This window comes from Xiphias gladius, chromosome 1 (genome assembly GCF_016859285.1).
Source record: "Xiphias gladius isolate SHS-SW01 ecotype Sanya breed wild chromosome 1, ASM1685928v1, whole genome shotgun sequence".
NCBI lineage: Eukaryota > Metazoa > Chordata > Actinopteri > Istiophoriformes > Xiphiidae > Xiphias > Xiphias gladius.
Genome location: NC_053400.1, coordinates 26,942,611 through 27,053,536, shown reverse-complemented (window position 1 = coordinate 27,053,536; position 110,926 = coordinate 26,942,611). Strand labels below are relative to the sequence as shown.

General features: G+C 40.3%; 2 protein-coding genes across 2 annotated transcripts; both read right to left on the bottom strand.

Moving 5' to 3' along the window:
- Positions 1 to 4,332: 4,332 nt before the first annotated feature.
- Positions 4,333 to 10,171, bottom strand: skor1a (SKI family transcriptional corepressor 1a). Its single transcript, XM_040135119.1, has 8 exons — positions 8,378 to 10,171; positions 7,651 to 7,726; positions 7,479 to 7,550; positions 7,253 to 7,315; positions 6,081 to 6,155; positions 5,811 to 5,885; positions 5,080 to 5,145; positions 4,333 to 4,430 (listed from the first exon to the last, which is right to left on the bottom strand). Exons 1-8 carry the CDS (start codon positions 10,169 to 10,171, stop codon positions 4,333 to 4,335), a joined length of 2,319 nt encoding a protein of 772 aa, XP_039991053.1.
- Positions 10,172 to 23,888: 13,717 nt separating this feature from the next.
- map2k5 (mitogen-activated protein kinase kinase 5) lies at positions 23,889 to 87,361 on the bottom strand. The gene is made up of 22 exons (XM_040135730.1): positions 86,916 to 87,361; positions 86,522 to 86,570; positions 84,307 to 84,374; positions 80,279 to 80,348; positions 79,465 to 79,505; positions 77,933 to 78,000; positions 77,756 to 77,804; positions 76,009 to 76,073; positions 67,112 to 67,151; positions 66,920 to 66,988; positions 65,602 to 65,683; positions 64,432 to 64,493; positions 60,911 to 60,959; positions 60,717 to 60,790; positions 59,503 to 59,553; positions 59,298 to 59,369; positions 57,748 to 57,777; positions 52,610 to 52,636; positions 52,242 to 52,274; positions 45,914 to 45,975; positions 43,469 to 43,514; positions 23,889 to 27,203 (listed from the first exon to the last, which is right to left on the bottom strand). Exons 1-22 carry the CDS (start codon positions 87,045 to 87,047, stop codon positions 27,093 to 27,095), a joined length of 1,350 nt encoding a protein of 449 aa, XP_039991664.1. The 5' UTR covers positions 87,048 to 87,361; the 3' UTR covers positions 23,889 to 27,092.
- Between the last annotated feature and the right edge of the window lie 23,565 nt (positions 87,362 to 110,926).

Here is a 110,926-nt window from a genome sequence, read left to right as displayed (position 1 = left end):
TGGAAGACTCAAAGCTTTAGAAATGGCTTTATACTCTTGCCCTGATCTGTGCCTTGCCACAATTTTACAGCAGAGGTCTATAGAGAGTTCATTTGCCTTCATAGCTTAGTTTATGTCCTGACATGCATGGTGACGTTAGATACGCAGGTGTGTGCCTTTTTAAACTACATCCAATCAATTCAGTTTGCCACGGGTGGACTTCAATCAAGTTCTAGACACATCTCGAGAAAAATTATAGCAAACAGGATGCACCTGAGCACAAGTTGGAGCGCCACAACAAAGGGTCTGAATGCTTTTGTAAATGAGAGATTCCCCTATATTTTTAATAAATTTTCTCTTTGTTTAATAAGTTTTCTCTTTGTCATAATGGGTAGACTGATGGTCATCAATGGCAATTTTATCAATCTAGAATGAAAATTACATCACAAGAAAGCGTGCAAAAAGAAAAGGGGTCTGAATATTTGGTGAAGTCATTGTATACCAATATAAATATGTCATGATATAGAAAAGCAACTGAGAAACCATTTATAGATAAAATATATGGATAAAAAGTGGCGAATCCCAGTGGTGGAAAGTGCCAGATAATACTCTTCTTAGGTACAAATTTGAGGTACTTGTACTTTGCTTGCATAGTTCAATTTTCTGCTAGTTTATATGTCAGCACCACAACATTTCATATAGCAATATTGCACTTTTTTTTTTTTTTTTTAACTCCAGTACATTTTAAGTATTTCACAGCTAAAGCTACTAGTTCCTTTTTCAGATTTTGGTTCTATCTTTTTAAGTAGGAAGAACAAAGTCCCTGACAGTGGACAAATTTAAATTTTCTCACAGTATCTATGGTCATATTGTCCAACCACAATACACACTGCGTATAAAAATCAGCTTGTTTAGAGATGTCATGTGTGGGAGGATATTGTGTAGGTCATATGAAATGATCTACAAGGCAAGAAAGTATATGTGATATACTTATTTGTTTCATTTGTTACTTGTTTGAAATATTATTCTCCTAAGCACCTTCTCTTTTATTCATATTTTTTGTTAATTTTTAATTGCTTATTCAATTTTTCAATTATCCTTGTTTTTCTTGTAGGCATAAAATAAACACTACGGTTCACCAAGTAAAACAATAACAGTATATGTTGTGGTAAATTGCGTATTTTCTCATGTATGTATGTGTTTTTTTACCAGTGTGTCATATAGTGGGTGGAGCAATGTGGGAACAAGGGACCAATTTCTAATGAGCCCCTTAAGTCCTACTTTATATTTAAAAGTTGCATAATTATTAAACTATAATGAAATCATTTATCATGCCAGTCGTCAGCAGCTTTTGGACCTTCTGTCCTTAAACTCACAACAGACTCAGTTTACAGTTTAAAGCCTGAGATCACCATGTTAAGGAGATATTTCTTTCTTCTTACAATCATAGATGGAATACTGAATGGGCCTGCTGGACACACGCCCTGGGGCTCAAGGGGTCAGGTGGCCACAAAAGAAGTAAAAAGAGGGCAAAAAGCAACCACAAAGACAAGCAGAACAACCAGAGCCACAAACCCACCATAAAGTAAAGCAAAAAACCCGAAAAAGATGCAAAACAACCACAAAGCGAAGCAAAACAACAACAAAAAGAGGCAAAACTACAAGAAAGAGAAGGAAAACAACCAAAAAGAGACATAAAATGAGTACAAAGAGACATAAAACAACTAAAAAGAGCTGCAAAACAACCATAAAGAGAATGAAATAACTACAAAGAGAAGGATAGCAACCACAAAGGGATATGTAATAATTAGAAAGAAACACAAAACCACCATGGACCACAAAAGATGCACAACCACAACAAAGAGAAGAATAACCAAAAAGAGACAAAATGAGTACAAAGAAACTTAAAACAACTAAAAAGAGGTGCAAAACAACCACAAAGAGAAGGAAAATAACCACAGAAAGATGCAAAACCACCACAAGAGAGGGAAAACAACCAAAAAGAGACATCGAATTAGTTAAAGAGACATAAACCAACTAAAAAGAGGTGCAAAAGATTCAAAGAGATGCAAAACAAACACAAAGAGACATATAATGAAAAGAAAGAGACACAAAACCACCACGAAAAGATTCAAAACCACCACAAAGAGTAGGAAAACAACCAAAAAGAGACATAAAATTACTAAAAATTGGTGAAAAACAACAACATAGAGAAGCAAAATGACGACAAAGATACATAAAACTATTACAAAGAGATGCAAAACCACCAAAGAAACATAATGAGGGGTAAAAAGAGGTGCAAAACAACTGCCAAGAAATGGAAAACGACCACAAAAGAGATGGAAAATAACCTCAGAGACCTACAATGACTACAAATGCAAAACAACTACAAAGACACACGAATAGACTAAGAAGAGATTCAAAGCAACCGAAAAGTGACCACACACATGGCTGCGTAGTTTTGCGTCTTTCAATCTGTGTCTTGTGTCTTGTGGGCCTTTCTCTGTGTGTTTGGGGGGTGTGTGGGGGGGCTTTTTACATGCTCTACGTCCAGCGCCCCACTGTCACATAATCCACCCACGCTCGTCCCCACGTATCAACCCGCATCGGGCCTTTTGCGCGACGTTCAGCGTCTAAATAAAAATGCAGCGAATCAGCCAGCCATTCCCCCGCGTCACCCCGGTTCGCCTCGGCTCCGGGAGGCCCTTGTTAGTATTCAACGGGACCCGGCTTCGCCACGCAGGGCAATTACGTTCACCGAAAATTAACATTCACTGTGCGTCAGTGACATTATCCGAGTATCTGTCTCGGCACGAGGCATCCAGGGACCGGGAGCCGAGTAATCGATATCTATTAGTCCTCCCATCAGAAGAATTAGATTTCACTATTAGATCAGCCTGCCCCCTCCGCTCGGCGTCAAACACTGTAAGTTGGACCGGACGACAACATGTCGTGCGCCGGCGGAGCCGCCCGATGAAAGAGATCGCGTGGACCTCAAATGCAAGGAGGTGGAATATGAGCCGTCTCGCGAGGAGTTGTTCTGCGTGGGGGCCAGTAGGTGTCAGCCTCCCACCAGTGAACGAAACCATTAAAAAAAGAAGAAGGCTATAAAGCAGAAAGTAGCTTTCACATTTTATTGATATTGACATGGGTACATACAGGAATGGTAAAGTTATGGGTAGGACTGTGTCAGAAACCAGGATTATTCATCTCCTTTTTTTTTTTTTTTTTTGAGAATTACTCTTCGTGTTTTCTTAAATTACAAAGCAAATTCAACAAATGAGAGAAAAAAAAACGAAATGCAGCTGTGTGAATGGCAGTTGACACATATTTCATACAGAGTCTTCCTCTTATAAAAAGACCATCGGATGATAGGAAAAAAGTTTTGGTTTTGTCTGTTGTGACTCAATGATAGAAAAAACCCTGAAACAGAGAAAATGATGGGACCAGGCTTGTGTTAAAATACTCTAAACTGTACATGGTATCTATAAATGGCTCCAGACTGTTTTTTTTTTGTTTGTTTTTTTTTAATGATCACTTCAAAGTTTGCATGACACACAACTCGGCGAAAGAAAGCGTTTTTCTCGTTCGTTATCAAACCTGAAGGGCTTCTGAAGTAAGTGCTCACGATAACGTGCTCCCTTTAAAAACTAAAAGATCCTTCTATTTTCGGATCAAAGAATTTGGTATAGGATGGCAAGGTCAAATTCGGAAATGTTGCCCATTTAAAGTGCTTAACAACATATGCAGTGTCACAAATAATCTAAGCAATAAATGAAACCAAAGACAGACGCATGTAAAAACTCAAGATATTCAAACAAGCAACAAAAGCTAAATCATGACGTACATTTTGAACTTATTATCACAATTATACAAGCCATTGCACATTGTCACGTGATATATATATGTATTTGTATATGTATATAGTGTTTTTTTTTCTTTTCTTGTCAGAATAGCTAAAGGTGAGACGGCTTTGATTCAGAGAGACTCCTTGGTTTCAGCTTTGCCGCTTCAGATCGACAATCCCTTCGATTCTGAACACAAAATGAAACTCCATGTTTAAGTCAATCCTGATCTCTTTCACTCAAGAGTTCAGTTTTTTTTTTCCCGAGCAGCCGTCGCCGCCAAATAAAAAAAAAAAAAAAAAAAAAAAAAAAAATCTCCTCCGAGCCCGGACGCTTCCAACCGAAGTGCTAGAATCAGTGGTGTATTTATACAGCAGGTTGGTCATCCTTGGGTTACAGGTGGGAGGTGAACACGCGAGAGCTCTCGAGTCGGACCTGTGTGCGGTTGTTTTTTTTTTTTTTTTTGGCTGTGCCGGGGTCAGGCGAGGGGGGGGGGTCGCGCCGGGCACTAGGGAGGCAGCAGCGGGGGTTTGAAGGTGCAGGCTCCGGAACACTGACGAGGCGTGAGCATCTTGCAGGAGAAATGGTGAAGGGCGTCGTGAGCTTCTGGGGGGCAACAGGTCCATCAGTGAGGACATGCGGGCAAACATACTGCAGATTACACTCTCAGCAAATTAGTGCTGAATGAATCAGCTGTGAGTTGGTTGTTTTTTTTTTCACCTAAATGTGGTCAAAGGATCGGTTCACATTTTTTTAAAAGTCTGTCTTGAAACAAAACTCACATGTCCGGTTGGCAGTATTTCCTTGCTGAGCCGTGATAGAGGGTCAGTTGATACAGTGACAGTGGATTTGACTGGATTCAATATTGCTGAAACCTCAAATGAGCTTTGCCTGAAGTATTTTTTTTTTTTTTTTTTTTTGCACAGAACAAGGACTGTGGATTTTCGCATCACTTACTGGGAATTTTCTTGGGGGGGGGGGGTCTCTTATACAGCTAGTATGAGCAGGAGGAACAATTGAAGAGACCAACGGTGCTTTCAGTGTACATTTGCTCACGTGGGTATTGCTTTTAGACTGAGTTGAAAAAAAATGGGAACCCATCCTTTAACGGTGTCTAAATATTCATCCCACTGATCACAAGAGGTGTTTAATAAAAAAAAAAAAAAAGTAGCACTTGCATATTTATGTTTGTGGGCAAAAAAAAAAAAAAAAAAAGTCATGTATTCATGTTCCGTTTTGGACCAGATCAAATTACCTTTCAGCTTCTGCTGTATTGCATAACGAGCCTTTCTCTCTTGGTCCAACTCGCTGCACAAAGTGTCTAGTAAAAAAATAAGATTGATAAAAATAAAAAATAAAAAATAAATTGTAAAAGAAAAGGAATAAAAGGAAAAGAAAAGAAAATGTGAGCTGCCATGTAGCATCTGAAGCGAAGGAGTGTAATGAATGCCGTTTGCCTCTATGGTATTTAGAGTGACCCCTCTGTGTACTTGAACCCTGTATTTAAACTACCGTAACATTAAACCAATCCTTTAACGGGCGGCATTAGTTGCTGTCTACCGCATGTAACTGATACAGCACTACATAATGGTCTGTCTATTCAATTTTCCAGATCATGATTTAGGAGAAAAGAACCTTTGCATACAAAACAATGTGGTTTCAGTTTCCCCTTTTGATATCTAATAATTTACTCAACTGCAGGGAGGAAAAAAAAACAAAAAAACACATGGAGCTTACAGGAAGAAGGCTGGACACAAATCGTCAATATTTCAATATGCAAGTGTCACTTTTCCTTTCTTTTTTAGTTTAGACGCACGTCGGTTCAGATTGATTGATGCAGCCTGTTATTTCAATGTTGTTGTTTTTTTTGTGGCTCGAATGTTTTCCCCCATAAACTTAAACAGCACTGATCTACATCTGCTTTACAGTCAGAATCTGCGAGGGCACAGAGTTGAGAGAGAGAGAGAGAGAGAGAGAGAGACCAACCTCGAACAATCTGCAGCTGCTGGACCATTTCCTCTCTGTAGGACAGCTCACGCTTCATTTGATCCTGAAAATTATCTGAAGAGTACCGAAGGCCACATCAGACGGAAACTCTCTGACATTGTGGAGATCAATTTAAAAGACACATGCCTGGATTCAGAGGACACGACGACTCAGGCCTCTCCAAACATCTAGGCTGCGAGCAGAGGACGCAGGACGCATCTGTCTGTGACTTTCACCCACAAAATACAGCGAGACTCGCTTTGCTCCTACCTTTCAAATGCTGAAATTCTCTCTCCAACTTTTTCCTCAGCTCCACTTGCTCCGCGAGCTGCTTCTGCAATTCCTCTGCAAAGCAAAAAGACCAAATGTGTCAATTCCACACACATTGTTCTCATCTGCTGCAAGGGAATATCATTATTCACCCTAAAGAAAAACAAAAACACTGACACACACCCCATCTGCCACCTACAGTGCTTCCGAATAACCAGCAGGGATGAGAATTAAAACACTAATAATGCAAAAAACAAAAACAAAACAAACAGAAAAACCCCAATATCAACAAAGATATCCATAAAAGATCGTAAAAAAAAACCCAAACACGTTTTCTTCTCCATCCCCAGCTACCTGGCATCAATTTGATTCCACTTACTAAGATCTATTTGGGATTTCTGCACGTTAAGATTCATGTCGGTCCAGTAAACTGAGACTTCAGGTGCGTCTGCTTCCCTGATAACAACCCATTCCGCCGCTCTCCCTCCGCTCGCTGCCACAGTAATTGCCACGCGTTGCCCGGAGGTTGAGACGATAATAATGGAGTCCCATGGTTTTTCCAAGCGTTGTAAAATAATTAGCTGCCGTGCCTCGGGGTTATGGCTCTGTTCCTTAAAATATTAATAGCCTCTAAACGATTTCCTCTCACAATAATAAGTCAAAACTCCCACATCTCGTGATTAAGTGGTTAACAACTATGGAAACACCTTAGGCCTACAAAATGTAAATTCACATTTAGATTGTGGCGCGTCATCTCTGCATTTAAAATGAGACGGAAAATAAGGTTTAACATTCGTACAATACACACACAGACACACACACACACGTTTCTTTTTTTAATAATCAAACAACTCTGGACAAAGGGTCGAGTTAAATTTGGGTTAATTAATCTAGAAATTCAATCTAATTGGCAAACAAGTAGCTATATTTAATTCAATGGAATTTCTTACACTTAGAAATAACAAACAAATGCCCGCCTTAATTAAATGTGGTAACCAGGCCCTGTCAGCACGTCTGGCTTCTGTATTAATATGTATTCGTCGGCTGGCGATGCTTCTACCCGGATTACAATCAAAACGGGGATGATCTGCTGTGATAATTAATATCACCCGCGACACGTTCCCCTCTCTCTCATTCCCTTTTTTTTTTTGATCCCGAACGCCGCCTCTTACCTTTCGCCATGTTCTCCAGATCTCTCTCGCGCACGCTGATGTTGATGCGCAAAGCTCCATCGGCTGCACACACACACAAAAAAGAATTGTTAAGCCAACGATTGATCCTGTATGACTAGGATACTGTAAACAAATAAATAAAAACAATAGAGGAGAGCAGGCAGAGGGGGGTAGAAAGGGAAGATTTGGATTTGACGATGACACATAAAGTGGAATAATTAAAAACCTTGTCTGTCCTTCTGCTCCTGGTGGGATGCTGCGGTGCGTTGGTTCTGTATTTCGATTACGTGATGAGCACCTTGACAAAAACAAGCGCAAATATTTTCAGCTAAATGAGAACCAACCCCCCCCACCCCATTTGCATTCATAACCATACCATAAATTAGTTAAACAATCACCGTTGGGTCTGCGGGGGCTGCTCGAGTGCTTGGGCCCGAACAACGCGGGCTCGTTTTCCTTTTCATGCGCGTACACCTGCAAAATGAAGCAGACAACAGCGTTTAATAGCGCACACCAATTACGCGTCATTTACCGCGCAGCTCTTCCCATAATTGAAACCCCGGTTCTTGAAAAAAAAAAAAACGGGAACCCTGCGAATTGGTTGTGAAGACGCCGAACCGGCCCCCGGGATGAAAGGTGGCCGGCTCTCCGTCGGAGACGCTGAGCGTGGCGGCTAAAATGTCTCAGAGCTGAGCTGAAACACAGAGGAGCGTTTCAGCAGGGATACGTGATCAAATAAATCAGGATAAACGAGGGGTGTTGAGCTTTGATTTCTCCTGATTGAGAAATCGACGATACCCTGGCACAAATGAAGGTGGACCCCGTTTATCATGGGTAAACGGCCTCGTTGCCTTGCTCGACGGCACTTCGGCAGGACGGTGGCATGACAGTGTCTCCGAACACAAGGCCGCTCTATTAACCCTAACTCTCATTAAGATTTATGAAATAAGGCCTGTGAAATATCTACATCTGGATTTTTTAAAAAATAAAAAATCCAGGCCACTTGATCTTGATTACATTTTTATCGGCCTCCGCTCTTCTATAAACTCTTATCATATTCTCCACCACTGCGACGATTCAACTTCCCCCCGGGGATCATTAAAGTTTCATTTAATCTAATCTTACTTCATGAAGAGGAGAACCATTACGCATCTGTCTGTCCTCATCTGATGACCCAGTGTGCGCGGAGTCCTCCGGAGATGATGCTGATGCTGATGCTGATGCTGATGCTGCTGCTGCTGCTGCTGCTCCGGGGCTGGAGGCATCAGGCTGCTCCTGGCTCTCCTCGGCACCCGAGGAGACCCGGTCGGGCACAGGGGAGTCACGGTGGTCCCCTCCCGGCGAGATGTGGATCGGCTCCTCCTCCTCTTGTCCCCGGTTGGACTCCACATCCACGTCCGGGTCGTCGTCGTCCACCACGCTGTCCCTGTCCGGTGATATCGATCTGTAACTGGAGCCCTCGCTGATAAAATCCGGGGACAGGTAGCCAGGGCGCACGCCGTAGCTGTCCCGGCTGCCGTAGAGCTTGGCGATGGTCTCTGCGTCTTTGACCACGGGTCTGAAGGCCGAAATGTAGCTGATTTTCCTCTGGCAAGTCTCGTCCCCGGATTTGTCCTCGTCGTTCTTGGCGGAGGAGGACTGGGAGCTTGGACAGCGCTCTCCGCCGTCCTGCTGATGGTGAGGGTGGTGAGTGTTGTCTTTGGGTGTGTTCGCGCCCCGGTCGCTTTGGTCCGATAAGTCGAGCTCGCCCTGCCGGACGCCGGGCAGCTCGGGGGGAGGTTTGGGCGGAGAACCCGGGTAGGGCGGCATGGGGAGGCCGCCAGGTGTAGGCCAAAACATGGGGAAAGCCGGGTAGAGGGTGTCCTTCGCGCCAGGCCAAAACACGCCAGAAACATTGGTTTTGCTCGCATCTGGCACACCGTCGCTCTTTTTCTGACACAGGCCGTAGCTGGGGAAGCCATAGGGGTGGTGGGGGAACAGAGGCGGGGGGATTTTCTGGAGCATGCCAAAGCTCTTGCTGGGCACTGGAATGACTGGGTAACTCCGCGCGCCGCTCGCCAAGCTCAGGTTATTGCTCCCCTGATCCTCGTCGCACCGTAAAGTTTTATGAGGGATCTCCGGGGAAGTGGTTTGAGCCAGGCTGGACGAGGCCTGGGATTTCATCGACGAGGACATCCCCGACCCGCTCATGGGCAGAGTCCTTTTTCTACTCCCCCCATTGAACATGGCCTTTACATCCTCCCACGCGTGGTTAATGTCGTCCGACGTTTTTTTTTCCGTCAGTTTCAGGTGGCGTCTCCACGAGTTGAAGTTGGCCGCGTCCGGCTGAAGATACTTGGACTCCGGGGTGCGATGGGAGTGGAAAATGAACTTATTTGGGGAGAAATACATGCTGCAGAAACTGCACTTGATGCACTTTGCCCTGGAGCTGTTGTATCTGGCGGGGATGAAGCTGCCCCTGCAGCCCCAGGCGCATTCGTGAGACACGTCGAACGCGAAGTTCTCGGGTAGCTTCGGGGGGCTATGCGCCCCGAGGAAGGACTTGCAGAGCCTCTCGGCCTCCCGTTTGGTGATCATTCCGCAGCGCCTGGAGGAGATGGGCATGGCGCCGGCGCGCCGCAGGAGCTCCAGCTGCACGGGGGTGCACTGCACACAGGTGATGCCCAGGGCGACCCGCCGGTTGTGTATCTCGTTGTAGCTGTAGTTTTTCAGCAGGGTGTTCGAAATCTGCGCCAGACAGAGCCTCTCCTTGCCGTCTATGACCAGAGATACGATGGGTACCCCGTACAGGGAGGTCTCGCTGACTTGGTTCGGTTTGAGGGAGCTGGGGCTGGAGAAACTCTGTGCGTCCTGCTTTAAACTCGGGGAAGAGCTGGCGTCTCGTCCCGCGTCTCGTAGCTGTCCGGGCATCGACTCCATCCCTGGAAGCCTGTCAGTCGGAGAGAAAAACTGGAGTGAACCGGGGGCCCCGTTAGACGGCAACGCAAAAGAGCGCAGTGTTTTCACCGCAGTATCTGGAAATGATCCCGTTTGTGTGAATAAAAAATGCTACTAAAAACAAAACACCGCAAATATGATAAAGAAATGGAAAAATATCGTAATTCCAATATGTAAGTCAATTAGCCAGGACACGAGGACAGTATCATGTTTCTTAAAAGTCGGGTAAATGGAGATAATAACCAAACAATTATGATGATGATGATGATGATACTGAAAATTGATGATAATCATCATCATCATTTTTCAGTAGTACTATGCATAGTAGAAGTATGCCTGTCACTGTTGATGTTCAGGGGGAATAATAATAATAATAATAATAATAATAATGATAATAAAGTGTTTCAATTATTTTGAAATAGATGACCAACTATAACCAACATGAGGCTTTCGCAGGAGGTTCCAGTGAAATCAATCAGTCGTGCTGTGAATCACTTCTGCGAGCCTATGGCTTCATTCCTCCGTGTACTCGGCCTCCCCCTCTCAGGTTATCCGGGTTGCCTTGCGCGGAGGTGGATCTGCTGCCCCTCTTATCTTCCAATCGGCTCGGCACTTAGGGGCCAACTGCTTAAGAGCCACATAAGATCCTTAGGCGCGGATAAGGACAGAAGGGAAATGCAGCCTGAGCTGCGCCAATGCGCTTAGCCGAGAGGAAAAGAACAACTATAAGCTGCTTTCCTGGTAATTACACGGATCCGAGCGTGCGTCTTCGCATTGGTAATAAAAGAGTAGCCCTATATATAATTAAAGCTTCTGAGCAGATTAGCCTCAGCCAGTTGCTCGAAATTGGGTTGAGGCAGGCCTATCTCACGTTCACCTGCGCATACTTACTTTTTGCCTCCGGACACTGGCACCGAGGAGGCCGCTGAAATAAGCTGGGTGTAAACTAAGCCTGCGGCCGCTTGAGCGACCCCCCCCCCCCCCTCCTAAATAACTGACGTGAGTACGAACTGCCTTGGAGCGGTGGGTAACCGGTGTCTGGACGTTGTTACGATCGCGTTCTGCATGCGAAATAAAAGGCAAGGCAAAACAAATTGGCCGCGGCGAAATTAGAGTGACTTCGGGCTGAATTATTGATTAAAACAAACCAAAAAATAAAAAATAAAAAAATAATAATATATATATACATACCTTTCTCTCCTAAAAAGACGACACACTCCAGTGGGATTGAGGATGGAAAAAAAAAAAATAATAAACAATATGAATATATACAGATGTAAATTCAGGCCCGGTGAGTCCAGAGAGGGACGACGGAAGAGGCAAGCCGGTCTGACAGTGGAAACTCTGAGCTGGGGTCCTTCTCTCAGTTTATTTCAGCGCAGGCAGCAGCGGACAGGACCTCCATCCTGTTGGAGCCCGGGGAGGTGAATGGCGCGTAGACAGGAAGCACATGGCACCTCTCTCCCTCCCTCTCTCTCTCTCTCCCTCTTTCCCTCTCTCTCTCTCTCTCTCCCCAACACACAAACGCACACGGAAGCGCAGAGCTGCTACACACCCGTTTTCACGCATAATTGTGCGGCTTTTGACGCACAGACATGATCAGAAACAAAACAAAAAAAACTTCACGCCCAATTAGGCCCCGGGCTGACCCCAAGCGGAGAAACGTTGTGACCTGTTTGTTATCACGTATAATTAAGAGAAGAGCGACATAATATAATCTGCGGAAAAGATACCAAAAGGGAGTGACATTTTAAAAGTGACTGTTGTAACACCCCCTGGACCCCGTCAAGGATGGACCCTCTGTGGAGCCCCCGGACCCCACATTGGGAACCACGACTGGCCTGTCGGGCATAGTGTGTATTAAGGATTTTTTTTTTTTTTCCCCCCACCGCAGCGGGAGCAAACTGACAAACAGAGGCAGCGCGAGTGGCACTTTGGAGGGCGGCAAGACTGACAAAAGGCCCGGGCTCATTTATCAAGTTACACGGCCATCTGTTAGGCTTCCGCAGCGGCCACGCAAATCAATCTGAGGCCTCAGCGATAATAGAGAAGTAAGGAAAGAAGGAAAGAAGGACAAAAAAAAAGGCCAGAAAGGGAAAGAAGAGACGGCTTGGAATTAGAGGCTTTTGTTCATGCGTCAAATTATTTGGCGGCGTCTTAAGATGTTTTCTGCCTCAGACGCTCTGCGATGGAAATGGAGTGAATCTGGGATGAGCTGCTGCTGCTGCTGCTGCTGCTGCTGCTGCTGCTGCTGATGATGATGATGATGATGAGGAGGATGATGAGGATGCCGCCGCCTCAGGCCAGACCGTCACACACTCATTCACACGCACGCGGCGCACCACGCGCACGGGAATAGAGAAAGCCCAATAATTTGTAAATGCAAAAGGAAAAAAAAAAGAAAGTAAGAAAGAGGTCTAAACGGTGACAGCCAAGCTCTTTGGCTGCCCTGAAGACCTTCGTTTATTATTAATAACCGGATCGGTGGCTTAACCAAGCTGTAATGTCCCGCCTGTCCCGTACAGATAGAAGTGTCGATACCTGCAGTGTCGATACCTGGACGGACAGAGACGGAGACTCTGTTGGGAAACGGGGACGGACGGGACTCTGTGACGGGAGGAGCGGAGGGCATAATTAAGAGCCCACTGCCAGGAAGTCCTCTTCTCCTCCTCCTCCTCCTCCTCTTCATGGCCGGATTAACGTCCCGTAGGGCGCCAGAGCAAACATTTGTCGTCGGGGGACCCACTGTACGTAACAGCTTCGTCCTATCATACAATGAAACCGACAGCCACGAACCAACCAGCACCCTAAACCTGAAATGACAAGTTGATCGATCGATTAGTCGACTGATAGAAAACAATTCTGATCAAATTTGCCAAAATTCCCCTGGTACCAGCTTCTCAAATGTGAATATTTACTACTTTTCTATGATGGTAAACTCGACATCTTTGTATTTTTGACTGTTATTCAGACAAAAAAAAGGCGATTTGATTATATTCACTTGGGCTTCGGGGATGCATTACCTTCCAACATTTTATACACTTAATCACTTATTAAAGAAAATCATTGTCAGATGTGTGTATTAATTAAAGTTCTTCTGCGGTGGAATAATACTACCTCGCGCAGAGCTTTCCTGTGCGTTAATTACTTGACACAAAAATCAAAGCAATTTAATAGAACGCTTTGCGACAAACAAAACCCAAGTCAAACAACTGAGATTTCGACAGAGAGTCGGTCTACAGGGCGAGGCTGCAAGCTGGAGGACCCGCTACAGCTGAGGTTGAACTTTAGCGGTGCAAATTAATTAAATTATGTCGAGACCCCTGAGGATGTGGAGTGAACCGGGGGCTTTCGGGGCACGTGGGCAGTTGGCGGTTTAGCCCGGTCGGTAATCCAACTTTTCTTCTCCTCCACGCTTGGACTGAGTGTCGTCCAGAGCTAAGGCCGATGAATCCACCGGGCCAATATGAGCTTACTGCGGATATACACTGATCAGTCCCAACGTTAAAACCGAGTAGCGAGTTTCAAAACCGGTTACCGGTTTTAACGTTTTGGTTGGATGGTACGTCGGTTGTCAGTGTTTATGTCGACCGATAGACAACTACAAACTCAAGAAATTAAATAGATCCAGGTAGCACTATTTCATTCTTCATTGGTAAAACTTTCAGTGCATATCTTGGTCACAATTCCTTAAAAAAAACAAATTTAAGAGATCCTTGTCGACAATGTTTGTTAATGTTAAAAAAAAGAGAGACTGTCCTCCCGTAAATAACCAGCCCCAGTAGGTTGTTTGTGCAAGAATCTTATTACGACCCAGTGCCACGTTATATTTCTAAGCGACATCTGTTCCCGTCATAATTACTACGCCCTCTAGTGGCCGTAGTAATTATGACGGAAGCGAGGGAAGACAGGTGACATTGGTATAGAGCGAGGAAGTCCCTAGAGGGGAGGTCGGGATGGATGGGTCTACAAAACATGAACTTTAAGACAGGGGGCCGCTGTTCATTTCAAACCAACGATCGATGTTGTGTCTTTTAACCATCAGGACAAACGTCCTCTAAACTTAACAAAGTACTTATTTCAACCAAAACTGCGATCTTTCCTTAAACCTTACCAAACCTTTGCCACAGTATTGTCACATCATAAATGGTTTAGTTATGCATTTTTCAAAGCTGATGTTGTGACATGCAGTAGCTCCTGCCTTCAGAGGGGCGCTAATTCAGGACATGCTCCTATGGGTCATATCAGAGGGTAGAGACAAATAGGTTGGAGGACTTGTTGAAAAAAGACTATCATCTGAAATCTCATTGTCGGATTTAAAAAAATAAATAAATAAAAACCTCTCACTATCAATATCAGTATCGACTTTAAAAATCCAGTACTGGTCCTTCAGCTACTTAACACCACAACCGAAGAACATCTGTCTTGGTGAAGCACATTTTCATGTTTACTTCCTGTCCTGGGAGCAGTTTACTTTGTAGATTGTGAGAGGAAAAAAAAACGAAAAAAAAAAACTAGCATGGCACTCAGTAGAGCGCATACCTCAGCCAAGGCCAAATATTTACAAAAATGTTTGAAAAAATGCCTTATCTTGCAGAAAGTGATAAAAAAAAAAAAAAAATTCTTGGATCTGCACCAAACGTTAATGGGTGCTTCCCTGGACCATGCCCCCTCCCTCCAGCAAGTTTGGTGCAAATCGGTTGAGAAGTTTTTGCATAATCCTGCCGACAAACGAACAAACAAGCAGACACGGGTGAAAACATAACCTCCTTGACCGAGGTAACGAAAACAAACAAACACACAAAAATGCAGACAAACAAACCCCCCCAGCATCACCGCCAGCGATGCCGAATACCTGCTGACGGTCTATGACAACAGTGCCCAAAGTGTTCTGGCTGTCACAGCCTCAACCAAACCCGAACGACCGAAACCGACGATGAGCCGACCTTAACAAGTATCGTCTGTGCGGTCAAAACCTGATATGTCCTATTCCTCTGCAGCCGTGTGCCCAGAAGCCTTTAAAAACACCTCAATGAGCCACGTGTTGCACTGGGTGACATCTGCCTTCATGATGGTGAACATGGGCACTGTGGTTTATCTAGCTGGCCCTGCTTCCCCCCAAATACCCACAGCGCAGAAAAGGTGGATTAATCCGCTGCCGAAAATAGTCCCCGACAAATGTAGCGTTTACTTCGGTTTGCGTGACATTTGCTAAAAACTTCAGTGCCCAGCTGTTTTTGGGAATGTCTAAGCCTTTTTTTATTTCAAAACAAGACATTAAATTATAGCCATATTTTTGACCCCTCTTTAAAGATGCACGCCTTTAAAAAAAAATGTGCTTGGAGCAGAGTGCCACACACAAACTGGGGAAGTCTGAAAGTACTGAGAGCTGGACTATGGCGGTTTCTGGCTTCTCACGGGACTTGAATTAACACCAGTGTTAAACTTTACAGAAGCAATAATTGGGTGGTTGCAGTAAGTGCTTTTGTTGTGGGCGGGAGGCTTTAGAGCAGCCAGTGAGGTTTTTAAAAAATAAATAAATAAAATGAACAAAAAATCTCAGACCGGCCCCTGTCTTCAAACTGAGCTGGTCTGCATGACATGCAAGTTTTACATAATATCTAGGAAAAAGACACGAGTTGTGCTCCCGAGAAATCCATCTGTCAGAGGAGACAGCCAGGAGAAACCAAACCAACGGCTTCAGACGGTTTGATCATACATAAAGTGACACCGCGGCAGACAAACTGACCGGGACACACTTCATACACTCGAGCGTGCGTGTGTGTGTGTGTGTGTGTGTGAGGTGCGCGTGAAGGGTGTGCGAGGAGTGTGTTAGGAAGCGCCGTCAACCCGTGTGCAGCCCGCGCTCGCCGGCTTCACCTCCCTGCAATATTGATGCCGAACCTGATCCTAAGCGCATCCTCTCCTCTTTCACCATGGAGAGCCCCCCCCCCCGCAGCCCCTGCCCATAATTACAATTTCATACTGTAATTATTCCTCTCTTTTTAATTATTTAGAGCCGCCGACCTGAATGCAGCCATTGTCGCCGCTTATTCCGGGGGAAACGTGAGCTGATGTGCGGCCGGATCAGCGGCGAGCAGAGAGTTTTTAATTAGACATTTCAGCGGTAATTTTAGGCGAGCTCCGTGTTATTACCGTTGGATACAAATTACCGGGGCCTCATTGATATGCGCTCAATTGTTTGAACAAACCTTTAGCCTGCAATATTAATGCGCTTCAGGTTTTAGTCACTGGGAGCCCCGGCTCACCAGGTGAACCCGGACCTGATGGATTTTTTCTTTTAACAAGACGGTGGACGCCACGGTCGATTTTTGTTGGGTTTTTTTTTTTTTGGAAATAACGTCTAAAAAGCGTTTGATTTCCATTTTCTACTCGCAGCTTTGCTCATCCTTTGTCGCAGAAGGCTGGAGACAGTGGGGACATCGACAGAATTAACAGCTACGGAAGTCAATAAACAAATATGACTGACGCCTTTTACAAAACACCCCACGCGAAGTTCTCGTGTGCTGCCCCTCATGAAACTTTGGACTATTTTTAACTCGGGACATGTTACAGGCTACCTGTGCTCCGCCAGTCTCCTTCTCCCCTCCTCTCTGCTCTTTTACATTCCCTCTTGTTTGTCTTTTATTTCCTTGTCTTTATTTGATTTACCCCCCCCCCCCCCCCACACACACACACACACTCACACACACAAACACTCGTTGTTTTTTTTCAAGCTTCAAAATCTGATTTGAAAGCATGAAAATCCCCCCAAAAGCGCAGATTAAACGATCGTTCCCTCGTCCCTTCTGTAAATATTGGACTGAACGACTTTTACTTGTAAAGGACCCCCCACACACACACACACCCCACCACCCCCGTGTTGCTCAACATCAGCTCCTTTCCCCCACATAATGGAGTTGATTTTAATTTCTTCTCGTTTTCAAGTGTTGCTCTGAAGAACTTCTCTGTGTCGTGTTGAACGCTTTGTTTGAAAGGCGTTGCCTTGCTTCACCTATTCCACAAATGGCTTTGCTGTATTATAATTGCAGAAGTCAACAAACATGAGAGCGATGTTGTTCATATGAGGACACGGTGCTTTAAGGGAGAATTTGTGTCTGTTTTGTCTTTACACTTGATTTCTATTTTATATTTCTATCTCGATTTCTCCAGCAACTGGAGATCAAGCCCAAACCGATTATTTAATCACTGTCAGATCACTTATTGTATTATTGTCCGAGGCAAACATGTAGCCTATAAACTATGGCACAAAAAAAAAAAAATGTGTCTGTGAGCTGCAGGAAACAACAAACTTTATCCGAGGTACGAAGGCAAAAATAACACCTCCGAGAGTCAAACGTCCAACGGGAGTGTGTGTGGTGACCCGAGTCCAAAGCCCGTGTTCGGACTAAAGCTGTTGTATTATCCTGGTTGTTGTTTTTTTTCTGCAGTGCGTGTTTCCATCCAACTGTTAAAGGTTTGTCTCCCAAACTCTTGCATTTTTCCCTATGATGTAAAAAGATGAATCAAGCCCGCCTCAATCAGGGGCAGGTTTAATGACAGCAGCAATTGAGGCCAAATGTTTTATAATTAACAGTAGCATCAGCACCCTATAAAACCATGACCCCTATGAATCCTGTTTTAGAGACCAATCAATCCTCCTCTTGGACTAAAGGGCCTATTGATCCCACGCTGCTCGGCTCACTTAAACGCTTTCTCCGTATCCTTTTTTTTTTTTTTTGGGTTTCCACTGAAAAGAGCATTTCGATTGCACTTTTTTTTTTTTTTTTTTTTTATTGGAGGAGAGATTCCGCCGAGAGGAAAGCGATGGCTCGAAAATGAAACGGTGACATTTTAATTACAGGACATTGATAAAAGGATCTGGCTGATGCCTGTGTACGTGGCGGCCACTCATTGTCCCGCCTGACGCGCTAATCAAGTCGGACTGCTCTGGGAAAAAGAAAAAGAAAAAAAAAAAAAAAAGGTCATCGGCCCATACAAAGGAGAGACGCAGCTCGGTGGGAATTCGGGAATATGAATGTCCCGGACTGCCAGAAAATGAAGACGCATCTCCAAACAATGCGCGGTCAATATCCCGGAGAGAGGCCGCGCCAGATGAGATCATGGAGCATCAGAATTTTCATCCCGGACCTATTATCGCTATAGGTCACGTCGGGCGCAGCCATAGATCATCCGATGCCACGATTTACATGCCGCGGAAAACATCTGCGGCGGGCAGAGCTGTCGCTGCACCGCTGGACTGAGGGGACTATCACCTGCGGGGGCGCAAGGTCAGTTCAGCCGCCGCGTCGGATCGGCAGGTGTGTTAACAGTGTCGGCTTGATAATGTCGTGAGGCAAGGTTACGCCCCACCCAAACCCTCCACCTGCAGAAAAAAAAGTTCTATTTAAAAAAAAGAAAAAGGGTTTTATTAAATTCATTTTCTCAAGCCTACAACGTGAAATGTATTGTAACTGAGCCTCTTGAACACTGTCGGTTATAGGCTACACATTTAGTAGGAATCTCTCACCTTGATTCAGCTTTTTGATCCAGAATTCTTTACAGCAACAAGAAAACAAAAAAGGAACAAAACCAAAAACCCAAACAAACAAATCTAATTTATTCATTTTCCATGGCCTAAAAAAAGACAGAGTGTAAAAAAAAATGTTGGTGATCAACTTTTGCTCCAAACCACGTGTAAAGTTTAAATGTGAAACGTGAACTCCATCTCAGGCATGGCCATCCATGGGCTCCTATTACAGGCTGGGTTAAAATAACACTCACAAGCCCATGTATACAAGGGGAAGCTTATTCCTCCTGTTCCCGCTGCCTGTGAAGAAATCCCTTCTTAATGCCTCTCCAGTGTAAGAGATGAGGGTCAAAATCTACAGGCCACATTCTGCGTAAAAAATGCATTTCAAAGTGTAGCTGAACATAACACGAGTCTTCAGCGGTTTGAATCGGTCAGATCAAGTGAGTATCTTCCAAAGTCACGGCCTGTCTAGTACCAACTTACCTCTTCGTGCCGGTGTTTCCTTGCCGAGCCGCAACGGAGGGACAGGAGTCAGAGGAGACGCCAGGGGATCACCAGAGTCTCCGAAGATAAGGAAGGTCTGCATCAGATTTCATGCCAAACCGACCCGCGGCGGTCGACATACTTCACCCTGAACCTGCTGCTGGCGCTGGAGAAAAAGTGTTGGAATCCCCCCAAAATCACTAGGATTCGTCTGCAAGGGATCACGAAGGTGGTGACAAGATTTCATGGCAATCCGTTCAACAGTTGTTGAGATATTTCAGTTTGAATCAAACTGCTGGGCATGCGAGCTTAATCCAGGCGGTGGGACACTCGCTGTTTTGTGATTGGCTTTACACTGCTGTGCGTCGATGGGGGTGTGATGTCCACTCCTTACTTACAACTATTGGGAGGGTTCGTGTCCAGACATTCGTCGTCCCCAGCGGGTGAGTCCAGGTGACTTCGGTCTTCCCCAGACTTTTCCTCCGGCACCATGATGACGACATTTGAGGCTCTGGGCCAAATATCTCAACACGCCGTGGATGGACGGCCATGAAATTTACGACAGGCATCCACGTCCTGCTCAAGATGAATACGCAATTCCCTGACTTTTCGGCAATCAGGCCAAAATTTCTGTCTGTTTGATACTTTGGTTTATGACCGAATAGCTGAAAAACTAATTACATATCCCGTCAACCTCAGCTGACCTTTGTGCTACGTGCCTCTTAGCAAATGTTGACATGCTAAGACGGTAAATATGATCCCCTGTAGACACCAGAATGTTAACACAGTCGCTGCGAGCACGTTAACATGCTGACATTAGCATTTTGTTGCGTTCCCAGAGGTCTTGTGTTCCCATTTGGATCAATGTTACTCCTCCTTGGTAAAGCCACTTCCAGCGAGGTTTTTGTTGATAATGGTGTGATCGTACCCCTTAGCCTCATACCGTGCTTTGCAGTGCTATCCAAACTTCTGAGGAGCCTTTCACTGGCGGCACGCCGCCGCCTGTAGACCGATACTTTAGGACAACTCCCTTACTAGTCCGCCAGCAGGTTTCCAAGTTTTGTTTTTGTTGTTGTGTGTGTGTGTTTTTTTTTTTTTCTAATGATACAACAGTAAATATAAGAAAAGCAAAATTATTTCCTGCCTGCCTGGAGTCTCGGTGAAGGGTTGACAGATGCTGTACTGTACACCACAGAGTCAACTCTGCAATTTATCCACCTCTAATCAACTTTTCTCAAACATTAAACACTTTTTTTCAGACATCGGTGGCACAAAGTTCATGCAGTATAGAGGAGGTTCTCTTTGCCACTGGAGATTCTTGTCACGGAAATTAAAAAAGAAAAAAAAAAGAAAAAAAAGAGGAGAAAGACAGAAACACAAGGACAAGTGGTATTCTGACTCACATTGAGTATGTGTTCTGTTACATTGCAGTGTAAAAGGGGTCACATAGCAAGTAAAATATCTGTTACAGAAGGAAAATCCGCGTAGGCAACCTCAATCCACAAGATCATTTTTGCTTTAGCTGGCTGTCATTTAAAGATCAAATAAAGAGGGGAATGAATTTTCGCATAATCATACAATATCAAAGTACAGACGGGTTTGAAATCCCACTGGTTGTCCTCCTGCTCTCTGAGAAAGCGTTAAAAAGCTGATAATACAATACAACACAGCATTAGACGGACTAAATGTTGCTTAGGTGTGTGTCAGAGTCCCGAGAGGCCTTCATTTTACACACAGCTACATCATTTTCACATCAGGCCGCTTGTCAATTGATGTGTAGCTGCATTCAGACAGAAACCTGTATAAATAACATCATACAAGGTCTCTGACTGAGGAACAAAGTGTGACCAACATTAAATTACACAATAAAGCAGTGAAGGCTGCAAGTCTGTATAGAAGCCAATTTTATGGTGATAGTCAGAAAATGATTTTCGTGATCTTGACATTAGCTTGTTTTCGTGAGATCACAACTACTTGGTGCCCAAGACAAAAGAGAGATTTGAGAGAGTATTTGAGAAAATTGCATTAACTAAAAAATGAATAAATAGAAATTGAATTTAATTAAAATTAAAGGTATAAAAAAAAAAAAAAAAAAAAGAAGACCTCTCTAGCACTCCGTAAATGAATCACTGATTGTGTTTGATAAGCTGATGGGTGTGTTTCACCTGTATACATACCCCGTGATGTTATGGCTATTACTTGGCCGCTGGTTTAAGAACCCATGATGTAGAGGAAGAAAAAGGCTTTTGGTTTGCTGCTATTAGCAGCGTGACAGCATTTACCGCACATTTAAATTCACTGACTTCGGTGAATGCAGCTTTCCTCTCAGCGTGGACACTAATCTCACGTCTTACAAGAGCGTTTTGTTTGCTCTTGACTAACCGAGTTGTGAGCGGCACAGTTTTTACGGTCTTCATACTGCACGCTGCTGAACAAACGTCAACAAACGTCCTTTCAAGTGACTCCTACTCAACAGCGGAAATACTGCAAACCTCTTTGATACTAAATACAACTGAATTTAACTTCATTAACATTCACGATAACATTGACAGCTTTACGTACAACTCTCCATGTTGTGGGCTGAATGTGAGTACAGCACTTTCTATCCAAGAGTGAGATGTGGAGATCGATATCAACTCTCATTTCTGTTTGTTAAGCATGGAGCTGGAGTCAGTGCCACTTTCTGATGAGGCACCATTTAAAAAGGATTTATGGTGCAGTGCTCAAGCCTGTACAAATATAATAAACGTTAAGACCTGTATATGATTCGTTATCTTATGTATTTTTGACCTTTTTTGGCTTCATACCTCTTATTAAAATTTTCCTTGTAATGTGTTTTTTCATAATGACCCTGATGAAGGCCACAAGCCGAAACGCACTGGTCTGACAATAAAGCTGTACTTCATACTACAAGTGTTGCTGGAATTTCTACCGCTTCAGAATTTTTTTCCCTTCTCCGTGCACCGTGGAAGTTGGCGAAGCTGTGCCAGAATTCCCTGCTCTGCGTCTACAGGTTTTGGAAGATCCTCCTCAAGCACCAAACTTTGCTTGTCTTTTTTTAGTGAGCTCTTTAACTCATTAGAAAGACGCCTTCAGTGAACCTTTTGACCACTTGCCCTCTGGAAGAGGGCTGCAGGACATCTGGACCAAAACCCATGAATAAACTGCTCACTGGTTTGTACATCTGCTAGCCCGGCTCTGTCCAAAGTTCAATGAGACCACAAGAAAAATCCAATTTTGACCTGATGATGGCACTAGAGGAAAAATCTGAGGATCACCAAATCAGGTATGATTCATCCTGAGGGGAACACAAATGTGTGTACATAATTTCATTGCATTCCATTGTCTAGTTGTTGAGATACTGCCGTCTGGACCAAAGTGGCGGACTGACCGACAGAATGACATCCCCAGGGTTTTTTTTGAAAAACGTCTTCTATTTCGATGCATATTTTCAGACAAATTAAGATTGGGCACATTCGTCAGTCTTTATTTCTAGTCAATTTGAACATCAAAAGACATTAATGAATGTATTTACCCTCAAATTATGGCCTGGCTCATGTTTGCAGCTGTAGAATTTATGAAAACATTGCAGTATAAACAAAATAATTTGGTGGTACAGCATCTTTGCATTACAATCACAGGCTCATCAGGAAATCAACAGGATTAGTCTGTGAGGTCTAGTTCTGCCCATTAAGCTGCTGAGGGGATGAACTGAGTGTTTGGTTAAATGGCTGCGGGTAGCCTATGGCTTTGAGGGTAAAATCGTGTTATCAAAATGTCGGTGTTTTATACCTCTAATAAACTGTAACTGACTGGTAAATGTACGCACTTCTTGTTTTGGAGGTAATGAAGTTCAACATCGGGAGCTGAAGGGTTTGGGAGCGACCCGATGTGTGCAGGCTTCTAATAGACCTCTCCTAATCGAGTGTATTAACCTGTGGAAAAAGAAAACACAGTACCTCCTTGATGCTTTAAGAGCAAAAAAAAAAAAAAAAAACCACACAATCTTCATATTGGACTATATTTTTTGTACTTTGAACTTTGTACTTTCCACAGGTTAATGCACAAATTAATAACCAAGAACAAGGTCGATGTTAATTGAAGGCTGACTAAGATTAATTATGAAATGCAAATTGTAAATGAACTAATGATATCTAGGTGCTCAAAGGTTTGGGTCATTCTACGCCAACCCATACCAATGTCAAACTATTGATAAAGAGACAATTTTCCTACATGCGTTTAGCCATGTTAAAGAGTTGGGGCCATGTCCAAAAGGTGTCCCAAGTCTTTTTTATTATAAAGTTAATGAAAACATTAAGCTGGATCTACGTACTTTACTCTCAGTTGCCGGTTTATTAGGAACACCTAGTTAAAGCTAATGCAGTCTAATGCAACACTCTTGCCATAAATCGTCCTGTCATGACGGTTAAGATGTTTCAGGTTTTAAGGCGAGAAGGGAAGCCTGAAGGTTATTAAGGCGAACACATGAGCAGAAATACTCGGAGAGTAGTGCGGGGTGACTGAAAAACAGGGATTATACCCTCAAACTAAACTAAAATCATTAGCACCTAAAATTTGTAGGAGACTTGAATGTACTGAATAATGTATATAAGTGAACAACAAATCTCAAAATTACCCAAATTATGTTTAAATACATTTTATTTTATTTGTGCAGGTTGGAATATGTGCCAACACAGATAATTACAGAAAAGGCCATAATCTGCCAGTAACATCACAGCACTAATATTTCTGCTGAGTCCCATCACTGACTTAATGCTTTGTGGTTTAGGCAAAAAACAGGTTACACAACAGGGATGGAGTCACAAGAGGTGATCTCTCTCCACTGATACGGCAGATTCATATTCAGATATCACAGTCAATTAGAACATTGCCAAACAAAAAAAAAAAAAACAGAAGTGTCTGAGCTTTTGGAGCTCACAGTAACATCTCTTCAGAAATGTGAAATGTTTCTTTCTTTTTGGTTTGCTTGCAAAACTACATTAGCATTTTGTTAATCTTATCAGTTGCGTTTCACCGATTATCAGAGTAGTAGTACTAATATCAACATCTTGCACAGACGTCCTTTCCAAAAGTGTACTTTTGAAGATAAAAGTAAAAAGGCTGTGCCTCATTTTCAGGTGTCCGAGGCAAATAATGGCACTACTGAAACTTGTTAGTATGGGAGGGATCATTACACAGGGAGCCTCTGCTGGGCGCTGTTACTATACATAAACAGTGTAGCTGGAAAGTCTGACCTCACAAACTGTGCCCTAACTGCTGTAACACAGAATGAAGTACATTGAAAGAAGCAACATTTATTAAAAATAGGGAACTGCTGGATTTGGAAAAGCATTCAATTAAAAAAATAATTCACTGTAGTCTGGGATCACGCATCAAATTCACAGAGAAATCTTGACTCGATGAGTTCTTAGCTCAACCAGTGGAGGGTATTATGAGCAGTTTCCCTATCACATTGTGACCTGTTCAACTACTTTGACCAATAAGGGGAGGCTACCGATGCGTTGGTGTGCTGTATCCAAATTTCATCCTACACATGATGAAACTGCGATCTGAGCCGATGTAATATTTTGATTCTTCGACAGAAAGCCAACTCTTGTCCAAAGAATAAATGTTAATTCTCGGCCTTAGAAACTGTTGTTTGTCAAAGAATACTCCACTTACTAGCTTTTATCATAGCTTTCTATTGCGTCTAATGATCTTTCTAGCTCTGGAAAGAGATAGTAAATGGACCTTGAGTTAAGATTTTTATTTTTAATTGTCAAATTATTTTTTTGTTTTCAAGACCTTTCTGGAGCTTCATTACCACCTTCAATTAGTTAGAATTATTATTGCATTATAGGACCACAAGAAAAAAAAAAATCAGGCAAACTTTATATGCGTACTTGCATTTCTTAATATACTAAATTGTGATTGCATACATACACACACTACGTACTCAAAAAATGTGTAGAATTAGTATCTGGTATGGAGCTGGGACACAGTTTGGAATTTCCGATCACATACAGTAGATCTTCCATTTCCTGTGTGAAGTAGGGTCAGTTCAAAAGGAAAGTAAGTGTTCATTTAAGTAGCAAAATGCTAAATGAATAGCCCATTCTGGAAAAAAAGATGCAAAATGATGGAAAAAACTGACCCAACTGTAGACTTGGTCATGTACCAGAAAATACTGAGGGGTTTCCCAAACTATGAATGACGTAATGGAGCACATGTTTGTTCAACAGATGTGTTCTCGGTTTAGAATGATTTACACTTAAAGGCCAGAGATTAAAATCAACCATTCATAAAACCACATCTAACATGGGTACTGAAGAAACTACACATCACATTTATAGTAAAATGGTGCTTTAAACCATTTCTGCTGCACTGATTTGCCGCCACTACATTCAGGCAAAGGGATGCTGACACTGTACACGCACCACTGTAGGCTGTGTTTACTGTGACTTTGTGAAGGTAAGGGCATTTAATTGCACTTAAGCACAAAACATTTCATCAGGTGCACATAAACACCTTGTCAGAGCAAATCATTTTAGTCAGTTAGTCACCCATTAAGTTTTGCCTCAGTCATGAGAAATCCATATAATTCACCATTTGGCTTGCCAGTGGTCTTTGGTGTTATGTGCACTGCATTAATACTTTCCCTCTACAATATATAAACTGATCTCATTGGGCAATCCAATAAAATAGCATAATTTCTCTAGAGTACATGACATACTTTCCTAAAGTAAAGGATTTTCTGGTGACTATGTGGATAAAAAAAACAACTTACAATCAAAAACATGTTGGTTTATAAGAGGAGGAAGAGTTATGGTTCCTGTTATGCTTCCAACTGTCTGTAGTTTCTCTTATTGGTAATGGTTTAAAAAAAACAAAACAAAAAAATAGCTGCTGACTGAATGTGGAGATCTGCTTCAGCACAATTTTCTCTCCAACAGTTCAGTCACTGGCATTCAATGTCAGGCATGACTGTGCAAATGGAAATAAAAGATATGCAACCAAGTTAAAAATTGGTTTAAAAAGAAATAAACCCTGGTTCCTCATGATGAGTGTCAACAATAAATTGTTTGGTCAGTGAGCTTGAGAATCAAGAAAAGATGTGTCAGTATTTCATTCCACTCTGTAATACTGCATTGCTGCTTCAGACTCACTGGTACTGCAGGCTTGTTGTTGTCTATTCAGTTAACCCACAACCTCGCAAGGTTTGCGCATAACTGGATACAAACGCTCTGGTCCAGGAGCTGAAAACAGGTACATTTTTTGGGGGGAAATATTGCTATATGCAGTGACAACATAAGTTTGCTGAGGTATTAAATTACACCAGTGGAAAAACAGGCACACACATGGGCAGTTACTCACAGGCAAGAACCTTAACATTCACTAGAGGGCTGTCAACTGTAAAGCACAAGACGGTTATTTGAGATGCCATCCTAAAAACAGATCACAACTCTGCCAGCATATTTCAGTCTTATGCTTTGAAATCGTTTACTGTCACTGATCCTTTAAGTCAGGACCAATTACCTCCATTCATCAACTGTGATGCTCACTGCATTTCTGTATACTCCCTAAAAAACGTGGGGACGAAGCAGCGGATGGAGACCATGTGAGAAAGAAAGCACAGATCTCTCTGCACTTTTTGGATGCAGAGGTTAATATTCAGTGCAAAGGATGTGAGCTCCTCATTGTCACGGCGCATGAGTGCTGTTAAATAAAGAATTACTCACATGAAGTACTTAACATCTAGTGATTTTTGTCCGTGTACACAAAGTCACTTGTACAGTGCATATGGACATACTTGATCCGGGAGACCTTGATAAGTGTTCAAGGTTTAGGATCAAACGTCCAGGTCCATCACGGGCAGGCGGGAGGACGTCAGACGCGTCCCTGAGCCTGCTGAGCTCGTCTCTCCTCCAAGCAGCGACAAACCCACATCGACACCACCTCTGCATTGCCATCATTAAACTGTATAATGAAGGAGTGATCCTAAAAAATACAGAGAAAGACACAAGTGTTAGATCAGTTTTTAGTTAGAAAGCAAACAAAAAAAGTCTTTTTACATATCCTTGGAAGAAAAGTTAGCGCTTAAGGATTTTATTTGAATGGCAAAAATTCGAACTCGCATTACTTTTAATAAACAGGTGAGTTTAAAAATTGAATTAACAAATGAATTGCAAATTCTGTCTTGTGTGACTAAATTTCATATTGGATATTGAGTGAATTGGGACTATTTCATGATTTCACTACTATTTTAAGATTTATCGTTTCAGACTGAAATTCCAGAGGGACATATTCAAAGACAAGGGAATTTATTCTTGACCAATTAAGAAAACTGAATTGAATTTGAAAACCAAATCCAAAAACATTAAGTTCAGTAATAATCAACTTCTAAGTAACTGGATTAAATTTGTGCTTGAAAAACCACATTTTTGAATTCATTTAATCAGACATGTATTTTGGAGTTAGGTGATTCATTATTTCATATTAAAACTGAAAAGTTTGGACTATGGATGCGATCTCTCGTGGAACTTATCTTACTCCATACATACAGTATGACCTTCAGAATAATTGTCATCTATGGTTAAAATGAATTTAAGAAGCTATAAAACACACGCAATGAGCTTTCTCATAAAAAAAAAGTATATTCTAACAGCTGTTACAAAATATTTGCACTTATTCTGCAATAATATTTTTATTATCAAACAGACTGGAGCCACAAATATTATTACACCATTCTTTGAATTGTGTTGTTTATTTCAACTTGTATAATTATTCTAAATCATGATTCAAGAAATAATAATAAAATACAAATAAACTAAACAGAAACATCATTATACTGTCGTAAATATTAATATGCAACAGATTTGGTTTTAAATGCAAAATGTTTAAGTAATGGCTTGTCAGGGCATTTTAAAGAAATATCTTTGGAGTTTAATGATCTACATGAGTAGGTTGTAAAATGAGCATTGTGATAAAAGGTAGCAGTGGCACTGGCAAACCATCTTTGTCAGTCACTGAAAAATAACTGGAGAAATGCAAGAAAAAAATACAGTCTTAATATTGAGTGACTGCCATCAATAGTGCCAATAAAAGAGCTATAGAAATCCCACAAACATGACAAGTTTGTTGATTGGTAGCTCATGAAGTCTGTTAAATGCTGGCAGTGTTCACTTGTTACTGCCGCACGACTGAGACAGATATGTCACATGTGATATCTTAACGACAACAGTTCCAATCACCGGCCTCATCTGGGGGACTTTCCAGACCCGAGCCAGGGGTGACAGAGGTCACGGAGGGGAGTCAGGGGTGAGAGCGGAGGAGGCAGTAAATGAGACAAGTCAACTGAGGCTGACCATGAATTTTATTTGTGGTGTCTAGATGTCCAATTAGATAAACAACCCTGCAGCTGGCCAGTTTAATGAACTTGTCAGCACTAATTTCAACAATATCTGTCCTTAACAACAAGAGACTGTCACTGTTGTACACTGTTAATAGGAGTTCAGTTGTAAGTAAAATGATCAGTCACAACGGAGGGATTTGTCGACAAAGACCTTTCCTCGGCTATTTAGGGTCCCAATTGGAACTGGACCAATAAATCATCCGGGCTGGTGCAGTATATAGGCCAATATCAGCTCAAAGCAGGTGGATCTTTACTGTTGTATATTTCAGACGATAACTAACAAGAAATCTCAGTGCAGAAATGTCAAAGATACATTTTAAAGTCATTCAGAAACAGGGTCACTATTTTATAGTTTGTCCAGCAGAGAACACTGATAAGTTTAATTGCAGCCATGCTTGTGGCTTGTCTATACCGATGGCAATGTCGGTCGGTCAGTCAGTCAGTCCACCACTTTGGTTCACACTATAATATCTCTACAAATCTTAAATAGATTGCCATGAAATATGGTACGGACATTCATGTCCCCCTCATGATGGTTGTCCCCTTCCCGACCATTTCTATAACTTTCTGAAACCAGCGATTTGACCCTGACACCCACTTCACGCCAAGATTGGCCAGCTGTGCAGAGTCGAGAAAAGAGCGAAGGACTGAATTACTCTATCTGGCTCTTTTTTTTCATATGTTACACAACCATTTTGTGACACTTTTCACATGAACAACCAAGTGCAACACTATGACTGTCTTCCTGGAAAGACTTGTACAAGAGACGGCTCTTTGCTCTGCCTTTGCGTGAAGCTGTTCGAAACAACTAAAAACACCTTTGATGTATGGTGCGGTTGGACATCACGGCGAACGAATTAGTCCTAAGTGACCATAAACAGGCCCTTACTCTTGTTTAACTGTAGAATGTTCTGCTCGGGACATGTGTTACTCTAATACAAACAAAAAATATGGGATCCTTATCAAAAATGTTTATGTGAGTAGAATATATTGGCCACTATATTGTTATTGACTATTTTATACCTGCAAATATTAATACTGGTCTGAAAAATCCCACATTAGTTGGGTTAGAGTCCCAATAGAATTTAGGGCTTGGAGAGAAGTTTACCTAACCAGGTGTCTAATGAACTCAGGGATGAACATATTTTTATAACAAACTCCCATAAAATACTGAAGTATTTTTCTGTCAACTTAACTATAACAAACACGTTACAATTATCTGTATACAATTATTTTGCTGTGCTTTGCAGGGCTGTAAGTCAATAGCAAACGCGCAAATCTTATGAATATTAAAACCATATTGCACAACAACAGTGGCATTGCTAGTTTGACTCAAATTTAACTCAGAAAGTGACTCCAAGGTGAGCGGTGCTCTTGTCAGCTGTTTCTTCTTGGGTCAGACAACATTAAATACCCCCAAGCAACACCCAAACTGGTCCAGACATTGTAAGATTAGTAACAAAGTAGGACAGACTGGTAGTGACAGTCCACCCTTTTCCTCCTGAAATCTTTCTTGTCTATTTGTAGTTACACAGGAAAATATGTTAAACTGAAGACTTTGTATATAAAATGAAATCACATTGAGGGTGAACACGTTTGTCATGAAGGGTGAATACAGTGAATATGTTTGTAAGTTTTTGTAGTATCACGATTCCTTTATAAAACCTGTCAAAATCACTCAGCTTGAGTTCTATTCTTTCTTTGCCTACTGCTGTCACTTTTTGATTGTGAACATTCAAACACCACATGTAAAGTCTGGTGTAATTATATATTTCAAAGGAAAATGGTAACACATTCCAATGTGCTCTAATCCTGCACAAACTGTAGAGATTGTGAAGGACCGGGGGGAGCACCATCAATCCTGTTGTCCTTCTAATGGGCAGCTGGGGTTAACACAGTCCGAGGTTAATTACTCTCATATCAGTGCAAGCATGCATGCGTGTGTGTGTGTGTGTGTGTGTGTGTGTGTGTGTGTGTGTGTGTGTGTGTGTGTGTGTGTGTGTGTGTGTGTGTGTGTGTGTGTGTGTGTGTGTGTGTGTGTGTGTCAGTATGTGATAGGTAGAGTTGACGCTTCTGGGCGTCCCTATGTGCTAAATACCATCCCATCGATCATTCTTCCTTGCCTCAGTAGAGAGGGAGTGATACAGGAATAAAGAAGGAAGTCCTGAGTGATGTTTTTAAAATTCAGCTCTCCACCTTTACTCCAGAAATTAACCCTGGCAGGCCAGAGACATCTGCTGGAATTTGACCTGGATGAAGGTGCGAGTCTTTTCATACCACAATCACACCATACATAAATACATACATACTGTACATGCCGAGACACTGTAGAAGCACAACATCTAGTTTTTTGTCTGAAGCAATGTCCCTTTTACCCAATATAATTTACAAGTTGATGCTGCAACAATGGGAACCTTTGAATATAAAGTTACAGAGTAGCACATCACAATCTGTTGTTTGTTTTCAGGTATATGTTCTTATTAAAAAAAAAAAAAAAAAAAAAAAAAAAAAATCATACCTATGATTTGGTTTTGGAGTGATCTCTTTCTCCATTTATCCTTCCACCTAACATACAAATAAGCACTGCTACATGATTGAAAGTGTGGTTGTGAATGATGCTTAAAAATGAGCGAGATAAATAGAGTTAAGTAAAAAGAAGCCTAAAGAAAGTATAGCAAAAGAGAGATGGCAAGCAATCCAGACAGTGGAACTAAACACTGTCCACTTAATAGATCGTGCGATTGGTAGAAAGCTTCAAAACAGGTGTTAAATCGACCTTGTGGTGAGATTGTTTTGACAGCTACTGTTTCCATGGTCATGAATTAACTTTCAATATTAACTTTTAAGCTGACATGGATGAGAAGTCGAAAAAAGTCCTCTCAGTCCTCAGGAAAATAGAAATTTAAGCACCTACAATTCCCCACAACTGGCATATGCCATCTGCTTCCAATCACGTGACATGAACCAAATTTCCAGATAAGGTACTAAATGGACCTTGTGTAGAGATGGCTTTATCAAAGTTAAACTTCTTGGTCCTTATTTCATTCTGGTTAATTGCTAAATCAAAAATAGCAACAGATAAAACTCTCAGTGATAAGAAAGGTAAGAGGCACACTCCTATTTTATGTGTCACAATCGGAGACACAACACAAGTATCAAACATGTTTGAGGGGCTGGACTCACTCCAGACACGTTTAAATGCTCTGGGACAGCAGGATGCTGATCTTTACACAGCAGATGGCAACAAGAGCTTCCAGCGTATATTCTGAATACACATCTGGGACAAAAAGGACACCAGTCCTGTCGTACCACTCTGGTTATATGATCCTTCATAGCCAAGCAATGTGTACTTGTCACTCTTTGTCACAGGTCGCATGTCTGAGATGTGAGCAGTTCAACCAGAGACTGATGTTCCCTTCTCATATATTAAAGAGAAGATTTTAAAAAGGTCCAAAAAGATAAACATAATTTTGCGTAGAAGAAACGTTTTTTCTTCTTATTTTTCTAATTTGTTAATCTTCTCATGACCCCACCACCCAAATTACGAGACCCCCAGAGAAGATAAAAACTGTTTTAGACTACAGACTCACCATTACATTAAATATAAACTGCATCAAGAGTTGTAGTTTGATACAAACACATACAGGTGCACGCAGACCCTGATAATGTATAAATTAGGTATATATTCTCTATCTTACACACACACACACACACACACACACACACACACACACACACACACACACACACACACACACACACACACACACACACACACACACACACACTTACCTGATAATTAAATTTCCTGCAACTAATATTAAGTATGAAACCCGTAAGGGAAGAGTAATAAATACAGAGTGAATAACTACTCCTTGTTAGGTCACTGAAGGTGTTCTGACTTTCTGCTGTAGCAGAGTGTGGACAGCGGCGAGATGGGGTAAGGACTCATTTAAAGTTACTTTACTCATCGTCTGGCCACATCAAAATGGGATAATCACCTGCAACTGCTCTACTCAAATAGAAATGGCCTAAACCCAGGGGAAATTCTACCTAACTCTTTAATTGTTTGAAACCTTTGAAGGATCTGTTTAATCTAAGATTAATTTATGCGATTTTAAATAACACAATGTATGATTAATATCCTCAGAAGAAATTAAAAGCAGTTTGAGGCAATTATAACAAGAGACTGGTCATCACCTCATTAGAATAATACTGGAAGAAACATGGTGTGTGTGTGTGTGTGTGTGTGTGTGTGTGTGTGTGTGTGTGTGTCAGCGTGTGGGTGTGTGTGAGATGGAGAAAAGGGTGAAGAGTTAGAATAACTACAGCTTTACAGATTTGAATGCTAATCACAAGCTCCCTCTGGAAAATGGCTGGCATTGGCTAAGTAAAAGACAACGGCCGTGCTGTTAATTCGGCTATATTTACCTGTAAAATGATCACTCAAGAGAGAAAGCTAGAAACGCATTCACGTCTGTGTCAGCTGCCGTGCAGTCAGGTGGGGGTGGGGGTGGTCTTTGTCCAACTATTTCTGTAACTTTCCAAAAGCAACAATCCGACATTCACACCCATTTCACCCCATGACTGGCCAGCTGTGTGGAGATGAGAAAGGAGTAAAAACCCTCTCTTTTTTCATTTGCCACTGTTGGTGGCACATTTTATCTGTAAAACTTAATGGAACACTATAAATTTCTTCAAGAAGAGACAGTCTGAAATTGTGTGCCATCATCCCTGTATTTAAATAATATCACGTTTCCTCGTTCTCTATCACGGTTGGCCTTTCACTTCACCTTAAAAGGGTTTAATGAACTAGTTCTGACGGACCATAGACCAGCCCTAAGAGCACCATCATTCTCATGCCTAGTTTTATTCCCCCACCAAGTATACAAAAGACCATATACATAATGTCCACTCAAGCAGCTGTACGGATTCAGTCTCAAAGTGAGGGAGCGTATGGCTTGGCTTGTGTGCACCATCAACCACAACTGACAGATAAAACTGAAGAGAGATCATAGCTTGAAACTGAACTAACAAATCCTACTGGCTGGTCATGTAGGGAAGTGGGATAGTGGGCAGAACAGGGTGAACATTTGCAGATGTTACACCATGGCAATATGTGTTTTAGACATATGGCATTCAAGACCAACAGAGATAATTAGCAGTGGATCTTGGTCATTGTAAACTGGAAGAAAAACGGAACAAGTGGGAAAAAGTAATCAGAAATTAATAACTATCTAAAGAGATACTTCTGACATACTAGGTGTCGAGGAGCCTTATGGGAAACCAATTAATTGTTGTCATTTTTAAAGATAAGCTCACAGTTTCACTTAACGAGACAATTGTAAAACTAATTACTAATATCTTATCACACCTTTACAAAAAAAGCCTGGTTTGTCAAATAAAGGATGTTGGATCCACAAAAAAAGGAATATTTCATCCAAGTTCCGAAATTTTATTTAAAAGAATCCAAACATTGATTTATGTGTAATTTTGACTCCAGCTATCATTCAAAATGACGTGACTGAACAGGTGCACAGCAGTACCATATTGTAGTCCCAGTATGTGTGAATGGGGTTTGTGTCAATGAAGACCCAAGGGTGAGATGCGAAAACATTTGGCAGCAAAGGTGTTGACAGAAAAGTTTAGGGATGAGGAGACACCAGTGAGTTAGGACAAGTCGGAAAAGACACAAGAGGAACCCCAAGGAGCTGCGGTGATACATAAGCATTCATGTGAAAATCCTTTTTGCACATGTAGTGATGTTAACATTAAGACACCTATCCCTCAGAAACTAAAACTGCTTTCAAAGTTTGACACACATTATAACTAGAATTCATGCAAGACATCGCTCACATAAAGAAATCAAAAAAAAAAATTAAAAAATCTACACACACAGATGATTACATGTCTAACATTCACTATCTGTAGGAAACAGTCAATATGACAACCTCCCCTGCCCTGGATTTTCTCGGTAAAATACTGCAGTATCATCAAAATTGTGAATATGAAATTAAAGCCAAGAACACAAAGACAAGCTCCATCACTGATAAAAAATTCAGGCAGGCACTCATAAAATGACTGGTTCGATCTGCTACTTTCTTTATCCAAAATGAAAAATATAAGTAAATATAAGGACAATCTGTGTTACCTTGTGGCCTGCAGTCCACTGCACGCCTCATCTCATACACGTCTGTCTCTACAAAGTCGTGTCACTAAGTCAGTCAGTCAGTAGGGGACATTAGGATTTCTTCACGGACGCAGCATTATGACAAAAAACAAATCAAACAAACCAAAAAAACAAACAAAAACAACAACAACAACAACAACAACAACAGACCATCAAATAACAAAGACAAAACCATGGAAAAACTGAAAAACATGAAGAATTAACTAACATTCTCAAAAACTACAGTTTATAAGAGACAAATTTGATCTAGTGGTAAGCAGACATATCCATGTTGTCTGATATGATCAAAGAATGAAAAAGAATCAAATCGTTAAATGAAGGAGAAATGTAAGAACCAGCATGGATGGTAAGGGTCAGTGGTTACACTAACTCGGTTTATGACAGATATAGTATGGATTAATATGAAGAAGTCAGAGTTTGTTTGTTACTAACAAACATCAACAGTTTTTGATACTGGCGCTATATGTGGTCAAAACTCATAACACTGTGTCTGTGTTTGTGTGTACTTAAGTCGAAACTAGATTTGGGGACAGTCAGAGACAGGAGGGGTTCTTTTGTGAGAAACCGAGGGGCTCATCTGCTGTCTCCAGGGTTGAAAGGGGGTGACGAAATTCGTGCATGTGTGTATGTGTGCATATGAATACAAAAGCAGAATAGGAGGGCTGCATTGACAAGGTTGCTAAAAGGCTGTGTGAAGGCTGCTGGCTGGGGAGCGAGGGACGATGAGGGAGAGGGGGGAGGGAGAAATGAAATGTCCATCAAACCACAATCAAAGAATATAAGGGTGGGGTGACCATCACTCTTGTTCTTCTTCTCTCATACACACAAATTAACATATGCAAATACATGTACACAAACACACAAAATAATTCTGCGCTATTTGTATTTGTTTCTTTATATGAACAAATGTAAGGCTAAATGTAATGAGCTGCAAACACTATCTTTCCTACCTTAAACTTAATAAATAAGCCAATAGGTGCTGCACACAAACCAGGCTTCGTATTGAAGGGGAAGGGGGAGGAGAAAGACAGCCTGTTTAAAACCAAAAGCAAGAAACCTCAGACAGGATGGGGCATCACCAAATACCCGCAGCAACGTTCTGGGAGCGGGCCAATGGAAAGTTTCCTAAACTGACCAGCGTCACGAGCTTATGATGACAGGATAGGGTGTCCATAATGAAAGATGGATTAGTATAAGGGGGAGAAAAAACACACTCAGGTTCCTGTCTAATGACTCATCGTATGTTCTTTACAAAAGAAGGGACTTAGAAGAAAAGGAAAGAAAGATCTCTTAATGATACAAGAGAAGCATTGAGCTCGATACAGCCAGACAAAGCTCAGTTAGAGATTTCTTCTTGATTAATTAGTTCCCAACAAACTGACAAACAGATTATGAGTCATGGTGTAAACCATCTGGGCTTGGATAAACTCAACGCTTCCATTGGTGTTAAGGCTTTGGTGGGGTATAAAATTACAAGCCACTGATTAACTTCTTACATACTGTACATCACTATAAACTCACAAGGAGAGTACTGTAATGGGCAATTCCTAAACCCAAAACCTAAATATGACAAATAATCTGAAATTCAAAAGTCCATTCAAAAGGCCTAATATATTTGTAGAATTTAAATGAGACAGTAACAACTAGATGTGTCAATCAAAAATAATTCAGCTATGGGATGTTTTTGAGGAATAATGTCAAAAGGACATGGAGCAGGGGTAGATTTTGTTTGCTTGATTTTTTTTTTGCTTCAGTTTTACACTTACCCACTGGAGTTTTAGACGATAACTATGGTAGGGCTATGGAGCAATGTTTTTTACAAGTGTGTCCCCATTTTTCTGGTATTATGCACACATGCGTCAACACTCGGGTACACATAACAGCTGGTTTTAAGCTATTCCACTGTTTGACATAAAAGGAAATGTAGAAATATGCCAAAAAAGACAGTGAAAAAAGAAGACTGCAAGGCAGTAAACATAACTTTAAACAATGCATAATTCAAAATATATGTAAAAAATAGCTTTGCAGTGATGTTTTATAGATAATGAAGTACGTTCAACATGTTTGTCAGGCCTCAAGGTTAGTTTTGGTTAGTGAGCAATGAATAGAAACATAACTTTTGCGTGTTTACAAGAAAACTCAACAGAGCTTTAGTATACCATTATATTTGAAACTACTCCTTGGTCTGAAACTGACTTGATTTTAGGTGCATTAGATGAATAACATGGCTGTTTCTGGTCGTGGTTAGAGAAAAATTCAAAAGTATGAAACTGATTTTGGATTAAATTAATGAATTAACAACTGTTTTATCTAGCCCCTCAAAAATCTTCTAATTAACCTTTGTCTCACCTAACAGGTTTAGACCATCTTGCTGCCAGACATGATGGTTTTAAAGAGGAGTGAAAAAAGCCATCTTTGTCAATCGCGAACAACCGTCACTAAACAGAGGAGGGGGTTTGAGACACCACCTGTCACCCACCTACAATGCAGTTCTAAGTTCACTCCCCAGACAGCTGAACACCCATCTACACCAGGACTCATGTGACCTCAATGACTCACTTGATGGCAGGGTAGGGCAACAACTCACTTGTCACCCTAACGGCCCTCAAGGTGTTAGCACCCATCCACACCTTGACCCATGTGATCCTAACGTCTCACATGATGACTGGGTAGGTCAACAACTCATGTGACCACAACGACTCAAGTGTTGCTGATCTCACCAGAGGATAAATACCTGGAACTTCCCACTAGTCAGTTAGATCTGAAAAAGCCTTTCGGATGAGAGGCAAAACTTCAAGAACTTCAAGCAAGTCCAGTTGCCTTCGCATAGCATTTACAGAATTAAATGAGGGACCCTTTCATGCTACTTCTGTTATCATTAAATTTGCTGTTTTGTTAGGACAATTTTCTCTTGCCCTGCCCTTTTTTCTTTGTACTGTGCCTGTTCTTTCCCTTTATTTGTGCTGGAAATAGCATGAACCCAAGAAAAAGGTTTCCCTTTCACTATGCGCCTTAGTCAGGTTATTGAAGTGAATAGGACAAAATTTTGATAGCATGAGCAAAACTATCCAGTATACTGTAAGTGGCTTAAAACAGACTGCGTCAAGCTTCAGGGACATAACCCATCTAGAGCATGCATGAAATCAAACAGCAGCCCTTTAAAGCATGTCTAACAGGATAAAATCGCAGTGACAATAATGATGTCAATAAAAGCTATACCAGTGATTAGAGAAACCACATGCTGAAACCTAATGAGCAAACTAGAGCTGCTAGGTGAGTTTGTATGGTCATCAAATAACATTATTTGCTCACTGTCTACACTATGGTGTGATTTCCCACATTAGCTTCCAAGAGAAATGACTTGCACAGATAAAAACTGAGAACAAATGGTAGCACTTTCTGTACAGCAGAGGGAAAGGAGAAAGGGGGAGCTGTGGCTAGGTGCATTAACATACAGATAGAATAGGTAAAGAGTTTTAATGTACTCAGGAGGCTGGGGCAATGGGGAGGTAGAGTGAGAGGTGGGGAGGAAAGAGCGAATGAGGAGGAGAGAGAAAGACAATCAGCAGGCTTGTACCACAAAGGCAGGCATCCATGACCTTATATCTCAGTTCATCACGGGCAGAAAAAGAAATGTAATGCCTACAGGAGGACAAAAATATAGGTAAAAGAAAGAACAGAGGGAGGGAAGAAAATAGGGAGTCAACAAAAGACAGAGAGAACTGTGAAAATTTGAAAAAGAGCACAGAGATCACATTGAATATGAAAAGTGGGGCAGAGTAAGAATGTGGAAAAGAATGAGAGAAAGGAAACACTCTCAGGAGTGGTGTTAAAAATGCCTATATGTGAGCTTTGATCACCCAAATAATTTAAAAACCAGAAAGAAGGAAAAGCAGTGTGTGGTTGAAAAAGGATGCTGCGTATTTTGATGAAATGTTAGTCAATCTATGGTAACACTGATGCTTCCCAATAAATATGAAGAAGAAAGAACAGGAAGAAACCAAGAATCACCATGTAGATACTTCAGACCTTGAGAAATTTCTAAAGAGAAAAACATCTTGTTAAACTAAGCAACAAATATGTTTTCTTGTTGTCAAAGATAGGTTGTTTGCTAAATGTTGTCCACATGCATCACTGAAGACAGAGACATTCAGTTTATCAGCTGTTTCAGCTGCTCTGCACCATAAAGAGTCTAGACAATAAATGTTAGACCTCATTCTTGGGGCTTCTAATTCATTCTTGAGGCTCAAGTCCGAATCTAACCTACTCTCAGTTTGCACATAAAGCTTTATCACTTTGTTTTTGGTTGTTTTATTTGTATGCCATAAAAAGTCAATAACCATAAAGAAAATGGTCATGAGAAATGGTTAACTTTACATAAAAAATATAGGAAGGAATAGGCTCTACTTATTGCCTTTACATTAAATCTCTAGAGGGTTTTCTTGTAGAGTTTTCAGGTAAACAGAGTTTTAGATTCAGTCTTACTCACCAAAAGGCATTTTTTGCATTTTTGAGGTCTGACAAATGTGCTGAATATAGTTCCTTCTTCACCTGTGGTAATGTTTGTTGGGACCTACTCTCATACTCGTTGTTCCTTAATGTTACTAGTGGTCAAAAACTCCATCTGGTATGTTGTTTAAGCTGATACAGATCAGATGGTTCTTGTGGTCTTCTTTTTATTCATTCAATCAATAGCTGCAGTTCATTAACATGCTGACTTTTAACTTTTAATATACACACACACACACACACACACACACACACACACACACACACACACACACACACACACACACACAGCACTGGAAAAAATTAAGAGACCACAGCAAATTTGTATGACAGCCATTCCACTCCAGTGTCTGTTGAATTCCAACACAAGCACACCTCATTTTACTTAATGAGGTACTTATTAGGTGATCACCTGAACCAAATCTTATTTAACAAGGAAAATTATAAAAACCACAGCTGTGGTCATCACTATCTTCTTGCAATAGGACCAGCTGGATGGCAACAACAGTGCTAGTAGTACCTCTAAAGTAATTGGAATCAAAACATAAGTATTGACCATGCCAAAAGAAAAGGTTTGAGTGAGAAGAAGAAGGGTTCAATTCTGGCTTTACTGGCAGAGGGATACAGTGAGTGTCAGGTTGCCTCCATCCTTAAAATTTCTAAGATGGCGGTTCATAAGAACATGGTCAAGCAGCAGACATTTGGGACAACAAAGCTAATGACCGGCAGAGAGCGAAAACGACTCTCCACTGACCGGGATGACCATCAACTCATTCGAATGTCACTCAGCAACTGTAGGATGACATCAAGTGATCTTCAAAAAGAATTGCAAATGGCAGCTGGGGTGAAGTGCAAGGCAAGAACGGTTCGAAACAGGCTCCTAGGGCAGGGCTCAAGTCGTGTAAAGCTAGAAAAAAAGCCTTCATCAATGAGAAGCAAAGAAGAGCCAGGCTGAGGTTTGCAAAAGACGATAAGGTCTTCTAATGGTGAGACGGAGACCTGGAGAGGCTTACAAGCACCAGTGTCTGGCACCCACTGTGAAAGTTGGTGGAGGATCGGTGATGATCTGGGGGTGCTTCAGCAAGGCTGGAATCGGGCAGATGCGTCTTTACGAAAGGACTCGTGAATCAAGCCAAGTACAAGGTTATCCTGGAAGAAAACTTGCTTCCTTCCCTGTACACACATATATATACATATACATATACACATACACACACACACACACATATATATACATAAATATACACACACACACACATATATATATACATAAATATACACACACACACACACACACACACACACACACACACACACACACACACACACACATATATACACACACACACATATATATATATACACACACACACACCCACACACCCACCCACCCACCCACCCACATATATATATGTATACATATATATATATACACAGAGAAACAATAAAAACTGGATACAGGGGGGTCCTGGATCTATTGTATTCATATATTGGAGGATAAATTCACTATTCAATGGTAGAGGTATAATATTGTATGATAAGTGTTGGTAATGGATGTTTGATGTAACCCTTGTCCTCGCATTATTTTGTGTTTGAATTAAGCGTTGGTTGTGAAACCAAGTATTGAAGGACACAAGAAAACAAGAACACACTGTGAAAAAAGAGTTCATAATTCAGTCTCGTCAAGTATTATTATATTCTTATTCACGGTATTAGTACATAAGCAGTTGAGAAGATGTGTAAGTTGGGCATTCAGTCGGACTAAGACAAAAGAGGATGACTGATCAACATCCTCTCCACTACAATTATATAGACAGACACACAAGTATTAATGATTGCAGTCAAAGGTAACACTCAACACAAACAATGGAAGTTCTGTTCAAATAAAGGTGAACAAGTCACAAAAAATTGAGCAGCATGCTACAAACACAACTAACTGCACTTCCTCAAAAGTAGTGGTACATGATCTCTCCTTGAACAGAACCACTTTTTTCTGGAGCCAAGAATTCCCAGTGAGTGTCTCAACAACATTTCCCTTTACTCCTCCTTTCTGGTGTGAGACTGAGAACACATAATGTGTTAGCAGCTCTGCATTTACACCCTCCAGCCCTCTATCCCTACAACAAAAACCTTCACCCCTCCTCTCTCTGAGGACCCAACCGTCGCTGTCCTTGGTACTGACACAGAAACCAGAGCGCGTTGCAACTCTTAAAAGCCAGTCTGTGCAAACTGCTATGGCCTAGTGTGCTAATGCTGGAACAGCAAAAATCATCACGTCCACATCGGGAGGGGGGTTTGGCTAGTCCTGACAGGAAGAGCTGGAACTTAGTGGAGTCTACAGCTTTATTTATGAAACTCAACTGTACCAGAGTCACAGAATCTATGGCTTTCCCATTTGAATATTCATTAACTTGGTGGGGCTGTTAGTATCAAGACAGCACCAAATCACATGTTTTATTCTCTGTCAGCAGTTCTCAACTGCTGAAAATCAACATTAAAGTTTCCTTCTGCTAAAAAATGATTTGTTTATTTTTCATTTTACTTGTATGTCTGACTTTCACTGTACAAAATGATGTATGTGCAGAGATTGACACTTAGACTATTTTCACATTCATCTGCTGAATGGATAAGGTTTCCCTGTGGTTCTTTTGTTTCCTTAAATATGAGTTTAAGACGTTTACATTCAAGCATGATTCTGCAACATGACAGTTTGGAGCCAATCATGGTCCAATTCGCAACACTATATTAAGCCAGCTAGAGAAGGAGTAACAAAATGGTATAAGGGTATGGAATAATAAAAGCCATGGTTTTTCAGCTAGGTTTACTTTTGGTGAATAACAGTGTACATTTTTTAGTGGCATCCCTAATAATGGCATTTTTGCAAGCCTTCTGTACTAATGCTATTAAGGAAAATAAAAACCTTATCCCTTCAGATATTATCGTCCACTAACGTTTCCTTTTGTACAGCGAGTTTGATCTGTATATGTTTGCTGGATGAGAAAGGGCTGTAAGTGAGTTGCTCTCATTAAAATATGCTGTAACGTTAAGTTAGTCCTCTATAAATGAATTCATTCTTGCTGCTCTTGAATGTACAAAAAAATAAAATAAATCAGAATCGCAGTTATACAATTTTGAAATTATAGTTGATTCATCTACATACCCTATTCAGAATCTTTGAATGTTACGTGATTTGCACATGGCATGAACTTTAATTCAATCTTTTGGGTTTAAATATTGAACCACCCTGTGGTGCTTAATAGTATAAGCTCTATAGGAAATGGTGAGATTATTGGACTGTGTGAGTTATTCCCTATTCACTTAGAAGTTTCAATATTTCAATGAGGACTGTGCCCTGTTAAAGTCTATTTAATGTAGCCTGAATGAGTAGTAATAATTTTGTGCACGCTAGAAAATAGTAGATAGGCATGTAAATGACCAAAAGGGAAAGGTGATACATAATAGTCCAACTGACCTAGTGATTTACAGTTATGAATAAAACAGTGATGGTTTCTCTATGACTCCAATTTGCAAATGACACATGAGGTCACCTAAGTGACAGTAAACTTTTTTAGATTTTGACAATTATGTTCTGTAAAGTAACATGTTAAAATGATATGTCTACATGGTGTTGGGAACAGTCTGACCATTATATACACAGAGGCAGACAGACACACACACACACACACACACTCTCTCTTAAAATAATTTCCTTTTGTCCCTTGCTCAAATTTTCATTAGGGTATAAAACTTAGTTTTGTAAACTAGAATTATTTGACTCTTGTACAGCAGAAAGGCCTGATTCATTCAGTTTGGCTCCAATGCAGTGAATTAAACGAATTAGTGCTGAAGTAGGTCTTAATCCTACCTCAAGGTTTCTGGCTGACCTCTCTCTGACATCTTTCATTGATAGCAAGAAGTTCATTCCTGTTGTTTCCACACAGCAATGCCAACTTTGAGGGTCCTTGACCCACAACACCTCAATCATTGCGAAAAACACAACTTTGTATTCCAAAAGCTACAGAGATAATAAAATTATGTTTAATTGAATTTTTATTGGAATGCACAAATATGATCACCTTCTGTACACAGTTATTCAAAACTTATATTTTGTGGTCCTTGGAACTGTTTAATGGAAGGCTTGGTTTAACTTACCATGAGGTTATTAGGGGCAGGTCTCTCTTTCGGTTGCCGGCGCATACTGAAAAAAGAGATACAAGCAGTCTACATCCAGCCACTATTCAAACTGTGTGCAAGACATGTTTTTGTTCTAAATTTCATTTCAACGACATGAATATTCAAGGAGGCTTGAAACAAAACCATTCATGACACAGAAACTGAAAGCAGTTTCATAGACAACAAGCACTATAGCCTAAAAACTAAGTTAATCTATTTCAAATAAAATTATTTATTTTTTCTTAGTTCAAGTAATATTTCTTATTACTCAGAACACTAAAACTGAAGCAGTTACCACATCGGTTCAGTGAATTTACAGATAGGCACGTAAGTATTTGGATAATGTCACAATTCTCGTAATTTTTCCTCTGTGCACCATCACAATGGATTTGAAATTAAGCCATAAAGATGTGACTGAAGTGTAGAATTCAATGACTGAAGTCCGGAACCCAGGGACACCATCAAATGCTGAGTTTCCTTCCTTGAGATGCTTTGCTAGGCCTTTCCTTCAGCTGCCTTTACTTGATGCTTGTTTGTGGGTCTTTCTGCCCTCAGTTTTTTCTTCAGTAAGTGAAAAGCATGCTAAACTGGGTTGAGGTCAGGTGGCTGACTTTGCCGTTGAAGAATATTCAATTTCTTTGCCTTGAGAACCTCTTGGGTTGTTGTTGCAATATGTTATGGTTCATTATCCACCTGCACTGTGAAGCACTGTCCTATCAGTTTGCAGCATTTGGCTGAATCTGAACAGATAGTATAGCCCTATAATCCTATAGAATTCATCATGCTACTTCTATCAGCAGTCATTTCAATACACGCTGTGTTACATATGGTGTTGCACTGTGTGAGTGTTACCAGTGGTTTGCACCTTGTGGTAAACCTTCTGTATTTACATTCATGAAGGCGGCTCTTGATTGTAGACTGACAAGATACGCATGCCTCCTCAAGAGTGTTCTTCACCTGGCCAGATGTTGTGAAGGGTTTTTCTTAACCAAGGAAAGAATTCTGAGATCATCCACTGTAGTTGTCTTCCGTGGTCTTCCAGGCCTTTTGGTGTCACTTAGCTTACCAGAACCTTCCTTCTTTTTAAGAATGTACCAAATTGTTGATTTGGCCTCTCAAAGTTTCTGCTATCTGTCTGATAGGTTTTTTTTGTTTTTTTTTCAGCCTAATGATGGCCTCCTTAATTTGCATCAACACCTTTTTGGACTGCATATTGAGAGTTCCCATGAACAGCTGCAAAATTCAAATTCAACACTTAGAATCAACTCCAGACCTTTTATGTGTTGACTTTGTCGTGAAATTATGAGGGAACAGTCGACTCCTGGCCATGAAACTGAATGTCAGCCAATTGTCCCAATACTTTTGTGCCTGAAAATTAGGGTTTATGAATAAAAATGGCTGTAATTTTCTAAATGGTTAATGCAATATTTTTGTTAAGTCCCTTGAATTAAGGCTTCAATCACATCTTGATAATTTTGTTTCAAATCCATTGTTGTGGTATAGAGAAGCAAAATTACAAAAATTGTTTCACTCTCCAAATATTTATGGACCCAACTGTATGTGTGTGTTTCTGCGAGTGACCTCAACAGTGTATACATACACAATCAGTTAATACAAACCTACATTGGGGACTTTGAGGAAATAGTGTAGGGGCCTGTCTGTAAGTGGTTTATGTATTACAATGAATGGGCCATGACCCTCTAAGAATAGCCTGGGAGAACATAATGCAAGTCCTGCACCAAGGCAGGACAGGGCACCTGTTCCTCAGTCTGTCCTGAGAGAGAAGTGCCCTGTTCGAGTAAATAAAGCAGCCATGGGGGTTAAACAACAGCTGGTATAGCCAGCTAGTGGGTGCTGAACACACACACACACACACACACACCGCTTGGACGTGGTTGGAGTGTGTACGTAGATGTTTGTGCAACTGTAAAGGTTATAAGAGCCTAATGAATCAGAGGCAAACCCGGGGTAAACATTGTCTTTGTCCTGTCGCATTAGATTAATTAATCATTCCTCTTAAAATAAAGAAAAAAACAACAGCTTTTTGTTGAACATCAGCAGCACTGAATGTCCTGGCTAAAACCATTACATCCACAATGCATTAACACACACAGGCAAATGCACTTTAATTCCAATGTATACCATTATACCTTTGATTCATCGTCAATAATTTGGCTCATCTATGTTAAATGCAGCTTGTTGTCTATAACTGTTCAGTCTGGCACTGTAGGGCTCAGATGGTTAACTGTGCCAAACATATTAAGCTAGTACAAACTAGAATCGCAAACAAATGCACTACACAGTCAACAGCCACTGAGCACAGACATAATTCCATTTAAAATCAGAAGGTGTTAATTAAAATGATTTTGGCATCTGTCTTTCTAGAATCCGAGCTTATTTAAACAGTAACAGCAACTGACTCACCACTGAGTGATGAAGTGAACAAACTTTTCACTGAACTGGTCGATGGGAAGAACTGGAGGATCCTGTGAAGAGGAACAAAACAATTTACACAAGGAACATTTTACTCTGGGGATGATGATAACCGCTGCACCCACTCAAGAATCTTGACACTTAAAAAATACAATATTGGTGGTTTAAAAATACAGGGATTTATTGAAACTAAAATTTGGGTTAGTCATAATTTAGAATTAACGTGGTTTTAAATTATCAAACCCAACTTAAAATAATTGCACCTGTTTTGCACAATTGAATAAAACACTAGATTAATTAATTAATTAGAGTATATCCAAAAGTATCAAACTTTTCCTTTAACATCTAGGTGTGAGTTTTAAAATTAAGGTGCCGTCTTGTGCTGTAATAGCACACTGGACATTGAGATCCTTTGATAAATAACAGAATCATATCAGGATTCTAATCTGTTCTAACAAAGTAGAGTTTTAATATTACTGTTAGTTTTACCCTTGGTTTTAGTGAGTTATGATGACACACATCTACTAATGACGTATGGATATATGTATGGATATTTGGATATGTATGTAAAATGTGCGCTATATATATATATATATATATATATATATCCAAATATCCATACATATCCAAATATCCATACATATCCAAATATCCATACATATATATATACACATACATCTATCCATCTATCCATCCATCCATCATACATATCTATCTATATAGATATATCTTTCAAATACACAGGTTCATTCCTTACAAATGAGAAAACTGGCATTAAATAAAACAGTAACAACTCTGTAATACTAAAAACACCCATCTTCCTACATGTTAAACTGATTGCTGAAATTTAACGTACTGTCTCCCAACACAAGACCATATGCACAAGACAGGGATGTTTTCCTCAGATACCAGAGATGCTATCTGAAAAGATCAGAAGTAAGTTGACCAGAAGGTAGACAGTAGGTGTAGGCCCTACAAGATTTAAAATATGCACAGCTGTGACATCCATTGATAAAGTACATATAACAAAGCTATAAACAAAAATATTCAAACTACTCAGATATGCACAAAAATCATAAAGCCTGGGTCCACAACCAGGCGTTTGATTCAAATGCAAGGAATTAAACCTCTTTAAATCTGAAGCCCCACTGTGCCATTAAAAACACCTCTGGGCAGTGTTCGCCATTCCTTAATGCTCTGATCGGCAGGCTCCCGCAAAGTGTGATCCATGAACCCATTTAAATTAACAAAGGAATGGGTTCCTTCTAATCTCACTACACTCCACAGTTCTGCCGCCACTTGGATAAGCAATGTATCATAGCACATGTGCATATACACACACACACACACACACACACACACACACACACACACACACACACACACACACACACACGTATGCACAAATAAATGCCCTTGAGCACTGCACACCACAAGCCTGACTATACACTCTGTTTAGAAGGAGAGTACCAAATAATTTGCAATCACTGTACTATGATATACACACACAAATACACATCCTTGTTTGACTATATTCAAGGGGACCTGTCAATGACACAATACATTCCCTCGCCCCCTACACTAACCTTGACCATCAAAACTAAATGTCCTTACCTTAACCCTACCCCAAACCTAAACCCAATACTAACCTGAATACTGAAAGCAAGTCTTAACCCTCAAACAGCCATTTAAACTTGTGGGGTCCAGCACTTTGGTCACCACAAAGCTGCCAGAACTCACAAGTATAGCGGGTCCTGGTTTTGGGGACCTCACGAATATAGTAAAACAAGCCCACACACACACACACACACACACACACACACACACACACACACACACACACACACACACACACACACACACACACACACACACACACAAATACAAGATCAATTAGATCCACAGTTTTGTGCAAAATGTTGACTACACAACTAATTTATGCGTACAAAATCTCTGTCTGCACTTTTCACACATATTTGCATGAGCATGCACCTTATTGCAGACACAATCACAAACACACACAATTATGCATTTATTCATGTCTCCAGCTGAGAGGAACACTGCTGCAGCTTTGATGTGGCAGCGGGCGATGGCACAAAAGACGAGCAGGCTGATAAAAGTGGCTAGTCTGTGTGAATTATTCCTCCGCTTGTCAATGCACTGTGCTATGAGACAGAACACACACTACAAGGGTAGAAGGCTACGAGTAAATATACATGTCATTGCCATGAAGCAATTATTAGGCAAAATTAGATCAGTAATTACAGGCTTGAAAATAAAATGGGAGTTCTTTATTAGTGGAGCCACTTGCTATTCAACAAATAGAGGAGAGAGGTACATTAATGACAGTGGACAGCAGACAGATGGTAGGAACAACTACAGAGAACTTTTCGTTCAAGGTCTGAGCTTAACAGGCTGAGTATGTTTCTCTGTCATACACTAATACCAGCTAAAATTAAAAAGATGGATTGGATAATTTAATATACACATACATTTAAACGGGGGAGAGTTAAGTGAACTGAAATTAAATATACAAGGTAGATAACAAGCAGTAGCACCACTCTTTCGCCTCAACATAACTTAAGACTTACTTGAATCGGTGTTTTGTGTATCTGGCCCTATAACATAGCCTCATATTACATGGCCATTATCCAGCTCTGGGGTTATGGCATCCTTTGGTTTTCTCCAAACACTCATCCAAATTAACAAAAACTTACAAAGCTGACTAAAAATCTTTCTCCTCATCATTCAGGGCTCTGGGTTTTGTTCTCTTTAAACCAGATTTTGTGTCTCTCCGGGTTGGCCTTGTATAAAAGCTATTTCTACATAGGCAATAAAGATTGCTTTTTGTTAAGCCCACAATGTAAGTTTTTTCTTTTGTGACTCCATCCCTGAGGTATGCATTCAACTGTTTTAATTCAAAATACTTTCTACCAAAGAAAAGTGCCATTTTGAAAACTGTAGACAGCTTCTTCTGTGGATTATCCAGATAAAATGGGACACTGTTTCTAGAATGAGATAGTTCATTCGAATTTTTAAAATGTACTTTTAACAAAATTCCACCCACCTCTATTGTGTTGGGATGCTGGCTGAATCTGTAAAGCTGGATACCACTAAGTAAGTGAGAAATAGTTTTGTAACTTGGGTGACCCAACTCTCTAATGGTCCATCTATCTGGTAAGCTATGACTTGTGACCACCATTTCTCTTCTCTGTCAAATTTTATCTTTGATGTCATGATTTTCAAGGCTACTTCCCACATAAAATTATTTCAGAATCTTTGTCAGACAACTGTTCCTCTGTGTTGTCAGCTTTGTATTAGAGATTCATTGAGATTAAACCTATCTACCTTCTAACTGTTAAACTTAATGTTCATCTCCATATCTATCTGGTCTATATTCTTTATGAGTCTTTAGGTCTTTATGAGTCTCATGAGGCTCTAATCTTTATTTGAGCCTTTCTCAGCCATGTGTGTTTGTGTGTGTGATAGAAAAGGAAAGGAAAACAAGAGGCTGACTGTCACACTCCATCCCCCACCACACACATACGTCTAGCTATAGTAATATTAATGATTCACTCACAGGGGCCTATTACTCATGCAGCCATTATAGCAACATTCAAATCCCCAGTGGATAGGTCTCACACACAATATCCAAAAGGTGTTCTACTGGTTTCAGATCTGGTGACTGGGGAGGCCACTGAAGTACACTGAACTCACTGTCATGTTCATGAAACCAGTTTATGACGACTTTTGCTTTGTGACCTAGTGCATTATCATGCTGGAAATAGCCATTAGATGATGTGTAAATTGTGGCCATTAAGGGATGCACAAGGTCAGCAACAATATTCAGACAGGCTGTGGTATTCAAACAATGATTGATTGATATTAAGGGGCCTAAAATGCGAATAGGAAACGTTCCCCACACCATTACACCACAACCACCAATCTGGACTGCTGACACAAGACAGGCTGGGTCCATTGATTCGTCGCTGTCGTCGCAATATTTTCCCAGTTCTGATGTTTGATCTGAACATAGCTGAAGGTCCTGACCTATATCTCCATGATTTCATGCATCGCACTGCTGCCACATGATTGCATGAATAGGCAGGTAAACAGGTGTTGCTAAGGTGTTGCTCGGTGAGTGTATATACAGTGAATTCAGAAAGTATTCAGATCCTATCCCTTTTCAGTTATGTTTCAGAATCACGCTAAATTCATTTCAATTAATTTTTTGGAAAGGCACAAACCTGTCTAGATAAGAGAGGTGATCAAGAACCCAATGGTTACGCTGGCTGAGCTCCAGAGATCCTGTGTGGAGATGGGAGAAACTACCAGAAGGACAACCATCACTGCAGCACTCCACTGATCTGGGCTTTATGTCAGAGTGGCCAGACCAAAGCCTCTCCTCAGTGAAAGGAACATGAAAGCATGGCTGGAGTTTGCAAAAAAGCACCTAAAGGACTCTCAGACTGAGAAAGAAAGATTCTCTGGTGTGATGAAACCAAGATTGAAATGTTTGGTCTCAAATCTAAGCATCATGTCTTGAGGAAACTAGGCACCACTCATCACCTGCCCAATACTATCCAAACAGTGAAGCATGGTGGTGGCAGCATTATGCTGTGGGGTTGTTTTTTAGCTGAAAAGACAGGGAGACTGGTCAAGGTTGATGGAAATCTGAATGGAGCAATGTACAGAGATATCTTTAATGAAAACCTGGTCCAGAGTGCTCAGGATCTCAGACTGGGTCGAAGGTTAACCATACAACAGGACAATGACCCTAAGCACACGGACAACGCAGTAGTGGCTTAGGGACAACTCTGTGAATATCCTTGAGTGGCCCAGCCAGAGCCCTGACTTGAACCCAAACAGACATCCCTGAAGAGACCTGAAAATGGCTGTCCACCATTGATCACCATCCAACCTGACAGAGCTTGAGAGGATCTCCAGAGAAAAATGTCAGAAAATCCTCAAATCCAGGTATACAAAACTTGATGCATCATACCCAAGAAGAGTTGAGCCTTTAATCGCTGCCTCAGGTGCTTCAATGACGTAACGTGTCTGAATACTTATGTCAATGTGATATTTCAGTATTTTTTTTTCAGTAAATTTGCAAAAATTTCTAAAATTCTATTTTCACTTTCTCATTATGGTGTATTCAGTGTAGGGTAATGAGGGGAAAAAAATGTTGACGAGACTGCAAAACAAAAAAACAAAAAAGTGAAAAAGTTCAGGAATACTTTGTGAATGCACTGTATTTCCTCAATCTATTGCAGGCCTTAATCTTTACATTCTCTCTGAGTGTCTTCATATTTCCAAAGAGTGCTTATCCTCTTGTCTCTACTGCATTACCTGGGACAGTGAGGTGGTGCTGGCTCACCAGGGACAACAGACTGTTCTCTCGCCAAGGAGAGACAGCAAAGGTTACAGGAAAAATAGTTTGAGTGATGGCTCCGCCTAGCTGACTAATGAACAGTTCAGCCCGGGTCAATCCATTACAACCAAAAGCACTTAATTATTAATTACAGCCATATAGGCAGTTAAGGACAAGTGACATTTTATATTTAATGTGCGATATGGCTGGTGATGGGGGTATTTGGGGAGCTGGTTTAGGCTTGAAAGGTGTCGTGGCATTTTTGCTATTAGTGCATGTCAGCAAAGAATGTAGACAAAACTGAGATTAGAGGGGAAGGTTGTGATTGCTGCTTTAATGAAAATGTAACCAGTGTGAGCTTACACTTCCATGTATGCAGAGACACAAGAAAATAAAGTCCATATACCAAGAAATGGAAAACTCTTCAGGTTAGGCTCAGCTTGGGTAGCACTGCACTGTAACCTGGTTTTAGAAGAATTTCAAGTGATAAACTGTTTGCCTTGAAAAAACAAAGAGCATTTCAAAATCAGATGTTACCTATGCAAACTCAATATAAGAGAGTGATAAATACACCAGATATCACTTAAACCTAATTTCATCATATACCGCTATAATGTGTCACTGCTCTGTGTATGAAACATCTACACCTGGTTCAGTCAAGAGAGTAATCCTGATTAAACAAATTTTTGGTACTGGCTCTGTAATATACAGAATTTAGAGCTGTGTTTTGTGTTTGTGTGTGTATGTTTGTTTCACTGACGGGTCCAACCTCTACAGTAATGTGTGTGTGCATATGTGTATTGCCTGAGGCAGTTGCATAGGGTGAAGGGTTGAGTGAATGGGGAACAAAGCCGCCTGAGTGGTTTGCTTCATTAGGAAACAAAATATAAGCTTTCCGGGCCATTAGGACTGACTTTAGATGCAAAAGCACACAAGACGACGACTCACCTCATCAACGATGCATTGCAGTAACTGTAGAGGCTGGAAGAGGAGAGACACAGGGAGATGGTAAAAAAAAAAAGCTAGCCTACATGGAATTTCTTGGCAATAAGGACAATCAAGTGTGATAAAAACAAAAAGTATCTACTTAGATTAATCAAATGCAGTGAGCTCTGGCAAAGCCATCATTCACATCGTGAATGCTTTTATTATTCCATAATGGCACCTATTGCAATACCAGCAGTTTAATCATGATCTAAAAATTCATTGCAGAAATACAATATGAGTGTTAAAATCAGAGAGCCAAACAAGAGTAACTGACTATAGTGTGGGAGACCTATTTTTTATTCCTCCTATTCTAATGCAGTAAAACTTACCATTAAAGATCCTTGGTTCTTCTGAATCTGTAGGGCAAGCCAGAGAAGAAGAGTCGAGGCAATATGTAATTAGCGTATCATAATCAAGACGATACACTTGGACACATTATGATCACTAGGAAAAAAATTATTGCTTTTCTGTTTGCAATTTGTGAGTATGCATTAACACCATTTACATAATGAAAACACACAAATGTTAATGGCCTTGCTCTCATTTGTGGAGAATGGGGGTAAAAGATCCACTAATGCTAATTTTCTGAGTAGTACTTTCCGGGCCCTCCAGGTTATCTACATGCACAGGGATGTAGAATAACTGTTACAAACAATACGAGCAAGGTTTGTAATGAGAATGCTCTATGCGACTATTTCACAGGTGCAACACTGACAATAAACAGGCCAGGACATGGTAAGATACCTAAACACATGATGACAACATGGTTAAGGCTATCATTCTTTTTGATAGGGCAAAAAAAAGAAAAAAGTGATTTGGGAGCAGATCTAGGTGCGAAAAATATATTTAATTCCACATAACTTGAGGTTGAAATCAGCGGAAACAAATTATAGAAAAGAAGAAAAGAAAATTAAATTTAAAAAATTCAAACTCAATACATATTTGACTTAACTAATTGTATTTTCTATAGTCACAATAAAAACATATGAAAGGACTGAGAACTTAGAAAATATGTGTTAGAACAGGAACTTCTCTTTTAGAAAATGTAGACACTGCCTCAGAGATAATGTCTTTGAATGTATAACACTGCAGTGAAACTACAGAAAGCTTCGTTTTTAAATCCCCCAGGACTGAATTCAGCTTTTTTAAAAACCCAAATTTATAACTTCATTATATTGACCAAATGATATAAGGCCTGAAACCTGGGCTCAGCTAAATGTCTAATAATTTTTGGTAAATAAATTGCTCATTTCTCCAGGTCTTTTGACAGTGCATTAGAGCAATTATTGATTCACTCAATTAAATACAGGTTTTCACACTCTGTAAATATCAAGAGACTCCTAAACTGCTTCTATATCCAGTTTTGCCTGATTCAGACACATTAAAGGCAGCTATGGAAAACTAATTTGTTCAGAAATAATTACGAGGACAAAATTGCGCGCTGCTCCAGGGGTTGAAATTGGATAGTGGGAGACTAACTTATTCAAGCATAATTGAGCACTTATTCTTCTTGTACTAGGAAGCTTGACCACATATCAAAAAGAGATGTTAATAATCCCTCCCTATCTTTCCCTCTTCAACAGGGTCTCTCATCACTGTGGGATGATTATCTGGTAGACATTTCATTATCTGTTCATCCTGAGGGTAAACATTGTTTAATATGACATTAATACTTAAAGAAGACTTTCCAATAAGGCATTTCTTCAGATTTTCTTCTGATACCTCATCTAAGAAGAACAAACAAATTGATGTTTGACAGGCAGCGGTACTGTGTCTGCTGCAGAGTGTTAGTTTGTATTTAGTCTGTGAGGTATATGTATGAGAGTGTAAATAACTGTGTGTAGCACTAAATGATAACTTGTTGTTGTGTAGAACATCAACTTCTTGTTCCTATGAGCTGAATAGCCTTGTTACAAGCCACTCCAGTGGCTCTATGACGATTTGTGAGCCACATCAAGCTTTTTTCCGTTATTTGAAAATATCACAGTGAGCTCAGCTGAAAATAAGAAGTTACAAAATTCATTTTTAGATTTCAAATTATTTCTTTTCCTTTCAAGACAAACTCAATAAACACTTCTAAAAGATCAAATGGTTGTTTTCCTCCTTAAGGATTTAAAAGATGTCTTCAAGGGGTAAGGAATCAGACGGCTCCCTTTTTGATCAAAACAGCCAGGTTCAACAAAGTTTGACAAGCATTTTTTGGTTATAAGCAAGGGCAGTCCCACTCTGTCACCATGATGACATAACTTTAAGAAGAGGGGAAATGGTGAGGTCCTTTTCTTTGTTCTTCTCTTCAGTGTAAGGTCAACAAAAATGAAGTCACTCTGAGATTTGCTACTGTGAAATTATAGGCCATTAAAAATAATCCAACGACAGCAGCATTTCTATGATGATCTCCAAACTGACAACCTTTCACCCTTAGGCAAAAGCCTAAATACTGCTCAACTTAGATTCATTAAGTTGTAAATTTATACATGCATCACCTATTTGATGAGTGATAGAGACAGTTCTATCAAGTCCAAATATTGTATCTTAAAAATCATTATCATATCTTATCATTCATAGGCTGCACTAGGGAACCCAAATATGAGGTTGTGCAGACACGGTGAATTGTTCAAATATGGTTTGGTGACAATAGTTAGCGTGGTGATAAATAGCGACAGATGTAGTGCATCTTTACATACTTAAGATTGAGAATGAAGGGTCAATATTTTCTTCACATCATTTGTTGAGTAAACCAAAGCTAAGAAGGAAGTGTAATATACTGAAGTGAAATTTTAACCAGTTTTTAAAGGAGGACATGTGATCAAATAAAGTGTGAAAAGAGACTTTGGAGTTGCTATATGGTGCTGAAAAATTACAGCAAACATTGTTTACAACACACATACAGTACATAGTACTATGGTACCATTTCCTTTCCATTTCATTTGAGAGGAAAAAACAAAGTAAAGGGAAAGCGTCTATGCCGTTTGATGGATGCAGTGATGTGTAATGGAAGCTCCTGAAACATGCTCACAAAAAACTGACATGATATTTCATCCAGAAATTCATTCAATTTGAGAAAATATGACAAAATGGAGAGAAACAAAAACAACCACAGAGCAAACAAAAAGACAACAAATCAATCAGAAGCCATAGTGCTGGCGGCTGTATACACATCACATCGAGTCTGGTGTCTTCAAAGACTTTCAGAGCGAGCCGTGAAAAAACTCCATTAACTCCTGACAAAGAATACAAATGAATCCCTACATGTGGTGAAGTGGAATTAAAGAGACCATTTCTAATCATGACAAACATGAGGTGATGACTCCACTGTGCGTACATGCGCACACGCACACACACACACAAACAAAAGAATAAATGAAAGATGATGCATCAACTAAACATCATTCACAGATTAAAGCCATTGGCAAGCACACACCCTTCTTCAGAGTGTAAAGGGTGAACAAAAGACCCAAGAACAAAAGTGCAACTCATGAACACCCCAAAGCCAAATTCAGCTTTAACAACTCATCCTGTACCTTCCACCACTGTACTACGGAAACTCAGATGCCACTGATTCTCATCCAATCTCTCTCTCTTTCATCTTCTCCAACTTCTCCCTCAGTCTGTGCTAAAACGTTCTCTGTGAAGTGTAGCAGGTTTTGCACAGACAGCTGTGCCAGCGTCTGCAAAAATGACAGCTTAGGCCCAAGGACTTTGGCTGGCTGCGCCTGACGAGGTGGATCCGAGCGCGCTCGCCACACCACTCTGCTACAGCCTGCAGGTGAACTGTCTGCAGTACCATATGGAGTTAGGAGAAAATTAACACTGAGATGAGTAAAGCCGCATGACAGTGGAGAGCCTAAACTATAAACTGAGAGGTGTTTCTAATATTTTGTCCACCCCATTTATATCAATGAGGACAGATGAAACAATCATTCATTTGCAAAAATACACCAGCAATTAACATGATAAAGGAAGCATTAAATGAAGGAAGGAACAGCATGCCCCAAACACACCTTTGCTCTCTTGCACAAAGGTCTGCATTTGCTTGTCATCATAGCTTATGAACGAATGATAAACAATGAAAATAAGTGAGAGATATATCACAACTGTAATCTGTCTCACAGATGATGTTTGCCACGTAAGTACGCAACCAGGTGCTGAATTAATTCTTTTAACCCAAAACACTTTTGGGTTTCTCTCAGCACATGATAGATAACATTAATAGGATCACATCTTCAGAGGCAACTGACAATAACACCTATGGCCCAAAAATTCCTAAAAAAAATAAAATAATATAATCTATAATAATAGATAGCTGCTGAGGTGTTAAAAGTCTCATATGAGATACAACTCCAAAGTTTGGTAAACTGGGTCCCTCTTTCCCAGGAAGAATAATGGCCATACTGAAAGGAAGCAGTCACTTAGGCAATCCCCAGGCAGATAGTACAGTGGTTACATGACACTCTGCTTCTTTAATCAACCACAGTGGAGTTTCATTCGACTGACCGTGCAGTCCAAGTGTCGCATACATTATGCCTGCGGGAAAATTATGCAGAAAATGATCATGTGTGTCAATACGCAAAACACTCTCAAGATTTTGATAATTTTTCCTTTTTAATCAAACCATACAAAGTCAGAAGTTGTAGCTATTGTCCATGGCTGATGTGCTAAAGTAGAAATTAAAAATAACAACTGTTGTACAATATAAATGAGGTTTTCAAAGCTTAATTATCACACAATCACAACATGGTTTTGAGAAAAAAACTTTTCATTAGATAAAAATCTTCCCCTTCAAATTTTGTGAAGGCAGGTGGCAAGGGGGTAACCTGAGGTAACCAGATTTGGATTGCTCAACCAGGGATTGAGGAGATAAACCCATCTTAAAGGGCGAATTAAGACTTGATGGGATTGGGAAATCACTTCTGTGGTCGGCAATTACATTTGAGCAGGATTTTAACTTCGTGTAATGGGGGAAACAAAATTAAACCAAATCCATTTATACATTTAAAGTTCAGTATCAATACTGAACAATTAAACTAGAAAATACTAAGGATGAAAGAAAATTATATTCATGGTAAACAGACATTTTAGTGTCACTGAGGTCCGTGCATGATTATAAGTGCCTAGTGTAATAGTTAGAGCAAAACTTCTAAAAATTATTTGAAAAAAGCTCAAGTTTGGAATCATTAGCAAACCTCAGCATGTACATAATTTACTGGGGAGAATGTAAAATATAAAATATTTTTTTTATTTTAAAAATATTATTTAAAAAAATTAATAATACTTAATTTAGAAAAAAAAGCACAGACACTGTAGTTTAATCACTGAAGACATTACTGTGTTTTCCTGCAAGAGGAATCACCACAGCCAAAATCAGTTTAGAGAAATCTTCTTTTAAAAGTCTGGATATTTTTAGATGGAGATAGATAAAAAAATAACAACAGTTAGCCTAAAATACAAATAAATAAAAATAACTCACCTGTGGATAGGGGAACATGCCTAGTGCCAACTGCGTAAAAGAAACAAGTAAGAAGTGTTACAGAATATTCTCAGATTCTTTTTGAGACATTTCAAAGAATATAAAAATACTGGGGAAGGCTGCGGCAGTACTGGGCATATGGCAAAATCTGTAAAAACCTGTGCAAACTAATGTAATCCAATCAAACAGCCATAATGCTTATATTTGTACAACTTCTAATGGACAATTTTAGTAACTTTATATTTTAGGTTTAATATTTATCTAACTGATACTGTGTGTGTGTGTGTGTGTGTGTGTGTGTGTGTGTGTGTGTGTGTTTGGGGGGGGGCACTGTAAACCCCAGATAATATAACGAAGTCCCTGATAACAACACGAGAAACAATGGCGTTAAAAGGAACGTCAGAGTTGAGTCAACAGTTCTCTGACAAATTATATGCTTCACAAAAGGTACAAATTCTTGTATGACAGCTGGATTGGTCTCCATTACACTACACAGGTGCTCCTGATAAAGTAAAATATATGTACACATATGTACAGAGCACTGCATTGTACACATGTGTACAATATATGTACACATGCATAGATGTAAAAACTGTTTCTCCATTGCCAGTGCCTTACTGGCACGGAATTCACGTGTAGACACAGAAGGAAAATGCTGCTAAAGTCACTGATGCGTGCAGAACTTGAGACTTTCAGTCTCTGAGGTAAGCTCAGAGCCCACCTGCTAATATCAGTACCTCATCAAACGGCATCAGCGATTAGTTAATAACCCCCCCACGATTACCACCCGCAGAGAACAAAATACAGGGATAAACAGGATCAGGACAGGATTGTGGGATGGTTGTATGTAATGTGTGTATGCGGGGGGCTGACATTCGACAATGCAATTGGGGTGGACATTTTTCATATTGGTCAAGGGCAGCTTATTGGCAACATTACGTTATTAAAATGTCAAAGCGCTCACGGTCTTTCCTTGAACACAAATAGACCAACTAGTAGGCTAAAGATCAATCCACATTAAGTGGGACTTCAAGACATTTAATTTAGCTTAATGCACACATTCACAGCTAGAAATAAAGAGGAAAAGGGGCCAGGGCATCCACTGCTATAAAACTCTATCTTTATCACACAGAGATCATGTCAATAATTTTCTATGTGAACTCATCCATTATTGTTATAATTGTAATGATATAACATTATTGACAAACAAAGGCGAGGCAGAAGCCCACATCATCTGTTATATCACAGAGGGAGAGTTGTTGACAGAAACAGATGGAGAATCAATAGTGTCGGTGGGAGGACAGGAGACCATGGAAGTGTAATACTGAATTGAAAATGTTATTTGAAAATGCAGGGTGTCAGTCAAGCACTCGATCAACACAATGGGGAGAGATGAACAGAGATTCTGAAGCGCACACACACGGACAAACAAACACATGGGTATCAGACGGTTCAAATCCAGCAGATAGTATTGTATGTCTTTAGACTGGCTGTTACTCTTTGTGTACAAATACCAGGTACAGCATGAAGCCATTTATACATTGTCGTACCTCCATGAAAGAGATTCCCACACTCCAGACATCTGCGTGAATACCATACTGTTCTCCTGATATCCTTTCAGGCTGTGGAGCAAAAACAAACATCAAAAAACTGCCAGGACAAAGTTACAGGCTCTGATTCCTGTGATAACTCATTTCTTCTCTAGTGCAACTTTAAAATTATTTGTCATGAGACTGAAATTAAGGGGTCACTCACCGCCATGTATGCATTTGTTCCCACATACGTTTTGGCAATAGAATTCACCAACTGCAAATGAAATTAATTAACAGTGGATGAGTAAATAATTATGCGGCATATCACTATAACTTCAAACTATTCCGCTAACTGTATCAGGGAACCTCAACCCCGATAAGTAACTTTTAAGACTCGTTTCTCCATTGCCCTATGTTAGAGAGCTGGGAGCTAGACATAACTTTCATTACCTAAATCTATTGATATGTCAGTTTAATATTTCGGCTGAACAGGAGTAAGACAAGGAGATTTTTACTGAGTCTGTGTGTGTGTGTGTGTTTGCATGTGTGTGTGTGTTTGGATACAATGACACATGCCATCAATGACAGGACAGTGATAATAAGTGCCTGTTCCCTTATGGCTATTTTTTTTTAAAATCTTTATTTCTTCTGAGCGTGCCCTACAGAGTGTGAGAGAGGGAGGGAGAATGTGTGTGTGTGTGAAAGAGAGATAAACACAAAAACAGTTAAAAAGACAGAGGACAAGTCAATGCTGCTAATGTTACACATACAGGGTGTAAAATTCACCTTGGAGCTTTCACTGAAGTGGAGGTTAAAAATGAATAACAATTTTCCACAGAAGGGATGGTGTGTGTGTGTGTGTGTGTGTGTGTGTGTGTGTGTGTGTGTGTGTGTGTGTGTGTGTGTTGAAAAGGGAGACAGAGTCCTCAGGGTTGATGTTTTGGGGAACGCTGAAGGTCTGTCCCTGATGATTACATTACAAAGACACACTACCACACTGCCACACACATACACACACACACACACACACACACACACCACACACCGACTAGGCTATTGTCTGCAACCTACGCTTTCCCCACATCTACTGAATACATATCAGTGAGGCTTTGCCGTTGTGTGTGTGGGTCATAATTATAACAAGTGATTTTTTGGAGGCTGCAGAACAATGGAGACGGGGGGAGTTAATGTGAGAGGAAGACCCTTGGGATAGCAGTGATGGTTTGAGTTGAAAATGAATGCAGTGATTGACAGATTGACCATATGCACACAGATCTGAGCATGCGCACGCACGCGCATGCACACACACGCACACACGCGGGCGCGCACACACACACAGCACAGGACTGTAGAGATGCATCTATAGACAATTGTTCTTCTTCTTCTCTCTTCCATCCATTCTCTCTCTCTCTCTCTCTCTCTCTCTCTCTCTCTCACCTGTGTGCTGACACCAAAGTCACAGAGCTTGACATGTCCTCGGGTGTTCACCAGCATATTGGAAGGCTTGACATCTGCGGAGACAAACCACTTGATAGAACTGCAACATCAGCACTCTACTGCCTGTCTTTATCAACTCTGCTCTTTTTTTTTTTTTTTTTAATAACGCCGGACATACGCAAGACCTTACTCACCTCTGTGAAGTATCTTCAGGCTCCACAGATATGTCAGACCTTTGACTACCTAGAAACAATAAGCCACAGAAAAAATATATTACAGTAATTTTCGACAACATTTAAATAACCATGACCTTAATCTAAAATTTCACTCTAGTCTATGCTGTCATTTGCGCTGTCCTGAAATAGCTACTTTGACAGCTGATTCTGACATTGCAGAGTTTTATCTGGTTGATAACCAGTGTCCACAATTGTCTCCTAATGAAGGCTTTTCTTAATCACCTTTCAGCTGCTTTTGGTTCATTCTGTGAGAACTTTTACATTCATATGACATAGGGTGTTGGAATTAGGCTTGTCTCATTTCTGAGGAAAAAAAAAAATAATAATAATTTGACCACTGCATACTGAGCAGAAAAACGACAATGCGGGAACATTACAATGGGACTGGGTACACCTTCCAACATGGCTGTCTTGCACATGTCACTGAGGTGGTCAGTAAGGTCCTAAGGGGCAAGGGTGAATGCTGAAAGCATCATGACTCACATGCGTGTCTAATGTTGTACTGATGTTGCCTTCCGATTGGTAATCAGGAGTGGTACTGCCTATTTCAGACATGAGGGACAGTGGGTGAGTACAGACTGATTAGCCTTCTTGTGAAATTCTGTATCCTGGAAAGGAGACTCTGGCCAATTTCTAAACTTCACATTTAGGAGGGAACAGCATGGATTTCATCCTGGGTGTGGTACAGTTGCCCATTTTTTTTTTTTTTTTTCTTTTTAACTTGCAGATAATGGATGTATCATAGAAACTGGCTACTCTGGTCTACGTGTGCTTTTTAGATCTGGAAAAAGGATTAACAACTGTGTTGGCCGAAGACCTCCGTAGACTTCTGTAGTACTATCAGAGAACGAGCTAGGGAGTGAGAGTTGTTGTGGCATTCTGTACAATAAAGGTCAGTTACGTAAAGTATGCGCACTGGATTCCAGCAACAGATCAACTTGTCTCTACTTCCGTTCGAGTGTCCCTTTTGGGGACAACAGGGTTGCATCTCTGCCATTTATGCATGTTGTTGTCCTCAGACTGCGAGCACTGATTTTACCTGAGTTTGATGCCCTCCAATTTTGAATGCAAATTCACTCTACAAAGAGTTTCCCTACTTGAGACATGTACTTCTACTCACTACACCCAGGCGACAGGGAGAACCTGCTCCAAGTATCAGAATTCAGCTACCTTTTAAGGTTTAATAACAGGAAAAAGGATCCTAAAATTGACTACAGTTTAGGCACGTCAGCTGCACTAGTGCACACTCTATCAGATTGTGTTGGCAAAGGGAGAGCTGAGTTTTGGGCAGTCATTGATATAATAAGGCTGCACACACAAGCAAACAAGAAAATGTGTCTTCACAGGACGATTTGTCTCTCTACAGGATCAAGAGAGGAGCTACAGTATTGGACCTCAGTATTGGGAAGTTGCTCCTTTGCATTGAAAGAAATTCAATGAGTTTGTTGGGATGAGGATACCTCCTTGCTGCCTCGCCTCGGATGTTTTAAATGCACAACTGACTGGGAGTACACACCCGGGTCAAAGACACACTGCAAGAGCAATATTTTTTTTGGTAAAGTTGGTACGAGAGGAGAGAAACTTGTTTCTCACCTTTGCGCAGCCCTAGCAAGTGCAATGTTGGTCACATTCCTGTAACTCCACCCGTCTGGATGGATATATCTTTCTTAAAGTATTACTCATTTCCAAATTTGTAATACTGCTTTGCAGTGGTTTTTTTTTCTTTTTAACTTGCAGATAATGGATGTATCATAGAAACTGGCTACTCTGGTCTACGTGTGCTTTTTAGATCTGGAAAAAGGATTAACAACTGTGTTGGCCGACGACCTCCGTAGACTTCTGTAGTACTATCAGAGAACGAGCTAGGGAGTGAGAGTTGTTGTGGCATTCTGTACAATAAAGGTCAGTTACGTAAAGTATGCGCACTGGATTCCAGCAACAGATCAACTTGTCTCTACTTCCGTTCGAGTGTCCCTTTTGGGGACAACAGGGTTGCATCTCTGCCATTTATGCATGTTGTTGTCCTCAGACTGCGAGCACTGATTTTACCTGAGTTTGTTGCCCTCCAATTTTGAATGCAAATTCACTCTACAAAGAGTTTCCCTACTTGAGACATGTACTTCTACTCACTACACCCAGGCGACAGGGAGAACCTGCTCCAAGTATCAGAATTCAGCTACCTTTTAAGGTTTAATAACAGGAAAAAGGATCCTAAAATTGACTACAGTTTAGGCACGTCAGCTGCACTAGTGCACACTCTATCAGATTGTGTTGGCAAAGGGAGAGCTGAGTTTTGGGCAGTCATTGATATAATAAGGCTGCACACACAAGCAAACAAGAAAATGTGTCTTCACAGGACGATTTGTCTCTCTACAGGATCAAGAGAGGAGCTACAGTATTGGACCTCAGTATTGGGAAGTTGCTCCTTTGCATTGAAAGAAATTCAATGAGTTTGTTGGGATGAGGATACCTCCTTGCTGCCTCGCCTCGGATGTTTTAAATGCACAACTGACTGGGAGTACACACCCGGGTCAAAGACACACTGCAAGAGCAATATTTTTTTTGGTAAAGTTGGTACGAGAGGAGAGAAACTTGTTTCTCACCTTTGCGCAGCCCTAGCAAGTGCAATGTTGGTCACATTCCTGTAACTCCACCCGTCTGGATGGATATATCTTTCTTAAAGTATTACTCATTTCCAAATTTGTAATACTGCTTTGCAGTGGTTTTTTCTTTTAATGGGATGTGAGAGCTGATTCTAGCCTCTAGTCTCCTTCCAACCATCCCTGATGTATAACAGCCTCTGAGATAAAATTAAGAAAGCACAAAAGCTCTCTGAAGTCTTGCTGCTTCAAAAGGTGCGAGTGCAACAACTGGAGTGTGCAGCTTCACTCACACCCTCTTGGGTGCTTATCCTTCTGTGATAATTAACAACTGTGACAGTGGAAAGGAGGGGAAGCTGTGAATTAAAATCAACACTGACTAAATAGCTTTCATTGTTTGATTACGGACAAAGTTAAAGGGGGGGAGACAGAAAAGAGGAGGTGGAGACAGGAGAAGGCTAATGAGTGTGGAAAACAGACATGCATTTATCAACTTCAAGGCCATTTCTATGAAATTGCTAGTTTTAACTGAGAGCAGAAAAGGAGGGAGAAAGGAAGAGAGGGAAGGATAAGGGGAACGCAGTGACTTTGTCCGTCTCTTCACCCAATAGAGGCTAATTGAAAATTTCACACCTGTGGTTTGCTTTTCTTTTATTTTGTTAATTAAATGAGTGCGTTTTTTCCTCAGACCTGCTCTGTATCTGATAAACACACAACAGGTCATAGTGAAAACTGTCAGGTACGCATTGACAACCAAACTCTAATAAATTACATATATAAATATTTCTAAAAACTCCAAAGGACACCCCTTGATTCAAAGGCTTTTCACTTGGTAATCAAACTATTAATAGGGAGATTTAGTATTTCATGAAAACTTACTGCCACTGCGATTCTCCCGAGCACATGCTCTGGAATTCTTTTGTACACATCCAGAGAACCACCTGCAAAAGTCACATTATTCATTAAGACAGTGATATATTATGACACATTTTTGCACAATTTCTGAACTAATCTCTTAATGGCCTATTTGGCACAACACAAAGCCAAATTCATGTTGGCCATGCAGGTTGTAACACTCCACACGTATCTAAACAACATACAAAAAACTGTTGCTTGTAATTTGATCTGGATCCAGCTCTACAGTAAGTCAACCAGCATTTCCCACAATGCTTTGTAGCACAAACAGGAACTCTTGCCGAGAAAGAACTGTCTATCCACTTATAATGGAAGTTAAAGACAACCACTCATTAGAGTAGTAGAACTCCTAATCCTAGGGGGAAAAAAATTGACAAAATGTGTACTGTATGACTGTCTATACCTCAATACATAAAAATTTTTACAGAAATAATAAAAGAAGGCATCAACGAAGACTGAGCTTTTCAACAATGATTGTTTCAATGCAGAGGACAGATTCCAGATATGTTTCAAAGCATATTTAAAAATTAAACTGAGTCGACACAATAATATACAATATATTAACGGTTTTTATAATTCCATTTGCTGACACTTTAACCGTATTTGTTTTACATTTATTTGTCATATCAGTAAAAGTAGAAACAAGATAACAAATTCAATTACTCTTTTCCTTATGCAGACCAACTGCAATTTCTTTTTTGCAGTAACCATGTACAACTGGAAATGACTGATCACAGAAAAGTTTCATAAAGTAGGAGGGTGTTCAAAGGTTGGACAGACTTCGCTGACAAGCTGGCAAATGTGTGAAACAGGGGAATCACTGCATTAAGACACAGTTGGACAAACACCAACACTTAAAAACATAAACGGTCCCCCATCTCACACCAATCTAGGCCCATACATACAAACGCACCTACAAATGCACTTAAGTCAAGATTTATCACGCCCTTGTAGCTTTTAGCACACAGGCATGCTAAGCAGCTCACAGAGATAAGACGTTCTTTTGATCTGCAGAAGTGTAAATGGACACACAGTAGAGAGACGGAGGACAGTTCCCCAAAGTCTCTTCTACACAGCTCTGGCTAGCAAAGAAAAGACATATCATCTACTGGCTTAAGCTACAGAGAAACTCACCATCCATAAATTCTGTGCATATGGATATCCTGTTCTCAACAAAAAAGGCACTGAAGAAAGTGATGATGTAGGGTGAATCACACTGCAATCAAAGGAAGAGGAAATGTGATCATTAAAGAGCATGCCAAAATATTTATCTGATACAAAAGAATTTGTTTGTATATTATCCTCATTGTGAACTTGGGTGAAATACAACAGCAGCACTAAATTGTACAAAAGTTTCTCATGATCACGCATGCTTAAGTGATTTTAGTAAGTGCTCGAAAAAAAAAAATCACTCAACAGCATCAATTTTAAGTCTATCAACCGTCTTTGTTTGGAAAGAAACATTTTTATTAATGATTCAATTCCACATGCACTGCATGGGAAGAGGGGATGGTGATGTTACCTCTGTTTCTGAATATAAGCAACTTCTTTCTTCATGTTCAATGTTTATAACACATTCAGTTTAAGTGAGTCACCAAGCTCACAGTGCTTGGGCTTGTATGTCTTGGGAGCAACAGAAAACAACCTCCTCTTACATATGACAAGCAATTCACAGACTGTAATCAGTAAACTCACATGCCTTGTCTATGTGTCGCTGATTCCTGGCTTACATTGTAAGCACTTCATTAGCCAGACTCATGGTTAATTAACAATGTAAAAGTGGCAGGACAGCAACATTGAGTGGAGAAAAGACAGATTGTTTTGGTAAAGCAGAACCGACGGCATCAGTCAAAACTACAACGGAATATTAGAGCCACACTGAAAAAAAAAAAACCCTAGATTTCGAGAATAAGGTCATAATTTTATGAGAAAAAACTCACAATATTATGAGAGAAAAATTTGTAATTTTAGGCTATATGTTATCTCAGAAGTGAAATATCAGAAGAGCAGCCTGAAGTCTGCGTTAAAATTAGGAACATGGAGCATCCTATTAAGTTATACTTTAGTATAGGTTTCACAGATAATGAAATACTTAATCTTTTTGCACATTAGCACCGCATTATCGTAAGTATCAGGACTTTGAAAAGATTGCGCCAGAAACTGTCTATTCCGAACAAAGAACCTTTTGACTGATGCATGTGGTATGCCACGCTGCCTGAGACAAACGGCAGTTGCCACAACGAGGGTCAGGCTGCCATTGACTATCCTCTCACCCGTTTTGTTGGCTGCTGGTAATATATTTTCACAAAAATTACTTTTCCCCCCCTCAAAATTCTGTTTTTATTATATTAATATTACAACCATATTCTCCTAATATTAGGACCATATTCTCGAAGTCTCATAATTTTTTCTTCCTCAATGTGGCCCTAACACTCCATCATACAAAACAAACCTTGTAGAGAATTTCTAGTTCTGACATGATCTGCTTCTGTAATTCCACCGTGATATCCAGTGGGATGACCTGTAATCAAACACGGGGGGGGGGGGACACAATCTTTAATAAACACAACACTAACAAGGTCTGTTGATGTTTTAATGGGTTGAGTTGTCACAATCGTATCATCAGCATGGAAGAAGTTCTCACCTTGACAGCTAAAACTCGCTTGCCGTGAACATGGTACGCTCTAGAGGGACAAAACAGAATATAATATGGAACAAAGCCATAGAATGCAGTTCAACTAAAATGGTGAGTAAGTTAAATAGTAACCTGGTTTTTTTTTTAGCTTTCTTCCAAGCTCTGATCATAACATACAGTATTGTGCAAAAGTTTTAGAAAAAGAAGAATAAGGTGCAAGAGATGGTCTGTCCCCCACAGAGCCATGAACTCAACATCAAGGAGTCAGTTTGGGATCACACGAAGAGACAGAAAACACAGTGACAGTGGGAAGTTCTACAGGAACAACCTACCCGCCAAGTACCTTGAAAAACTGTTTGCACGTGTACTAAAAAGAACTAGTGCTATTTTAAAGGCAAAGGGTGGTAACACCAAATATGGATTTAATTCAGGTTTTTCTGTTTACAGCACTTTGTATGAAGTTATTTGCATTATTTTTGAAAGAATCCTCACTTTCCTTTTGACGCCCGAAACATTTGCATAGTACTGTACATTTTCCACATCTAAGTACGGTCCCACCACACTTTCAACGAAACTGCCCTGCACTCTGCCCTGAAAAAAGATGTCATGTCGCTGTTGTTGTGGTTAATAAATTAATTCTGATGAATTCTGGTAGTGTGATAACGTGCTGAAGACGGTGATACAACACACATTAAAAAAAAAAAAAAAAACGTCTCCATTTCCAAACAAAGTCCACCAGTGTTGTTATCGGCTGACCATGCACATTTGCTCAGTCAAAGTTGAACAAAAGTAACACTGAACTGTAAATCCATCGGAGCCGGCCGAACATCGTCAATTCATATGCCCCATGGTATTCAAGAGAGGCGAATTGGAGACAGAGCCTTTATTCTTAGGACGGAAGTGTAATGCAACCGTACTTTCAGAATAAAACTAAAATGGAAATAGAGGAACCACAGTATAACTTGACAAGAACTGGAATGCAGGAACGGTTTAAAAAGTTCAAATGATAGATAATGAAAGGACATAAGTGACAAGGCTATAAAAACTCCACAGGTCTGTGAGTTTCTGAGCAACAGTAGAGTCTAAATTAGCATGAGGTCAGAGGTTTCTACCCAAAACCAGATCCAATCAGCCCTGTCACTAGTTGTTCCAGGCAGAGTTTTGAATTGCAAGTAAAGCTGTAGCCACAGACCGTCGCTGTAATTATTTAATTATCCAACTCCTTAATGCCAAACGTCGGCTTTAGTTACAGCCCTTGAAGGTTAGTTTACGGCACCAGTGACAATACCTCAGGACCTTTCAACACACAATCCTCAAGGACGAATACTGTCCAACAGCTGTCAGGTAATGGGGATAAGGTGGGGTAAGTGTACGTCACACAGGATTGTTAGCTTGCAAGCAGGCTTAGTAAATGTGATACCTGGCTACTCACCTGTCAGTGGGTCTTGCAGAGAAAATGTGTATGGTGCAACGTGTGATTAATGTGTCTTAGATTAGGAGTATCACATTACTTTTTGGCCAGGCACCTCTAAACTGACCCAGGCCTTAATTAGTGACACCTATTAGTGCCATGTCAGGTACTGTGTTTACCCACAGTTATAACAAACACTGGTCTCTGACTATAGCTATTTTTACACATCTGTAGCTGTAGTTTACACATATTTGCTAACAGCCTCATGACTGCTAAAGTCAATAAGTAACTGCAGACATTTTGGAGATTGATTGAAATTACTTCAAGCTGTCCAGAGAATAGACAGTAATCACACATATTCAACTATTCATTCAGGTTATTGCTTGTGGTAAGGCCTCAATAAATAACTATTTTCAGCATTTCTTTTAAATAAACCTTACGTGTTGTAGGTTCACAAATGTCGAAATAGATGTTTCTATAATGTGTCCAACCTCAAGTTGTTTCAAGACACATATAAGCTAAGCATACTCATAAGCCTACTGTTTGTCTAAGATAGATATACAAAAGCTAAGAAATCCCAAAGTCAAAACAAATGTGTTTTAAGGGCAGGTATGTTTTAGAGCTGGAGATACAGTGTGACTACTGCTTGGTCAAAGTTTATTCTCAGACCGCCCTTGACCACCTCAGGGAAGAGCATCAGTTCCCTGTGCAGACCCTTAAGAAAATCTCAAAATGAAAAAGACAGACTAGATAATTAATTTGATGTACTTACTTTACCACAGTTTTTGTTTCTATTCTGATGGCTCGGTCTTCCTTTAAGCTACAATCAATATCAGTTAAGCATGACTGCTGCCTCTTAATTAAGATGAAGATGTTAATTGAGGCAGGATCGCAGGAGTATACTTGTTAAAGACTGACTGGGAAGTTTGTGCGTGAGCCAGCTCGAAAAGAGATTAAGCCAAGTCTTCACCACTATAAACAACTTGTAGTCCTCAATGAGAAGTCTAGACATGCTGAAAAATATACCCAGCTGGTGGCTGAATGAACTTAACAGCTACTTAAACACATTAGAAGTGCAGCTTTGTGAGACATAGCTTTTACGTGAGATACAATGTGTACAAGTTGAGTGTTTGTGATTGTTCAGTTTTTGTGTATGTACCTTCATGCAAAGTCTCACATCTGTTTATTTTTTTTCTTTCTCTGATTTCGACAATTAATTTAGGCCAGAATTATATCAAGGTAAACAGACATTAAAGCCATGGACAAACAGTACTTTTTCACAGGGTTGTTTCTTAAATATGTTTTACCTAAGAATGAAAAGCAATATTCCCATAATATAATTTTAAACACAACGGGCTCAATATTATTGTTTTAGTTATATACATATATATTTATATATTCAATTATAATCAAATGATGAGCCTACTGTTTGTCTAAGATAGATATACAAAAGTTAAGAAACCCCAAAGTTAAAACAAATGTGTTTTAAGGGCAGGTATGTTTTAGAGCTGGAGATACAGTGTGACTACTGCTTGGTTAAAGCTTATTCTGAGACCGTCCTTGACCAACTCAGGGCAGAGCATCCCTGTATGAGTTACAGTGACAGGACTGTGACAGCTAGAGACATGGGGACAAGGTTACAGAGCCACCCCCCATCACTTCCCCCAGATCTGACCCCAGTAAATGTGCCCCATTGCCTAGATCTTATTTACACTCCAGCTTGCTCTGTAATAAAAGCTCCATCATGCAGTATTCATAGGGCCTCTCTCTATGTCTCTGAAGTTGGAGCCGTGGGTTAGAAAGACTGGCCTCCTGGATCAGGGCTAATGTGGTACGTTTATACTGCCACATGGATGATGGGCTGCCTTTCTCTCTCACGGACTCTTTCACCTGACACGACCATAACGGGTCCCCTTACTGGCAGACAGACAGACAGCAACCTAAACACAGACATTTACAGACGGACATTCATTTAAAGAAAAAAGCTTGCTAAATATCCAGCTCAGTAGAAGCAGCAAAGCTGAAAAGCTCAAATGACAAAGTTGAAAGGTTTGTTTTGTTTATATTCTATTATGCTAAAAAAGTGAACGTCCATATTCCTTGATTCCATTAAATAACTTTGAAATCACTTTTGAAAGCAGGCCTTTTTGAGGCCGAGAAAGACAATACAACAACACAACTGTTGTCGGTTTGCAGTTTGCAGCAACACACCCACTAGTTTTCTCTAACCGAAATCAAACAGCAGATGGTTGTTTATTCATGAGCTGGCGTAGGGGCCAGTATCTATGTAACATTATGTTTACTTTGATGAAGAAGAATACTGCTGTTGATTTGTATACTTTGAGGGTTTTCGATGGCACTTGTTTATCGTCACACCAGTTCTTCACATGCCACATTGCACCACCTCCAGGAAAGTAAAGTAACAGATAGTGTTAAGACCGGCAAATGTACACATAAGCGCTGCCATCTACAGGCGTGGACAGTAAAAACGGCTAAAACTGTATGTCTTGCGACACCTATAGGTATCGGAAATTCTTTTGCATACTTGTCAAACAAGGGATAATTGAATCTTCTTGTTGAACTAAATTTAATCTAAATTTTTGACTCATTGAGCAGCCAAACACACTCATGACGTTCTTTCTACAATGGAAATCCGATATTGTTCAGAAAGTTCGTCCCAACACTGTTGCAGAAGTTCCAACGAATGTGTTGCACTTGCAGGTTGCTTCACTTTCACCTTCTTTCCAGTTCATCCCAAACCAGCTCCACTGGAGTTAAGTCTGGAGACTTTACTGGTTTTCCATCGTGTGAAGCCACCATTTAGTTATTTTCTTCTAACATTTTGGGTCATTATCTTGCTGCAGGATGAACCCCTGACCACCCAGTCTGTCTTCCTCTCCTACTTGTCTTTTTCTCACCATTCTGACAGCAATATGCAGTACTGCTTCTGTAGTAAAGTAATGTCCTACTAATGCATCTGAGGGTGTGGTAACACAGTTTCTTCCAACACTGCCTTTGTACAGAAACAGGGTTTGTAAGTAATCAACTAAAGTTGGGGTTTACTGTAGGAATTGTTTGAATGAAGTATCGCAGCTTAATTTACTTCCACTTCTGCAGGAAAGCTGTAAGTTAACCAATTTCTTAATTCCTGAAAAAGGCCTGTTTTCTCTGAAATCTACATGATTTTTAAATTTTGTGACCTAAACTTTTTTTGTTTACCGTTTACCTTTGTACCATTTAAGGTTATTCACTGGACTTAACAGAGTGCTGCTTAAAATTCTATAAAAATGGAAAAATGGGAGTGCTCAAAATTCTTTGACCAGTAGTGTACTGTCCAAATATTCAACACCAATGACAAAAGGCTTACATTTTTAAATTCTGTTTAATATTTTCAATGTGCATACATATATAATACAACTCATCTCCAAATTAAAACTGATTTACCTATTCCAAATCACTAAGGCAACGTAACTAAGTTGAATTGTTGTCTTTATCTGTTCAGAAAGCACAGTTTATCTACCAAAATAAAAAACAAATGTGAAAACCAATTAAAAGGGTTCACTCAAAATGCATTTGATAGGCACCGTGATGCCAGGTGTAAACTGCGATGTCATTCACCTGGTTCAAGACAAAATCTGCAAATAACTGGATTCAAGATACTAAGTTACAACCAGTTAACCTAAGAGGTTTGGCCCTTCAATATACGGTCTAATCAATGAGATAACAAAACAAAATCAATGGGGAAAATGGGCTGAGAGACTAAAGGAACAGCCATGTGTGTCTAAGTGGACGTCACCACAGTCACAGCCAGGCCAACGTGCGTTTTAATTGCACTGCTGGATCCATGAGTCACAAAAATAGCCTTTGTGTCCTTGTTATTGTATTTATAAGCCACAGTCAGTTAGATTGGTGGACAAGATGGACCTCTGAGAGAGTGTGTAATAAAAAACAAAGGCCGACAGTGATGGATGGCTAGGTCAGCGTGTGGCTATGGAGAGCTGAGGTGTTGGTAACATCCAATTGAGTCTAAATGGCTCTGGGTCATAAATGGGCTAAGAGGTTAAAAGGTGGGGTGCTTTTGGTAGTGCTTTTCAAACGTGATAAGCCTAATATAAGCTGGACCAAAGGGTAGAGGCGGAAGAGGACAGAGAATTGATTTCTAAGCAAGCAAGAAACCTGTCCAGGACTTCAGTGTGTAGGCATACAGTATTTTTTAAAAATGGATCCTTTCCTGCTCAATACAGCAAAATTTTATGGTATAGCTGGCCTACCTAAAATATACTTAATATATGAATTTTCAATGGTTTTTGACAAAAAGTATGCAGCATTTGTAGAAACATAGTGTGCCCACGCAACCCATGATATTGAAGACATGTATGTGTCTAATTCATCATGTATATATTGTAAATATCGGCCTGCTGAAATAAAAATTGTCACTTGCATATTTTATCAGGTGTTGCTATTAAACATTAAGTCTTAAAGGTGACCAGAAGACCACAAAATGTCAAAACATCTGCACTCACTGCTTTCTGTGCAAGCTCACACACTTACGGTGGCTACAGTAACCTTGACTACGTCTTCTGTCTGCATGGCGCGCTCACTGTGTGCTACAGGCATCGAGTGAAGCGACAGTATGTAACACATGGAGAAAGTAGCTATTGTCAGTTCCCTGTGCAGACCCTTAAGAAAATCCCAAAATGAAAATGCTTTTGTAAAGTCAGACCAGATAATTATTTTGATGTACTTACTGTACCACAGTTTTTGTCGTAAAATATGTTAATTTGCTTTTGGCATGAAAATTTAAAGAGCGCGCATAGAGAGGAGGACTATATATAAATTGTAATAAGTTGATTGGAATTTTTATAGTAAAAAAAATCCAGCGAAAATAAATGCAACACTATGCAGAGGTCAGCAAATCACCATTCTTTAACTAGCTGTCTAACAACCTGTCAATAACACATCAAAGGTGACATCAAGGGAAGAGCAGTATTAAATATTTGGAGTTTTTTCTTACTGTGACAAAATAATTAAAATTTAGGAAACAGGGATGCAATTAACAGTTACTGATGAAAAATTCTTAAAGCTGATGTCAAGGGTACCCACACAATTAACACCAATTTTGTCTCCTCCAGCTCTAATGACCAGTTTAGTTATAAAGAGGCAGGGAGGCCTAGAACGCTTGCTTCTACTGTGCCTTTTCTGTTTAATCTAGTAGTACGGGAAGCAAAAGCCCAGTTGTAGGGTGTGGACCTGAGATCAAAAGTCCATGTTAGTTTTGGTCAAAAAAAATAAATAAAAAAAGTAAATGTTATCCTTTTTATTTTTAGTTGACTAAAACTCTGGACACTTTAGCCTCATCTTAGTCACTGAAAACTGTAAACATTTTAATCTAGTTTTAGTCGACTAAAACCCTTGATATTTTAGTCTTTTTTTTAAAGTCATCAGAAGATTTCGGTAGAACTTCAGCAAATTGCTTTCAAATAAAATTAAACCCAATTTCAGACATTTTAGGCTAAAAGAAAATTTTAATTAAAATAAGCCACAAAATGACAGGTTGTATGATTAAGAATGCAACTATGCAGAGTGGGTGTCTGGTCTGAAGTTATTAATTTAAGCAACACATCCATACAAATGTCGATTCTACGCCGAGGTATAAACTGGCCTTCACTGGGCTGTTAGTTTTTACAGCTATGACAATTCAAAATAGAAGGGGTTCCATCCACATGTAGCACAAATTTTAACTGAATTTTGAGAAATTCGACAAAAAATATGAATGACTGCATGTTTTCAGTCACTGCTATTTAAAAAATATTAGGAGTTGGATCATCAAGATAAACATCTGGTGACGCTAATTCTCCAGTTGGACGCCATTAAAACCACTGCAGAAGAAGAGGATGCAACAAGGTGATGCAAATAAAAGCGCTTACTCAACACAGACCTGATGTTATAATCTGCAGCTAATTTTTTTTTTTTTTTGCTAATTTGTCTCTTCAGTGGAGTGGAAGCTTTAGCAAACGTTTAGCTAGGTTTCATGGTTCATGTACGCCATGGTTTATTCGCTAAGTCTGTTTCGATTGCACTTTGTTGCATTATCCTTTTATTGATACGCCCCCAAGCATATAAACATTTTGCGATATATAAGATGTTTTTTGAATTCCCAGGATTTCAAGGTAGGTTTTTTTTTTATTTTCAAATTGAAAATATGCATTAAAAAGGTGGGTGGAAACCCAACTAAGGTCTAATGGGCTATAATGTCGATCAATAGCATGTACTATTTTTTAGTGTGCATACTTACTGTTTTGAATATATTTTGTCACTTTAGTGTGAACACTCTACATACTCAAAACCTGCTTATAATTAGTGTTTAGTATGAATTTGGGACTCAGCATTGCGTTCAAGAAAATGCTCAAAGGTCTACATCTTCAAGCTGTTGAAAAGTAACTCTGGGATCCTCTGCTTGCCGTGATTATTCTGACCTGAAAAAGCCCCTATGAATTGATTAATTTTTTTACTTTAATTAAAACCTACAGAAGATATATATTTGAACTAAAATGGACATGAAATGAAACAATCTACAACACCAAAATAGCATAAACAAACAGGCTGTTTTTTTTCCTTTTCCTTTCAACCATAACATTTTCAGCACCAAAGCATATGGATTTTTTGCTGGGCTAAATTGACTGAGAAAATGTTGGGCTTGCAATATTGGCCTTCCCCAGTGCAGAGTAACCATTTCTAGTGCCAAACTGATCAGCAACCTTATCCTTCTACAACTATGAGAGATTGGCTCTCAATGAAACTATCTCAAAGTCATAAAACAGTAAAAAGGTGGTTTGAAAGAAAGGGATGAAAATAAAAAAGACAGTCTTGTGGATTTGCTGGATAGGAAATTTACAGGGTTTGCCGGGGACTGTGTGAGGCAGACCACTCTGTCAAGTCAAGGTTAGTCTGAGCAGTGATCAATACTTCAATCTCAATAAAACAGCTCAATAGCTAAGAATTGATGGGAAGGAGGAAACACAAGGTGCGGAAAAGAAAGATAAAAGGAGCAACACAAATGCCAACCTTGTCATAATGTTAGCAGGGCAGTAAGACATTTGTCTCACCAGAACGGAGGGACCTCTTCTATCGTGGCAGGTAATGTGCTATACTATAGACCGATTTAAGTCAATTGCTGTCATATCTTACAGCCCCAAATCAATATCATATATGTTTGCAACCTTCAAACCAGAATAAATAAATGAAGGTACAAAAACAAACCGGCCTGGCAGTTGTCACCCCAAACACTGAGAGATAAATGGACAGATGAAGGAGGGTGGGTGGTGAAGAAGGGAGAACTCTTCACAGAACACTGTTGTAGAGTGATGTGTGCAATTTTGTCATAAAAACTAAGCAGGAAAATATGATGTCACACTCATCTGTCTAAAACTGGACACTAACTGAGACATTCATCCTTAATATTTGTATCGTACTGTATAAGGAAGCTGACACTTACTTATAAACTGTGCCTCCATTTCCATGGCCGAGCTGCTCTTGATAGTGGATATCTTGGGCATTTATCTGCAGAGCAACAAACACACACAGGTATACAATAATGGTTCGTCGATGTTATAACATGAGAAGACGTAACAAGATGTGTACTACACAGAGAGGGAGAGTGAGTGAAAGAGCTAGGGGGGGACTACACTGTCACTGGAGGCTATATATGAGACAAGCTTTCAGGTCACTCCAAGTTCAGCAACATAAGGAGAGAAAACAGGGGGACAGAGGGAGGAGAAGAGGAGATCAATACAACATTTGCTGTCCAATTTATAAAAAGGACACCCTGCTTGGGGGAGTGGGGGAGTGAGTGATGGAGAGTTTAATGACAATTTGCTTGCTCATGTCATTCCACTCTACTTTGATAAAAAGTGTCAGAGCCAGGTGATATAATGCAGCTAGAGTTAACATGACTGAGCTGAGCAAAAGTTTCCTCCTCTTGCCCAGTTTGAAATGAACTGGTCAAAATTTTCCTGTAGATCAATGAAATTACTCTAAACAGAGCACTCAAATAATCTTGTAGTTACGATTTAGAGCCCATGCAAATATATCTAAAATAACGGTGGCTACTCAGCATTGAAGAACATAGCATTAGATCTGTAAAATTCTTTAAAGTGGTGGTAGGTAATGTTGTGCCTGAATGATGATAATTTGTGGATAAGTATAAAAATTAAAACTGAGGAAAACATTGTCTCCTTAACTGGACAGTTATTTAAGATTCATTTCATGAATATATTTTCCCAAATAATGATGATGTTTGTCCTGGTCTTGAGTTTTAAAGTGAGAATTTACAATATTTCATAAGTCCTATTGATATAGCAGGAAATTTACATTTGCAAAATGCTAGTGCTCTGAAAATCCCATAATTTATACATACCGAATAGAGAAAAACATTTTAGGAATTAAAACTGTTGTTTATATTTGCATCCAAAATGGCCAGAATTTACAATGTCTAGTGAATATCTCCAATTGATTATTGGCCCAGTCCATACTGCTTTGGAGCGCTTCATTCAACATGTCTGTGGAGCAGACACTAAGGTTGCAGTAGCCCAGCCAATGAACCAGTTTGGGTGGACAGATACCTATTTGTATTGATATGATATTCAATGTGGGGCTGCCACAACTAATTTTGTACGGACAGGAGGCGACAGACATCACAACATAAATGTAAGCATGGAAGCACAGAACACACACGCACATTTCCCTCCCAATTCACCTCAACTAATTTGATAACATGGTTAGAGGAGAGAGGTAAAGAGAATGAAAAGAGATGGATGAAAGGATGGAGGAGAAGGGAGAGAACAGCTCTATTAGTTCACTGTGTTACAGCAGAAACCTGAGAGGTCGCTGGCTTAATTGTCTCCCTGACATACTAGTCACTCTGTGTGTGTGTGTGTGTGTGTGTGTGTGGGGGGGGGTGAAAGAAAGAGAGTGTGTGTGTTTTGATAAAAGAGAGAGAGACATGACTGTAGCAGGCTTGATCCTAGCAACCCACAGAACCCCCATGTACGGCACAGTGAAGAAACAATAACAAGATATACAGTACTCTCTGTATAACATGCCCACGGGTGGCATTAAAAGGAATCAATAGAGGAGCCAACCACCAGTGAGAATGTGCTATGGTGAGTGGAAACTAGGTGTGAGAGCAGGAGCAGTGAGATAGCAATGGTCAAATTCTACTTAAAACCAAAACAAAGGCTCACCTGCCCATTTGTCAAGATCCTCTTCAGCTCAGCAGACGATTTTTTTAAGCTGCAGGAAGGAACACAGCACATTTTCACTGATGTAAGTATCACAGGCATCTTTCAACCAACCAACCAACCAACCAATTAGTTTATACCAGGCAGTGTATCATGCTCCTCATGCCCCAGCAAGCTCACCTGTTGTTGGCCATGGAGTCTGGAACAGCATGAGTGCAGTCATTGGCTGGGTTAGGTCTTGTATTAACCTAAAGGTGTGCAAACACACAATTGTGAAAGGACACACACACAGCTGCAAACCCACACTTAGTGGTCAAGGCCAAAACACAGACAAGCAGACAGACAGACATATGGCCAGACCCCCCTAATCAACAAGAACAAAACAGAGGCTCTCAATTCAGCCGGGAGGTTAATTGGCTTTCATAGAGAGAGAAGGGAGGCAGGCAAAGAAGAAAGAAAGAGGTGTCCACATAGAGGAGGGTAAAGGATGGCAGACAGGATAAGGAAAAAGATAGGAGAGGAGAGGAGAGGAGAGGAGAGGAGAGGAGAGGAGAGCCAAAAACATATTTACATGAAAGTACAGCAATATGTCTTAACATTAGAGGAGACAAAACAAATCAGGGCAAGGGCTGGAGGAAATTCAAGTTAAGACATTAAAAATGTCATGCCTAACTAGGGACATTGTTCCTCACATCTATTCATGTGCATCTATGTTAACTCCAAAGACCTCTGTACTCAACCCAGATATCAAACACACAAGGAGAGACAAGACCCTGTAAAGGCGTTACTAAAAATAACCCATTTAATTGAGGTCAAAAGGCCGGTGTGTTGGGTCTACTAAAGCGCAGGGATTCTCTCTTTAATTAGTGCCCAGGAAGATCTAATTTAAACAGTGCACAAGACTGTCCTTAGCCAATTACTTTTACATTAAAACCGGAGAAAAGGGGGGGAAAGATTACCAAAGGACTTAAGGATTTTGGAAATATCATCTTCTCAAAACAGACCCTTGACCTCAAAAATAAATAAATAAATAAATAAAAAACACTGACACAGTTCATTAGTTGTTACAAAAGCTCCTCAGAGGATACATAAATAAAGCACTTTCAGTATTGGGGCTGGGGTGGGGTGATTTTATTACTGAAATGAAGATGGATATAATATGGATCATCTGGAGAGATGGGGGGGTGTCAAGTCATTTAACCCATGGTAATTAGCAATGAGTTTCAATAGCAACATATGCCAAACATAAAATGGCAAGGTCTGTGGAAGGCCGTTTGTAAATGAGAGAGGGGGGCATGTAATGACAATTTCATGGTTGAACAATGACATCTTCTTACTGCCCGACTTTTGCTCTAACCAAAGCTGATGTTCTTCCTATCATATGGAATGAGAGGATCATAATACTCTGGAGGGGGATGAGGATTTCAGCACAACACCTTGCTCTTAAATGATTATCCCAGCATAAGAAACAGGAACACAGGGAGATAGAGACAGGGAGATATGAGCCCTTCCACAGCCACAGCCAGCCACCGTCATACATAAACATGGACGAGGGGAGCAAGAGAATGAGCAAAAGAAAAGGAGAGCCTTGACTTCAATTGACATTTCAATAAGTGGAACACAGCGTTACCAATCCATTTGCCTCAACTTCCCTCCCTCCCCTTCCCTCGTTCTCTGTGTAAGGCAGCTGAAACAATTATTGAGATGCGTACCTTCAGGCCATGTATGTTCCGGATCCCTGGAGTCTTGCCGGCTGAAACAGTAATTGACTAGATTGTAGAACACATCACTGGACCATTTACAAATGTGCTGAAAAGGAATCGGTTCTTTATAAAGAAAAAAAGATGAAATGAAATGAGGGTTACTCTGAAATTAGTTGTAGACGAGAGTGAGTGAGATATTGGGCTCTTGAGGCAGATGGTGGTGGGCAGGAAGGAAAAACAGAATCACAGTTAGAGAAAAAAGAGAAGGAGATAGAAAGACAGATGGAGGAAAAAGGACAGAGTGAGACAGAGAGAGCGAGCCAGATATAGAGTTTAGGAGGTAGGGACAATAAAATGTTTCATCACTTTGCCCTTGGGGCCTGTTAGTGATTATGACTGGTAAGAAAACTATATGAAGATATAGGATGTATGTATTGAAAAAGCACTCAAAATCAGCTTAGGAAGAAACTACACAATGCCATAGATCTGGGCAAGGCTTATTCTGAACACAAGCTTGCAGTTTCAATGTCCTTGGAGCAAAAGAAATGTAGATTCATAAATGACAGTCAACACAATAACAGAGTGAGCCACTGAATTTTAATGTTGTCCAGAGGCTGCGCTGTTACTTTTAGCCACCAAATGCTCCTATTATCTTATGTTTGAACACAGCACAAGTGATCTAACCAAATTTCAGTATAAAGTGTGAATATTTTTATATATTTAAATTCTGCTTGTGATTAATTATCAACACATTAATTGCAAAGATGTAATGAGCCTTTCAGCATTTCCAAACCATGATAAACTGTAAAATGTCACTCTGTACCTCTTGGAAAAATCTGGAGAGGGTCCGGCAGCAGTCCATTCATGCGTTGTTCATTCATTGTGTTGCAGTACTAAAGGGGGAAAAAAGTCATATAGTATACGGTAAATAGTTGAGAGAAATGGGGTTTAAGTGATTATTACACAAACTGAAACTCTGTTTCATAAATAAAGAATGACCTAAAATCTTAGTGTTAACAGAATAAAAAATAGATTCCACCTTAACAACGTAAAACAAATTAAACAAAGCCATGGTGATTTTGCAATTTGACTGTGCGCTACACTCACACACAAAAATGTTTATTTAAATGACGTCAGAATTAATCCACAGTGTTCCCAAAAATTGTGGGCATGCTGTGCTGAAATCTGCTGCCGATGAGGGCCAATGCCCTGTGGGCTTGTTCTGAAGGAGTGTAGCATTAACCCTTTTCTCCTCCAGGTCAACAGCTCACCAAACACTCATATCCTACAGGACTAACACGTGCACACACACTCTGGAGCCTCTCAGACATTTGCCAAGGCAATGCAATAATTGATGTTTCAGTTAACCAAACCATCTGTTAAACTGTGAGCATGTGTGTGTGTGTGTGTGTGTGTGTATGTGTGTTTTGTTTGTGTCCCCTCCTTTACAAGGCTTCAAGCCGACAAAAATCAACATCAAGACCTTGCCCAAGACACAGTTAGACAATTTATGAGTTGTGGTTCTTAATGTGGTCCACTATTCATTATATTTCATTTACAATCGTGTACGAACTACCAAGTCATCACAGCGTTATGTAAATTTGCTCTCTCATGGTGGGGGAAGGAGTGAGGGAGGACGACGGGACCGGCTTGGATGGGAATGGATCAGAATGGCTCCCCAAGTGGCACAGCTGTTATTAAAAGGCCTATTTATCACTGTCAGATCCCTCCTCGCTCCAAGCCCTCTGCTTTTGCCCTCCAGCATTCTCACTAGGCCACATCTGAACAATGGCCCTGATACCAAAAAACGTGTTGTGTTTGTTGGAGGGGGGATGGGTGTCGAGCTTCATGTACCTTTAATTTTCCGCTCAGATAGCTTATTGATTAAGGCTGCAATTACAACCTAATCTCTAGTAGGTGTGTTATTAAAAGACATTTTCCATTGTTGGCCAATAACTAAACAGTGTCCCATCACAATACCATCGCTCAGCCTTAAGGGACAAGTGGGAAAGCGAGAGTGGAGAGCGGGCCTAATCATTATTAGCAGACTAAGAGGAAATGGGAGAAAGAATGATAGAATTAGAGACACTACCTCCAAAGGGAGCTGAAGGATGAACGGATGAGGTCACAGGTTGTTTTTTTTTAAAGCACCTGACAAAAGCCAGTCTTTAACTTTGAACAGGTGTGTCCGTCTTTCAAGGTGTCGAACAATGATTAGAGATGCCTCGAAGACCAGTGCGTCTCACAGGAGTATGTAGCAATCAATGTTCTCAGTGAGGGGAGATACTTTTCATGATAAATGCCCTCTGCAGACTGATGTTAATTAAGTGCTGATTTTGAGCATTAATTTTTCTCAGCAAAAGGAGCGGGAATTTTTCGCTGGGTAATGTTAAAGCAGTGATCTTGAATAAGAAAAAAAAAACACTGTTTAGTGACAGCATTTTTAAAAGTCTGGTTATAACTAATATTTTAAGTAATTATCACAAACATACAAACACACGCACATACGCTAGAACCATGAGAGACTCTAGTGAATTATCCCACCTTTCACCTAACATGTTGGTTTCCATTTATTCCTATTAATTTCACATAATGGCTGTCTGCTCACCTGGAATGAATAACACAAAGGCAAAAATCCACTGGGGTCTCTACGGAGGCCAAATGGCAAACGCAGCAAACAACCACAACCAGAAAAAAATCCTCTGAATACAAATGCAAATGGCTGCTGGAGTGCATACCCCTTGCATAAAGAAAAAGTACACGGCTGGTGTAAATTATGTTTCAGTGAGCCCGTGCTTTCCAGATGATCAGCAACTTTCTGTACACTTGGCTGTCCCGTGAGAAGTACAAAACTTGGCTTGGCTGAAGTAGGAAAAACATTACGGGGCTCCTGGATTTTTTTGCCAAAGATTAATTGTAGAAATGGCTTTTGAAATCAGTGGACAAAGCAGCGCAGTGTTGTGGATACTAAATATTTGTGCTAGACAGAGTGAGGTCGGGGTCATAAAAGAGTATTTATGATATGTCTTTATTCAGATGGATGTCACATGTTATGACATCTACATCATCCGAATAAAGAATGAGGAAGTGTTGGAACAATAAACTGCCATTATTCATAGACACAAAAGAAAATAATAGTATATTTTTATGGTAGTGTGTTCTCCAAAATAAATGTACATATACAGGCACTGATTAATGGGATAAAATTCACTGATATTTTAATATAAAATGTTTGAAAAAATTAACTGATGTCACATACAGAATTTGGTTGCCAGGGATACTGATGGCTCCAACTATAGCTTGTAGTTGTTAATAGTTGTATTGCAGTTGTTTCTCTGCTATTTAGAAATGCACAGGTATACTGGCGACTACTGCTGATATTTGGTCAATCATGTATCAAACTAATATAAGTATAATAATATCACTTATAAAAGTAGCATGGTCTTTTCTTTTATTATGCTACCTTAAATTATGCATTTCATTTATACACTTCCTCAAAGAATGGAACAAAAGTACTGCACCATCATAATCTACAGTAGTATCAATTTTACTTCCAAATTTGGTAACTAAATTAATATGATGAAATTTTAGCATGCAATAGACAAAATATTGGTGCTAATAGCAAAATACCCAGGATAGTTTATTGTTGGCACAACAACAGTGCTGTGATTTTCTCAAAAACTACACCCATTGAGACACGACACATGGCACAATAAGGCAAAATCGCAACAGATCCTCAAAACATTTCAGCAGGATTTGTGAATAATAAAGCTGGCTGAGGTCAATGATTTTTCCATCCCTGTTTCACAACACTCATTGGCAAAACAGCTGTCTGTTCTTGCTTAATCACCCTGCTACCCTATGCTACTTAATGATTAAAAAGCAACCACAAGTGAATGCATGATAAAAATGGACAAAAAAACAACGAGAGTAAATTGTGCCTATGGCTCTAGCAGCATCATTGTGAGCTGATGGGGGGTAAAAGACATCCACAGATGAAAGTAGATTTTGAACAATTCTGTAGCCCAGGGGGGCTGCTCTTTAATGAGGCAAAACTTTAAGTACTGAATAATAAATAATAAAAATTGACAGTACATTTAGCTTTCAGTGTACCTCGTAGAGAAACCCATTACACGCCATTACTCTTTCTGTCTATGGCATGAACAGTGAGTATGGTGGAATATGAAAATGTACTGCACTAGGTTGGGGAGCTGAATCAGTAGAGGAAGTTTGTGTGTGTTTGTATGTGAGTGTCTGAAAAACTGCCAACAAGCTGTTATTTACCTCAGGTTAAATACCACCAGAGGAGGGCATATAGTTTAAAAATAATTTATAGGTTGCTGAGTTGCAGATAAATACGATGTCAGTGTAGAGGTGGAAGCAAGAAGACAAAATCTGTCAGTCCTAGATAGATGTCAGGCCTAGGTCCCAGACCATTGGTGGCACATTATAGCTGTATAGTGTTTCCTTTTCCTTTGTACCATATGTACAGCGTATAACATTCTATATTCTTAAACCCTTGATCTGGATTGGAAAAGCTGCACAGAAAACCCTTTAACAAAAATATTTGAGAAAACTTAGAATGGATAACAGAAGAAAAATCTTTTTTTTTTTTTATAGATGTTCAGACATGCAATAAATGCTAGATATACACTGTAGACAGATATGGCAACGGTGAGGTATGACCTTATTGTGAAAAGTTTTCATCAGAACTACTTTCTAATGAAGAAAAAGGCCCTGTGAAAACTGCTATAACATAAAAAATACAACCAAAAAATACAATGTTGTTATGCAATTTGTTGGATGGTTGTGACATGATGAAAAAAAAAGTCGATTCATTTATATACTCACATATGACAACATAGCCTTGAGTTCTTCATCACTTCTTACAGTGATTCTGTCTCCCACTTCATCTTCATCTAAAAAAACAAAAGCATTTTAAAATTTGGTTTGTAAAATTTTTTAACAAACTAATAAAACAAACAGCTATCAACACCATAGGCAACACTCAAAGCAGAATATGTTTCTCTTATAAAACTGGGTTGATTTAGGGGTAAGAGATAAGATTAGCCTACAGTACCGGAAGAATAGCAAATGTACACAGTTACCACAAACTGTAAAACAAAATTACATAATTAGGTATCATACTTCACACTTAATGCTTACTTAATAAAAGTGAGCTGTTAACAAAACGTTTGATGCAACTCACTGCATATTATGAGAACCTTCAAAACAAAGTCACAAGGACCAAAATGAGAGAAAAGCAGCAATACAACTGAATAGGAATCGGCATTCATTTGCCAATAACTGTGAGGACAAGCAATGTGTATAACATTTCATGCTATATAACACATTTTACAAAGAAAGGCACTAAAATTCTGCCACTAATAAGCAATGTTTTAATGTTTTTATTTCTTCCTTGAAATGATCAAAAAAAATTAAGTTACCTTCATTAGTATTTCATTAATTATCCAAAACTACTTACAAACTATTGTATACTCGTTTGTTTTATCCACCAACTTGTTAACGTAACAATTACTAAGACTGACCATAAGCATCACTACAAGCTTTTTAGCATTAATGCTCCTTAAAATCTATTTTATCCTTCAAAATTGCACAGAAAATATAGTTGTACATTTTCACCAGAAAAAAGAGCAAGAGAACAAAATAAATAGTTTCATCTTCTGTATTAGGATATACCAAAATAAAAAAAAATATTATCATTCATATTACTTTGATACGCATGAGCAAGACGCAATTGATTTCTGCTTATTCCCTCCCTCTCCACATACAGTAGCCATATACAGTACTGTGCAAAAGTTTTAAACAATTTAGATGTTTAGATTCTTATTTATCCAGGCAGTACCATCGGGGAGGGGTCTGATCATTCCTAAATTCATTCTGCAGCATGACAACGACCCCAACAATACAGTCATAAAGAGCTATCTTAAATGACAAGAAGAACAAGGAGTCCTGCAACAGATTGTCTGGCCCCCACAGAGCCCTGATCTCAACATCATGGAGTCAGTCTGGGATGTAGAAATCGAAGACACTGAGACAGCCTAAATCCACAGAACAACTGTGGCAACTTCTCCACGATGCTTTTAGCAACCTACTTGCCAAATACCCCGAGAAACTTCGCGAAAGTGTACCTTGGAGAACTTATGCTGTTTTGAAGGTGCTATATGTAAGTTTTCTCTGCCGCAGAACGTCTCTTGCTGGGAGCAGGTGGTGGTGGCGGTGGTGATGGCGATGGTCGCATGCCAAGAGCTTCAGCCATCATTGCGTTTACAAGACAAGAGGTTTTAATATGCCCTCTGAGTAGCACTACTTCTTCATCCTCTCATGCTGAACTGAAGGCAAACTGGACTCTACAGTGACTCACTATACCAAAGTAGCAATACGAGACGGGAGGGGTTGGGGCTAGCTGGTTAGCATTCTAACTTAAGGAGAAGAAAAGAAGTGATAGAAATAGAAGCAAAACAAGAGTTAACACTGGCGTTCCTTTCGGCCATTGGAGGCAGCTCTTAGCGAGTAAAGGAATGAAGTCTGATGCTGAACTTGCAGTGTTTCTTCTAGACTGGTAAGTAAACAGCTCTTAATGCTAACGTTGGCTATGTAGCGAAAGCAAAAACTTACACATAGCACCTTCAAAAGGCAAATGGTGGTCACAGGAAATACCAATTTTATTCAGGTTTTTTTTTCTTTTTACTGCACTTGGATGTTAACTGGTAACAAATTAAGCTAACTGATAAATAAAAACTATTCATGGCAAAAGCAGAAAATCCTCACATTTGAGAGGCATACACCAGATTATTTGACATTATTTGAATATTTTTGCTTGAAAAATGACAATTGAGAACGAGACGATTAATTGATTATAAAAATAATTGATTATTTTTCTGTCGATTGACTAATTGATTCATGGACTACTAATGCAAACTCTAGTCAGGTGTTGAAAAAGTGCTCTGATGTATGACAGGCCTTGTCAGTCTCCAAGTTGACTCCTGTGTTTGTATAGCCCGTTTCAGCAGTAAAGTAGTACAAGAGTTAAACAGACACTTACATTCAAAGGCTGTGACGGTGGCTTCAGGCATGACATCTCTGATGGCGACCTGAAATGTTTGGCAGTGACTTATAATAGGGACAATAACATAACAAGTACAGAGTTTTAAACTGTAGACCGATGCACCGAGCTTGTTACGATGAAGGAAGAGACACAAGCCTAATCATATTCACAAATATTAATATTCAAGGTGGGTCACAGTGTTGTAAAACTAACTTAAGTGCTACAGTGTACCTGAGTTGGGCTCAGACACGTTCAGTCAGAAACCGAAAATGTCGAATTCAAACTGCATGTAAGTCATTATACTGTACAGCTGTTTTAAAGTGAAAACTTCCAACATGAAGTGGAATAAAGAGGGACAGCTAGCTGGCCCTGTGGAATTTTGAAGACTCACCAGCAAGTCATTGAAGTTCAGAAGAGATGGACAGTCGACGGATGAGTCCATGTCCCCCGACGGCGTTTTTATACGGATCACTATTGCCTCTGTGTCCATTGCGAAGAGGTTATTTAAATCGAGTATGAGCATAAAGAGGCAAAAGTAAGCCTCATAATAACACTTGGCTGGCTGGCTGTCTAAGCTAGCTAAACGAGCTAATTTCCTGAGGTGGTTTGCTAACGACACATGCTAGCATCCTGCTCAGTCCATACACTTGTGTGAAGTGATGCAGAGATTTAAAAAAGGTCAGCCGCTGCGCTCAGTCTCTGCCGACACCGGAGTCACGACATAACCTCACGTAAGGTTTAGCTTTAACTGTAAATTTGTGTTCCTCCGCTTCTCTGAGGCAAACTCTTGACACTATGTTATCTGAGACATTTAGCCATGCAGCTAGTTTCGAGGAAACCACAACTGCAGCGTTTCCGAATCAACATCCGCTCGGGACATTTCAAAATAAAAGACCTCCGTCACCGTGCCAACTCAAAACATTGATCCTCTCAAACAGTAGGTAGTAAAAAAAAATGTTGTATTAGTAACTATTCCGCAAACCCTATGACATGCATGCAGTAAATGTAGGCTGATATGCCACTCTACCAGCAGAACTGGCCTGCATTCAAATCTACTCTTAAAAGAGCTTATTGTCACATGTTTGTATACGTTTCAACACATTTTTATTATTTTTATGTAAAATGACAGTCTTCTGCTTTCCTATCAAAAGGAAAAATTACCCAGGTTTCCAATCACGCCAGTAAGATATGAAAACGTTTTTTTTTTGTTATATATGGCTTTTGTTTGACCAACTACAAATATGCTGTAAAATTAAATAACCCATTTGATTGACAGTTTTGAATGTTTTGTTCAATTTATTGACGTGAATATATTGTGAATATTGGACTGTGAATAAAGTGATTTAAAATGTTTAAAATAAAATTATTTCTGTCATTGTTGTCATTATTCACTCCTGACAAAAGCAAGATGTCATCCTCGTCACGAATGTGCTTTGGACTAAAAGTGTAAGGATGAAAAGCTGTAAAGTGCATGAAGGCAACACTGGCCGATACGCTACGTGTGTGTACAACACGACTTTTTATCCTACAGTGGAATTATTAACGCTCCATCAAAAGAGATTGTTGCCACCTTGGACTGTTTTTGCTGTACATGACATTGATGTGAGATCAAATTTGATTAGAGAGTGCAATATTGATCATACAATAGCTTTCTGGGAATATAATTGGTAAATTTTTATTTCCACCTAGGCAAAACCCTTTTAAAAGACGGAGGCGTACAGAGGAGTGCATGCACGCATGAACGTGGCTTTTCAAGTATTCAAAGAGGTTTTCTTCTTTCCCTCCACATTAACACAGCATTTGTATTTAAAGGGTAGCACTCGGCATGACTTGCCTGTGTATAATTGAATGTAAAACAAAGGGGGACTTAAAACCGTTGTTGATAACAGCCTTATGATTGAGGAGCTGCATCAGTCTCTCTGCCTGCCCACCAAAGAGCTATGATTGCAGTTCCAAGAGCAAGACATTGATCCCTGGGCAAAGTGAAGTCTCTTCTTCTGTTAATTTACAACGCTCTGCATGCAGAGCTGATACCTAAGACTGGTGACCAGGGTTCTGTGTAATGTTAAGAACTTTTAAAAGCTTGTTTTGTCACCCCATGGCTCAAATCTATCTATCTATCTGTCTATCTGCTTGTCTGTCTATTGACAGTTGTCTCAAACACGCATGCACACACACAGAGGTTACAAGTTCATTGCATCGACCTGCTCTGAACTGATCTCATCATTTACACCTGTACCAACAGCTGGGTTAAAGACCCATTGATTTCCATGTTATGCCTGAAATTATTACTTTGCCTAATTGTTACAGGAGAGTAAAGGGGAAAACAAAGCCAGGCTATCAAGCGTCCTGATTAATGCTTCCACCAGCACTGGCCTCTGATGAAACACAGAGGATCTATATGGCACTTTGTCAAACACACTCTCCCAGGACTTGACGTTAGGTCCTTCTGCTTTAGGGGCAACAAGGATGAAGCCCACTCAGCAATCCATATTATCAGAAATCAAACTCCTGACTTAGCTGGGAGGAGAAAATGGAAAAGGAAAGGCAGCATTCACTGTCTGGTAATTAAAAACCCTTTTATCAGACCTCCTCTCTTGTCCTGTACCCCTTCTCTAGCTATTGACAAGCTGCTTAGCACAAAGTGAGCTCAGTTTGACTCTAAATATATGAGGCACACTTATTTAACTTTCTAAGCAAAGAGGGAAAAGCGAGTAAAGAAGACAGCAACAAAATTGCCCAATACTTAGTTACTATGGTTTTATTTTCATTTATGGCTGTTTTTTATGTGTAACTAATTGTCCGAATGCAGCCCATGATTTGTCTTGTCTCCCTCTGATAGTAATTATTATTTCATTAGTCTTTGTTAAATGTATTGGTTGGCTTGTGCTTATTGATTAATGAGCCAAAGTCAGTACTGTCTTCTGTCACTGCAATGCTGATAGAAGATCTTGAAATAATATGTCTGCTGGTTAAGCATTGATTGCTTTTGCGGATATTGACTGCTACTTGGTAGCTTTCTAGTTACTATGTTCCTTAACATTAATGAAATTATTTAAAGTAAGAATGTGTGCGCTTGTGGTTTAAGGCCTTATTTACCTTGATAGAACCAACAGTAGGGAAGATATCACAGGCTTTGGCTTTATAGAGGAGCTTGACCTGCTGTGAGTTCAGCAGAAAGAAAAAAAAAAATCAGCAAAAAAAGCATCTGTCCCAGGCCACATCCCAACTCAGGTATCCAGATGTGAAACCACCAGCTGAAATAGAGATGTGTCTCCTCAGCCTTGAAGCCTGAAGCCTGTTGTTTATTGATGCTGCCAGAGTACCTGCTCAGATCGATACCATCTCCCTCAGATGGGCCTTCAACATGCAGACTCCAGATTGAGGTCAGGATATTTAGAGGGTTATGGCACTACAGCAGATATGAATTGGCGGAGAGGCTGCGATCATTTGTTACATCTTCTTTTAAAGTTCATCTCCAAGTTGACCTGTGATGAAGCATGGGGAGTTTGTGAGTCACTGGTGTGATAGTTATGAGGAAATGCACCGATATATGGACAAGCCGGTGGGAAGAAATGGATTGCGTGACTACCTCTCAGCTCTCGGAGAAATATGCTTTCCCTGCCATTCCCGCTGCTTCAGATTCACCTCTGAGGTCGCCTTTATGGCTGCATGTTGTTTCTGTTGTTTCTAATAAAGAGGAAATATTGGTGCCTTCCTGACCTGCTCATAGGGGCCTTAGAAAAATTTATGGGGTGTCTCTCCTCCATAGAGGCTGATTTTGAACTGAGCCTGACATAAATAACCAATCACCCAGTTCACTACAGCTGTATTGGCTCTTCTTTGATGCTGTAGTCAAGTGACTTTATTGAATACAACATTATACTACATGGTGTTGTTTTTCACATGATACAGTGGAAACAAAAATGCCATAAAATATTTCATTTTGCTTGAAATATTTCACATTTGTGTAGCATTTTTTGACATGAGGATGCGTTACACAATTTGTAGTTTCAGCCCGGGGACACGATTGTTAAAAATGTATCAATTGTAGGTTTCAACTGATGATTCCCATGAAGCTTAATTTTATTCCATGCCAACTCACGTGGAAACCTACCCCCATTTGTGACTCCTTATGTTACTCTGTGATTCGGTCACATTGTGTTCTTTATGCAGATCGGGAAAAAACAGATCAGATCAGCCAATGGTCAACATTTAAATCTTATATTTCCAAAGGCTGCTCTGTTCCACTTTGCTCTTCTTCTTTGCTGAAACGTATATTAGATCCACTGTGCAGGCCAGGGTGGTGGCTGGTGAAGCCTGTGGAAATACTGAATTTAAAAATTGGTTTTGAATCGGGCAGACATTTTATCTTTTTGAAAAGACGGACCCATTGCTGGATAAAAATTTTTTTTAAAACTAACCTTTAGACTTTTCACCTACAGTTAGCGTCAGGAGCACTGAGACCGAATCATAGAATGACACATAGGTCACAAATGGGGCTAGTGGAGACCAAGGAGATGGTTAATGAACCTTCTTGCTTTCTCCTTTTTTACATTCTAATGTACATCAGTGAGATCCTAAATAAGTTTTGGCATATTAGACGTTTAAACGCCTTCAACAGCTACTTCCCCCACGATGATAGTGAAGAATAGTATGTAAATGTATAGTATGTAAGTGTAAATACCACAGTGTAAAAGTACCCAGGTCCAAGTAAAACTCCAGTGTTCAAAGTCATATTTGAGTGCAAATTTATTAGAATAAGAAGTAAAAGTACTTCTTTTTCAGCAAAATGGCCCCTGTCACTTTGACATTGCATAATTCTGAATTATTCTTTTGATTAATACTGTTGAGTAGTTTTATCTACAATAGTGATTTGTTTTTTATATGATCCTCACTGGTTTTGTATTTATGATCTTAATGTCCAAAGTGACTGGTACCTATAGCTGCCAGATAAATATAGTGCTGTCGTAAGTACAATATTTCCCTCTAAAACATAGTGGAGTAATATAAGGTATAAAGTAGCATAAAATACTTTTTTTGTTTGTTTTTTGCATTTGAGACTCCAAGTTATTTTACCTGCATTAAATTATGTATTATTATAGGTTAATTGAAGTCAAACTGGCAAAACGAAAGGTGACAAACACACAGTCCAGGGGCAATTTATGTAAATAAACAGTAACTAAAACATTTAGAGCAGAATAGTAATGACGACAACACTGTAACTGTATATACATGTGCATGTATATGTGCAAGACTGTGGCCGAGATGAGAGACCTCTCTCTAACCACACATTGCTTTGGTGCCGAGTGTCAGGTGGCCTGTTAGTCATCTGAAATATTCATCAACAGATCAGCGGAAAGTCTGGCTGGCTTTTCAACGGACAACTGCATGTCAATAATTGATAGGGAAAGAGGTAAATTGGTGAGTGAGTGTTTGGGGGGTCCTTCTCTTTCTGTAAGTGATGCCTCTGACCTTTGGTGTGTGAAAGAACTCATCATGGTCACTGCTCATATGTCACATAAAGCCCAACACAGTGAACTGAACAGTGAAAGTACTAAAGAAAAGAAATATGATGAAAGAAAGAAATGACTTAATGGTTTGGTACTTACATTAAATACCTTCTTTTTTGTGCCCGTATTTTCTGTGAGTTAGTGTTTTAAATTATGCTTTTCAGAATTTTTTTTTACTCTGCAATGGCGTATTAACTTATTACTAAAATTGCAACAACAGGACGTGTTCGTGATGATGCTGAATTACTAAATGGCTGGATTTTATGTGGAGACATTAGACACTACGCCCACAAAAGCACAGTGGATTTATTTATTAGCTTCTAAATTCAGTTAGAGTATGGAAGACACTGCATATTATTGAAGCGTAATACGTGACTGAGTGCCTGTTCTAAACAATCGTACAAGTTTAAAATGAGAAGTTTTTAGAATATAAATGTGCTATATAAGTCGTGCAAGCTCAGTATTTTTAATTAAATTTTAACAATAAACTATTACCAAGATATTTTTTAATGATGTGATAATTTTTGCTAAGATGATGACACCATAAAATGTTAACATCAGCACATTCCTTAAAAGCTGAAAATATATTTAAGACTAAGTGCATTCAAAGTAATCCATTTTGATTAATTTCATTAATTAAATTAAATGAATTAAACCCATATTATCTGCACATCCTTCTATGTCCGCTTAATTTCCAGTTAAAAAGCGTCTTTCATTCCACAGTGTCCTACAAATAGACACAGCTACACTAGCAGCTACAAGGAAACTGTGCTATCACTAACCTGCTCTCTGAGCTCCCTGTAGGGAAAAACACTTATCAGAATCAATAACATTTCAGAATATCACGTCACTGTGATCAGTACGTGGCGTGGTTAACAAATTATCTACAGGTTGTGGATTTAAAAAATAGGCCATTAGCACCCGTATGTCGATTTGGTCTAATTTATGGCAGATGACATACCTGATACTATGATGAGTAGGTGGAAAGTTGTGGCGGGGTTGGTGCGTGTTGTTCCTTCCTGTCAGATGACAGTCTCCTGGCTGCCAACACGCCCAAATCTTTATCCCCCCTGTCTGTTGCCTGACCTTCTGCTCACAGCAACCAATAGTTCCTGAAAAGTGTTTTTATGGTTCCAATTCGCTCTGCAGAACAGAGTGTATTTAAGCTTTACCGTCAGCACGGAGTGATGCAGTCGTCCGAGCAGACTTCAAAAAACAGGTTTCTGATGCAATATTCGGAAGTTATCGAAAGCGCTCACGTGCATAAACAGTACATTACCCCCCCCCTCATATTATAGGTCAGAAGCAGCACGAGTTGCTTTATGTTTGACATTGTCTGATAGGGAGAGACTGAGTATATTGTTTGAAGTGTTATCAGCAAATATTTGTTTGGCAGACTGGAATAGTACAAGCCAATGAAATAAAATCACAAGTAATATAACAATGCAACGCAAAATATTATATAAAAACTGTCTGCTCAGCACTAAGTAGTGTTCACCTTTATACCTTTACACTATAGCTGAAATTGCTGTTTGGTTAAATCATACTAATGATAATATTTGACCTAACAAAAGAAAATAAATAATAATAAATATTGCAAATAAATAAAAAATAGTTTAAAATGCCACACTAGGCCATTTTATTGTTTTTAATCCCAAATTGGAAAAGCCAACAACATTTTGTCTCTGAAATTATGCACTTGCCATTAACACTGTTAATGGAGGTTGATCTATAACGGGTGAACTATTCATATTAAAAAGTTCACCCGATTATTATTATTATTATTATTGTTGTTGTTATTATTATTATGATGATGTAGCTTCATGCCATAAAACTGGGTGTGGGAGGCATACAATGTCTGTGCTGTGATGAGATACGGGGTTGTGCGTCCAACAGGGTAAACAGCTGGTTGGAGCAAAGAGTACAGATTAAATGCAGGAGAAAGTACACAACTGCCACACTTAGCAATTATTTGTGGTTTTGGAATTTCTGAGCCGTTCATTTCAAGCTGCCAGGCTCAGCTATGGGTGGCGCAGTAAAGTTTCTTAAAAGCTGCTGAGCAAACAATGTCGACCCGGGACGGTCAGCGGCCCTATTTTGAGATTGGCGGTGTAATTGGAAATTACTGGGTGACATGTTACTGGCTAACAATAAGCCATAGTGTCTGTGAAGAGTAAGGTGTGCAGGGCAGTGTAGGAGAGTGTAACACTGTCACACTGTGTTACTCAGTGTTTCTGAAACGCCACAGCCGATTGGAAAAATTCAAAAGTGCCCACTGGATACCTCTAAAGATATACTGTATATATAAAGTAAAAGCCTATTGCTATTTATTATTTTGGTTGTGTTCGACTCTTTCTTTCCTTTCCCTTTTTTTTTTGGGGGGGGGCGCATTTCCTCATTCATCTGGATGATATAATGTTCAGAGGCACTGATGCAGCAGACCCAGGAATGGGGTTGCCTAAAGCCGTGATCTCTGCTGGCCAAGTAAAGTTAATCATTATTTTATTTGTGTGTTTATTTTCCTATCTCCTGGGCCTGTACTCTTATTGTATGCCACTGGCGACTCCTGGGTTGCCTTTTTTTTCTCCTTTTTCTAAACCTTGATGGCTAAATGCCTCATGTGCTGCTTCAAATCTAATAAAAAAAAAAAACTGGTCACAAAAAATGTATAGAGATAAAAAGCCTCAGCCTGTGCACGGTTAAATTGCAGTAAATTACTGAGACGAATGTGTCATGTTGAATATGAAGTAACTGAGATGCCGACAAAAAAAAAAAAAGGTTACACCAAAAAAGGCAAGTTGATTTAAACAAGAATGAAGAAAAAGACTATGGACAGTTTTAAGTGACAATTTCTTGGCGGCATATTTTAGGCCTTTCTGTTAAACCTCCTTGCAAATCTTACGCTTAAACAAATCTCAATAAAATTTCAGAAATGTGCGTTTGTTTTGGGGGTGTTTTTGAAAAGCTCTACAACATAAATGCATTGTGTTGTACACATGTACTAATAAAATCCAAAAATCAGTCATACAATCTGGCAGGATGAGGGTGAGGGTAATCTGTTAATCAACACTTCTCTCTTTTAAAGGCCGACATTTGCTTCTGATAAAAAACCAGATACAAATGAGGAGAAAAAAAAAAAAAGACTAGCATTATTCAGTAAAGAATATTATAAATTTTGATGCATGTCAACTAATAGCAGTCAGACTGAACAAGTCTGGCCTTGAACACCACAATAGGCCGACAATTAACTCTAAATGTCTGGCTGCCTATTTTATTATATTACCAAAAATACTAAGATTTCCATCTACTTCCAAAGTGGCATTAGGTGGGGATTTAATAACCTCAGATGTTCCTTTACATTCTTGATGGGAGTTTTGAGACATTTGATGTATAATGCCTGTTAGCGATTCTTTAAGATTATCAAGGATACGTCCAATTTTTGCTTTGTACTGTGAAATGTATGTGTATTATCAGCCACTACTGTAGCTATCATTGTCGGGTTAAATCTGTGTGTGTGTGTGTGTGTGTGTGTGTGTGTGTGTGTGTGTCCACACTGCCTCATTGTGGGATATAACAAAGCCCTGGAAATACGACCTCCAGGGGTCTTACCTGGATATGGCGGCCCCCACTTTTTCATTAAAAACTGCAATCCTGCAGCTGAGGCTCTGTTACACCACAATGTGATAGAACTATACAAGGGCAAACATATGCGACCTGGGCCCATCCTTAAAATACGCCCCAATAAGATAGATCTTTTGCTCCTCTCTATTTTACAACAAGTTTGAATGCAAATTGATGCAGACCATTTACAAAGAATATCTGTTGGGCATCGTCGCTGCCTCTGCTGCGTCCGTTTTCTCAAGCTTTCCTTGTTTAAGTATTGGAATGTCTGCATGTTGAAATGCGCATATGAATTTTGGGTGTGTTTGAGGGTTCGGGTTTTTATTTCCCCTCTGAAAAATCACGCCTATCACTAAAGCGTGCAGAGAGCATAATAACTTTCCAGAAAAAAAAATATTCAGTTTCATCTATTTCGTTGTTTTTTTCCCTGCCACTTTTCTTTGTAATGGCTTTTCCGATTTGCTGTGGCACATGTGGGCAACGTTTGAGCCGCTCCAGTCCCTCGACTACCACTAAGGCTTTGCTGGGGAGAGGGTGAGAGCAGCGGAAGGCACCGAGCTGAGGTAACTGAAGCCTCCACGACCAACCTGCTCCGGTGAGATGTGGGAGCAAAGTAGCAAAGTAATTACAGGTCATAAGTTGAGCACCTCAGGACCACGGAAGGCGCAGGGAGAGCTGAGCCTGTCAAGCACCCTGACAAACACACACACACACACACACACACACACACATTGCCATAATTCTTGCCTCAAACCCTCAATCCGGAACCCAGAATCAAGTGCTATTTCGCCGTCTTCAAGCTTTACATTGTAGGAGCTAATCAAGTCCGTCCATGTAATACCACCCCCTGGTGGTCACATAGGGGACTACTAGGGCAGGGAGTTTGATGCAGGTGAACTGAAAGGGAAATGACGGTCAGCAGGATCTTCACTTTAGAGAATTAAAAAATAGCATTTCTAGAAAGTGCTTTAATTTTCAGATAAATTGAATTTGCATTTAATAATCTGTAGCCTTATCAAAATGAGAATAAAACTGAAATGCTGGTCCTAAGATGAACAATTGATTCCTAAAGTGTGAGCTGTTTGTTATTGATTTGGAAACATCCTTTTGCCTGGTGAAGTGGTGGAGCTGGTCCGGCCTGAGTCCGGCGTAGCACCCGGCCCCCTCAGCTGAGTCATTTGTTGTCGCCTCATGGCTTCTCCATTGCACTGTGCAATTGGCCGAGCTCCTCCGGGGTGAGGGGTCAAGCCTTTAAAAGGGAATTACTTCATTGACACAAGAAGAGATGGCAGTTTATTTGACGTCTTACCACCACTTCACCCCCCCTCCTAAATCCAGCCCTGCCCTGTGCCCTAACTGCTCCCCACGGTGCACTAGATCTCTCTCTCTATATATACATATATATGTGTGTGTGTGTGTGTGTGTGTGTGTGTGTGTGTGTGTGTGTGTGTGTGTGTCTGTGTGTGTTAGCTAGTGGCTGCATCCATGTGCTTTCCTGTGTGTGTATATATGTGTAATTTTACCTGTCTTCACGTGTTTATCCGTGTCCGGTGTCCCTTTTTTCCTAGAAAAGCTTCTGTGCCTGAAGAAACTGTGACTTAATTGTGATGATTTACTCATTTAATCTGACCAGCAGAAAAATCAAAACACCACAGTAGAAATTATAGTCGTTGTAAAAAGATGCATTGTTAAAGTGTCAGTTAGTACCAGTGTATCCAGCGCTCGCAACGTATTCTGTGGTGTGCGTGTTTGTATTTATTACTGCATCCCTGTCAGGTGTATTTAGAATGAATAGAACACAGATGTTGCTTAGGATTCAAGCACAGTCCTGGGGCTCCTGTTTATTTGTGTGTGTGTGTGTGTGTGTGTGTGTGTGTGTGTGTGTGTGTGTGTGTGTGTGTGTGTGTGTGTGTGTGTGTGTGTGTGTGTGTGTGTGTGTGTGTGCGAAAGAGAGAGACAGAGAGTGAGTGATTGACACCAGACATGTGTGTCACGCCCAGGGGGACTGGGAGAGGCCATGCAGCTAGTCTGGCAGGTCATTATCAGCGTGTCACATGGCGGCATGACGGCTACTTCCTCTGAGACAAAACACACCACACACACACACATACACACACACACACACACACACACACACACACACACACACACACACACACACACACACACACACACACACACAACACACAACAACTCCTTCCCTGAGTCATTGAGGAATGCCTATCCAAGCCAATCAATTGGGCGATCAATTGGGGACCAACCGGCAATCCCCTGCAATCAATTGGCCCCTTGTTGCATGGCTCCAGAAGTGCCACAATGGCTGTGGCACTTAATTAAGTTGTTAATTGCTGTGTTAAGCTTTCTCAGGTACCCTCCCTAGACAGTAATTGAGAGTGGCTGGACAATTCAGCTATTGGCAGCACTTTGCTAAATTTAATCACAAATCCAAGTAATGGCAAAGGCTGTAGTACAACGAGCCAAACAGCAGTGACAGCGTTAGTTTACATGGAGGGCAGACAGTCCAGGCAGTTGCAGCCTGACTTCTGGAAAGCAGACGTAACGCACAATTCTGTTTCTGTTGAGCACCCAATTTATTGCACCATCTACACATCTGGATGACATCATGCAGCTGTGCCAGCCAGTCACAGAGTGCATTGCACACTATTGAGTATTTTTAGGGATAATGAGGTTTGCCTTGGGCAAAAAGGTACAGTAGACACTCTCCGCAGGATGCTAACAAAACCTAACTTTTTTTTAATCTAAGATGTTATTAAGCTTCAAAACAGCAGCAATGAGTACTGAAGGTTTTTTGGTACTGGGGGGCACATGAAGCAATGATGCCATGGCAAAATAGGGGTGAGCATCTCTAAGTTACCCACAGTTAAAATGGTCATTATTTAACCAATGGCAGTTTTTCAACAGTTCTTAATGGCTTGCAAAGTTTACATGATCTGCTTATAGTAAGACGGACGTTTTAATCACTAGGTAATCACTTTTATGTCTACTTGCATCTGAAAGCTACTTAGTAACAGCATCAAAAATAGTTATTACTAAATTGCCAGTCCATAGTAATAGAATAAATATTTTGTGATGAAATGAGTTTTAAGCATATTCAGTCTCCCTAATCGTCTCTCAGTGGACAAACTTTCCACATTTCCAAAATCCCGCTACAGTCGAACTGTCTTGATGCATTGTCACATTTTGTGTACTCAGTTATCCAAAGGAATAATAATTTTTAAAAAAATAAAATTAAAAGTAGAAATGCACTGGACATTGCCAACAGTTTGGTAGTTGGCAGTTTGGTAGCCTCATGCCCCATTTGGAGAAAACTGGTTAATGTCTGAAAAATATAACATTAGCATTAAGGACATGTCACTAGATAAAATCACTAATCAATTTTCTGGATTCTAGTGTGGTGTGATCTAATATATGCTCACGTATGGAGTTGCCCAAGATCATGGCAAACAACATGAATTGGCATTCGAACGGACTTGTCCTTTAACAGTCATTATGTACCATCAGATGCAAGACATATGGTATAGCACTCCACTGTCTGATTGCTGTTCTGTTAATACTTATCTAGTTTGAAATGAAAACAGCAGGTGCTTCATTTCAGGTAGATTTTCCTGTTTTCTGTGTTCATTACAAAATGGGTCTAATTTAACTAAATATTCATGTTCTCCCAAGAGTTCTGTGATAAAATCAAACACTCAGCCTCCCATATAGCCATGGCCTTATTCCCCACTCCTCAACATGGTGCTTAGTCTGAGGGGGGTGATTACCAGAACTGCCTCTACTCAGAGTGGGGTTACAAGGGAGTCAGACCACTGCTGGCTGGTACTTTTATGGTGTTATTAGCACACTTCCCAGCGTCTCGGTGTTAACACGCCTTCTGTAGCCTAATCTCATTACTTTCAACACTCAAATGGAATTCAAATGGAATCTCCATTTTAAGAAACGACTCCAAACACAGCAGGTGTCTACATTCTTACTCCTGCTTTGCTGGGAAATTGGAACAGCGCAGGCAGGAGCCAAAAGCGTATCAAATCATCATTACAAAATAGGAGCTTTTACCTCACACACAGTGCAAACGTTTTCACCGCAGCTTCTCCAGCTTCCAGAGAGGCCGGAAAGTGCTGCACAGCTCTTCAGAGATTTGGTGAGACGTGTTGGGGGGTAGTGGAGCAGGAAAAGTGGAAGTAGCAGTGAGACAATGAGAAACAACCTCGGCTGCTCTAGGCTCTGTGAACAGGCTTGCCATTGATTAAAACAGCAAGGTGCGCAATAAAGCGCAAGGCAAAGTGTTGCCTTCCATATGGACCCCCGGACCCTTAGGCTCTGGCCACCAATTGGGCCTTTCTGTCTGCCGCTGTTCCCCCTTTCTCCTTTCTGCTTCCCCTTCTCTCTCCTTTGGTCCCCAGATGGTAAAAACAATTTTCCAGCACTCTGTCTCTCTGCTGCTGCCCGCCACTCCAACCACAAAGGGCCCTGGCCATGATTCAACCATTTACTCCAGTAATTAACAGCACCCATACCACAACAATTACAGTCACTAGGCTATTACACTCCAAATATACACTCAGACGCACACACTCACACTCGCACACAAACACACACACACACACACACACACACACACACACACACACACACAGACACACACAGTGTTAACAGTGTCATGGAGAGATATTATTGTGGAAGGGAAGATATATAGCTGGAAGCTGTAAAAATAAAATTAAAATAGTATTAACAAAAAGGTGAGAACAACATGCTGGCACTACGGCAATGATTACCTCATAATTAGACAAGACAAAGCTCTCTCCCTATCTAGTGGCAAAAAACAGTAATTACTGCCGTGACAGAAAATCAAAGGCTACTTTGTAAGCAGCAGGAAAAATTAACATTTCAGGCCCTGAAGCTGTATGTCCTGATTAGAAACATATTAAATCAATGCATTGCTAACTGCTGGGCATAAATACGTCTCCTCCTGAAGGGGACTATAATTGCGAGAGCGAAAAAAGTGGGTTTCAATTTCACAAGGATCTGGCATTAATCGCAATGGCAGTATTATGTGGCAAACATACACTTCTTTTGTTGTAAGATGATGCACTTAAAGCAGTGGCGTATTTGGTTGGAGTGAAAATCAAAGCATGTTTTACATAAACTGTTGGAGACCCTTAACCTAATGTGGCTCTCAGAACGTCGCGATGAACCAAAGCAACAAATAGCATTTGTTGTAAACTCTATTTAGACAGGACCATCACCTTACTGTACTTTGCTGAATTTCTTGGAAAGGGAGACTGGCTGCTGGAAAATAAACTGATGAGGTGTTTGATATGAAATTTAAGAAAAACGCAGTAAATTTAGCCTGTGTACACATCCCTATCTTTCTGTAGGTGTCTGCTTTTCATGTGCTTTGCTGCCTTTTATTGTTTTTTTTTCCCCTCCTTTCTGTTTAAGCCACTATTTAAGACTCCTTTTTCCATGCAGGATGACATTTTAAAAAGAATTTGCTCTCAGGTTGGTTGAATCAAGGTTAAATAAAAAAGGAAATTAATTATGTGATAGCTGTCACCCACAAACAACATGCAAAAAGCTGCTGTTGAACTGTACCCCGGTCATGGCCACGAGCAATATAAAGCCAGTTTTATTTGTTATATTTCACAGATTGGTTAGTGTCTGTAAAAGAAGAAGTCAGTTTCACATCAGAAAAGTCAGCTCCAATTTAAATTTTCTAGCACTTGCAGACATTTCACCTTGTCTAATTTCCAAACCATGAACGATGGACAGGTGACTCATCAAAAGCCACATGGGCTGTGACCCACCTAACTTCAGTTCCTGTTTAAATTGATAAAAGCTTCCTTTAGGAAAGCCAACTGATCCCTGGCATATTTAACATGCCCACAAAAGGCTCCTCGGGAATACAACTAATTACACTACATCTGTATTTATTTGATCCGCGTGGAATTCTCCCTTCTGTCACCAGTGCCGAGCTATGCCAGCTTGGACCAATAGTGATTTATCTAAGTGACATTTCTGGCACGGATGCACATCGAAGCAGCACCAAAATCGATAGGGGAAACATGGGGAAGACGGGGAGTGGGAACTTTTCTTTTCCCCTCAGCAAAACTGCCATGGATAAAATCCACCAGCATAAATAAAGCACGCCTGTGCTTGCAGGTTTGCTGAATCAGATAGGGTGGAAATAAGATTCAAGCTGTTTGTTAATGGTAGCTTAAATTTAAGCTTTCACAACAACAGCATATTTTGGGAACTTTGGTCCACAGCACTCAATGTGGCACACCAGCTCTGATGAGGAGGATGTGCCGGCTTCATCCAAGAGCAGTTTCTAGTGACCTCTGTTGTATACTGAGGGAACTGCAAACAACTCACCCTGTTGTGGACTGATGGGGCCCCGTTCAGTGAACCAGCTGGTTGAAAGGACTGGGGTGGCATAGCTGCAGGGCATAGCATAGCATAGCATAGCATAGCATAGCATAGCATAGCATAGCATAGCGTGGCATAGTATGGCATAGCATAACGAATTCTGAATATCTGGAAAACATGTAATACATCAAATATTTACACAAAACCACATTCATATCAGCTCCTGATCACTACTTCACATACACACACATCTCCTCCAAATTAAACTAAAATGATGAAAACTGTTTTAAGTGAATGAAAACGGTCTGATAATTGTTCTCATTAACAGGCTGAATACTAGAGTCTGAATTGTCCCCCTAGAGGTTGCAATAATCATTAAACCATATCAAAGTACTGGACAGAATAAACACCATACTGATTAATTATTTATTATCAGACCCTTGGAGCTAATTCTGGGCCTGAGGGTGGCAAGGGAAGGACAAGGTAATTTCATGATCAGATAAACAGCATAAGTGTATCCAGTAAATCTCAATCTGACCAGAAGATTTTAAAAATACATCTTGAAGATGTAGTCGGAGTTTTGCAGTAAAGACTTGATCCTTGGACTGACCGGATAAATCTGGCTGAGGAAAGTTAAAGAGCAGTGCTTGCCCCTTGTACATTATCATTGACAAGGTGCCCGCGAGCAAGGCACCCACTGTAACACCCAGCTGCTTCAGTCTAGTTGCTCAGTGGCCAACAGAGGACTGTGGCTGTACTGGGCAGGGGTGAACGTCTGTAATAGTGCAAGTTTTAGTAAGGCATTGCTGAAATAGAGAGGCAAAATCACTCTGGTTAAATAAAGAGAGAGGAAGTAAAAAGAATCAAGGCCCAACCAAAACCATAAGTGCATCATCTACCCTCTGGTTAACATGTCAATCCGCAATTTTCATGACAATCCAGCCGCTAAGCATCTTGTGTGGAAAGCGGACATCTTGGCCTGAGGGTTTTGCCAGGGGAATGCAAGCAGGTTCATCTTCCGGGGAAGTTCTTTCGTTTCCCTTGTGATCTGCCCATTCTGATTCTTCTTGTGTACAAGTGGATGTTTTGTCCCAATCTTGGTGCAAATGAGTCAGAAAGGTTATGACACTGGACATTACTTTTGGATGTTCACCTTCATTGGCGAAGATTGCATCAATCAATATTTACTGTTAATCTCCACTGATGTAATCAACATTTGGAAGCCATTAACGTGAATTGCTCACTAGGAAATAAAACACACATTTTTTTCTCAATTGTGTTTTTTTTTTTTTATCCCCTTCATGATCCTGTCACCCCTTATTTTCATCTCAAGACCACTTTGAGAGTCAACTGGACTATGGCAACTTGTTTATTCTCTCCTTTTAAAGTATAAATGAAATGATATCCATGGTATAGTGTCCATTAAAAAAAACAGCTTTGTTTTTTCCGTACATACAGTGTATCAAGAGAAACGCAATACTGAAGCAAAAAATAGTGTCCGACTCACTTGATGAGTTACTGTCTCCCCAATGAGGCCTCGGGTATCGTGAAACATCTCGGCATGATGAACTGCAGCCTTTACGTGCTGCTTCCCTCCGGAAAACAAACAAACTGAGGTTCGGATTTTTTTTTTATTTATTCATTTTTTTAAATCTCTGTATATTCACAACCTCAAGGCTTGGAGGTGGTGGCTGCTCCTGGCAAGGCATCCATATAACAATATAGTTAATTTAAAACAAATTTATTTGATTATTTAAACACAAGTTTGAAAAAAGCATGACTTCAACTTCTTAATTATTCTTGTTCACACTGCATTTCCCATGCACACAGTCGCCTTAAGTGCAAATAAAGCCTCCCATCTGTTTGTAATTACAACTACGTAATTTCAGTCATTGTGGCGAATCATTTTGACTGCACATTCGATTAAAACTAGTGCAGCAATGGGGCAACTTCAACATTCTGTGTTAAACCTTTTGAGCTATATACTGTACAGATGTGAGCAGAAAATGTAGCAGACTAAGGTCTGGCTGCAAAAGAGACTGAAAATCTATAAAAGCTTGTGTAGGCCAACTGGCTAAATACCAAATCCTTTACAGCCCATTTTCCATTAACACATGAAATTGCACTACGGCTAGAGCGCTTTTCCTCCTAGCCTGTGTGATGCTTTTTATTTGCCTAATCCCCAAAATTAAATGATGTTTGACGCAAGAAATTTTTAAACTACATGTCATCAAGCCTCTGCTCTCATCATGTCTTATTTCCCTGTGGTGTCCATGGAATAGGACAGGCAGGCTGCATGGCAGGCTACTTCAATAAAAGGAGTTGAGAAACGTCATGTAACATCACTTTACTGCGTCTCTATGTAAGCTAACGACATTATGATCCCCGGGGCCATGGTGAAAGCTAATGATGGGAGGATGATGGCAACGCAATGTTGCCATAGAAGCCAATTTCCAGTGGCTTGCCAGATGTTAAACATCTAAATGTGCATTGATCAGTGACAGGATAGCCCATAGAGATTTCTTCATTTGCCCAAAAAGAAAACAAGGTTTAACTGCGTCCCTCTTCAGTTTAACAGGAACTGAGTGAAGCATAGTTTATATGATTTCAATTGATTAAAATCATCTAATCTCAATTCATTCAGTTAGCAACATGTTTCCAACATGATTCCACTGGCAAGGGGTAGATTAGATGGTGTAATTAAAAGAAAAAGCATCACAAAACACAAAACACGCACAGACACACACAAACACGCACACACAGGCACAGAGAGAGAGAGAGAGAGAGAGAGGAATAAACCCTAATTAAAAAGGGATCAGCAATCCCAAACAGATGACAGTTTGGAGTCTTGTATTAATAAAAGCAAAGTTCACTGTAGCATTAAAACAACAACAACAAGCACAAAACTATTTTTATAACTAATTTATCATTTAAATTATCTAGGAAAACACCTACCATTCTCTGTTTCCAGCTTCTCAAATGTGGTGATTTGACACTTTTTCTCTGTTAAATATAATTTTAAATGAAATATATTTGGGTTTTGGGCTGTTGGCAATCTCAAGACATCACTTTGGTATATTGTGATGGGTAGTTTCCCTTATTTTTTTTACATTTTTTAGACGATCTGGCATTTCTTAGACTCAACCAATCAAAAAAAAAAAAAGACAAATTAATTTAAAATTCTCTTTGACTTCATACTGTATCATCAACAGTTTAGGTAGAGAAAGCTGTTCTATTAAACGTTTGTGTAGTGTTTTGTGCTTGTTTGTGCATATATATATATACTGTATACTTACTGCAACAACATGTTATAACGTTAAGAGTTTACTATATGTTGTATAAAGTCAGTATGTAGCGTAGAACTTGTAAACAGCCAACATTTGAGGTGTCCTGTGTTTAAATGGACACCAGCCAGCCAATCAAAAAACTGGAATTTACAATGAATGATGCAGTTAAGAAAATACACCGAACTGCCATACCATCAGAGATGCAGCTGATTGGTCCCAAATTCATTCTGCAGCATGATAACGACCCCGAACATAAAGCCAGAGTCATAAAGAACCATCTTCAGCAACAAGCAGAACAAGGAGCCCTGCAACACATGATCTGGCCCCAACAGAGCCCTGATCTCATCATCATGGAGTCAGTCTGGGATCGTATGAAGAGACAAAAGACAATAAGACGGACTAAATCTACAGAAGAACTGTGGCAAGTTCTCCAAGATGTTTGGAACAACCTACCTGTCAAGTGGCTTGAACAAGACTAGGTCAAAGCCTAGTATGTGGCTGGACCTCCCTTCATCTGCTTGCTTCTCTCCTACTCTCTGTGCTCACATATACAGTATTTTAATACAGCCAAACTCCCAATAGAGCTGTTCTCATTTACATGTTTTGCTGTTTCTGTTGTCAGAAAACGGAAAACAAGTATGCAATAGAGACTGAAACCCGGCCCATTAAGACTACATGTTAACCAGCTGTCACTTCCAAGCCATTTCCAAGCTGCTGCTCTGCACTGCTAAAATCCTAATTTCCCTAATGCGGAGGGAAAGCCTGACCTCGAGCTCAAGGGGCAATACTGGTGAAAGTAGCTAAGGTTTGTCCAAAAAGTAGCTAGATTTGCCACTGGGAAACCTTTTTTGGAGGGAAAAAAAACTTGCTAAAGGGGTGTGAAAAGCCGGTAAATCTAGCGACAAAGGTGCTAAGTTGGCAACACTGCCTGGAAACAGCCCGCCTGATGACGCAATAGAGATTGTTTGCACCAATTCATTTTGAAAGAGCAACGACCAATGGGGAAACTCCAACACCTGGTCATGGGGCATTTGGCTGACCGATGACCAGTCAGTCAGTCAGTCACGGACATTGGCGTTTATAATGCTTGTCATGCCGTTGGGGTCCAGCCAAAAAACTGTGGGCGATTGTACCGAGGAGAACTGAAAAAGAAAGCACCTTAAACTTCATATGGTGTTGTTGTAAAAATGTATTTTGTTGTTTAAAACATACTCAAAAAGTTGTCAAGAACTATAAAAAGCTTCTTAAATACAGTAACAGGGGTAAATATAAGTAGTTCCTACTTGATTGACATTCACAAACTGTACATACTGTACGTTTTTTCACGTCAAATTAAACTAGTATCCACCTATTTTGAAGCTTTTGTACCATCTTCACCAAAAAAAGGCAATCTTTTTAGTGCTCTCTTTTCCAATGCACGTCCCAGGACCAACCACTATTACTACTACATGGAGCAGAGTTTAACCAACACCTGCTATGGTCTGTTTATCTGTTGCTCTGCCTCAGCAGCGCTGATTTCTGACAGCAGTTGCGGTGCTGAGGAGAGATGAGCTGAATCTTCCGCCCTGTGAAGCTGGCTGGTTCGGCAGCTTGGAATCAGTGCTGGGTCACACACATGACGCTGCTCTGGTATCCCGCATCACGGTACATCCTGTATTAATTTGTTTTGATGGAGTATAACCTGTGCCAGCTGACTTTGCCGCTTTGACGACACATGATGACACGTTTTCATGTCATCCTTTATCAACACTCAAACAACATGGTTATTCACAACGACAGCTGTACCGATCTTTGAAAAACAATCAATAACATCATCTTTATCTACTCCCAGCTGACTCCAGACCAGCGAGACTGATAACAGTAGCTCTAGTTGCTGTCAAAGTGATTTTCTGAGCTACACAAAAGATGACAAACAAGTGACAGGGCCTCACCCAATAAACATGAAACAAGCAATTAACCCAACTATCACCCTATAATCATGAATCGACTTGCTGGTTTCCATGTTGCTAGCGATGTCCCCATTTTGGCAGCAGTGCTATTTGGAGGGAAAACATGGAACATCTGGTGGAAGAGACAGGGGCTGGCACAACACGATGGTAGAACAAGTGCCTCAAAGCCTCAAAGCTTCATTATGTCCCAGCTGTTGGGCTTGCTGTTGCCCTCAGCAAAAACAGCCTCGGCAGGATGATGTTCCTGGCAAATACGCTGCAGATTATTTGAAGCAAGACCTTTTTTTTTTTCTTTTTTTTTTTGTGGTGTTCTGTGGGGAAACGTGAGCAGGAGCTAGTGGTGAATGTGTGGTGTTTTTTCAGTGTGAGACGACCTGCGTGCAGGAAAAGGCTGAGCTTTCACAGTAGCAGAATCAGCATGTAGCTCAACATGAAAACTCCAAAGAGGGGAATCTTTGTTTGAACTTTTCCTCCTAAGCTTTATTTCTTTCTTTCTTTCTTTCATTTGTTCTTCGGTCGATCGGGTCACCACTTTGGTCTCAAATATCTCAACAAATATCCGATGCATTTCCATGAAACTGAGTACAGTTACTTATGCTCCCCCTCAGGAAGAAATGTAATCATTTCTCATCAAGCTTCTCACCATCAGCTATTTGGGCAGGTATCAGGACTTTGGTATTTCACCAAATTCCTGCATAAGGAGAGATATTCTCATCAGCCTCAGCCATACGTTCTGTTTTATTGCTTAGCGTGCTAACAAGCAGGTGAAAACTATAAACATTACACCTGCTAAACATCGGCATGTTAGCATTGACATTGGCAGCCTCATAGAGCCCCTTAACATTTAAGAATATTGACTTTATTGGAATCAGCCTTAAAACCTCATGTCTCATAACATCATAAGGTTATGAGATGTGATTCATGAGTCCAACTCCTCGTTTTTTTTGCCTTTTTCATGCCAGTGCAAAAAAGTTTTTAAATCTTTTTCCTTTACTAAACACATTTGTGTGTTCACGTGGAATGTAAACTCCTCCTCAGGTTTTTTAAAAACCCAAATTCCAAGGGACAACACTGTGGACATGTCCTCTATGTCCTCAGTGGCCTTGAATCCCACAGTGATTCAGCTTTAGAGGATGTGTCAGTTACAGTTATGTAACTCATTGACGGTACGGCACACGTCAATGATGGCGCAAAATTATTGATCTGCGAGTATCTGAAACGTACTGCTCACTATGTGAGTGAACTATTGCATGTGTACTATATAGAGAATAGTTAAAGATAAAAGTTAGAGGGTGATTTTGAACGCAGCGTGGAGTCAGGCCAGGTGTTCAAAGTCCAAGGGTTGTGATGTGAGCCTACATACCTACCATGTTTCCCATTTCTAACTTTTCTTCTTCCCTACCTTTTTTCCAAGCCGGGTGCTGTAGCGTCAGCGGCAGAGCCCACTCTCTCTCGGGTTGGACAGCTTGTTCAAGTCGAATGCTATTAGTTCTGGTTCAGAGCCTGGGCTTTCTCTACACCCCAACAACACCTTTTCACCAGGCAGGGATTCCGACCACCATTAATCAGAGTGGTGACAGCCCATGGATGTCAGTAAATATGTTTCCCTCACTGCCTCTTTTTCCCACCACTCTCCCTTCTCTCTCTCCTTATTGCTTCTACGAATGTTTTAATATTGACCTGTTCTTGCTTTGATCTCTGTTATTATCAGGATCCAACAATGGAAGCTTTCCTATGTACATTAAAGTTAGATAGTTTTTGGTAGAAAGCTTGGTTTTGGTAGGGAGAGAAACTGAGAACATATTGACAGAAAATAAAACTACACCAAAGAGAAGAAAATTGCTTTGAGGGCCAAAATTAAACTCTTCTTCTTGTTCCCTCCTACACTGAACGTCCTCTTATGGCCAGCTTTCTTTTGAACATTTTGTATGCTTGTTTTTTTGTTGTTGCACTGAACATAAGTGTTTGCCGGGTGCCTCTGAATGTTGCGAGAACAAAACGTCTACTCAGTTGAGACAAGTTGACGAGTTTCCTCTCCGGCACGGGTGGCTCAGCTGACAGGAGGGGATGAGTGTTGGCTTACACAGTGGCTGCTGATGTGTGTGTGTGTGCGGAGCGGGTGACGTGCAGGCACGGGGCCAACGGCAGCCGGTCGGGGAAGTGGGTGCCCATCTCGGTTGGCGTGCCGGGCCGGGTACCTGCTGCTGTCCAGAGGCAGCTGTAACGTAGCCACCTGTGGCCGCGCAATCAGGTCGGTGGCCACTGAATGCCGATAATGCTGCAGTCTGCGCTGTTCTCTGCCTGGCGGGCAGAGCTGCGACCGACCGGTGACGGGCCTTCCCCCATGAAAATAAGTGGAGGCAGAGGAGCAAACAGAGAGCAGGAAAGAGCAGGAAGAGAGAGAAGATGAGACGAAGAGGGAGCGAGAGAGAGACGATGAGATAAAGAGAGGATAAGGAGAGACAGAGTGAGAGAGAATGCCATGAAACAAATGGTGACCTTTGCAAAGATGGATTTGTTTACCAACAAATGTTCTCGCTGTCAACAGCCGCTCCAGAGTGACCTTCACATTAGAGACAGAGCTGACGGCTCTCATCTGTTCATCTTCGTGCCCACTTGTCAACACTAAGTCGTATCAATTCAACAGACAACACGAGCCACGTTTCTGCCGTGTCTGTCGATGCACGGAGCCTTTCCCTACCACTGCAGACAGTCGTGCCCGTTTAATCACTATTAGCTGTAATCATGTGGGCTCACACAGGCACACACTAAGTGGCTTGCGCTGTTTATTCTTCCAATAATTTATGGGTGAGTGATAAATGCGGGAGATGCTCCGTGCTGTTGCAGAAATACATGAACCTATTCTGTTTAATAATCCCTTGTATGGCAAAATTAGCTCAATATTTGTGCCGTCACTGAACCTGCACCCTTTTAGTATATAGTAATATATATTATAATCAATATGGTGCACTGTGAATTATGGTGTGTTGTCTCAGGGAAAATGTCTTGGCTTATGTAAAGCACTTGTTGTCTGTGTTTTGAAAGGTGTGTTTCAAATAAAACCTGCCTTGCTTTGCTCTGCCTTACGAGCCATTTAGAGTTGATATTTAACCGTGACAGTTTGCTGTTTAGCTCGAAAATGCTTCAAAAACTCTGCAAGAAGACGTGCTCTGTCTAAGATGTGGCTGGTGTTTATATGTCACCTATGTGCTGCACAGACTGTATGTACAAACAGGAAGACACCTCTCCGGTGAACTGTTCAGTTCTACTGAGTCTCGTCACTTGGAGGTGATACAAGTCAAAGCCTTGAGCTACGACTAATAGCGGCGTGTCATCTTGTTTCCTAAGGGTCAAAGATGCTGACCAGCGATCCTTGTTTGAATCCGGTCACCGATCTCTTGTCAGGGATCCCGTCCCCTCTTTAGTGGACACTAAAGAGTCAAATACTGACCAATAAATTAGTAAGAATGGAGCCGTGACAACATTAAACTCTCGTTCCTCATGGTTGTAGAGCTCCCTTTGTGTGATCCTTGGAGCCAGCAGATGGCGTCGTTGAGCTAAGCCTGCTGCTGACTTGTACCATTAACAAAGTGACATTAGTGCATACAACACATAAAAAACAACAAAAAGCCAAAAACAGTGGAC

Coding starts and splice junctions, on each gene's coding strand:
- skor1a (XM_040135119.1), bottom strand. CDS start 10,171: ATGGAGTCGATGCCCGGACAGCTACGAGACGCGGGACGAGACGCCAGC. Junction 5,146..5,810: donor GCAGCTGCAGATTGTTCGAG/GTTGGTCTCTCT, acceptor TTTTTTTACTAG/ACACTTTGTGCAGCGAGTTG. Junction 4,431..5,079: donor AATACAGCAGAAGCTGAAAG/GTAATTTGATCT, acceptor GTTGCCCCCCAG/AAGCTCACGACGCCCTTCAC.
- map2k5 (XM_040135730.1), bottom strand. CDS start 87,047: ATGCTCATACTCGATTTAAATAACCTCTTCGCAATGGACACAGAGGCA. Junction 80,349..84,306: donor TCAAGGCTATGTTGTCATAT/GTGAGTATATAA, acceptor TTCCCCCTTTAG/TACTGCAACACAATGAATGA. Junction 52,275..52,609: donor AGAACCAAGGATCTTTAATG/GTAAGTTTTACT, acceptor CTCCTCTTCCAG/CCTCTACAGTTACTGCAATG.